Source organism: Oncorhynchus gorbuscha, linkage group LG15 (genome assembly GCF_021184085.1).
Source record: "Oncorhynchus gorbuscha isolate QuinsamMale2020 ecotype Even-year linkage group LG15, OgorEven_v1.0, whole genome shotgun sequence".
NCBI classification, from domain to species: domain Eukaryota; kingdom Metazoa; phylum Chordata; class Actinopteri; order Salmoniformes; family Salmonidae; genus Oncorhynchus; species Oncorhynchus gorbuscha.
The window spans coordinates 27,017,333-27,133,827 of NC_060187.1; the positions used below are offsets into that span (position 1 = coordinate 27,017,333).

At 45.1% G+C, this 116,495-nt stretch overlaps 3 protein-coding genes across 4 annotated transcripts; 1 reads left to right on the plus strand and 2 right to left on the minus strand.

The window, feature by feature from the left end:
* The first annotated feature begins 21,435 nt into the window (after positions 1-21,435).
* fryl (furry homolog, like) lies at positions 21,436-101,480 on the plus strand. Its single transcript, XM_046300592.1, is given in 62 exon segments — positions 21,436-21,987; positions 43,559-43,761; positions 44,688-44,741; positions 45,888-46,027; positions 46,116-46,212; positions 46,811-46,890; positions 47,377-47,457; positions 47,604-47,772; positions 48,411-48,503; positions 48,789-48,887; positions 49,094-49,195; positions 54,306-54,409; positions 54,656-54,764; positions 54,885-54,971; positions 55,108-55,279; positions 55,514-55,646; positions 55,727-55,834; positions 55,994-56,216; positions 56,399-56,578; positions 56,694-56,780; positions 56,968-57,236; positions 57,580-57,781; positions 57,954-58,078; positions 58,259-58,316; positions 58,428-58,519; positions 58,656-58,828; positions 58,929-59,089; positions 59,187-59,297; positions 59,538-59,692; positions 59,801-59,900; positions 60,007-60,175; positions 60,372-60,637; positions 65,913-66,053; positions 66,134-66,305; positions 66,532-66,619; positions 66,691-66,803; positions 66,869-67,019; positions 67,108-67,211; positions 67,372-67,554; positions 67,796-67,997; positions 68,326-68,447; positions 68,654-68,841; positions 69,103-69,197; positions 69,362-69,978; positions 72,343-72,611; positions 72,845-72,985; positions 74,496-74,696; positions 75,093-75,254; positions 75,347-75,421; positions 75,567-75,743; positions 76,446-76,658; positions 78,412-78,582; positions 83,302-83,394; positions 83,397-83,536; positions 83,538-83,654; positions 86,746-86,953; positions 87,499-87,648; positions 93,769-93,867; positions 94,623-94,691; positions 98,322-98,432; positions 99,290-99,483; positions 99,606-101,480. Coding segments are annotated over 62 exon segments (9,285 nt in total). The 5' UTR covers positions 21,436-21,914; the 3' UTR covers positions 99,850-101,480.
* A 587-nt stretch (positions 101,481-102,067) lies between these two features.
* On the minus strand, positions 102,068-104,235 carry zar1 (zygote arrest 1). Of its 2 annotated transcripts, XM_046300594.1 has the most exons (4): positions 103,557-104,234; positions 102,685-102,777; positions 102,530-102,604; positions 102,068-102,425 (listed from the first exon to the last, which is right to left on the minus strand). In XM_046300594.1, exons 1-4 carry the CDS (start codon positions 104,211-104,213, stop codon positions 102,282-102,284), a joined length of 969 nt encoding a protein of 322 aa, XP_046156550.1. In that variant the 5' UTR covers positions 104,214-104,234; the 3' UTR covers positions 102,068-102,281. The 2 variants fall into 2 exon arrangements, with proteins under 2 accessions (XP_046156550.1, XP_046156551.1); XM_046300595.1 differs by lacking the exon at positions 102,685-102,777 and having other exon boundaries at positions 103,557-104,235.
* Positions 104,236-104,412: 177 nt separating this feature from the next.
* On the minus strand, positions 104,413-107,844 carry slc10a4 (solute carrier family 10 member 4). The gene is made up of 3 exons (XM_046300593.1): positions 107,097-107,844; positions 106,349-106,559; positions 104,413-105,603 (listed from the first exon to the last, which is right to left on the minus strand). The coding sequence occupies exons 1-3, from the start codon at positions 107,642-107,644 to the stop codon at positions 105,076-105,078; spliced, it is 1,287 nt and encodes a 428-aa protein (XP_046156549.1). The 5' UTR covers positions 107,645-107,844; the 3' UTR covers positions 104,413-105,075.
* Positions 107,845-116,495: the final 8,651 nt, after the last annotated feature.

Consider the following 116,495-nt stretch of genomic DNA (forward strand, 5'->3'; position numbering starts at 1 on the left):
GTGTACAACTTACTTTTTACCCTGGGGTACATGACACAGGTGGCAACAGTGTGACTACAGAGGCAGCCTATATGAGGTGGGCTGGTGCTTTAATGTGAGCTCACTCACTTCAGCTTTTATGATTGCTGGATGGAAACTGTGTTAGTACTGTGTTGTGATGACTCTGATCACTTTTATGTAACTGCCTCTTGGATGGAGTGGGTAATCTTCAGATTACTGCTCTGCTCAATACTCAGGAGGAGGTTCTATTCCTGGCTCTGCCATTGACTGACCCAGCATAGCACCGCACTGGCTCAACCCGGGCACTGGCAGTATCCTGACCTGTGCAGCTTGACTGTTACTGGGAGACGCTATGCCCTACTGTCCCTGAAAGGTTACCCCACTCCCACTGGGATGGGGACTACGGTAGGGACTAGGCCCTGATAGGAAATGATGGGATGCTTCCTCTAAGTGCACGATTGATTGACTGGTGTGGTAACTAATGGAATGATTTGTGTTTCAGATTCTTGTGCATTGAAGTTGTGGGACCTCTCCTTCTTGACTGCCCGAGTAGAGCCTCTGCTCTATGGCTTTAAGGTACGTAACGTCACACTGGCTTATGAGGAGCTTTTCGCACTGGTTTAGTTAAATAACTCTTACAGGAGCTCTGTGCTAAGCAGTGTGGGAACTAGGAAAGAATATTATAGCTGATTTTTAATCCTCTGGCATCTGTAATACTGTAGCCTGTATTGGGAACTGGCATAGAGGTCTATTTTTAAAAAATAAATCGGGCTCTTTGTTTGGCAGCCATTTTGAGTTCTTCCTGATAGTTCCTTGTCAACCTCACTGGGGTGGTCTAGACTATAGTCTGTGAGCTAGCTAGGTGTTGTCTGTCAGCTGTGTGAAATGAGAACGGTTTCTTCTCAGTCTGACACTGATGCACTTCACCACATTAGATAGACCACACAAAGAAAGGAATTATGTTATTTTCTATCATTTTCCTTTGTTGTGTGTATTATGTTTCTCTGTTTGATAGATCAGTGAAACTTGTTGAAAGGGTCCTTTCAGGCTAAGTGTGCATTGTCTGTCTGATGGCAATGGAAACACACTGCAAGGTATGCAAGGGCATGTTTCTGCAGGACAGAGAGGAACATTGGTTTCTGCAGCATATCAATAAAATAATTTTGACCTAGATTGCACTCTTTCAGTGGTTCTTGAGCAAGCAGAAACATAATGTAGCATAGCTGAAATGGAGTAATTTTGTTCTTTTCACATGGATCTACCAGTTTTAGAGGGCTGTATACTCTGGCCTCTAGCTGGTAATTGAAGCCCTCTTGTCAGTTCTGAGTGGGGATTGGCCAAGACCGAACAGTGTGTGATTGAGACCCGGGGGTTAGTCAGGTCATGTTCTCACATTCCCCAGCCATGACAACAATGTTGCCTGTGGGTGGACCACACAACTGTCAATCAGGGGAGGCAGAGCTCTGTTTATCAGTATGGCGACTGCAAGAGTTCAATGACCCCTTCTGTGTTCAGAGATATGAAAGATCTGGATATTTGGAGGCAATTATGGGTGAAAGGAAGCTCCATAGTCCTTTCAAACCTGTGAAAAACTGAAGGGGGTCTATGCTAGACAGGTGAAGGGGCAAGGCCAAGGGCATTGGTGAAGTTCTGCAGTTGTGGGAGGGGATGCACTGCTGACACAGTCAAATACGATGTGTCCTGTCAGATGTCAATGTTTTCTGACTGCGCAACGCTCTAACATCCTTTCTAAACCCATGTAGTGTTTGTCCAGACCACGGGAGGGCGTACAGCCTCTGTCCTTATCCAGACCTACTCTGTCTGTTTGAGATGAGTTCAGGTGGACTAGCTGGCTGGGTTTCTGTCACGTGGGAGCACAGCTTCACTCACATACAACAGGAGGGTCCCCATCATGACTCCACTCAGTGACTGACCTTGTGTCTGTCTGCAAGTGTAACTGTTTGGTCGCTGTTCAGTCTGAACGTTGCCTCTTTGTCTCAGCTCTGGCAGTTTTCCTTTTTTCTGGGGCGTGAGAACAGAACAGGGCCAGAGCAGCGTCGGGGCGGTACCCAGAGTGCATTGTTCCCTGAGCTTCCTCTTCCACATTCCAGGGCTGATTGGGATCTGGGCCTCCTGCGCTAGGCTGTTGTTCTAACGGGGCGGCACCAGTGACCTGGCCCCTTCCAGACCACAGCCGCCTCCACTGGCCATTGCACTGTCCTGGTCCAGTGATGACCATCTCACGGAGTATGTTTACATGCACACTAATAATTTGATGTTAAACTGATTATGGCGTTAGTCATGTAAACACCTTACTCTGCATATCTTAATCGGTGTAAGGTCATAATCGAAGTGAACCTACGCTGATTGAAATACCTGGTTCTCTAAGTAGTCGTTTAAATGAATAAGACATGTAAAGCGTTTAACCTGTGTTCCAGCGGTGTATTTGATCTTCACATGCGCCAGCACCGGGAGCGCAAGCCTCACTTTCTTATGCGCGAGTGAAGTGAGTTCAGAGAAACTTATTTTTCGCAAACAAACTTTATACAGTATGTCTGAACTCCGAATCAAAAAGTCTTTGCAAAAATAACATGGTCACTGTGGTAGATTTTGATTGCTTATTCTGCATTTATCAAAAGTCCCACCAGTAGCCTGATTTCAGATGTGCCCATGTAAACAGGATTATCATGGAAATCCTTCTTCTTGAAAGCATGTAAATGTTTCAAACAAACTATTTATATTAACCTGATTATCCACAATAATCAAATATTTGTGTTTGTGTAACTGTGCTCACTGTTCACTCTGGTCTCTCTCTCTCTCTCTCTCCATAACATTCTCTCTCTCTCTCTCTCTCTCTCTCTCTCTCTCTCTCTCTCTCTCTCTCTCTCTCTCTCTCTCTCTCTCTCTCTCTCTCTCTCTCTCTCTCTCTCTCTCTCTCTCCCTCCATAACACTCACACACTCACACTCTCACTCACACTCACTCTCTCCTCTCTCCTCTCTCTCCATTCTCACTGGGCCTCTCCTCTGTCTCTCTCTGTCTCTCTCTGTCTCTCTCTGTCTCTCTCTGTCTCTCTCTGTCTCTCTCTGCTGCTCTGTCTCCTCCTTTTTACAAAAGAATAAAAAAATGAAAGCTGAAATGTCTTGAGTCAATTAGTATTCAACCCCTTTTGTTATGGCAAGCCAGGGTTTCCGTTAGGGAAATGTGGCGCCGTACATTTGACAGGCAACATTTTAATTTACCCGACATTTGAGAAATGTACCAGACCCATATGCATTGGCTGCGTAACCTGATTAGGGTGTCTGCCCACAGTGCCCGGAATGACAGAAATCACATTTAGAATATGGGATTTTTTTATCAACAGAACATGTAAGTTGAGGATGCAACAATGTGTGGTCCTTCCTGGATCCTTAAGAATTATGATGTGCACTTTGAGATTGTTAGAATAAGTGTCCACATTTTAAATTTTCCTCAGTCATCAAGATGAGTAACGAACAGGAAACTCACTTGCCTATGTCAATTTACTAGTACAAAAGTTTAGCCTACTTATTCTATTGGTCAGCTTGTCGAGAAATAAATAGCCTATTTCAAACACAATGGGACAGTTTTGGGATGATGGAGCCCGAATTCATACAACCAATAGGCCTAGGCTACATAAATACAAATTGTAAAAAATCAGTGAGTCTTATGCGACACATCAGAACGTTTAGCTTAAAATGTTGAACTATTTCTTAAGAAGAACAGGAAGGTCCACACAGTTTACGCTCCTAATTCACTGCTTCTATTCACAACCTTTAGATAAGTAACGGAGCTTCATCAGGTCACAGACTGAGTTGTCACATATTTCACCTCACATGACGGTTATGTGCATGGTGGGTGTAGAAACGATTTAAATTACATCGGTCCAAGTTAAAACCTAGGCAACAGCAAAAAATTAAGATTACGTTGGAATACCTGTCCATATGACCATTATGTGCAGGATGTGTATTTCTTCACATTTAAGCGCACAAGGCAGTAGGAATCTCGGGCCACTTTCTAGAGCTCCGACTGTCCGAGATGAAGATCACTGATGTCATGATTTGATCTCGTATTTTTCAGAGTTCACAGTTATATTTAAAGCACCACAAGATGCTGCAGCAGAAGCTCATGCACTGTCTTACAGAGCATTTGAGTGGAAAATCTATCTATGCTGTACTCGTGATAAATAAGATGCATACACAGCCACAGGAACTATGGGTACTGCAGCATCCCCGAAAAAATATAAATAAATACATCGCAAATAAATAATTATTAGTCATACTTTAATTGTTCTAGATTTATTTGTGTTCTTCTACATTTTACTAAGGAGCACATCATTTACTCCTTGTAAAAAAAAAAAAAAAAAATCAGCATAGAGTCCTGAACTACAATATCTCACAGCCTTTTGGCAGGGTAGGTACTTTGTTCCACATATAAACATCAAGAATAAACAGTTTCAGTTTTTACTTATTGTACCTAAAGACGCAGGTCACAAATGTAAAATGAAATTTAAGCAATATACCCCATTTACTTACAAGTAATACTTGTTTTGGCTTTAAAAACATTAAAGCATGCTCATTTTTATTTTTGGTTTAATTATGGCAAAAACTGTTTTGTCTGGTTAAACATTCTGAGTGGCTGGTTGTTTAAAAAAAAAAGATCTACTTGCCACAGTGGCTGTTGGATCAAAAAGTGAATTTCCACATGAAGCAGAAATTGATTATCCCTTTGAGCATGGTGAAGCTATTTATTACAATTTGTATGGTGTGTCCCATTCACTACAGATACAGGCAACCTTCCTAGTTGTCGGAGAGGAAGCAAACCGCCCAGGGATTTCACCATGAGGCCAATGTTTACTTTAAAACAGAGTTTAATGGCTGTGATAGAAAACAACTGAGGATGGATCAACATTAGTTATTCCACAATACTAACCTAAATTACAGTGAAAATAAGTAATCCTGTACAGGATAAAAATACTCTAAAACATGAGTCCTGTTTTCAAGAAGGCACTAAAGTAAAACTGCAAAGAATGTGGCAAAGACAACTTTACGTACGCAATACATAATGTTATGTTTTGGGCAAATCCAACACATCACGGAGTACCACTCATCATATTTTTTTTCATATATTTTCATCATATGGCTGTCCCCGACAAAAATGATCTTGGTCGATCCGAGAGTAGACTTCTTTCGACCAATCAATCAAAATGTAACTTATTTTTTTTTACATGTATAGACACACCCTATGTTAAAAAAAATCAACTATATGTAGGCTGAGCTTGTCTGATGCTTTAAGCACTGCGATTAAAAATGAACACACAAATTGCTAAAGAGGGAGCCAGAGATCATTTTTTTAAATTTCACCTTCACTTAACCAGGAAGGCCAGTTGAGAACAAGTTCTCATTTACAACTGCGACCTGGCCAAGATAAAGCAAAGCAGTGCGACAACCGGGTTACACAGCCTAACCAGAAAAAGAAACCCCATTTTAATTGGAGTACCAAGTTATCGTACCATATCTGCTGATCTGCGTGCCAGCTATGATTTTCATGGAACAGTTTTTAATTTAATTTATAATAGTCTTCATATCTCAATGTAGTTGATCAAAATTCTATCTGAATGAAAATGATCTATACAGTGGGGCAAAAAAGTATTTTGTCAGCCACCAATTGTGCAAGTTCTCCCACTTAAAAAGACGAGAGGCCGTAATTTTCACCATAGGTACACTTCAACTATGACAAATGAGAAAAAAATCCAGATAATCACATTGTAGGATTTTTAATGAATGTATTTGCAAATTATGGTGGAAAATAATTATTTGGTCAATAACAAAAGTTTCATCTGACCATATGACATTCTCCCAATATTCTTCTGGATCATCCAAATGCTCTCTAGCAAACTTCAGACGGGCTTGGCTTAAGCAGGGGGACACGTCTGGCACTGCAGGATTTGAGTCACTGGCGGCGTAGTGTGTTACTGATGGTAGGCTTTGTTACTTTGGTCCCAGCTCTCTGCAGGTCATTCACTAGGTCCCCCCGTGTGGTTCTGGGATTTTTGCTCATCGTTCTTGTGATCATTTTGATAGCATTAATAGATAGCATAGCATTAATCCTAGCATTCAGCAGGCAACATTTTCACAAAAACAAGAAAAGCATTCAAATAAAATAATTTACCTCAGTTAGATAGCAAATGTTCAGTTTTTCCAAAAATATTATTTGTGTAGGAGAAATCGCTCCGTTTTGTTCATCGTGTTTGGCTAAAAAAAAAAATAAATTCGGTCATTACAACGTCAAACGTTTTTCCAAATTAACTCCATAATATCGACAGAAACATGGCAAACGTTGTTTAGAATCAATCCACAAGGTGTTTTTCACATATCTATTCGATGATAAATCATTCGTGGCAGTTGGGTTTCTCCTCTGAAGCAAATGGAAAAATACACGCAGCTGAAGATTACGCAATAATTTCGACGGAGGACACCAAGCGGGCACCTGGTAAATGTAGTCTCTTATGGTCAATCTTCCAATGATATGCCTACAAATACGTCACAATGCTGCAGACACCTTGGGGAAATGACAAAGTGTAGGCTCATTCCTGGCGTATTCACAGCCATATAAGGAGACATTGGAACACAGCGCCTTCAAAATCTGGGGCATTTTCTGTTTGAAATTTCATCTTGGTTTCGCCTGTAGCGTCAGTTCTGTGGCACTCACAGATAATATCTTTGCAGTTTTGGAAACGTCAGTGTTTTATTTCCAAAGCTGTCAATTATATGCATAGTCGAGCATCTTTTCGTTACAAAATATCTTGTTTAAAACGGGAACGTTTTTTTATCCAAAAATTAAAAGAGCTCCCCCTATATCGATGAACTTAAAGAAGTTACAAGTCTGTGAGAGCCAGAACTTATTTTCAACCATAATTTGCAAATAAATTCCTTCAAAATCCTACAATGTGATTTTCTGGATTTTTTTCTTCTCATTTTGTCATAGTTGAAGTGTACCTACGATGAAAATTACAGGCCTTGTCTTTTTAAGTGGGAGAACTTGCACAATTGGTGGCTGACTAAATACTTTTTTTGCCACACAAATGAACTTATATTGACAATATGTAAAAATAGGCTACATAAACCAACAATATTTAAAATAAAAAATCCTGTAAATCACATTGGTTATGTATGACCTGTCTGCAAGGAACTTGCATTGTATCAACTATTGACTTGGTCAATTCCGGTCATGCTAGTAAACTTGCAACATTCGTATGAAATATTCTTGGCCCTCAGTTTCCCACGCCAGTGAGCTCCAGACAGACCCACAGCTGTAGACTTTTTTCGCCCCTGGTTATAAAAATATGTTACAAATCTGTTACATTAAGAAGCTATTGTCAATAGCTAAAAATTGGCCTAGTTACAGTTTGGACTTGGCTGTCTAGCAATGATTAACAATCAACTTGACCGAGCTTGAAGAATATTAAAAAGAATGTGCAAATATTGTACAATCCAGGTGTGCAAAGCTCTTAGAGATTTACCCATATTTAACTTGCGGTGCCGACAGAGATGGCTGCCTCCCTTTGCGTTCCTAGGAAACTATGCAGGTATTTTGTTATTTCTTACATTGTTACCCAAGGAAATGTAGGTTTTAATATATAAAGTCGGGAGTAACTATTAGATATAAGAGGAATGTCCAACTCACCAACATTATGACCAGGAATACGACTTTCCCAAAGTGGATCCTGTTTGGCCCACCACCCAGGACAATGGCTCGGATCCCAGCCGGCGACCCAAAACAACCGTGCCGCAGAATGGGCAGACGGAGCGGTCTTCTTGTCAGGCTCCATAGACGGGCGCACCGCTCCCGAGCATACTACTCGCCAATGTCCAGTCTCTTGACAACAAGGTAGACTAAATCTGAGCACGATTTGCCTTCCAGGGAGACATCAGAGACTAATGTTCTTTGTTTCACGGAAACATGGCTCACTCAAGACACTCTATCGGAGTCTGTACAGCCACATGTTTTTTTTCACGCAACGCGCCGACAGAAACAAGCATCTCTGGTAAGAAGAAGGACGGGGGTGTTTGCCTTATGATTAACGAGACGTGGTGTGATCATAGCATACAGGAACTCAAGTTCCTTCTGTTCACCTGACTTAGAATTCCTCACAATCAAATGTTGACCGCATTATCTACCTAGAGTTCTTTTCGATCATAATCATAGTCGTGTATATTTCCCCCCCCCAAGCAGAAACATCGACGTCCCTGAAATAACTTTTAATTTGACTCTGTAAACTGGAAACCACAGGCTGCATTTATTGTAGCTGGGGATTATAATAAGGCTAATCTGAAAACAAGGCTCCCTAAATTCGAGATCATTGATATTCTTATTTCCGCGACGCATATAAGGCCCTCCCCCATCCCTCCTTTCGGAAAAGCTGACCACGACTCCATTTTGTTGCTTCCAGCCTATAGACAGGACCTTAAACAGGAAGCACCCGCACTCAGGTCTGTTCAACGCTGGTTTGACCAATCGGATTCCACGCTTCAAGATTGTTTCGATTACATGGACTGGGATATGTTCCGCATAGCGTCGACCAACAACATTGATGAATACGCTGATTCGCTGAGTGAGTTTATTAGCAAGTGCATCGGTGATGTTGTACCCACAGCGTCTATTAAAACATTCCCCAACCAGAAACCGTAGATTGTCAACATTCAAGCAAAACTGAAAGCGCGAACCACTGCTGTTAACTTTTTATGGCTGCAGGAGCAGTATTGAGTAGCTTGGATGAAAAGGTGCCCATTGTAAACGGCCAGCTCCTCAGTCTCAGTTGCTAATATATGCATATTATTATTAGATAGAAAACTCTAAAGTTTCCAAAACTGTCAAAATATTGTCTGTGAGTATAACAGAACTGATATTGCAGGCGAAACCCTGAGGAAAATCAAAACAGGAAGTGGCTTCTATTTCGAAAACTTCATGTTCCATAGCCTCCCTTTGCTGGATTTAAAGGGATATGAACCAGATTCCTTTTCCTTTCGCTTCCTCAAGGTGTCAGGTCTTCAGACAGGCTTTTATTTTGAAAAATGAGCCAGAACGAAAGCATCGCGTCAAGTGGTCACATGAGTTTTGCTCGCGCAACAGAATTTGGACAGCCATTGTTTTCCCCTCTCCTACTGTGAAAGACATTTGCGGTTGATATATTATCGATCATATATATTTTTTAAACAACCTGAGGATTGATTTAAAAAAATGTTTGACATGTTTCTGTGGACATTATGGAAACTATTTGTAATTTTCGTCTGCGTTGTCGTGACCGCTCTTTCCTGTGGATTTCTGAACATAACGCGAAAAACAGAGGTATTTTGGATATAAAAATTATCTTTATGGAACAAACGAAACATTTTGTTGTGTAACTGGGAGTCTCGTGAGTGAAAACATCCGAAGATCATCAAAGGTAAACGATTCATTTGATTGCTTTTCTGATTTTCGTGACCAAGCTTCCTGATGATATGTGTTCTTAATGTTTTGTAGTGCGATCGATAAACTTACACAAACGCTTGGATTGCTTTCGCTGAAAAGCATAATTTCTAAATCTGACACGACAGGTGGATTAACAAAAGGCTAAACTGTGTTTTCTATATTGCACTTGTGATTTCATGAATATAAATATTTGTAGTAATATTTATTGAATGTAGCGCTATGCTATTCAGTGGTTTTTGATGACACTTATCCCGATATCGGGATTGCAGCCATAACAAGTTAATCAGGGAAAAGCGACCGGAAACATGAACGAATACAAACAGTGTAGCTATTCCCTCCAAGGTAATCAAACAAGCTAAGCATCATATAGAGACAAAGTAGAGTCGCAATTCAACGGCTTAGACATGAGAGGTATGTGGCAGGGTCTACAGGCAATCACGGACTACAAAAGGAAAACCAGACCCGTCGCGGACCACAATGTCTTGCTCCCAGACAGACAAAACAACTTTGCTCGCTTTCAGGACAATACAGTGCCACTGACACGGCCCGCTACGAAAACCTGCGGGCTCTGCTTCACTGCAGCCGACGTGAGTAAAACATTTAAACGTGTTAACCCTCGCAAGGCTGCAGGCCCAGATGGCATCCCCAGCCGCTTCCTAAGAGCATGCGCAGACCAGCTGGCTGGTGTGTTTACAGACATATTCAATCAATCCTTATCCGTCTGCTGTTCCCACCTGCTTCAAGAGGGCCACCATTTTTCCTGTTCCCAAGAAAGCTAAGGTAACTGAGCTAAATGACTACCGCCCTGTAGCACTCACTTCCGTCATCATGAAGTGCTTTGAGAGACTAGTCAAGGACCATGTCACCTCCACCCTACCTGACACCCTAGACCCACTCCAATTTGCTTACCGCCCCAATAGGTCCACAGTTGACGCAATCGCAATCACACTGCACACTGCCCTAGCCCATCTGGACAAGTGGAATACCTATGTAAGAATTCTGGTCATCGACTACAGCTCAGCATTTAACTTCTTGATGCACCCATCCCATTAGCGGGATCATTTTCGTCAACATCCGCTGAATTGTAGAGCGCCAAATTCAAAGTAAATTACTAAAAATATCAAATGTTCATGAAATCACAAGTGCAATATAGCAAAACACAGTTTAGCTTGTTAATCCACCTGGTGTGTCAGATTTCAAAAAAGCTTTTTGTTGAAAGCATACCAACAAGTGTTTATGTAAGGACATCTCTCTCAGCAGACAAAACATTACAAACGGCTAGCAGCCAAGTAGTTTGGTCATGAAAGTCAGAAAAGCAATTAAATGAATCACTTACCTTTTGATGATATTCGGATGTTTGCACTCACGAGACTCACAGTTACACAATAAATGTTCCTTTTGTTCCATAAAGATTATTTTTTTTCAATATCCAAAATACCTCTCATTTGGTTGGCGCGTTATGTTCAGAAATCCACAGGCTTGAGCGGTCACGACCAGGGGGGGACTGAAATCAATAGAACACTATTTTACATAACCCCTAGTCACACCAATGCAACATAGATATTGTGAAGTCCAGGTATTTGTGATTTCAGCATGTTTCTACTCACCATGCAGGGGTTGCTCTTCTTAAAGGTAATAGACAGGGCCTTGAGAGAGATACATTCCACAAAAAGGCTTCTTCATCACCTCTGATCAGTGCTCTTTGTGCTGGCAGTGCAGTCTGCAGGCTGGCCTCTAGAGGGCAGGGCTGCTGCAACAGACTGCAAACAAAGTACAGGCCACACCTGCCCTGTCTGTGTCCATGCCACACTGCTGATTTATGCTTACACGGCCAAATTGGTTATTTAATACTGAATGTAATTGAAAACCAAAATGGAAGAAATATATGCATGGTACAAAGTGTTTTGACTGAGGTTTGTTTAGGTTTTTATAGTCTTTTGCCTCTTTCACCATGTGCTGTACACTGGGGTAGCACTGAAACATTTCATCATCTCACTGACATGTTCACATGCTGCAACAAAGGGTACGAGCACTTTCTCGAAGAGTGAGATTTCTGTTGGACACACACACACACACACACACACACACACACACACACACACACACACACACACACACACACACACACACACACACACACACACACACACACACACACACACACACACACACACACACACACACACACAGTGGCTGAACTGCAGTGTTTTTAAATTGGATATGGTTGGCATATATTTGTTTACGTAATATCAGTCCCTGATCCAGTTCTGCTGTTGAAAGTAAGGGGAGTTGCAGGTCGTCTTTACTTCCTACTGCGCCAGAACTCTAAACCAACGGCTCCTCCCTCCCAGAGCCTACTGTACCCACATACAGCTGTCCTCGGTTAACCTCCACCAGTAGGCTCTGTACCGGTCTACTGCACAGCTCTCAGAACAGAGGAATCCTGATTCTATGATGAAGGTATCTTTGTTGTTCCGTTAAAGTTGTTAGCTGTTCTCATCAGGTTTGTAGAGGGAGTGGTTCCGTCATATCAATTCACACTGTTGGCTAAACTAAAGCACTCACCATATGTATGGTGATGATGAATCAGCAGAACATGGCTTTTCTTTGTAAATGCTCTCTAAATGGACTACATAACTCATGTTAAGGCCATTTTGTATTGAGTGCAAATATAGCTTTGTTTTTATGTTGGATGTAAGTTCACGTGCATATTTAGTAGCCTATACTGCCTACGTTGGTGTGTGTGTTCTCTCAGCTTGAGAGCGGAGGTTCTGTTTTTAGAGGAGTTTGTTCATTCCGGTACGAGCTGAGCAGCCAAGCAAAGCACAGTAATATCACCCTGTCTGGCACATCCCTCATTCACTCTACATCTCAGAGATTTACTACATCATACAAAATAACTCAGTGAAGGCGTTGAGGGAGGGAGGGGGTTTGATGGGTAATTGGTGTATCTGGTACCATATGACACAGTTCCCTGGGCAATAAGGGTTATCTTTATACACAGACGGGCCAGAGGGTAGAGTCACCCCTTAAACTTTCACCTTCGTTCACCTTCTCTCTTCCTTCTCTCTCACTATGCTCATGCTCTTCTAAGAGAGGTAAACCCAGGCAGGGTGGGTCGGTGTCGTCTCGGTTTTAATTGGCTGGGGGTCCAGTCGTGCATTTTCTCCTATGGAACATGTTCTGGTCCCGCCCCTGAAAGTGCCTGGCACCTGACCTGCCTGGCTTCGCCCACTCTGGATTACATCACTGCTGGGGAAGAGTGCGATGTCTTTTATTTCTCCCTCTGTGGGCAGACAGGTACCGCTTCTGACTGAGAAAGAAGATTCTCCCATTCTGAATATTCACTCTAGGTGGATACGACAGACTGATATTACTTCTCTGTACTGAGTTTCAATAGGCCAGACAGTTCGTGTCTCTTCACTCTTCTCATGGGTTGTCTGAGGCCTGATTATTGCAATCAATGATATCACGGACTGTACAGCTCCGCAGCAGACAGAGTGGCTGTGACTGTACCCTGTCTGTCAGTGGAAGACAGCCAGGTAGCTGTTTTGTGTGGGAAAATGGCTCAGGGTGACCGTGACTGACACTGAATTTGGACTGGGGGCTTGACTGAGTTGGCTAGCGTTGATACTGACAGACATGGAGTTTCTGAGGAGTCTGGTCCCGGCTGTCATATCGGGAGATGTATGGGCGTTGGAGTCTGGGGGGGCGTTGCCCCGAGAGACAGGTCCCTGTCTGCTGCGGATGAAGCGCCTGCTGGCCATTGGCCAGATGACCGAGGAGGACCAGCAGGGTCTGGTGAATACCTCCACTACCAGACCCATCTGCTCCAACCACATTAAAGGTACTGACCCGACTGACTGACACTGGGCAGGAGGAGCCCAATCTCTTACAATGACTCACCTATACTTATCTAGGCTACAGAAAGATTTCCATTCATGTTTAACGAGTAGCTCTGTAGTGCAAGTACTTGCGATGGTGTGCTGTTCAGTAGTCAACACTTAACACTCAATCAACTTGCTGAATTAGTTGTTACCGTGTCAAATACTAAAGTGAAACGTTGAGCCCATAAAAGGTATGATGCTCTCCACTGGTAGTAACTAGTATTATCTTGGCCTTGTAGCAGGTAAACCTGAACGTCATCCGTTACAATAACTTTCTAATGTGATACCAATGAGACATGATCACATGAACTAATCCCAGGAATATAGTGTGGGGGGTGTGTTGTACTGTCAGGTGAAGTACGGCTACTTGTCTTGTGTGAGTTAACATTAGTGTGCTTGTAGTTATGCATCAGGGACATTGACACTTATGTCTGGTCATTTCCAAGGACCCCACCATACATTATTGTACCGGCACCGGAGTATCATGATATGTATTGCGTTTCTCACGATTCTATATGTTTTGCGATTTAATAATGTGATTTTTATTTTATTTTTTACTGCGATTTGATGTTCCAAACATTGCTCAGCATATGTCCACTATAGAGGGACAAGAGACAGCCATGAGAAAATGACTTTTGATCAGTCATAGAAATAAAAGTGCTGAAAACCAATTGGCTCCTTGTTTAAAAAATAAGATGGAGAACAAGCTGTGACTTTTGGTGCAGGTTCAGCTAATTGCCGCAAAAAAATAACATTGAGATTTTGTCAATACGATATATTGTCAAATAATATCCTTATATATATATATATATAACGTTAACTGTATAAAAATAAGTCTCCCCCTCTTCACTAGAAACAATCCGCATACGCAGCATGCTCACACATTGCTCACACATGCGCAGCATGCTCACACATGCGCAGCATGCTCACACATGCGCAGCATGCTCACACATGCGCAGCATGCTCACACATGCGCAGCATGCTCACACATGCGCAGCATGCTCACACATGCGCAGCATGCTCACACATGCGCAGCATGCTCACACATGCGCAGCATGCTCACACATGCGCAGCATGCTCACACATGCGCAGCATGCTCACTCGGTATTACAGCCTGACAGCTCTGTTTTCAAAGACACCGTGAAAGTTAACAGGAGGGTTGAATATGCTTTCACAACGTTGCTGAGTGGTGTTGTTCATGCTGAAATGGAACTTGAGTTGCTGGTTGGGAGTGTCTTTGCTTGAAGGTAGTACACGTTAGCAGTGATCTATGGTAGGGGAGTTGATGTTCCACTATGTCTTGGAATAGGCATTTTACTAGGATTTTTTTGTTTCTCAAGGGCCATTAAATAAATGTTCACAAAAATACTTTACTATTGGATTCAAAATGGAGGGCCTGTCTAATCTCAGTTTCTAGTCAAGAGCTCAACAGGCCACTTGGTGTGTGTGTGCCAGCCTGTTTCCATCGTCAGCAGGGTGATGACTCGTCAGTCTATCAGCATGGCTTTGTCCTCGGTCCTGCCTGTCAGAACAGGCTCGCTCTCTGTTTGCTAGTCCCTGAAACATGGCTGAACCAACTAACCAACCAATGGTCCCTCTGATAGAGCGTTACAGCTAGTCCAGACCGACAGCCTGATACACCTTAATACAATCCAACACTGCATTACCTTCAGACACACCACCTGTTTTCACCCACGTGTTTAGAGATTGTTTACATGTCTATGAGACGACACACACATCTAATCACTGTAGCAGCAGTAGCAAGACTGGGTGAATGTCAGAGTGTCTTACTCTGACTGAACTCAACACTGTTAATACTGCCATCCCTAATGTAGTAGAATGAGGTGACTATTCAGGTTAGATTTGACAAAGTCACTGAGTTGCACAAACATGGCCATGCCAAGAGCACGGTGGAACATCATTGGGTAGCACTTTGCCTGAATGAAGGTTACCCACCTTCCCTTCTCTAGGGCTTTCCTGTGTGGGATGTGGGTGGCCCAGATGAACACCCCTCCCAAATTATGGCTCTGAGAAACCCTCTGAATAAAACATCTCATTCTACTCAACCAGGGCACTGCCTTTGGCAGTATTTGAACATAACAGTCCTTTGATGTTGAGGAAGGCGTGAGTGATTTGTGGTGTATCTTAAAGAATGAAAGTGACATTGAAATGTTTTTTAAGCTGCTCTTTCTGCAGTTTGGGACAGGTCCTGCCTCCCACCCTTTCCACATGATTCAGTGCCACGCCCTCAGGCTCTCATCTGGTCTGCCATGGCCTGCTCTGCTTGCGTTGGCTTTTTGATTTGGTGCTCTCTCTCTTTCTCATTTGTAATTCAAGCACACAATGACATCACCCCAGAGGCGGATGTGAGTGCAGCTGATATTTCAGGGCATGATTTGATTGAGACGTATTTGGTTAAAGGGCACTGCAGGTTTTCCTCTGAATTTGGGGTGTGTTTGTGAAACACTGGTGTGTGAGGTGGAGATGTATGTCATGTGAATAGTTACATATTGATATAATTATGTCTTTTTATACACAGTTTGAAGCCTAACTTTGCTATCTGGACATTCCACAGTGACAGAATTATGCTTTGACTGTAATTTCTGTACTTTAATATGTGTGCAGAACAAAAACATTGATTTAGAAGTTTAACAACCATACAACTCTATGCACAATGACGACTTTAAACAATTTACACATGACACAAACACGTTTAGTAATTTGGTAACAGAATTATGGTAAAATCTTAACTGTTAATAAACCTTAATAAATATCTGCTCCAAATGAAGGTTGAGAGAGGTCTGCAGAAAGTATGGGGTGTCAGCTATGACATGACACCTGCAGTTAGAACAGTCTATTTTGTTGACTGAACTACAGCAGGTGAAGTGAATTTACATCTAAAGGAATTAGATCATGGCTCCTTGAGGTGAATTGTACACATGCATAATGATGGATATGAATGTTATTCTCTTAATGATGTGTCCCATGTAGGTACATGAAGGTAGAAGTATGCAATATCCCTCTTTTTGTTGCATATTTGGGTGTAATTCTACACACTGGCGATGTATTGTAATGAGCTTCGCCCCCAAGGAACACATTTGGTTGGTTCGGACTAGATGTATCAGGAGACCTAATGGGTGGTCAACCACCCTAGATGTATCAGGAGACCACCATGTTGAAGGAGACCTAATGGGTGGCCAGGCTTTTATTCCAGTCCCCCTCTAACAAACCACATTTTAGAAATGAGCTGTTCAACCAGTCCTTGATCAACTGTCTCTGTGTTTTGAGCAGGGCTTGATCAACTGGCTCTGTGGTTTGAGCAGGGCTTGATCAACTGGCTCTGTGGTTTGAGCAGGGCTTGATCAACTGGCTCTGTGGTTTGAGCAGGGCTTGATCAACTGGCTCTGTGGTTTGAGCAGGGCTTGATCAACTGGCTCTGTGGTTTGAGCAGGGCTTGATCAACTGGCTCTGTGGTTTGAGCAGGGCTTGATCAACTGGCTCTGTGGTTTGAGCAGGGCTTGATCAACTGGCTCTGTGGTTTGAGCAGGGCTTGATCAACTGGCTCTGTGGTTTGAGCAGGGCTTGATCAACTGGCTCTGTGGTTTGAGCAGGGCTTGATCAACTGGCTCTGTGGTTTGAGCAGGGCTTGATCAACTGGCTCTGTGGTTTGAGCAGGGCGTGATCAACTGGCTCTGTGGTTTGAGCAGGGCGTGATCAACTGGCTCTGTGGTTTGAGCAGGGCTTGATCAACTGGCTCTGTGGTTTGAGCAGGGCTTGATCAACTGGCTCTGTGGTTTGAGCAGGGCTTGATCAACTGGCTCTGTGGTTTGAGCAGGGCTTGATCAACTGGCTCTGTGGTTTGAGCAGGGCTTGATCAACTGGCTCTGTGGTTTGAGCAGGGCTTGATCAAAAGCCTGCACACACAGTTGGCTCTCCAGACCACATGTGTTATATACAGTTACCTAACAGTTATTTTACTTTGGGGGGGTTAAGTGTCTTGCAGAACGACAGCAGAGGGTACATGGGATCAGAGAGCAGCCTCCCAGTTTCAATACCACATTACCATGACTTTTAAATACGTACATGGAGACGCTGCAATTTGTTGGTCATGGAGAAGCAATAGAGGTCATGAAATTCCATCTGTCAAAATGTGTCTGAACCCTGTAGATGGAAATACCCATCTACTATCTGTGACTTCAGCATGACCGTACAGTCAACTAGCATCAGGTTTGTTTTCTGACACGGATTGCTTCAGCCTGCTTGGATAGAGAGCAGTGCTGCAGGCACAAGCAGTGAAAAACAATTACCTGAGCCAGCAGAGCCTGATGCACTGCTCTGATCCAGTTCTCCCATTAGAGGGCACAAATTGTTCTATGAATCACTTGGAACTCTTAGACTCTCAAATAACTCACCCATCAAATGCTTGACAATGGAAAACATCAAGCATATTGAAGCTAGTGCCTGTGAAAATGGGGCTATGATAAATGAAATTGCCTTAGTGAGGGGCTGTGTGTGTGAAGATGAGGTTTCATTCTTAATAGGCTGGCTGGCAGCAAGTCTTTGCTAGTAATTGTAGGGAGGATCTCGCTGTGCTGTGGTGACCTTAGTGTCTCTCCCCGGACTCTGCTCTGTTCATCTGATAGTCAAAGCTGGGTCCAGCCTGGTGGAGGGGAGACAGCATTTGTTGAAGTGGTGTGAAGGAGCTGTCGGTGGTTGAAGTTTGTTCTGAATGGTTATGGATGGGAGCTTCTAGTGAGCATTATTAGACATGTTATTGAAGACACTCCTCACATCAATATTGCATTGCTAGCTGGCTAACTGCTTAGCTAACAGAGTTCAAGCTAAATCAATGAGAACCTTGCCTCTTTTACCATGATGTATTGGGGATGAATGTTGTTCCTGCTGAATGGTGGTATTAATGGCATTGGTAGCCTCTAGGTTCTAGGATGGTAGACCTGGACAGGACCTGGGCCGGGCTGCAGAGAGCTGCCTGATTTTCATCTGATGCATTGTCCTCTGTGGCCCGGGGGGCTCAGGGATTAAATTACAGCTGCTATCGATTTTGTTTTTCCCCCCACTTTGTGCAGAACGCTATGGACAGGAAATGCATTCTTCATCCTCACTGTGGCCTCATTAGAGACAGTCAGGATGGCCAACTGTCAATCAGCTGCTTGCCTGTCAGGGCATCCCTCTGCCTGCTGAACACTGAGCTTGCCTGTCAGGGCATCCCTCTGCCTGCTGAACACTGAGCTTGCCTGTCAGGGCATCCCTCTGCCTGCTGAACACTGAGCCTGCCTGTCAGGGCATCCCTCTGCCTGCTGAACACTGAGCCTGCCTGTCAGGGCATCCCTCTGCCTGCTGAACACTGAGCCTGCCTGTCAGGGCATCCCTCTGCCTGCTGAACACTGAGCCTGCCTGTCAGGGCATCCCTCTGCCTGCTGAACACTGAGCTTGCCTGTCAGGGCATCCCTCTGCCTGCTGAACACTGAGCTTGCCTGTCAGGGCATCCCTCTGCCTGCTGAACACTGAGCCTGCCTGTCAGGGCATCCCTCTGCCTGCTGAACACTGAGCTTGCCTGTCAGGGCATCCCTCTGCCTGCTGAACACTGAGCTTGCCTGTCAGGGCATCCCTCTGCCTGCTGAACACTGAGCCTGCCTGTCAGGGCATCCCTCTGCCTGCTGAACACTGAGCCTGCCTGTCAGGGCATCCCTCTGCCTGCTGAACACTGAGCTTGCCTGTCAGGGCATCCCTCTGCCTGCTGAACACTGAGCCTGCCTCTACCTGGACAAAGTGTTTTTTTTTCAATTGAGCCCTGAGCACTAGTACAGATCGGCCTGTATCAGTCCATTGCTATAATGTGATCATAGCTTAGTTACATTGTTGACATTCTTGCTCGGGGCCCAGTGCTCTTTGGTTATGTCCTGTTCTGCGTTGGACAGTTTGTACTGTTTGATCTAACCTGAGAGAGCTAATCCTGTTGTATGTTGTACTGCATTCCTGAAGGAATGAGCAGTGTTTACTCTAAACAGAGATGGTGTGTGTGAGAGAGTCCACATGATCGGCTGTGTTAGGAGTTTGGTGAAGGAACATTGCTTGTTGTGTTTTGGACCGAGGCCACACTATGGCACAGCCACATGCGGTTAATCATGCTCAGCAATACACTAAAACTATCCTTCACACTGTAGGCCTATTTGTTTAAATGGCGAAGTCATTCAGTGCACTTTACTGCTCCTTCCATCATAAGGCTCACGAAGGCCTGGTAAATGTACTGTAGGGCAGGCAGGGTGTGACAAAGCTGGCCTTCGTTTACGATACCGAGCCCTGGTTTGGTTTAGCAGAACGTGTCTTCTGTTGTGAGAGACAGAGCTTCCACCTGAGATAAACGGATGTTTTGTTAGTGATCATCTTATCTGTTTTTCTGGAATGTTTTGTGGACAAAAAGAATCCTGCCTATGACCACATCAGTTGATGACATGTGGTTTGCTTTCAGTCTACAAGCAGGGTTTAAAAGGAGACACAAACACACACTGTGTGTTTGTCGCCAGTTGTGTGTGTCTCTGATGGCTGTTGCTGGACAAAAACTGATGTAATCCTATGACCTCTATGGGTGTGTCAGTTTGTTGTTGACTCAAACAGATTTAAGTATCCTACTACCCATCATGCAGTGCTCTGTGGATGAGAGCAGCAGCTGCAGTGGGTGGCATGTTCTGTGCCCCAGGCCGGTGAAAGGTGACAGTGTGCCATGTTCTGTGCCCCAGGCCGGTGAAAGGTGGCAGTGTGCCATGTTCTGTGCCCCAGGCCGGTGAAAGGTGACAGTGTGCCATGTTCTGTGCCCCAGGCCGGTGAAAGGTGACAGTGTGCCATGTTCTGTGCCCCAGGCCGGTGAAAGGTGACAGTGTGCCATGTTCTGTGCCCCAGGCCGGTGAAAGGTGACAGTGTGCCATGTTCTGTGCCCCAGGCCGGTGAAAGGTGACTGGGTGACAGTGTGCCATGTTCTGTGCCCCAGGCCGGTGAAAGGTGACTGGGTGACAGTGTGCCATGTTCTGTGCCCCAGGCCGGTGAAAGGTGACTGGGTGGCAGTGTGCCATGTTCTGTGCCCCAGGCCGGTGAAAGGTGACTGGGTGGCAGTGTGCCATGTTCTGTGCCCCAGGCCGGTGAAAGGTGACTGGGTGGCAGTGTGCCATGTTCTGTGTCCCAGGCCGGTGAAAGGTGACTGGGTGACTGGGTGGCAGTGTGCCATGATCTGTGTCCCAGGCCGGTGAAAGGTGACAGTGTGCCATGATCTGTGCCCCAGGCCGGTGAAAGGTGACTGCCCCAGTATTGAAGCCTCATGTCCAGCAGCATAGCTACTAGTGTTATATGGTATACCGGTGCCATGGTAATATCACGGCACCAAAACCTCATACTTAATATACCAACATTTTAGAATACTGTAGTACCTGGGGCTAGGAAGGGCCAGGGACCTCACCATATTATCACCATGCTTAGGTGCCGATATGCTATTGGGATACTACTCGCTGTCTTGACATCTTGCTATCTTATCGTTGGTTAATTAAATAACAACACTAACTACTCTGTGTGTCTTCAAAATGCAGTTTTATAGATGGAACTCTTTCTTTTGTGTGAAAAGTAATTTCCAGTTTTGTTGGAAAGCTGCTGAATGTAGTTTGAAGAGAATTGTTGATTTTTGGTTTTATGATGCTCTGGTGTATCATTCTTCCAGTTCCTCCCTCTCTTCTTCACTCTGGTTCTTCCTCTCCCTCATACTGCAGTCGGGGATGACGCATCAGTATTGCTGTGGAGAGAACAGGAAGTGTAGTTTCGGTAGGCCAGCGGAGAGGGAGCGCGAACGCAGCTCTAATGACATGTTAGCCGCGCTGGACCATATCCAGGGAACACTCGCAGCATTTTGATGACATCACCTCTACCCCAGCCCCCCTCATCCAGCTATTGAAGAGAGGGCGTCAGCAAGCATCGGTCAGCGAACAGGAGCTAGTTACAGAAGGGAGGGGTTGTCCGCGAGCCAATGGGGAGAGGGCGACGGTGGGAGACGAGCCGACAGTGCTAGCAGTAGCAGGCTGGGACACGAGAAGAGAAGAGGGAATATCACTGCTCTGCCGAAGAGAGTCCGCGTGCCGCTCCGCTGCTGTTCCTCACTCACACTGAGAGGAAAGTTTTCCTGTACTGTTCATTCACCTCTATGTTGTCTGCTGGGAGCAGGATGAGGGACTCAGTGGATTGGCTCGCCAGCGGGCGTTTGGATGGAATGCAGCTCTAGAGAGCCGTGAGGCTCCTTATCTGTGTGTCTGGGTGATTTTACTCTGCACTGAAACATCTAACAGCCTGCCACTTTCCCAAGGGCCTCTCTGCACACAGCGGCTGACTGGGGTGTTTTCTATAGTCCACCATGACTCCTATATCCAGCTCCTCTGGAGAGGAGACCTGGGCTTCTGGCTGAGGAGGAGAGGTGTGTGTTTTGGGAAAGAGGTGTGTGTTTTTGGGGTACCCTTTTTATCATCCCACAACCCTCAGTGGCGTCATGCTGAGCCTGCAGGATTCACTGTTCTTTGAGATCAGCATCAAGTCTCTACTCAAGTCGTGGAGCGGCAGCTGTGAGTACCCTTGTGAAAGAGTCCCCACACCAGCACGTGATGTTTACATGCCACACCTGGGCAACAGCACGCTTATCTACCTCACACTCTCCTGGATTTACACACCACAAGCATAAATACGTTAATGATACCCATATAAGATTGCTTGTTCTCTTGGATGGCCACACAATGGTTTAATCAGAGCAGAAAGGGGGACGTGGGGAAGGGTCTAGGTATAGTGGTAGACAGATGGGGGGAGTTAGTCCAGCTGTGCCTATCTGGTCTAGTATGATCTATGTGCAGGTAGGAGTGGAGTGAGCTGTCTTTCTCTCCTCTTTACTGGCTGTCTCTTTCTCTTTACTGGCTGTCTCTTTCTCTTTACTGGCTGTCTCTTTCTCTTTACTGGCTGTCTCGTTCTCGCTTTACTGGCTGTCTCGTTCTCGCTTTACTGGCTGTCTCGTTCTCGCTTTACTGGCTGTCTCGTTCTCGCTTTACTGGCTGTCTCGTTCTCGCTTTACTGGCTGTCTCGTTCTCGCTTTACTGGCTGTCTCGTTCTCGCTTTACTGGCTGTCTCGTTCTCGCTTTACTGGCTGTCTCGTTCTCGCTTTACTGGCTGTCTCGTTCTCGCTTTACTGGCTGTCTCGTTCTCGCTTTACTGGCTGTCTCTTTCTCTCCTCTCTTCTCTCTTTACTGGCTGTCTCTTTCTCGCTTTACCGGCTGTCTCTTTCTCGCTTTACCGGCTGTCTCTTTCTCTCCTCGCCTTACCGGCTGTCTCTCTCTCCTCGCCTTACCGGCTGTCTCTCTCTCTCCTCGCCTTACCGGCTGTCTCTCTCTCTCCTCGCCTTACCGGCTGTCTCTTTCTCTCCTCGCCTTACCGCCTGTCTTTCTCTCCTCGCCTTACCGCCTGTCTCTCTCTCTCCTCGCTTTACCGCCTGTCTCTCTCTCTCCTCGCCTTACCGCCTGTCTCTTTCTCTCCTCGCCTTACCGCCTGTCTCTCTCTCTCCTCGCCTTACCGCCTGTCTCTTTCTCTCTTCTCGCCTTACCGTCTGTCTCTCTCTCTCTCTCGCCTTACCGCCTGTCTCTCTCTCTCTCCTCGCCTTACCGCCTGTCTCTCTCTCTCCTCGCCTTACCGCCTGTCTCTCTCTCTCCTCGCCTTACCGCCTGTCTCTCTCTCTCCTCGCCTTACCGCCTGTCTCTCTCTCTCCTCGCCTTACCGCCTGTCTCTCTCTCTCCTCGCCTTACCGCCTGTCTCTCTCTCTCCTCGCCTTACCGCCTGTCTCTCCTCGCCTTACCGCCTGTCTCTCTCTCTCCTCGCCTTACCGCCTGTCTCTCTCTCTCCTCGCCTTACCGCCTGTCTCTCTCTCTCCTCGCCTTACCGCCTGTCTCTCTCTCTCCTCGCCTTACCGCCTGTCTCTCTCTCTCCTACCGCCTGTCTACCGCCTGTCTCTCTCTCTCCTCGCCTTACCGCCTGTCTCTCTCTCTCCTCGCCTTACCGCCTGTCTCTCTCTCTCCTCGCCTTACCGCCTGTCTCTCTCTCTCCTCGCCTTACCGCCTGTCTCTCTCTCTCCTCGCTTTACTGGCCGCCTCTCCTCTCGCTTTACTGGCCGTCTCTCCTCTCGCTTTACTGGCCGTCTCTTTCTCTCTTTACTGGCCGTCTCTTTCTCTCCTCTCTTTACTGGCCGTCTCTTTCTCTCCTCTCTTTACTGGCCGTCTCTTTCTCTCCTCTCTTTACTGGCCGTCTCTTTCTCTCCTCTCTTTACTGGCCGTCTCTTTCTCTCCTCTCTTTACTGGCCGTCTCTTTCTCTCCTCTCTTTACTGGCCGTCTCTTTCTCTCCTCTCTTTACTGGCCGTCTCTTTCTCTCCTCTCTTTACTGGCCGTCTCTTTCTCTCCTCTCTTTACTGGGCCTGTCTCTTTCTCTCTCTTTTCTCTCCTCTCTTTACTGGGTCTCTTTCGTCTCTTTCTCTCCTCTCTTTACTGGCCGTCTCTTTCTCTCCTCTCTCTACTGGCCGTCTCTTTCTCTCCTCTCTCTACTGGCCGTCTCTTTCTCTCCTCTCTCTACTGGCTGTCTCTTTCTCTCCTCTCTCTACTGGCCGTCTCTTTCTCTCCTCTCTCTACCGGCCGTCTCGTCTCTCCTCTCTTTACCGGGGCCGTCTAGTCTCTCCTCTCTTTACCGGGGCCGTCTCGTCTCTCTTTACCGGGGCCTTCTCTCTCTCAAATTCAATTTGCTTTATTGGCATGTCAATATTGCCAAAGCAACAATGTATAAACAATAACAAATAATCATTTTTAAAAGAATAACAATAAATGGTAACAGTCAATTGTAGAATGTAATAAATATGAAAATATTTAGTTATAACGGTCATCTTCACCATTACATCAGTACTACAACTACTATCATCATTATTACCACCACCACCACCACTAAACTGCTATCATTACCACCCATACCACCACTACTACCACCACCACCACTAAACTGCTATCATTACCATTACCACCCATACCACTACCACCACCATCACTAAACTGCTATCATTACCATTACCAACCATACCACCACTACTACCACCATCACTAAACTGCTACCATTACCAACCATACCACTACTACTACTACCATCACTAAACTGCTATCATTACCATTACCACCCATACCACTACCACCACCATCACTAAACTGCTATCATTACCATTACCACCCATACCACCACTACTACCACCATCACTAAACTGCTACCATTACCAACCATACCACTACTACTACTACCATCACTAAACTGCTATCATTACCATTACCACCCATACCACTACCACCACCATCACTAAACTGCTATCATTACCATTACCACCCATACCACCACTACTACCACCATCACTAAACTGCTACCATTACCAACCATATCACTACTACTACTACCATCACTAAACTGCTATCATTACCATTACCACCCATACCAGTACCACCACCATCACTAAACTGCTATCATTACCATTACCACCCATACCACTACCACCACCATCACTAAACTGCTACCATTACCAACCATACCACTACTACTACTACCATCACTAAACTGCTATCATTACCATTACCACCCATACCACTACTACCACCCATACCACTACCACCACCATCACTAAACTGCTATCATTACCATGACCACCCATACCACTACCACCACCATCTCTAAACTGCTATCATTACCATTACCACCCATACCACTAAACTGCTACCATTACCACCCATACCACTACCACCACCATCACTAAACTGCTATCATTACCACCCATACCACTACTATTTGGAATCATAAACAACAATAATAGTAATAACAAGTAAGTTACTGTTTACTATGCAGATGTTATTATTCAGTGTTCCTCAGGCTATGGCAGACAAATACATATTTGGCTGCAAGAGGAGCCATTGCTCCTTCGCCCATGAGTATTTTTAGTTTTTCCTCTGGGTTTAATACGTTCAAATTTGGAATAAATGTATTTCTGTGAATAATGAATCTCTTGGTGAGGAATATTTCTCACAGTAAAGGAGAGAGTGCATCTGTCTTTCCCTCCCCTGTCGTGCAGTGACCACATACACGCTCCTCTTTTGGTAGCCATGTCTTATGTCTGCCGGTTTCTATTGCCAATCGGTGGTCACTCAGCCTGTACTTGGTAAGGATCGGTCTTTGCTTCGTATCTCTGACAGAGTAGAGATAATCAGCCAATTCATATTCTCTGTTTAGGGTCGGATAGCAATTTAGTAGGCTTTGCTATTTTGTTTCGTTTTTCCAATGTTGTATATATGAGTCCTTTGATTGGTTCATGATTTTGTTTATTTAAATTCTTTCTTTTGAAGCAGTGCTGGTATCGGCTTGGTTGGTTAGATCCAACACAAGCTGACTGGGAAGGCTTGTTTCTGGGCTCAGCTCTTGGGTTTGAAGTGCTTTAAATTCCAGACTTGAATTTGGACTTGAATTTAGATGTAGCCAAAATTAATGCTATTTTTTGTATTTTCATTATTACTGGAAAACGGCCCAATTCTGCCCTACATGCATTAGTTGGTGTATTTCTCTGGACTTGTAGGATTTTCAGACAGAATTCTGCACGTAGGGCTTCAATTGGATGTTTGTCCCACATTTTAAAGTCCAGTTTATTGAGTGGCCCCCAAACCTCACTTCCGTAAGGAGCTATTGGTAGGATTACACTGTCAAATATTTTGGTTCAAATTCTAATTGGGATGTTGATTTTGAATAATTTCATTTTTATTGCATACAATGCTCTGTGGGATTTTTCTTTGAGTGCATTCACTGCCATATTAAAGTTTCCCAATGCAGACCAATGTAGGTGTCCTTTTTAGTGTGTTCAATTATGGTGTTGTTCAGGGTGAATTTATATTTGTGCTTCTGACATCTGTTCTTTTTTTGGACAATCATGATTTTAGTTTTGGAAATGTATTGCCAGGGCCCAATTATAGCAATATTGTTCTAGAACATTAATGTTCTGTTGAAGACCTTTTGGTTGGTGATAGAAGTACCAAGTCATTAGCATATAGCAGGTATTTTACCTCTGTGTCAAATGGTGTGAGTCCTGGCGCTGGAGAATGATCCAACATGTCTGCTAATTCATTGATATAAATGTTGAAAAGATTTGTCTCACACCTCGACATTGTGAAAATAATTGTTCTTTGGTTTTTTATTGCACTTGTTTTTTGTGTACATACATTAAGTCATACACCTTACCACCAAGCCCACTTTGGAGAATTTTGTAGAATAGCCCTTCGTGCCAAATAGAATCAAATGCTTTTTTAAAGTCAATAAAGCAAGCAAAGTTTTTGCCCTCTTTTTTTTGGTGGACGTGTTTATTAATGAGTGTGTGTAAGGTGTATATGGTTAGTAGTACGATGGTTAGGGAGAAAGCCAATTTGACATTTACATATTACATTTGTTTCTTGAAGAAAGGTTTGAATTCTTGAATTCAAAATGCTACAGAAAACCGTTACTATTTATGCAAATCCCCCTGTAATTATTGGGGTCTGATTTGTCTCTACAAATCTCCAGGGGAGATGAGCCCCTGGTTCCAGACATCAGGGAAGCAGCCAGAAGTTAAAACCATGTTGAACAATTTAAGCACAGCATTTTGCAACTCCGGGTGTCCTGTTTTTCAGCATTTTATTTCTGATGTTGTCTAGACTACAAGCCTTCTTTGATTTAATAGATTTGAGCTTTTCACTTGGTTATTGGGTAATCTAATGGATTTAGGTTGGTTTTAATGACTGATTCAAGGATGTTATTTTTCTTTAACCTTTCTAGGGCACACGTTCCACTAGCGGAACCCCCTCCAACATCCCGCTGAAAAGGCATTGCGTGAAATTCAAAAATATTTTTTTAGAAATGTAACTTTCACACATTAACAAGTCCAATACAGCAAATGAAAGAAACATCTTATAAATCTACCCATCGGGTCCGATTTCAAAAATGCTTTACATGAAAGCACATATGGTTATGTTAGATCATAGCCAAGTCAAAAAACACACAGCCTTTTTTCCAGCCAAAGGTAGGAGTCACAAAAAGCAGAAATATAAATAAAATGAATCACTATCCTTTGATCTTCATCAGATGACACTCGTAGGACATCATGTTACACAATACATGTATGTTTTGTTTGATAATGTGCATATTTATATCCAAAAATCTCAGTTTACATTGGTGCGTTACATGCAGTAATGTTTTGATTCCAAAACATCTGGTGATTTTGCAGAAATAATTATAATAAACATTGATAAAAGATACAACTGTTATTCGCAGAATTAAAGAGACTTCTCCTTAATGAAACCGCGGTGTCAGATTTTTTTTTAAAGAAAATGACAGAAAAAGCATCATCTGAGAACTGCGCTCAACCCAAAACAGCCAGAGGAATATCTGCCATTGGAGTCAACAGAAGCTGGAAATAACACCATAAATATTCACTTTGATAATCTTCATCAGGAGGCACTCCCAAGAATTCCAGTTCGACAATAAATGACTGATTTATTCTATAAAGTCCATCATTTATGTCCAAATACATTTAACATTTAAGTCATTTAGCAGACTCTCTTATCCAGAGCGACTTACAAATTGGTGCATTCACCTTATGGCATCCAGTGGAACAGTCACTTTACAATAGTGCATCTAAATCTTAAAGGGGGGGGGGGTGAGAAGGATTACTTATCCTATCCTAGGTATTCCTTAAAGAGGTGGGGTTTCAGGTGTCTCCGGAAGGTGGTGATTGACTCCGCTGTCCTGGCGTCGTGAGGGAGTTTGTTCCACCATTGGGGGGGCCAGAGCAGCGAACAGTTTTGACTGGGCTGAGCGGGAGCTGTACTTACTCAGTGGTAGGGAGGCGAGCAGGCCAGAGGTGGATGAACGCAGTGCCCTTGTTTGGGTGTAGGGCCTGATCAGAGCCTGGAGGTACTGAGGTGCCGTTCCCCTCACAGCTCCGTAGGCAAGCACCATGGTCTTGTAGCGGATGCGAGCTTCAACTGGAAGCCAGTGGAGAGAGCGGAGGAGCGGGGTGACGTGAGAGAACTTGGGAAGGTTGAACACCAGACGGGCTGCGGCGTTCTGGATGAGTTGTAGGGGTTTAATGGCACAGGCAGGGAGCCCAGCCAACAGCGAGTTGCAGTAATCCAGACGGGAGATGACAAGTGCCTGGATTAGGACCTGCGCCGCTTCCTGTGTGAGGCAGGGTCGTACTCTGCGGATGTTGTAGAGCATGAACCTACAGGAACGGGCCACCGCCTTGATGTTAGCCTCTTGTTGTTAGCGTGTTCAGCCCAGTAATCCATCTTCATGAGGCGCAGGCACTTTGTCCAGACAAAAACTCAGTTCCGTTACAGTCCTTTAGAAACATGTCAAACGATGTATGGAATCAATCTTTAGGATGTTAACATAATACATCAATAATGTTCCAACCGGAGAATTCCTTTGTCTGAAGAAATGCACTGGAACGAGAGCTAACTGTCGGGAGCGCGCGTCACGAGACCAAGACACTCTGCCAGACCACTGACTCAGGTCTCATGAGCCCCTCCTTTATAGTAGAATCCTCATTCAAGTTTCTAAAGACGGTTGACATCTAGTGGAAGCCGTAGGAAGTGCAACTTGACTCCATAGACACTATTTGGTAGGCCAAGCTTTGATATTTGGTATGCCAAGCTTTGAAAAACTACAAATCTCAGATGTCCCACTTCCTGGATCCATTTTTCTCAGGTTTTCGCCTGCCATATGAGTTCTGTTATACTCACATACATCATTCAAACAGTTTTAGAAACTTCTGAGTGTTTTCTATCCCACCCTAATAATAATATGCATATTAGCATCTGGGACAGAGTAGGAGGCAGTTCGCTCTGGGCATGCTATTCATCCAAAAGTGAAAATGCTGCCCCCTATCCCAAAAAGTGTTAAAGCTTGGTCGCAAATGAATTTTCAAATGGACAATGACCTCAAGCATACTTCCAAAGTTGTAGCACAATGGTATTGGAGTGGCCGTGATGTTTTAGGCCCAGGTATGTAATAGTTTTCTGTGCTCTAGGGCAACGGAGTCTAGATGGAATTTTTGTATTTGTGGTGGGGCTTAAGCTGCATCCCTGTCTCACCCCACGGCCCTGTGGGAAGAAGTGTGTTTTTGTCCAACTCGAAACCGCGCACTTGTTTGTCTACATGGCAATTTGAGTCTAAATCTTTGTTGAAATCATCAAAGCATGAGAAGACTTTGCCTTAGTTTTTGTTTATTTGTCAATTAATGTGTGCAGGGTGAAATACATGGTCTGTTATACGGTAATTTGGTAACAGGCCAATTTGACATTTGCTCAGTACTTTGTTTTCACTGAGGAAATGTATGAGTTTGCTGTTAATGATAATGCAGAGGATTTTCCCAAGGTTGCTGTTGATGGATGTCTCAAATGTATCTCCCACTTTTGTGGAGTGGGGTGATCATTCCTGGGTTCCAAATATTGGGGGAGATGCCAGAGCTGAGGATTAATTTGAAGTATAGACACACACACAGCAGCTACGTTCGAATCTGTCCAGGCCCTTCAGACAACTCAGTTAAAATTACACATACCCATGACAATCATTTCAGATTAAACCCGTGACATTTAGAATGATGGATCTGGGCACACTCGTTTAACTTGTTGTTGGCCAATAATAAGTGGCAATAGGCTACAGTCAGAGCCTTTGTTTGTGGCTGAAATTAGGACCGATCTAATCAATGGAAGACTGAATTAAAAGTTCAAGGAAAAGGATGGTCATTATAGCCTAACAGCCAACATGTCCTACTTAATATTCTGAATGGAGCTGTTGTTATTTGTAACTGTAGGATGTGAAAGTGTATGCACTACAGCCTCAGTTAGCCTAGCTAACGTTAGCTAGGCTAACTAGCTTCTTCCAGTTTGATGCAGTCAAGACGGGTACTTCATAAACATATTTTATAAATAACCTACTATAGTGAGAGTCGGCTTGGTTGCTGTCTCTCCCTCCCTGCTCCTCATGTCTTGCCTGGTTCACCAATTACTTTGCAGACAGAGTTCAGTGTGTCAAATCGGAGGGCATGTTGTCCGGTCCTCTGGCAGTCTCTATGGGGGTGCCACAGGGTTCAATTCTCGGGCTGACTCTTTTCTCTGTATATCAATCAATGATTGCGATTCCCTGATCCACCTCTACGCAGACGACACCATTCTGTATACTTCCGGCCCGTCCTTGGACACTGTGCTATCTAACCTCCAAACGAGCTTCAATGCCATACAACACTCCTTCCGTGGCCTCCAACTGCTCTTAAACACTAGTAAAACCAAATGCATGCTTTTCAACCATTCGCTGCCTGCACCCGCACGCCCGACTAGCATCACCACCCTGGATGATCCCAACCTAGAATATGTGGACATCTATAAGTACCTAGGTGTCTGGCTAGACTGTAAACTCTCCTTCCATACTCATATCAAACATCTCCAATCTAAAATCAATCCGTTTTGTTACTAAACCACCATATACCACCCACCACTGTGACCTGTATGCTCTAGTCGGCTGGCCCTCGCTACATATTCATCGCCAGACCCACTGGCTCCAGGTCATCTACAAGTCCATGCTAGGTAAAGCTCTGCCTTATCTTAGTTCACTGGTCACGATGGCAACACCCACCCGTAGCACGCGCTCCAGCATGTGTATCTCACTGATCATCCCGAAAGCCAACACCTCATTTGGCCACCTTTCCTTACAGTTCTGCTGCCTGTGACTGGAACGAATTACAAAAAAACCAAAAATAAAATAAATAAAATAAAATAAATCGCTGAAGTTGGAGACTAATCTCCCTCACCAACTTTAAACATCTGCTATCGCTGCAGCTGTACATAGTCCATTGGTAAATAGCCCACCCAATTTTACCTACCTCATGCCCATACTGTTTATATTTACTTTTCTGCTCTTTTGCACACCAGTATCTCTATCTGCACATGACCATCTGATCATTTATCACTCCAGTGTTAATCTGCAAAATTGTAATTATTTGCCTACCTCCCCGCGCCTTTTGCACACAATGTATATAGACTTAATTTTTTTTTTTACTGTTATTGACTTGTTTATTGTTTACTCCATGTGTAACTTTTGTCTGTTCACACTGCTATGCTTTCTTGGCCAGGTCGCAGTTGTAAATGAGAACTTGTTCTCAACTAGCCTACCTGGTTAAATAAAGGTGAAAAAAATATATATGTCACTTGCTCACAGTACGGCCCCTCCCCCGCCTGCTCGAGCAGCACCTCTTTCTCTGCTTTATCAGTTCCTGTTAATAAAGTAGCTCAAATGCCTTTTCTGCTGCTTTCCTCACTCGTATTGGACCGGGTCTGGAGCTGACCAGGTCTATATGGAATGGTGTTGGTTGTTGTTACGAATCCCTTTTGGCCCGACAGTCTAGGGGGGATGGTAAATGAGACCCGTAACATAACTCATGCAATTTATAATAGTGACAAAGTAAAAGTGTTAACGAAATAACCAGGACAACTGAAATCTGTCAAACTCAGGGTTTATTGTAAAACACACGGTATGGGGGGAGCAGGAAAAGGGGCTGAGCTGGACCCAAGGAAAGAAACAATAAGTATTCAAAAACACCGCTAAGCTAGACTAGCCTACTTTAACAACAGCTAACTAACCAAAAATACAGTGGGTGGTCCACCCAGTTCTAACTAGTGTATTTAACAAAGTCTACCTACGGGTATTGTATGCCCATGGGCGACTTGTCTTGGTTTCCCCTTTTCCCACCAGCAAACAAACACCATAACCAAAACAATACTCACAGGTGATGACAAAGTGCTATGGAGCTGCTCAAACAAAAGAGAGGTCAATACACAAAGAGAGAGTGAAACACAGAGACCTACAGACATGGCATTTACAGAGAGATTGAGCTCTAGAGCAAACAACTGATGGGGTTTTTAAACCAAGGGAAAGGAACTGTGATTGGGTAGGAAACAGGAGGAGGTGTGTCTTCTGATTGATGATTGGATTGGTAACTGATTGGGAAGTGATGATTTTCACCTGTGATGGGAGAAGGAGAGAAAAGAAACACACACACACACACACACACACACACACACACACACACACACACACACACACACACACACACACACACACACACACACACACACACACACACACACACACACACACACACACAGGATACTTGTATCCGTAACAGTTGTCATTGGCTCTGTGCAGATGAGTTCTCTATATTTGAATAAATAATTTATGCGTATCGGGTCCGGGTGGGAAAGCCCCAGGTCCACTTTGGGAATGGGTCCAACTTTTTGGATCCGTCAAGACATTTACCCTCTTGTGTGCACTTCCAGTAGTACTGTATACCCCTGTATGGTACAGAGACGGTATGAAAATTTGGATACTGCCAAACCGTACTCTGGCTCTCCCTCTGTCGGTATCTTGGTAGCTCTCTGTCTGTATCTTGTTAGCTCTTTGTATGTATATTGGTAGCTCTCTGTCTGTATCTCTGGTTTCCACTCCGGTTATGGATGTGTCACAGCAACCTAAAAGGTCCTCAATGATATTGCCATTGCCCTTGATTCTAAGCAATATTGTGCTGATATTTTTATTTACTTGGCCAAAGCTTTTGATACGGTAGACCATTCCTTTCTCATGGGATGTACTGGTTTACTAACTACCTCTCTGAGTGCAGTGTATAAAGTCAGAAAATCTGCTGTCTCAGCCACTATCTGTCACCAAGGGAGTACCCCAAGGCTCAATCCTAGGCTCCATGCTTATCTCAATTTTCTTCAACAACATAGCTCAGGCAGTAGGATGCTCTCTCATCCATTTATATGCAGATGATAGTCTTATACTCAGCTGGCCCCTCTCTGGATTTTGTGTTAGATGTGCTACAACAAAGCTTTCTTAGTGTCCAACAAGCTTTCTCTACCCTTAACCTTGTTCTGAACACCTCCAAAACAAATGTCATGTGGTTTGGTAAGAGGAATGCCCCTCTCCCCACCAGTGTGATTACTATTATATTACTAATAAAATATATTGGTCGCTCTCTGTCTCTCGGTTGCTCTCTGTCATCCCATGGGATGGCTAATGTTTCTTCATTGATCGGTCTTCTCATTAACTCCCATGTATTATTGGTATACAGCACCGATCACATCAGTGTGCCTGTACTCCATCCTATTGACCTTACTCATCATCCAGACTACTGGAAGGTTACAGGGCCATTACTGAAGCGGTGTGTTTGCCTCAATACATCTGTTATTTTGATTATCAAGAAATAAACACATTGGAAATAGTCCGTTTTCTGGAACAGAAAATGACTAAACCTATTCTGCCTTAGTCTCATATTTATCCTAATACTTCCTCAGGATCTGTGGCCCAATGAATTTATAATTTTAGTAATATTTTTGTCTGCCACACTGCTACTAGCACCCTAATTGTAAACTAAACAGGGCACCTCTAACGGTCGGTAATTCAGTCTGCCTCAGTAGCTAGCTGCTGACTCCTTGTAAAATGATCAGTAGAAAAGCAAGCTGACCGTTGGGTAAACAGATTTTTCCCCTTTGCCTCTCTTTCTCTAATGAATGCCCCCTCTCCCCTCTGTTCCCCCTCCCTGTGTTGGCTGCCAACTCTTCGTCATTGGACCTCTCAGTAAGAACAATGAGGAGTAAGGCCTAGTTTCAGCAACTGTCACTATGCTACTCTGCCAAACTTTTATCTCCTGTGCTCTTTTCCTTTTTCTTTCATTCTTTTTCCGCTATATTTGATGTTCCAGACTGTTCCAGCCCCCTGTGTACTCTGTCCTGCTCAGCCTGTCCTCAGCTCCTCTGCAGTCACAAGTTTTCAGCCAAAACACTCATTATAAGAAGATGGCTCTGTGATCACCCTGCTAGGCACTGGCCTCAGTACAGATAACCCTGTTATCAGTCTACTTGTTACACCTGCCAGGATTATTCATGTCCCTTTTAAACACTGAATGCTTTTTAGTAATGTTACTTTGCTTGTGTGATAAGAGTGATTTACTGCAGTGTTGTATCTATTTGAACTGAATGAGGGCAGTAGGCACGGATTGGAATCTGCACATGTTCAGACACATTGTTAGAAAAGTACTGTGAGTAAACATTTAGCTCTCATGCAGTCAAACACATTCCATTGTTCCTGGTTGTCCTGAGAGCGGAAGTGAGAGGCCTTAGGGAGCGCTCTATTTTTACTGTGACGAGGTGGAGTCACAGACTAATAGTTGTGTAATCCCACTGGGTGCTCTGTTTTAATTGCAGGCATGAGCTCTTCTCTCTGTCGCAGTGGGAGTTCTGGACCTTTGGCACGCTCGGCATGGAGTACATGTGGTCTGGTTCATCTCCACTCACAGAACCGTAGTTACTAGACTCTCGCTGGAGTGCTTTCAGTAGGTACCTACAGAATCTTTAGCCCATTAATTTATCTGCTATTGAGACAGAAAATATTTTTGTGGCTTGATAATTTGACAAATGAATGAAAGCATAGATTTTGTGTGTTGCTAGAAGGTAGAGAAAGATCTCGGTAATAGGTTAGTGGATGTGCAGGTGCATCACATTTATTAGTCTTGCAGATACATACCACGGTGTCGTTCCTCTTTAGAACGTCCTCCTCTTAGCAAGATAACAAGGCAATCTGGGCAGGGATGTGTTGTTTACTTGCCATCACAAGGTCATGTTTGCATTCAAATTTGAATGGGGTGTTGAGGGATTCAGTACAGTATTAAGTAGGTATAGTGACAGGCCAGGCAGTAAGTGGAAGCAGCTCTGGTGTTTGCAATGGGGTTAGTTGGGGAAATTCCTTAAATCAAATAATATCCTACATTTTGGGGGGATGGTCGGGATTGTTTTTAACTTTGTTTATCCTGTGTGTCTCGGGAGATACAGTGCGCTCTGCAGCAGGGCAAGCGATAGGCAGGGGCTGGTGTGTGTGAAAAGGGAGCGCGAGGAAAAAGTAGGCACTAGGCGCTAGTAAGACAAAGTTGTAAATGCCATAGGTTATCTATCATCCTACCTGGCAGTGCCTGTCTTGACTGCATCAAATCGATGAAATGAAGCTAGCCAGATGTTAGCTTGTCAGCTAGCCAGATGTTAGCTTGTCAGCTAGGCTAGTTGAGGCTATTTTTTTATGCGCTACCCGTCCTTGCCTACAACAACGCCATTCATATTAAACAGCCTACCTGTTGGTTGCTTGTTGTAGCCTACTTCTCATTTAGCTAACTTAATCCCGTCATTTGAATTACATTTTGCTTTGATTAGACATCTCCCACTTCACCTTGCTCCACATGGAGCCTCTGACTGTAGTGTCAACAACAAGCTCCACATGGAGACTCTGACTGTAGTGTCAACAACAAGATTCACATGGAGCCTCTGACTGTAGTGTCAACAACAAGCTCCACATGGAGCCTCTGACTGTAGTGTCAACAACAAGCTCCACATGGAGACTCTGACTGTAGTGTCAACAACAAGCTCCACATGGAGCCTCTGACTGTAGTGTCAACAACAAGCTCCACATGGAGCCTCTGACTGTAGTGTCAACAACAAGCTCCACATGGAGCCTCTGACTGTAGTGTCAACAACAAGCTCCACATGGAGCCTCTGACTGTAGTGTCAACAACAAGCTCCACATGGAGCCTCTGACTGTAGTGTCAACAACAAGCTCCACATGGAGCCTCTGACTGTAGTGTCAACAACAAGCTCCACATGGAGCCTCTGACTGTAGTGTCAACAACAAGCTCCACATGGAGCCTCTGACTGTAGTGTCAACAACAAGCTCCACATGGAGCCTCTGACTGTAGTGTCAACAACAAGATCCACATGGAGACTCTGACTGTAGTGTCAACAACAAGCTCCACATGGAGCCTCTGACTGTAGTGTCAACAACAAGATCCACATGGAGCCTTTGACTGTAGTGTCAACAACAAGCTCCACATGGAGCCTCTGACTGTAGTGTCAACAACAAGCTCCACATGGAGACTCTGACTGTAGTGTCAACAACAAGATCCACATGGAGACTCTGACTGTAGTGTCAACAACAAGATCCACATGGAGCCTCTGACTGTAGTGTCAACAACAAGCTCCACATGGAGACTCTGACTGTAGTGTCAACAACAAGCTCCACATGGAGCCTCTGACTGTAGTGTCAACAACAAGCTCCACATGGAGCCTCTGACTGTAGTGTCAACAACAAGCTCCACATGGAGCCTCTGACTGTAGTGTCAACAACAAGATCCACATGGAGCCTCTGACTGTAGTGTCAACAACAAGATCCACATGGAGCCTGACTGTCAACAACAAGCTCCACATGGAGCCTCTGACTGTAGTGTCAACAACAAGCTCCACATGGAGCCTCTGACTGTAGTGTCAACAACAAGCTCCACATGGAGACTCTGACTGTAGTGTCAACAACAAGCTCCACATGGAGACTCTGACTGTAGTGTCAACAACAAGCTCCACATGGAGACTCTGACTGTAGTGTCAACAACAAGCTCCACATGGAGCCTCTGACTGTAGTGTCAACAACAAGCTCCACATGGAGCCTCTGTAGTGTCAACAACAAGATCCACATGGAGCCTCTGACTGTAGTGTCAACAACAAGATCCACATGGAGCCTCTGACTTTAGTGTCAACAACAAGATCCACATGGAGCCTCTGACTGTAGTGTCAACAACAAGCTCCACATGGAGCCTCTGACTGTAGTGTCAACAACAAGATCCACATGGAGCCTCTGACTGTAGTGTCAACAACAAGATCCACATGGAGCCTCTGACTGTAGTGTCAACAACAAGCTCCACATGGAGCCTCTGACTGTAGTGTCAACAACAAGATCCACATGGAGCCTCTGACTGTAGTGTCAACAACAAGCTCCACATGGAGCCTCTGACTGTAGTGTCAACAACAAGCTCCACATGGAGCCTCTGACTGTAGTGTCAACAACAAGCTCCACATGGAGCCTCTGACTGTAGTGTCAACAACAAGATCCACATGGAGCCTCTGACTGTAGTGTCAACAACAAGATCCACATTGAGCCAAAGACTGTAGTGTCAACAACAAGCTCCACATGGAGCCTCTGACTGTAGTGTCAACAACAAGCTCCACATGGAGCCTCTGACTGTAGTGTCAACAACAAGCTCCACATGGAGACTCTGACTGTAGTGTCAACAACAAGCTCCACATGGAGACTCTGACTGTAGTGTCAACAACAAGCTCCACATGGAGACTCTGACTGTAGTGTCAACAACAAGCTCCACATGGAGCCTCTGACTGTAGTGTCAACAACAAGCTCCACATGGAGCCTCTGTAGTGTCAACAACAAGATCCACATGGAGCCTCTGACTGTAGTGTCAACAACAAGATCCACATGGAGCCTCTGACTTTAGTGTCAACAACAAGATCCACATGGAGCCTCTGACTGTAGTGTCAACAAGCTCCACATGGAAGTCAACAACAAGATCCACATGGAGCCTCTGACTGTAGTGTCAACAACAAGATCCACATGGAGCCTCTGACTGTAGTGTCAACAACAAGCTCCACATGGAGCCTCTGACTGTAGTGTCAACAACAAGATCCACATGGAGCCTCTGACTGTAGTGTCAACAACAAGCTCCACATGGAGCCTCTGACTGTAGTGTCAACAACAAGATCCACATGGAGCCTCTGACTGTAGTGTCAACAACAAGATCCACATGGAGACTCTGACTGTAGTGTCAACAACAAGCTCCACATGGAGCCAAAGACTGTGGTGTCAGGTATTCTAATTACCATGCCCATCCCTAGAAGGTAGAGATGTTGCACGTCACAAATGACTCCCCATTGAGAGAGGGGGAAGATGGGCAGAGACCTGGCCAAGGAAAGGATGCCTTGTATGTTTTTCTTCACCCTGTTGTTGAGTGGAAATGCACAAACAATGTTTCTAATTTCTGTATGCCAGGCAGTCAGCAGCCCAGCTGGCCCAAGGTGAGAGGGAGAGCGAGAAGGGGAGGGAGAGAATTAGAGTGAAGGGGGCAGCGAAGGAGGAAGAGCGAGTGAGGGAGTCTGAGGCCACAGGACAGTCATTGGCTGTAGGGAGTTGGCTATGTGACATCATCAGGGGAGGAAGGGGGTGTTGGTGGAACACGGTAAACAAAGAGGGAATGTTTGAAAGGCTCTCTGTGCTGCAGAACAACATTTTAACTACGCTCAACTAATTCGCCCCAAAATTATACCCCAATTCACCCCAACACTGTGCTGTCCCTGACTCTGAGTCCTTTTACATAAAGCACTGTGTCTGTGTTGGCTGCGGTGCCCCTGCGCTTGCTGAACCATTAGAAATGTCCAATTATGTTTGTTCTGCTAATAAGGGTGCCACCTCTAGTTCTTTGTGGCTGTTACTGTACCAGTGGACTAACTTGTGTGGCTGCTAATTAAAATAGAAAGGGGTGTAATGCTCCCCAACACTACTGTATAGGCAAATACCACCCAACTCTGAAACGCCAACACTTTAGTACGGGCCTATTACGCAACCATCTGAGTTAAGCCTAAGCTGTGTGTGTCTCTGTTTGTTCAGTAGGGTTTAAATGGGTGCGTTGCTGGGTGTTAACTGGGTGTTAACATCTTTCCTCCTCTTCTGACAAAACTCCTACATTTTTACTGTGTGCCATTTTACTCCTTGCTATTGTTTGAAGTTTTGGGAACACATTAGTGTTCCCATGGTAACAGGAAGAAACAGTAATATGTTTCCTGGGAGGAGGAAGGTGGTGGGTAGCTGATGAGTAGCTGTCCGTCCCAGTGTCCCCTCTTTCCTGACCGAGCAGACTGTGTCCTAGTCGAGCAGCAAACAGGCCGTTGGTCTGTTTATAAACTTCAGAATGGGAAGCTTTCTTTCCCACCATCCTGTGTGTATTCTACCAGTTTGTGTGTTGTGGTATGTCCTGGTATGTCAGTGAATGTTCAGTGTAGCTCCATGTTTTATTGATGGACATAGGAGAGGATTCTGTTTTGAATTATGTGGTTGTTTGTTTACACCTGTTTCTAGGGAAACCAACAACACAGATCAAATGAATGCTTAACGAATGGACACCATGGCTTTATTCACTATTTAAACATGCGTGTACCAACCATCCCACAAGCTCCCACATACACACACTCCTCTCTCTTGAGGTGAGTTCCTATGCTGACCCTTTTAGGTATGTGTTACAGGAAGCTTGTGTAAATATTGAGAGCTCCTGTGCACAGATTCACTTTTCTGCATCCAGCCGAGTGCGTTTTAACTAGAGGTCGACCGATTTTGATATTTCAACGCCGATACCGATTAAAAAGCTGATACCGATTTAATCGGACGATATAAATGAAATAAAAAATGTATTTGTAATAATGACAATTACAACAATACTGAATGAACACTTATTTTAACTTAATATAATACATCAATAAAAATCCATTTAGCCTCAAATAAATAATAAAACATGTTCAATTTGGAAATAAATAATAAAGCATGTTCAATTTTGTTTAAATAATACAAAAACAAAGTGTTGCAGAAGAAACTAAAAGTGCAATATGTGCCATGTAAGAAGGGGAACGTTTAAGTTCCTTGACCTTAATATTCATCTTTACATAACTGTGTGAGTCTGAGATGATATTATTGCTCTTAGTCTGTTCAGTGGGTTTTAGGGGTGTAGTCCAGTGAGGCCTATGCTACATCACTTTTATCCAATTTTCAAGATGCCCTCATGGCTTGCAGTTAGTTTTGCGATTGCTAATGAAATCAAGCTACGACGAGGCTAAAGGCTAGGCATGTGTTAATTAGCATACTAGCATAGCTCCTCTCTGAGATTGATTTTCTATCTGCTTGAATTATAGCTGACCCCTGACCTCGTGTCATGTGAGGGTTGGTCTCTGACTAGGGCTGTGACAGTCTCCGTTATAACTGTTCAAATAGCCAAAGTGTATCTGATCTAGGGCTGACCACATTTAGTTGACAGGTCGGTTGTTCGGTCGATAGGTTCTTGGTCGGCCAAGATTATTTTTTTTGCCGAGCAGTGGCAAATATATGTAAAAAGAAATGATGGCACACAAGACACATGTCTGATTCACATCTGTCTAATTGGACTAGTCCATTGCTGAGGCTGCGTGGATCGCACACCAGTAGTACATTTACCATGTATTCCCATCATTATAATCTAAAAGGCTTGTTTGGTTATGGTCATTTCTGTTAATGCATTCAATATCTTATTATTATTACCCTCTTACTGTTGTCATTGTTGAAGTGGACATGTTGTTTGCAGAGAGCACAACCTAGGCTACACTTGTGAGGAAAACATTGTTTCATTTCATTCCATTTAGGAGATTGAAGTTTGTTTGGAGCGCTCCTGTCAATCTTGATTACGCATATACAGTGGGGAGAACAAGTATTTGATACACTGCCGATTTTGCAGATTTTCCTACTTACAAAGCATGTAGAGGTCTGTCATTTTTATCATAGGTACACTTCAACTGTGAGAGACGGAATCTAAAACAAAAATCCAGAAAATCACATTGTATGATTTTTAAGTAATTAATTAGCATTTTATTGCATGACAAGTTTTTGATACATCAGAAAAGCAGAACTTAATATTTGGTACAGAAACTTTTGTTTGCAATTACAGAGATCATAAGTGTCCTGTAGTTCTTGACCAGGTTTGCACACACTGCAGCAGGGATTTTGGCCCACTCCTCCATACAGACCTTCTCCAGATCCTTCAGGTTTCGGGGCTGTCGCTGGGCAACACTAACTTTCAGCTCCCTCCAAAGATTTTCTATTGTGTTTAGGTCTGGAGACTGGCTAGGCCTGATTGTCTTAACTCACCATCACTGTAGAGCTTCTCAATTGTTTTCTTCTCCTCAAACTTGAAGTAAACAAAGTCTGTTTTCACATCCACTGAGATGCTACATTGAGAAACTATTGTCAATTTGAAAAACCTTTCCAGTTCTCTCCCTTTCAATTTTCCACTCAGCATGAAAGGGGGAGAAATGTCATGCTCTGATCTGGTGGAAACGTCATAAAATAGGCCTGATTACTTCTTATCCCTTGTGCAAAACAGCATACAGCTGTCTGTCTGTCGCTCAATGGTGAGGGGAAACTCTTGAGTACCCAGAATATGTTATTCAATGTTGCAAGTTTGCTCAGAGGAGCTTCAGGCTGGACCAAGTTAATACAATAGTTGATACAATCTTTCAAGTTCCATGCAGACAGGCCATGCATAGCCAATGTGATTGACAGGATATTTATTTTCATCAGGATATTTCCTACTTGCAGGCTGCAATGTTTTTAATTGTTGGCTTTATGTAGGATATTTTTACATATTGGCAATTGCAATAAAAGTTGCTTTTAAATTTCATTTAGACATTGATTTATAGTTTTTTTTTAACTAGGTAGACTAGTAAATGAGAACTTGTTCTCAACAACTGCGACCTGGCCAAGATAAAGCAAAGCAGTGCGACACAAACACATGGAGTTACACATGTAATAAACAAGCGTACAGTCAATAACACAATAGAAAAAAAAATAGGCCATAGTAGTGAAGTAATTACAATTTAGCAGATTAACACTGGAGTGATAGATGAGCATATGATGATGTTCAAGTAGATATACTGGTGTGCAAAAGAGCCGAAAAGTACATAAAAACAATATGGGGATGAGGAAAGTAGATTGGGTGGGCTAATTATAGATGGGCTATTTACAGCTGCAGCGATCGGTTAGCTGCTCAGATAGCTGATGTTTAAAGTTAGTGAGGGAAATATAAATCTCCAGCTTCAGTGATTTCTGCAACTCGCTCCAGCCATTGGCAGCAGAGAACTGGAAGGAAAGGTGACTCAAGGAGGTGTTGGCTTTGGGGATGACCAGTGATATATACCTGCTGGAACTTGTGCTACCGATCAATGTTGTTATCGTGACCAGTGATGTGAGTTAAGGCGGAGCTTTCCATAGCATAGACTTTTAGATGACCTGGAGCCATTGGGTCTGGCAAGGATTATGTAGCGAGGTCCAGCCTACAAGAGCATACAGGTTGCATTCGTGGGTGGTGTAAGGTGCTTTGGTGACAAAACGGATGGCACTGATAGGCTGCATCCAGTTTGCTGGGTAGAGTATTGGAAGCCATTTTGTAAATGACATCATCGAGGATCGGTAGGATAGTCAGTTTTACGAGAGTAAAATAATAATATGTTTGGCGGCGTTAATGAAGGAGGCTTTGTTGTGAAATAGGAAGCCGATTCTAGATTTTATTTTGTATTGGCAATGTTTATTATGAGTCTAGCCAGACACCTAGGTATTTGTAGTTGTCCACGTATTCTAAGCCAGAACCATCCAGATTAGTGATGCTAGTCGGGCGGGCAGGTGTGGGCAGCGAACGGTTGAAAAGCATGCATTTGGTTTTTACTAGTGTTTAAGAGCAGTTGGAGGCCACGGAAGGTGTGTTGTATGGGTTTGAAGCTCGTTTGGAGGTTGGCTAACACGGTGTTCAAGGAATGGCCAGATGTATACAGAATGGTGTCGTCTGCGTAGAGGTGGATCAGAGAATCACCCTGATCATATCAATCATATGAAGACTTTATTATAAATTAAATGAAACTATTCCAGAAAAATGTGCATCTGAAAATCATAATTGACACTCAGATCAGTAGAAATGGTTGAATAACTTGGCACTCCAAATGGAAATGGTTGTCGACCACTGGTGTAACTGATTACCGGTTAACATCAGGAGCATAACAGCAGAAAATGTGAAGGCCAGCAGCAGCAGGAAGGTCGGGAACAGGTTTGTTTCTTCCGGTTAGGCTATATTGATCTCTGGCTCCCTCTTTAGTAATTTGTGTGTTCATTTTTAATCGCAGTGCTTAAAGCATCAGACAAGCTCAGCCTACATATTGTTGATTTTATTTTGAAACATAGGGTGTGTCTATATATGGAAAAAAAAAAAAGTAAAACAAATTGAGCAGTCGATTGGTCGAAAGACCAGACTACTTTCTGGTCGACCAAGATAAATAAAACATTGTTGGGGACAGCCCTAATCTGACCTCTGTCTTCTCCTTCTCTCTCCCTCCCTGCAGCCTCAGCCCCTGTCAACAGCCTGAGTAGACGTCGCGCCCCCTCCGTGGCTCCCCTGACGTGGGAGAAGCGCAACGCCGCCGCCATGTCGAGCATCATCATCGACCCCGAGCTCAAGCCCGGGGAGTTTGTCATCAAGAGCCTGTTTGCTGAGTTTGCTGTGCTGGCTGAGAAGAAGATTGAGGTGGTGATGGCTGAACCGCTGGTGAGTTGCTGTGATCAAGCATTTCGCTACACTACAAGCGTTTCGCTACACTCGCATTAACATCTGCTAACCATGTGTATGTGACAAATACAATTTGATTTGATCCGAGAGGCAGGGGGGACGCAAGTAAGACCAAATCAACCCCGATCTCTGAATTGACTGAAATAATTGATTAGGTGTAAGCAATATTCTGACTAATATTACCATGTGCTATTACCTTTCATATCTACATGAAGTGCCTAGTTGTAGGGGCTAGCCTAGCGGTTGATTTGGAATGAAACACTATTAGCTCATTAGCCCTGTCCTGAGTTCCTGGGTCCTGGTTGCAACATAGCATTACTTGGCTTGAAGGCCAAAGAGGTTACAGGTCAAATCTTTCCAGTGACTGCCTGTGTTAAGTCTGTAAACAGACTTCTCCTTAAACTTAGAGGTGTGTGTGGGCGCACAGGCCTGTGGGTGTGATAAATGAAACGCATGCATTCCAGTGTGATTTCCCAGAATGGGGAGGATGTTATTTTCTTGGAATACTGAGTTTTTTAAAAATTACTCATATCAAGACTCTGTGGGAGGTACAATCCCTTGCCCTAGCTCGAGGCTGCTGGGAGGGTATGTGTTTGGAAGGGGGAGTAAACATGTCATTAAACGCCACCCCTTCCCTCTGGACCATTCTCTCCTTCCATTCAGCTCTCCATTCATCTCTATTCATCTCCCTGAGTGCTCCCCTCTTCTGCTGCCACCTCCTCTGCCTCTCTCACCCCTTCGTTTCCTCTCCCTGGTTGGTGTTTGTCCAGTGGTCAGCTATCTCCTGTTTCACCTGGCCCTATATCCACTGGTCTGCTGATATGAATGATCTAGGGGTCCTATTATATTTTTCTATTGAGTTCTTACTTGACCGACAGCCCTGTTTCTGTCTTTCTTTCCCTCAGGAGAAACTCTTGTCCCGATCCCTCCAGAGAGGGGAAGACGCACAATTTGATCAGGTGAGTTCGAGTGTGTGTGTGCATGCATTGTTATTATGGACTCTCTCCCTCACCTCCAGCCATAATTGTACCCCCCCACCTCCCATTCATACAATAGTTGAACTCCCTAGCTTCACCCAATCAATCCCCACTCAATGACCCATCCATCCATCCCTCATCTCTGACTGATGCCTGTGGAACTCTGAACAATGGAGCTGCTGCAGAGTGCTTTGTTCAGCACAGCACAACGCCAATGAGGATATGGTGCACTATAGATCCAGCTGCCTCCATTGTGACTGAGTGCGGTAGAACGAGCATACAGGGAGAGGGAGCAGAATCGCTGTGTCATCCTTAGCAGTGAATCAGTGTTGGGTGCTGGAGTCTGTCCGCCTAGTGCCGGGAGGGCACAGAGAGCAGTTGCATAACTCTCCCTCCCAGCATCCATCATCCAGCACCCTCAGCACACCGCACTGTCCTTCAACACACACACACACACACCATTCATTGTGTAGAAGACTACTTACTTTACCCCACTGCAGATTGACTGACAGTAAAAACTATATACTTGACATGCATAGATTGACTTTTTGTTTGCTCTGGTGCATATAGTTGAAGTAGAAACATATTTATTGCTAGCATTATGGCAATATACCCCTACCATTTTTAGTCTGCAAAGGGGATGTTAATAGATAATACATTCACACTATGAGGTTGCAATTCTGATGATCAAAGTGCTGATGAGGTGTTTCTAACAGAGCCTGTTTGTTGGTCGGCCCACGTTCTGACTGTATAGCACTGCAGAGCCCTTAGCTTTAGCGCTAGCCGCTCAATAGGATAGGGCCTCACTGTGCTCGACATGTCATCAAACACTGCACTTACAATTCCAATCTATACATCCTGTTCTGTATTGTATGTCACCCAGTGATTCGGTCCCCGTCTTTCTCGATGTCCTTCCCTGCATCCTCTTCTCCTCATCTCCTTACAGTGGAGCCTTTTACGTCAAATATAGAACCTCAGAGTCTGTGTCATATTGGTGATTAAGATTGTTCTGGTGAGGATTTCTTTGTGTTCATGTTTTTGACCTTTATGTACATATTCTCATGATGTTTTACCTGTAAGCTGTAATAACTAGCTATTGTAATGTGTGTGTGTGTGTTCTTCTCACAGTTAATAAGCTCTATGAGCTCCGTAGCGGAACACTGTTTGCCCTCCCTGCTGCGCACACTGTTTGCCTGGTACCGGCGGCAGAGTGGCACTGAGGATGAGTCCTATGAGTACAGACCTCGCTCCAGCACCAAGTCCAAAGGGTACGATACTCCTCCTAATCTGCTCATCCCTCTCGCCTGTCCTCCCCTCACTTCCCACAATCTGTCATAACGCTCTCTCTCTCTCTAGGGATGAACAGCATCGGGATAAAGACTACCTATTGGAGCGGAGGGACTTAGCCATAGATTTCATATTCTGTTTAGTTTCAGTTGAAGTTTTAAAACAGGTGAGTCCTGTTTAACGTTACTTCTGCCTGTTTGTCTGTCTGTACCTGTGTCTGGTCTGGTCTGTGCCTGGTCTGGTCTGTGCCTGGTCTGGTCTGTGCCTGTGTCTGGTCTGGTCTGTGCCTGGTCTGGTCTGTGTCTGGTCTGGTCTGTGCCTGGTCTGGCCTGGTCTGGTCTGTGCCTGGTCTGGTCTGTGCCTGGTCTGGTCTCTGTGCCTGGTCTGGTCTGTGTCTGGTCTGTGCCTGGTCTGGTCTGTGCCTGTGTCTGGTCTGGTCTGGTCTGTGCCTGGTCTGGTCTGTGTCTGGTCTGGTCTGTCTGTTGGATGAGTCCCCTTCCTCAGTGTGGTAGACAGCATGCACTGTCACTGCAATGCCAGCATACCAAGGCATAGCGAGCTGTCATCCTGAACCTACAGTATCTAGACCGACCCCAGACTATCCAGATCCAAACCACTCTCTCTTAGAACAAACCTTCACAGATCTCAGGGCTTGGTTGTCCTTGGCTCCAACAGGGAGGATAATGAATGTTAGTAAAGGGAGAGAGACCTCATGAAGGAAGTATTGATGTACCTAATATGATGTTTTCATGTTCACGTCACAGATTCCTCTTCACCCCGTGCCAGATACTTTAGTACATGAAGTTCTGAACCTGGCATTCAAGCACTTTAAACACAAAGAGGGGTGAGTGTAAACAAACACAACACACACACACACACAACATTAATACACATACTATACTTTAGTCTAGCACACAATATTCCAGAGGGCTTTTGGCTCTGCAGTTGATTCACTCATTCCTTTATGGGTGTTTGAATTGACTGTTTTTTATGACCAATGTGTGACTTTATGGTCTGTCCACATATTAATGTCACTTAAAGGAAACCCAATCACCACTTGTCAGACAACTTGAGTAAACCTTCACTCGACTGCTTCAACCCTACAGTATGCAGCTTACATGCTTGTGGTTTTAGAGAGATGGATGTTTGATCGGCCATAACTTTTATCACACTGTTTGGGATGCTATTTCCTTTAATGGGTTTGTTTGTTCAGCTGCTCCTCAGCAGGTCTGATGTGTCATGGTCAGTGTCTTCATGCCCCCTGTGTTAACAAATCATGAGAGCTGTTTCTCTGAGTGTGAGTGGACCATGGATGTGTTCTGATTGGCAGGTGCTCTGGCCCTAACACTGTCAATGTGCACATCATCGCAGACCTGTATGCTGAGGTCATCGGAGTGCTCACACAGTCAAAGTAAGCGTTTTCTCACATTGTTCCAAGTTCAAGTCATTTTAACACAGGCCAAATAACTCAACATGACACTCCTTTTTACTCCTAAACTATATATTAAGAAGGAGCCCGCGCCTTATGGAAGACTTAGTCAAAATGTGTGTCTCCAGGTTCCAGGCGGTGCGTAAGAAGTTCATCACGGAGCTGAAGGAGCTGAGGCAGAAGGAGCAGAGCCCCTACGTGGTCCAGAGCATCATCAGCCTCATCATGGGCATGAAGTTCTTCAGGGTCAAGATGTACCCCGTGGAGGACTTTGAGGCCTCCTTCCAGTTCATGCAGGTCAGTTATCCTGGGTGGAGCACACCTTGGCAAACTGTACCAAAACAATAAGCATTTCTTATTGGACAATTTCAGGTAGTCCCTCCCTGTTTCAAAACTTCATTTTTAGTGAATTTAACCCTGATGTGTCCATGAACAGGCGTGTATCTAGTCTATTTGATGCCCAGACTGTACAGGACTGTATATCTGATTGTCTGAGTGGCTGCGTATAGGGATTTAATGGCTCTCTGCTGAACTACACCCAGGATGGATGTTTTACTGCAGCCGTTTTGTTTGAGCTCAGCAGCTCTCTGTTGCAGAGCCTCATAAAGCCAGATGAGTAACGATCAGATAGCAGATCACGGTGCCAAGAGCACTGAACGGAGCAAGGCCTTTTCGTTAAGCTCAATACGGCAGTAAAAAGCTCACTCAATATGCTCCCCTCTTAACAAGCCCTGATTTCCCAGCATGCTGATGGAACATGTTGGGTAATCTGCCGTAGTTTATTTGTGCCACCACATTCCCTTTACGTCTGTTGGTTTCTGCCCATATGTGACAATCTGTTGCACGGTCTATTGTTTTTCCATTTGTGCATTTGGTTTCTTTATGTATGTGTCACTGTTGTCATCCATGTTGGTATGTGTCTGTGTGTTCCTCAGGAGTGTGCCCAGTATTTCCTGGAGGTGAAGGATAAGGACATAAAGCATGCATTGGCTGGCCTGTTTGTTGAGATCCTCATCCCTGTTGCTGCTGTGAGTACCACCCAGACGACAACACAACATGGGAAAACCCCACATTGGTTATGGCTAGACAAGTTAATAGTAGGATAGAGCCTTTCTGTATCAGAGATTCCTCTGTGTTAGCTACCATAAAAAGCACCTTCGATTGGCTAATGTCATTGGATGTGTATGAAATGGCACCTAATTCCCTATATATGGGCCCTGGTGAAAAGTAGTGCACTATTTAGGGAATAGGGTACCATTTCAGTCGCACATATTGAATGTGCTCAGTGGTGACAGCTTCCTTCCTCCCTGCAGGCGGTGAAGAATGAAGTCAATGTGCCGTGCCTGAAGAACTTTGTGGAGATGCTCTACCAGACAACCTTTGACCTTAGCTCCAGAAAGAAGCACTCTTTGGTAACGTCTCTTTTCTCACACTATTATCTGGACCTTCCCTCCACTTCTCTCTGCTGTGTCTCGTTTCCCTCTTTTTATGACATCAACTTGTTAACTCTTAATCTCCTCACACCATCTCCCTCTTTCCCACTTCTCTCTCTTTCTCGTTTCCTTCCCCTCTCTTCTGTGGTTGACATGTGTGTTCTCTCTTGTGTTCTCTCTTTCAGGCTCTGTATCCTCTGGTGACGTGCCTGCTGTGTGTCAGTCAGAAGCTGTTCTTCCTCAATAACTGGCACATCTTCCTCACAAACTGCCTCTCTCACCTGAAGGTACACAGCACAATCACCTAAACCAGTTACCTAGTATACTGGCCTATGAAGGAAAATGCAGACTTCCATGCCAATTTCACATTTAATAGGACACTTAGTTTTACATTTTAAAGACAGTGGATTCCCTAATGTTTAAAAGTGGGCCATGTAATTGAGTATAATTTTCTAAAGACTATTATGAAAATAGATGATCCACTAGATGATCTTAGGCAGTAGTAAGTGCTATGAGCCTCCTTTAAAAAAAATACTCATGTTTGATGTTTATTGCATACCAAGTTCTATCATTTATCACTGTTACTATGACTGAAACCTTACTGCTCTAGAATAATGTTCTTTACCAGGTATGTTGTTAATTGTCATAGTGTGATGTTAGATATCCCCTGCACACCACAACTCCATGAGGTGTTCTTGGTTTAAAGGGTGTGCCTTAACGATCATATCTTCCTCCTCCCCTGTCCGACAACCCCCTGCAAACCAATCACAAACCGATCAATCGTGCTCCTCTCCTGTACCATCCTCAAGCTAGTTCTGCCGAGATGCTCTGTGTTGTGTGACTGTCTCCTCGCTCCTCAACTCTGAATTGATTCCATGGTGGACGTGCTATAATTCCCTTTGCTCTGTGGTGGTGATTCTATGGTGACTCTTTTGTTGAACTGACTCTATAATCACAGTCCTGTGGTGATCGATTTGCTTTTTGATTCCCTGTGAGAGATTAGATTCCCTTTGATTCTATAGTTTTTAATTAACCCCCTAAGCCTATTTGGTGCTAATGTAAGCTCCCTTGTTTGTGTGGTGGAACCATGATTCTGGTGGAGATTTGTTTGAGTGTGTGATTTAGCTCTTATTGTCCACTGGGCCATTTTAACCTGTCCTTGTTTTGATGATCAGTTCAAATGCTAATTCAAATCCATTCAGTTGTGTGCCTTAAGGAGATGAAAACTCAATGGGTTAAAGTGATACCTTTGGTACAGTGTATCAGACTAGTGATGGGATGGGTGGACCTGCTCAGATTTCTGAGCCTAGTACATTGTGTGTGTTATAGTCGTAACATACATATTTTTTCCAAGCTGGTCTCCTTTCACTGTCCCTGTCCTCGCACGATCTACTTACTTTTTACTCACTTCACCTTGGCCTGCTTTGTGTGTTTTCTCCCTTCCCTGTCAATTTCACATCTTTCATTTCATCACTTTCAGGAAGTATGAAATATTAGAAAATAAAGGTACATGTTGAAATGTAAACTATCTCATTTGGGCTACATTAGTCTTTATAGAACATAGATGCATTTTTTTATGTGTCAATGTTACTTTTGCATTTCATACTTTGCATCTTGCTTCTGTGTCTAATATGAGACTGATTCAAGTGGATCGAAGTGAGTTAGTTTTTTTTTGTCGCTCTGTTCTCTTTTTAACCTGCATGTCTACCTCCCCACATCCTCACACTCAGTGTCTCCTGTCGTTTTCTCACGTTTTCACTCGCTCCAGATGCCGTCTAACAACAGCATCCGAAAGCAGATTGAGACACTGCAGGTGAGTTTGTCTGGTGTCTGTATGGTGGCATGACACCATCCAAGAGGTCATCTGACCTCGTCCTGGAGCACAGAGGGGATGCAGCTACTAAACCAGGGGCAACGAGGCTCTGGAATCTGATAGTCCTCTTAAAGTGGAGCTCATTGAGTGAAGATTACAGAGAAAGTAGTGGTTGGACACTTTGCTATTAGACACACAATTCTTTGAGATGCAATGTTGGCTTGTGCTTTGCTGCCTTGTCTTTTACTAGTGGTTTATGGCTTTGCTGTTTTGTGTGTGTTGTAGTAGTGGTTAGCGCATCGAGCTGGTGCATCAAGCGCACACATTCTCAGATACCTACCTTACTCCTTGAGGGGTTTGAAGCCAGTTACCTGGAAAGGGTTGTTGGTAGATCTGAGGACTCGCTCCAAATGGATTTTGTAGTTTATTTTTGGAGACCCATAGAGTACTGCAGCATTTTGTGTGCTCTCATAGTCCTGAGTTACACCCAATTCTCTTATCATTGGTGTTGACATGCTCCTGTGTGTGGCACCCTCGCAGCTCCATGGACCACTGATGGGTGGAAAGGTTATTGCAGTACCCTTGAAAGAATCCTTTGTATGGCTGTCAGCTGTGTTGATATTGGAGAGAATGTTGTGTGCATGGATTTGAATGGCAGCACTGTGTAATGGCACCTTTAGTCACAGATTTTTGGGAATGCTCAGCTGTACAAACATTCCCCGGAGGTTGGAACATCCCGAACTACAGCTAGCGTAACTTACATCACAAACTAAAGCTCGCGTAAAATGATTCACTAACTACAGCTCGCGTAACATACATCACAAACTACACCTTCAGTTGAAGTGGAAGTTTACATACACCTTAACCAAATACATTTAAACTCAGTTTTTCACAAATCCTGACATTTAATCTTAGTAAAAATTCCATGTTTTATGTCAGTTCGGATCACCATTTTGATAGTGACTAATATCAGATTTTATTTATTTCATCACATTCCCAGTGGGTCAGATGTCTACATACACTCAATCAGTATTTGGTAGCATTGCCTTTACATTTTTTAACTTGGGTCAAACACTAAGTTGGGTGAATTTTGGCCCATTCCTCCTTTCAGAGCTGGTGTAACAGGTTTGTAGGCCTCCTTGCTCTCATATGCTTTTTCAGTTCTGCCAACACATTTTCTATAGGATTGAGGTCAGAGCTTTGTGATGGCCACTCCAATACCTTGACTTTGTTGTCCTAAAGCCATTTTGCCACAACTTTGGAAGTATGCTTGGGGTCAGTGTCCATTTGGAAGACCCATTTGTGACCAAGCTTTACTTTCCTGACTGATGTCTTGTGATGTTGTTTCAATATATCCACATAATTTTCCTACCTCATGGTGCCATCTATTTTGTGAAGTGCACCAGTCCCTTCTGCAGCAAAGCACCCCCACAAAATGATGCTGCCACCCCTGTGCTTCACGGTTGGGATGGTGTTCTTTGGCTTGCAAGCATCCCCCTTTTTCCTCCAAACATAACGATGCTCATTATGGCAAAACAGTTCTATTTTTGTTTCATCAGACCAGAGGACATGTCTCCAAAAAGTACGATCTTTGTCCCCATGTGCAGTTGCAAACCGTAGTCTGGCTTTTTTATGGCGGTTTTGGAGCAGTGGCTTCTTCCTCGATATAGGACTCATTTTACTGTGGATATAGATACTTTTGTACCTGTTTCCTCCAGCATATTCACAAGGTCATTTGCTGCTGTTCTGGGATTGATGTGCACTTTTCGCACCAAAGTAGGTTCATCTCTCTGAGACCGAATGCATCTCCTTCCTGAGCGGTATGATGGCTGTGTAGTCCCATGGTATTTATACTTGCGTAATATTGTTTGCACAGATGAACGTGGTACCTTCAGGCGGTTGGAAATGACTCCCAAGGATGAACCAGACTTGTGGAGTTCTACAAATTTTTTCTGAGGTCTTGGCTGATTCTTTAGATTTTTCCATGATGTCAAGCAAAGAGGCACTGAGTTTGAAGGTAGGCCTTGAAATACATCCACAGGTACACCTCCAATTGACTCAGGCTAATTGACATCATTTATCTGAAGCCATTGCATCATTTTCTGGAATTTTACAAGCTGTTAAAAGGTAGTCAACTTAGTATATGTAAACTTCTGGAATGAAACCCACTGGAATTGTGATACAGTGAAAGATAAGTGAAATAATCTGTCTAAACAATTGTTAGAAAAATGACTTGTGTCATGCACAATGTAGATGTCCTAACCGACTTGCCAAAACTATAGTTTGTTAACAAGAAATGTGTGGAGTAGTTTGAAAAACTAGTTTTAATGACTCCAACGTAAGTGTATGTAAACTTCCGACTTCAACTGTAGCATGACATGCGTCAAACTACAGCTAGCACAACATGCGTCACGAACTACAGCCAGCACAACATGCGTCATGAACTACAGCCAGCACAACATGCGTCACAAACTACAGCCAGCACAACATGCGTCATGAACTACAGCCAGCACAACATGCGTCATGAACTACAGCCAGCACAACATGCGTCACGAACTACAGCCAGCACAACATGCGTCACGAACTACAGCCAGCACAACATGCGTCACGAACTACAGCCAGCACAACATGCGTCACGAACTACAGCCAGCACAACATGCGTCACGAACTACAGCCAGCACAACATGCGTCACGAACTACAGCCAGCACAACATGCGTCACGAACTACAGCCAGCACAAAATGCGTCACGAACTACAGCCAGCACAAAATGCGTCACGAACTACAGCCAGCACAACATGCGTCACGAACTACAGCCAGCACAACATGCGTCACGAACTACAGCCAGCACAACATGCGTCACGAACTACAGCCAGCACAACATGCGTCACGAACTACAGCCAGCACAACATGCGTCACGAACTACAGCCAGCACAACATGCGTCACGAACTACAGCCAGCACAACATGCGTCACGAACTACAGCCAGCACAACATGCGTCACGAACTACAGCCAGCACATTTACATTTAAGTCATTTAGCAGACGCTCTTATCCAGAGCGACTTACAAATTGGCACAACATGCGTCACAAACTACAGCCAGCACAACATGCGTCACGAACTACAGCCAGCACATTTACATTTAAGTCATTTAGCAGACGCTCTTATCCAGAGCGACTTACAAATTGGCACAACATGCGTCACAAACTACAGCCAGCACAACATGCGTCATAAACTACAGCCAGCACAACATGCTGTACATTTATACATAGGCAGAGTCACTCTGGAACAAATGTATTTTTTGACAAGCTTAAGATATTTCAACAGTCTCATACATCAGTAGTTTAGTTTCGATCTGAAGCAGACTCATCAAATCACAGCTGTGAGTCATTTATCATCACTGGGGCATCTCAAACATCTCTATAAATGAAACGGGCCATATAAATTACTTAATTCCGTACAGTAGGTCTAAGTGAATGGTTTGTGTGTCAGATCCCTGCTTATGTGGCATGCCCCACACCAGACTTGAATCTGTCACAGTGAGAAGACATGTGGGTGAAGAAAGTGTTCTGTCTCTGGCCCTTTAGAACAAAGATCCCAAAATGTCCCGTGTGGCACTGGAGTCACTCTACAGACTGCTGTGGGTCTACATCATCAGGATCAAGTGTGAGAGCAACACCGTCACCCAGAGGTCAGTACCAGCCCGGACAGAACCGGCTGTGGGCCCACTCCACACCTTCTCTGCATGAACTGACACTGTGAAATGAACATCATCCAGACAGCACCTAAATCACCATATAGAACAAAGCAAGTGCCCACATCACTCCTTTAGTAGAACCAGAACTAGAATCGCATCTACACTCAGAACTGGTCTAGTCTATAGTCTCCTTGGTGAACATCCCAGTTTAAACCTTGAATCTTCTCCTGTTTCCTGCAGCCGGCTGCTTAGCATCGTTTCAGCGCTTTTCCCCAAAGGCTCCCGTAGCGTGGTGCCCCGCGACACGCCCCTCAATATCTTCGTCAAGATCATCCAGTTTATAGCTCAGGTATGTCTAATGAGGCCATGCTGGAGTAGTGATTCCCGTATAATTACTCTAAACAGCAGGTTGTGGCTTGTGTCTTATCTATGATTAGTGATTATTGGTTTGTTGTGGCTGATTTCACAGGAAAGGCTGGATTTTGCTATGAAGGAGATCATTTATGACCTCCTGTGTGTGGGCAAGTCTCACAAGACATTCACCATCAATCCAGAAGTAAGAGATAGCCGAGAGACATTAATGATCAAATCATACTCTCACTGTGATCGCACTCTTCATTCTCTGACCGTCCCTTCCTGCCTCTCACTCTCCTCTCTCCCTCTGTCACATGTTCTCTTGCTGTCTCTCTTAGAGGATGAATATTGGCCTGAGGGCCTTCCTGGTGATAGCTGACAGTCTGCAGCAGAAGGACGGGGAGCCGCCCATGCCCACCACAGGGGCCATCATGCCCTCAGGAAACACCCTGCGGATCAAGAAGATCTTCCTCGCCACCACCCTCACTGACGAGGAGGCCAAGGTCATCGGTAGGTCACCACCTCTGAGCTCCTTTCCCGTCACAACGGGCCATATCACTCCGATATGACTAGCTTTGTTGCTAACTCCGGCAATTTTACATTGATGTTGAAACTGAAATGTCGATTATGCGCTCTCCCTGTCAAATTCATTTCTCAAATAAATAAATAAGCTTATGGCAGTGGGTCATTTTAGGGTCAAATGTGTAGTGTGAGAGTAATATATATATATGGGTGTGTGTGTAGGCATGTCACTGTACTACCCAGCAGTGAGGAAGGCCCTGGACAACATGCTGCGTCACCTGGACAAGGAGGTGGGGCGCTCCATGAGCATGACCAACGTCCAGATGTCCAATAAGGAGCCTGAGGATATGATCACGCAAGTGCCTCTCTGACTTAACATATGTGACCCGTAACATGAGTGTCCTTTACACATTTGTTAACTGTGTTGTGTTGCAGGGGGGAAAGGAAGCCGAAGATTGATCTGTTCCGTACGTGTGTGGCGGCCATCCCCAGGCTGATCCCAGATGGCATGAGCAGACAGGACCTGATCGAGCTGCTGGCCAAGTAAGGACCCCACTCCTTCACATGCACCACCTCTGTCTGGGACTAATTGATGAACAAAGCAATGGGGCTTATATTTTCAGCATCACGAGGAAGGACTTCAAAAGCTGTGTCTTTAAAAAGCTCTGTGATTGTTTGAACACAGTGTCCTGTCCTCCTCAGGCTGACCATCCACATGGATGAGGAGCTGCGTGGCCTGGCTTTCACCACCCTGCAGGCCCTGATGCTGGACTTCCCAGAGTGGAGGGAGGACGTGCTCTCTGGCTTTGTCTACTTCATTGTGCGTGAGGTCACTGACATTCACCCCACGCTGCTGGACAACGCCATCAAGATGCTGCTGCAGCTCATCAGCCAGTGGAGGCAGGCAGTCCAGACCAGCAACAAGGTGGGTGGAGAGTGGATAGCTATGGCATCGCTTTTTGTCCTGCTATATTTTGGTCTGCTCTGTGTGTTTTTAACTCTGTACAAGGAAAGGGTCTGGAACTCCTTGCTCTGTACTGTAGTAGTAGGGTTATTGTGTATTTTGAGTTGGGTTTGTGTAAGAAAGTAACTCTGTGTGTGCTCCAGCAGGGCCCTGGCAGCGGGCCATCTCTGCCCTTGGAACGCTCTCCTCTGTGGGGGGTTCTGCATGTGGTGGAGGGCCTGGCACTGGTGGTGCTGTGCAGTTGTCGCCCTGCCACCCGGAGGCTGGCTGTTAACGTCCTCAAAGAGGTCCGAGCCCTGCACACCGCTCTGGGCATCGCCAAGGTAACTACCAACTCGCTGATAGACGGAGGTCTAAAAGTGACAAAAATAATGAGATGCAGTGTTTCTCAGGTAAGGTGCAAGAGACACATTGATGGTTACTGTCTGTTGTTCTCAGGGAGATGAGGAGTTGGTCATAGATGTGATGGACAGACAAAGTGCCTCTGTGCTGGAGAGCTTCATCCATCTCACAGGAGCTGACCAGGTACGAATGGCAAAGCTGTTGTTTAATACAACACACACACACACACACACACACACACACACACACACACACACACACACACACACACACACACACACACACACACACACACACACACACACACACACACACACACACACACACACACACACACACACACATCCTGACCCTCCCCTCTCCCCTGCAGACCAACCTGCTATACTGCCCCAGTGGTATCGACCTGCAGACGCTGGCAGAATGGAGCTCGTCTCCCATCAGCCACCAATTTGACGTGGTCAGCCCGTCGCACATCTGGGTGTTTGCCCACGTTACACAGGGCCAGGACCCCTGGGTCATCAGCTTGTCCAGCTACCTGCGCCAGGAGCACCTGCCCAAGCACTGCCCTACCGCACTCAACTACGCCTGGATGTTCGCCTACACTCGCCTGCAGCTGCTCTCTCCACAAGTGGATATCAAGTATGTCTCTAGGCCTTTCTGTGTGTGTGTGTGTGTTACATTTGAGGTTGTTAAAAGGCACTTAGAATGGATGTGGTTGCAGTCTGCTCATTAGAGTGCTGGATGATGTCACCAATTGGTCTATGGTGATGGTACAGTGAACATCATCACTGGAGACTCGGCGTGTGATTGTGGGTAACATCATCCTAATAGATCTAGCTCTCAGCTGTTTATGGATATGAGCCCCGTGAAGACGACAGTTGCTGCCGGCCTTTTATAATGTGTGTATGTGGCACACATGGATATTATTTCAGTAACTTTCTAATACCACCTGCCTGTTATTGTTTGACCTGTGCCCCCGCAGCAGCCCTATAAATGCTAAGAAGCTGAACAGCCTGAGCAGCAGTGGTGACTCGTACGTGGGGCTGTGGAGGAACTACCTGATCCTCTGTTGTAGCTCCGCCACTTCCTCCCCCAACTCTTCCTCAACCTCTGGCTCCATCCGCTGCTCCCCGCCTGAGACGCTGGCGTCCACGCCAGACAGCGGCTACAGCTACGACTCAAAGGTCAGAGGGCATGACCCCGCAGTGATCAACAATCCCCCCCAAAATGTATACGTTTTGCAAGGTTTTACCTGGGTGCTGTCAATGATAATCCTATGCCATGTTTAGTTCCTTTCGTTCTAGATTTTAAAATGATTTGAGTTGTCATATCGATTTGTGGCCTTTGTGTATCCAGATTATTGGCACTCCGTCCCCCTCGTCCCTGTTCAAACACGTTGTCCCGATGATGCGCTCTGAGAGCATGGACATCACAGAGTCTCTTGTCCTGGGGCTTGGCAGGACCAACCCCTTGGCCTTCAGGTGAGAGAGCCGCCCTGTGTGTATGTGGCTGGTAGTCATGTTTTTTGTTGTTTTGAGTTGCCTGGTTGAATTTGCTAATTTTTATATTGCCTAGTTTGGGGTTATTTGGTTAGTAGGTACAGTATGTAATGGGTAAGTAAGTGTGTGTGGGCATGTAGTTTACCTTCTATTGTCTTTCAGAGAGTTGATAGAGGAACTGAACCCCATCATTAAGGAGGCTCTGGAGAGGAGACCTGAGGTGGGTGCAGCTCACTTACCCCTCGCATCTCAGTCATGTATCTAACATCAAAACACTGTACCTCCTACAACACTCGCCCTGCTCAGTAGTAACTCTTCTCCTCTGTTGCAGAACATGAAGCGACGCAGGCGTCGTGACATCTTGAGGGTCCAGCTGGTCCGGATCTTTGAGCTGCTGGCTGATGCTGGTGTCATCAGTCAGACGTCAGTGGAAACCAGGCCAGATGTCCTAATAGCGATAGAACTACATATGGTTATAGAGTATAGTATCCTAGTAAAGAATCATGGACCTTCCATCTTTGAATTTACCGACCCCATCGTGTACCCCCTGTGTGTGCAGGGCGAGTGGAGGTCTGGACGGGGAGAGTCACTCTCTGAACTCAGTGCTGTTGGAGTATGTGGATTTGACGAGACAGCTGCTGGAGGCTGAGAATGACAAAGACTCAGACACACTGAAGGACATCCGCTGCCACTTTAGTGCTCTGGTTGCCAACATCATTCAGAACGTCCCAGGTACTACACACACACACCTACTACAAATTGTAAAATTCTGTATATGTGTGTGTTGTCAGTATTTGTTAGACATCTCTGTGTGTGTGTGTATTCTCACCAGTGCACCAGAGGAGGACCATCTTCCCTCAGCAGTCTCTAAGACACAGTCTGTTCATGTTGTTCAGCCACTGGGCCGGGCCCTTCAGCATCATGTTCACCCCACTGGACCGGTACAGCGACCGCAACATGCAGATCAACCGACACCAGTACTGTGCTCTCAAGGTACAACCAGCTGTTCACACACACTCTAAACACTATACACACTTCTGAGTCCGAACGTGGTAAATGTTTGTCTACTGTGGGTGTGTTTACTTTGTAGGCCATGTCTGCAGTGTTGTGCTGTGGTCCAGTGGCTGATAACGTTGGCCTCTCCTCTGATGGTTATCTCTACAAGTGGCTGGACAACATCCTGGACTCTCAGGACAGGAAGGTAAGAGCCCTTCTACACTGCAGCCTCACTGCTGCGCTTAAACTATCCCTTTATTACCAGCTGCTGTCTTTCATCTGATTTGATCGTAAAACAGTAAGACTAAACATTCACGGTTGAATTATTTAGTGGTGCCGATGAAAGAAAGGAAATGGCTCGACTCTTGAGGTGCCTCACTGAGTGCAGTGCATATTGAGGGCTTGTGCTGATGGTCCCTGATGGTGTCTTGGGCTCCCCCTGCAGGTGCACCAGTTGGGCTGTGAGGCGGTGATGCTGCTGTTGGAGCTGAACCCAGACCAGAGTAACTTGATGTTCTGGGCTGTGGACCGCTGCTACACTGGCTCACGGCGCGTGGCTGCCGGTTGCTTCAGGGCCATCGCCAACGTCTTTCACAACAGGCACGTCCAGATTAATTTCTCTGATTTTATAGGGCGTGTTTGTTTTTCTGTGTATTAACTGAAATGCTGTAATCCATAATGTGTTAATGTGATTGATATGGTCTACAGGGATTACCAGTTTGACACCGTGGTGCTGCTGAATCTCATCCTGTTTAAGGCAGCCGATTCATCCAGAGATATCTATGAGGTGGCCATGCAGCTGCTGCAGGTTGGTGTGACACATTCCTGGACACCATGTTTATTTACTGCTCTGTGTCAGCTGGTTTTAGTCCAGTATGTACTTAATGTGATTATTCTCTGTGGTTATTCCCCAGATCTTGGAGCCCAAGCTCTTCCGTTACGCTCATAAACTGGAGATCCAGAGAACAGATGGGATCCTGAGCCCTCCCTCCCCGCTGCCACACCTCTACTCTGTCTCCTACTACCAGCTGTCTGAGGAGCTGGCCAGGACATACCCAGAGCTCACCCTGCCCATCTTCTCAGGTCTGCACCGTTACACATCACACACTGCCACATAGTCATCTGTCTCATTAGGCTCATCTTAAATGCCTTCCTGGTTCAGGTAGTCCTTTATAAGGGGAATGGTCTGTCATTTGAGATTCTGGTCCGTAGCCATATCTTTGGCATTTGGTACAAATGTGACTGTTATTGATGTGGTGACTGCTGTTTTCTACCCCAGAGGTGAGCCAGCGTATCCAGACAGCACACCCTGGTGGTCGCCAGGTGATGCTGCACTACCTCCTGCCCTGGATGAACAATGTGGAGCTGGTGGACTTCAAGCCGTCGCCACGGCGACATGAGGAGACCCCTATTTGTGAGGATGAGGAGGACGGCCACGAGCGTGATATGATGGTCAACAGCCGCCGTTGGCTCCGTGGGGAGGGCTGGGGCTCCCCGCACGCCACCACCATGGTGCTCAACAACCTCATGTTCATGACTGCCAAGGTACGACCGCAACCTACCACACACACGAAATGTACTCTGCTGCTGATAAATGGTCGAGTTTGAACTGTATTGATCTTGTATATGCAGTACGGGGATGAGTTTGAACTGGATTGCTCTTGTGCATGCGGTACGGGGATGAGTTTGAATTGTATTGCTCTTGTGTATGCAGTACGGGGATGAGTTTGAACTGTATTGCTCTTGTGTATGCAGTAGGAGGATGAGTTTGAACTGTATTGCTCTTGTGTATGCAGTACGGGGATGAGTTTGAACTGTATTGCTCTTGTGTATGCAGTACGGGGATGAGTTTGAACTGTATTGCTCTTGTGTATGCAGTACCGGGGATGAGTTTGAACTGTATTGCTCTTGAGTATGCAGTACGGGGATGAGTTTGAACTGTATTGATCTTGTGTATGCAGTACGGGGATGAGTTTGAACTGTATTGATCTTGTGTATGCAGTACGGGGATGAGTTTGAACTGTATTGCTCTTGTGTATGCAGTACGGGGATGAGTTTGAACTGTATTGCTCTTGTGCATGCAGTACGGGGATGAGTTTGAATTGTATTGCTCTTGTGTATGCAGTACGGGGATGAGTTTGAACTGTATTGCTCTTGTGTATGCAGTAGGAGGATGAGTTTGAACTGTATTGCTCTTGTGTATGCAGTACGGGGATGAGTTTGAACTGTATTGCTCTTGAGTATGCAGTACGGGGATGAGTTTGAACTGTATTGATCTTGTGTATGCAGTACGGGGATGAGTTTGAACTGGATTGCTCTTGTGTATGCAGTACGGGGATGAGTTTGAATTGTATTACATTTACATTTAAGTCATTTAGCAGACGCTCTTATCCAGAGCGACTTACAAATTGGTGCATTCACCTTATGACATCCAGTGGAACAACCACTTTACAATAGTGCATCTAAATATTTTAAGGGGGGGAAGGGGGTGAGAAGGATTACTTTATCCTATCCTAGGTATTCCTTAAAGAGGTGGGGTTTCAGGTGTCTCCGGAAGGTGGTGATTGACTCCGCTGTCCTGGCGTCGTGAGGGAGTTTGTTCCACCATTGGGGAGCCAGAGGAGCAGCGAACAGTTTTGACTGAGCTGAGCGGGAACTGTACTTCCTCAGTGGTAGGGAGGCGAGCAGGCCAGAGGTGGATGAACGCAGTGCCCTTATTTGGGTGTAGGGCCTGATCAGAGCCTGGAGGTACTGAGGTGCCATTCCCCTCACAGCTCCGTAGGCAAGCACCATGGTCTTGTAGCGGATGCGAGCTTCAACTGGAAGCCAGTGGAGAGAGCGGAGGAGCGGGGTGACGTGAGAGAACTTGGGAAGGTTGAACACTAGACGGGCTGCGGCGTTCTGGATGAGTTGTAGGGTTTAATGGCACAGGCAGGGAGCCCAGCCAACAGCGAGTTGCAGTAATCCAGACGGGAGATGACAAGTGCCTGGATTAGGACCTGCGCCGCTTCCTGTGTGAGGCAGGGTCGTACTCTGCGGATGTTGTAGAGCATGAACCTACAGGAACGGGCCACCGCCTTGATGTTAGTTGAGAACGACAGTTTGTTGTCCAGGATCACGCCAAGGTTCTTAGCGCTCTGGGAGGAGGACACAATGGAGTTGTCAACCGTGATGGCGAGATCATGGAACAGGCAGTCCTTCCCCGGGAGGAAGAGCAGCTCCGTCTTGCCGAAGTTCAGCTTGAGGTAGTGATCCGTCATCCACACTGATATGTCTGCCAGACATGCAGAGATGCGATTCGCCACCTGGTCATCAGAAGGGGGAAAGGAGAAGATTAATTGTGTGTCGTCTGCATAGCAATGATAGGAGAGACCATGTGAGGTTATGACAGAGCCAAGTGACTTGGTGTATAGCGAGAATAGGAGAGGGCCTAGAACAGAGCCCTGGGGGACACCAGTGGTGAGAGTGCGTGGTGAGGAGACAGATTCTCGCCACGCCACCTGGTAGGAGCGACCTGTCAGGTAGGACGCAATCCAAGCGTGGGCCGCGCCGGAGATGCCCAACTCGGAGAGGGTGGAGAGGAGGATCTGATGGTTCACTGTATCGAAGGCAGCCGATAGGTCTAGAAGGATGAGAGCAGAGGAGAGAGAGTTAGCTTTAGCGGTGCGGAGCGCCTCCGTGATACAGAGAAGAGCAGTCTCAGTTGAATGACTAGTCTTGAAACCTGACTGATTTGGATCAAGAAGGTCATTCTGAGAGAGATAGCGGGAGAGCTGACCAAGGACGGCACGTTCAAGAGTTTTGGAGAGAAAAGAAAGAAGGGATACTGGTCTGTAGTTGTTGACATCGGAGGGATCGAGTGTAGGTTTTTTCAGAAGGGGGTGCAACTCTCGCTCTCTTGAAGACGGAAGGGACGTAGCCAGCGGTCAGGGATAAGTTGATGAGCGAGGTGAGGTAAGGGAGAAGGTCTCCGGAAATGGTCTGGAGAAGAGAGGAGGGGATAGGGTCGAGCGGGCAGGTTGTTGGGCGGCCGGCCGTCACAAGACGCGAGATTTCATCTGGAGAGAGAGGGGAGAAAGAGGTCAGAGCACAGGGTAGGGCAGTGTGAGCAGAACCAGCGGTGTTGTTTGACTTAGCAAACGAGGATCGGATGTCGTCGATCTTCTTTTCAAAATGGTTGACGAAGTCATCTGCAGAGAGGGAGGAGGGGGGAGGGGGAGGAGGATTCAGGAGGGAGGAGAATGTGGCAAAGAGCTTCCTAGGGTTAGAGGCAGATGCTTGGAATTTAGAGTGGTAGAAAGTGGCTTTAGCAGCAGAGACAGAGGAGGAAAATGTAGAGAGGAGGGAGTGAAAGGATGCCAGGTCCGCAGGGAGGCGAGTTTTCCTCCATTTCCGCTCGGCCTTCCGGAGCCCTGTTCTGTGAGCTCGCATTGAGTCGTCAAGCCACGGAGCGGGAGGGGAGGACCGAGCCGGCCTGGAAGATAGGGGACATAGAGAGTCAAAGGATGCAGAAAGGGAGGAGAGGAGGGTTGAGGAGGCAGAATCAGGAGATAGGTTGGAGAAGGTTTGAGCAGAGGGAAGAGATGATAGGATGGAAGAGGAGAGAGTAGCGGGGGAGAGAGAGCGAAGGTTGGGACGGCGCGATACCATCCGAGTAGGGGCAGTGTGGGAAGTGTTGGATGAGAGCGAGAGGGAAAAGGATACAAGGTAGTGGTCGGAGACTTGGAGGGGAGTTGCAATGAGGTTAGTGGAAGAACAGCATCTAGTAAAGATGAGGTCGAGCGTATTGCCTGCCTTGTGAGTAGGGGGAAGGTGAGAGGGTGAGGTCAAAAGAGGAGAGGAGTGGAAAGAAGGAGGCAGAGAGGAATGAGTCAAAGGTAGACGTGGGGAGGTTAAAGTCGCCCAGAACTGTGAGAGGTGAGCCGTCCTCAGGAAAGGAGCTTATCAAGGCATCAAGCTCATTGATGAACTCTCCGAGGGGACCTGGAGGGCGATAAATGATAAGGATGTTAAGCTTGAAAGGGCTGGTAACTGTGACAGCATGAAATTCAAAGGAGGCGATAGACAGATGGGTAAGGGGAGAAAGAGAGAATGACCACATGGGAGAGATAAGGATCCCTATGCCACCACCCCGCTGACCAGAAGCTCTCGGGGTGTGCGAGAACACGTGGGCGGACGAAGAGAGAGCAGTAGGAGTAGCAGTGTTATCTGTGGTGATCCATGTTTCTGTCAGTGCCAAGAAGTCGAGGGACTGGAGGGAGGCATAGGCTGAGATGAACTCTGCCTTGTTGGCTGCAGATCGGCAGTTCCAGAGGCTACCGGAGACCTGGAACTCCACGTGGGTCGTGCGCGCTGGGACCACCAGATTAGGGTGGCAGCGGCCACGCGGTGTGGAGCGTTTGTATGGTCTGTGCAGAGAGGAGAGAACAGGGATAGACAGACACATAGTTGACAGGCTACAGAAGAGGCTACGCTAATGCAAAGGAGATTGGAATGACAAGTGGACTACACGTCTCGAATGTTCAGAAAGTTAAGCTTACGTAGCAAGAATCTTATTGACTAAAATTATTAAAAATGATACAGTACTGCTGAAGTAGGCTAGCTGCCAGTGGCTGCGTTGTTGACTTTGTAGGCTAGCTGACAGTGGCTGCGTTGTTGACACTACACTAATCAAGTCGTTCCGTTGAGTGTAGTAGTTTCTACAGTGCTGCTATTCGGGGCTAGCTGGCTAGCTAGCAGTGTTGATTACGTTACGTTGCGTTAAAAGAACGACAATAGCTGGCTAGCTAACCTAGAAAATCGCTCTAGACTACACAATTATCTTTGATACACAGACGGCTATGTAGCTAGCTATGTAGCTAGCTACGATCAAACAAATCAAACCGTTGTGCTGTAATGAAATGAAATGAAAAATGTGATACTACCTGTGGAGCGAAGCGGAATGCGACCGGGTTGTTGAGTGCGGAAGTTCTATTCAGTAGACGTTGGCTAGCTGTTGGCTAGCTAGCAGTGTCTCCTACGTTAAGGAAGACAAATAGCTGGCTAGCTAACCTCGGTAAATTAAGATAATCACTCTAAGACTACACGCTCTAAACTACACAATTATCTTGGATACGAAGACAGCAAAGACAACTATGTAGCTAGCTAACACTACACTAATCAAGTCGTTCAGTTGAGTGTAATAGTTTCTACAGTGCTGCTATTCGGTAGACGGTGGACGTTTGCTAGCTGGCTAGCTGCTGGGCAGATAGCAGTGTAGACTACGTTAGGACGACGAAATACGAAGTTGCAATAGAAGTGCTATAGTATTGCTCTTGTGTATGCAGTACGGGGATGAGTTTGAACTGTATTGCTCTTGTGTATGCAGTACGGGGATGAGTTTGAACTGTATTGCTCTTGTGTATGCAGTACGGGGATGAGTTTGAACTGTATTGCTCTTGTGTATGCAGTACGGGGATGAGTTTGAACTGTATTGCTCTTGTGTATGCAGTACGGGGATGAGTTTGAACTGTATTGCTCTTATGTATGCAGTACCGGGGATGAGTTTGAACTGTATTGCTCTTGTGTATGCAGTACCGGGGATGAGTTTGAACTGTATTGCTCTTGTGTATGCAGTATGGGGATGAGTTTGAACTGTATTGCCCTTGTGTATGCAGTATGGGGATGAGTTTGAACTATATTGCTCTTGTGTATGCAGTACGGGGATGAGTTTGAACTATATTGCTCTTGTGTATGCAGTACGGGGATGAGTTTGAACTGTATTGCTCTTGTGTATGCAGTACAGGGATGAGTTTGAACTGTATTGCTCTTGTGTATGCAGTACGGGGATGAGTTTGCGTGGTCAGAGATAGAGAACGTGTGGACCACCCTGGCAGACAGCTGGCCAAAGAACCTGAAGATCATCCTGCACTTCCTCATCAGCATGTCAGGGGTCAACAGTGAACCCAGCTTCCTGCCCTATGTAAGTCCAGTTTACACACACTATCCAATAATTATTCGGTCATCTGAAATGTTTGTTAAAATGTGTGTGCGTCCCCTCAGGTGAAGCGGGTGGTGGTGTACCTGGGCAGGGATAAGACTATGCAGCTGCTGGAGGAGCTGATGTGTGAGCTGGACCTGACAGACCCAGTGAGCTCTGCTGTCACTCACATGGACAACCCTCCCTACTACCGCATTACCTCCAGCTACAAGATCCCCTCCGTCACCTCAGCAGGTATATATCACACTGTCCACTGTCTTCTGTACATGTACCTCCTCTATTTTATAGCCTACTGTCCTGTGATACAAAACACAGATGCTTGATGTTTCTAGGGTACTTATTCCCCCATCTACTTCCTCGTGGACTTGTGGATTGTATGTATGATGTCGTAACATTGTCATGTTCCTCCTAAACCTTGTTGCCATAGTTCCTAGATGCCTTTCCCCATCTCTGTCCACAGGAACCACCTCCAGCAGTAACACAATGGTGCCAGGACCTGACGCTCACCATGATAGCAGCAAGAACAAAGACCCCAACATGGACGACAGGTATGAGATCACACACAGATACAGACCGACCCACCTGTGAGACTACAGCTGTCTCTCTCTGTTGTCTGCAGTTCCACCCATCTGGACATCTACAGTGGTCTGAACAGCAACCTGAACCGTCAGCACCACCGCCTGGAGTCTCGCTACAGCAGCAGCTCTGGAGGATCCTATGAGGAGGAGAAGGGTAAGAGACCCTCCACCCAGCCATACTACTCTACTTTCTGTGTGATAATCCCCTGTCTTCTCCAGGTGACTCCATGCCGCTGTATGCTAACTGGCGTCTGAAGGTGATGGACCACAACCGTCCCGAGCCCCTCCCCTTTCCTCCGACAGGGGGATGCTGGTCCCCTCTGGTGGACTACCTGCCAGAGACCAACACCCCTGGTGTACCCATTCACAGGTAACTCTTACCCCCTCCACTTGACCTCTGACCTGTCTGTATGACCTCTTCCCTGACCCAGCTGACTCTCTGGTGTGGTGTATCTCAGGTGTAACATAGCTGTTATCCTACTGACTGACCTCATAGTAGACCATGGGGTCAAAGTGGAGTGGAGCGCCTACCTTCACCTCCTGCTGCACTCCATTTTCATAGGTAACTAACCTCTCACCTCTGTACAGCTGGCCGATTACAACTTGAGTGATGTATACTTGTCTTTAGACACTTCATTTGCAGGCAAAACAGACTCTTAATTTGCCAGTGTTAATGTTTATGAAATAGATTTTTCACATCAGTCCTTTGTTTTTCCTACCAGGGTTTGACCACCAGCACCCTGAGGTCTACGAGCACTGCAAACGCCTCCTGCTTCACCTGCTGGTCGTCCAGGGAAATAACGGCAGCGTTCAATCCTTGGCCTCTGTGCTGCTGCGCAACCGAGAGTTCAACGACCCCAAGGTGCTGACGGTGAAGCCACCGCCCCATGACTTCAACCTCACAGGTCAGTAGCGCTCTGCAACGATCTGTGTAGCTTCACTAAAGAACAGAAATCCCTTTGACTTTATTCTGTATTGCCCAATAAGATCAGGAGGGGGCAGCAAAGATCCATGTCCTCATTTCCTCTCCTACCTTTACAGATCACTATGTGAAATCTCAGACTTGTCTTTATTTCAAGTTTATAGCGATTCCTCAGCCATGAATCGCTGTTCTCATGTGCTTGTGTGTGTGTGTTACTCATGCAGGAATGTGTGACGTTGTGCCAGACTATCAGCCGTCTCCTATGACCGACTCAGGCCTGAGCTCCAGCTCCACTTCGTCCAGCATCAGCTTGGGTACAGGAGGAACCCCCCTGCCTCACCTCACCCCCACCCTAATTAACGAGGTGGACATCATCGCCGAGCAGGATGAGAAGGTCAAGGCCCTCATCGAGTTTGTCACCTCCAGGTGAGTATCTGAGACTGCATGTATTTGGAAATTGATGTATTCTGTTTATAATGTATGTGGAAGTGTGTGTCTGTGTCATAGCTGTATATATCAGTTATTTGTCTCATGTGATGTACCCTCATGACTAACTTCATCTAATCCATGTATCTGGTCTCACGCTTGCAGCCATGTCTGAAAGGATGGGGGTATTTCTCAATTGCATGTGTTTGCGTGTGCCAATACAATTTATTTTTTACATTTTGGGATCAGAATATCAGGGTTGGATGTGTTGTATGATGATAGGCCTGACTTCCCTAGTTTCCTGTCCTGATTCTGTCTTGTCCTGCAGGAAGCGGGGGCCCCTGTGGAACCATGAGGACGTGTCGCCCAAGAACCCCAACATAAAGAGTGCTGACCAGCTGTGTGTGTTCCTCAGACACGTAGTGACAGTCTTCAAACAGTCCCAGTCAGGTCAGTGTGTTTTTAATGCTGTTCCTTATCTCCTTCTACTGTACGGTCTTTCAACAACTGACTGTCCTGTCCACATTTGTTAGCACTCCACAAAAATATATTTCTATTCACCGTTGTTGATTAGCATGAAATATCTCTATTCTTATGTGTCTGTAACACCTCTGCATTTTGATATTAAAATATATATGTGTGTGTTTGTTAATCAGGTTTCCAGCTGGAGCAGTTGCTGAGTGAGGTAGCGCTGCAGACTGCTCTGTCGTGCTCGTCTCGTCACTATGCAGGGCGCTCCTTCCAGATCTTCAGGGCTCTCAAACAACCCCTCACAGCCGCCACGCTCTCTGATGTCCTCTCACGTCTTGTAGAGACGGTGGGCGACCCTGGAGAGGAGGCGCAGGTGAGCTACACCCCCACCTGTATCAAGACAAACACCTTTAAATATGTCCTTTGGGCTATCTGCTCTATCACTGTTATCAATTACTTATGATCTCAGATCAGAGTGTCGCAGTTTGAACAGGCACTATGCTCCAGAGGGATCAGCCACTCTGACCTGGGATCAGTGTGGATCAGCAGCTATGTTACCAAGCAGCAGCCACTGGGTACTGCAGTATCAGGGGTCCATCTGTCTGGGTGGTTGACCTCTGCTCCTCTGTCTCAGGGCTTTGTTATCGAGCTGTTGCTGACTCTGGAGTCAGGGATTGACACTCTCGCTGACACAGTAAAGAATTATGACCTCCTCACTGCCTTGGCAAAGTAAGCACTGACCAATTCAATATCTGATATATCCATGCCTGTCTTTGACGCTTTCTCTCAGTAAACACAATCGTGCATTCACACTTTCTCAACACACACATCTTTGAGACTGTCTAAAACCCAGTACTAGTGAAATACTCAGATTGTAATTTCTTATCCTGCAGGGCTTCTGCCCACGAGCACCTGCTGGGGGCTAAGTTTGCAGCCAATAGGAAGAGCACGGGCCAGCTGAACCTGAGTAGTGGGGGTCTGTTCCACCACGGTCACTACCCCCACGGCCACGCCCGCAGCAACTCCCTCCGCGCTAGCCTCATGGGCGAACGCAAGGGCGACCGTCGCCGCAGCAACACCCTAGATATCGCTGATCGGCTGGGTGGCAGCCATGGCAACCTAGCCCGAACGCAGAGCTTGTCGTCATTGCGGGAGGGTGGAGGAGGGGGTCCTGGGGGGGAGGCCATCCCTCCTGTGGACCCCACCAACCTGATGGCCACGGTGTTCTGGATTGCAGCCTCCCTCCTGGAGTCGGACTATGAGTTTGAGTACCTGCTGGCCCTGCGGCTGCTCAACAAGCTACTGGGTCAGCTGCCCCTGGAGAACGCAGACAGCAGGGAGAGGCTGGAAACAGTACAGGCCAAGCTGAAATGGTACAGCTTCCCTGGTCTACTGCAGCTCTTCCTCAAGGGCTTCACCTCAGCCTCCACTCAGGAGCTCACCATCCACCTGCTCAACAAGCTCATCAGCGTCTCCCGCCACACACTGGTCGACCCCTCCCAGGTGGCAGGTAAGAGAGCAGGTATTGACCTTATTGCTTTTTATCTTAATTCCCAAGATGGCATAGCAGTCAGACATCCTTTGTCCTCGTGTGTGTGTGTGTGTGTGTGTGTGTGTGTGTGTGTGTGTGTGTGTGTGTGTGTGTGTGTGTGTGTGTGTGTGTGTGTGTGTGTGTGTGTGTGTGTGTGTGTGTGTGTGTGTGTGTGTGTGTGTGTGTGGAAAGCATCTTTCTATGGCTGGCCATGCTTTCCACCTGGCTACCCCTACCCCGGTCAACAGCACTGCACCCCCAACAGGAACTCGCCCAAGCCTTCCCCATTTCTCCTTCTCCCAAATCCAGTGAGCTGCAAAATCTGGACCCCGACAAATCAGCCGGGGCTAGACAATCTGGACACTTTCTAAAATGATCTGCCAAAATTGTTGCCACCCCTATTACTAGCCTGTTCAACCTCTCTTTTGTGTCTTCTGAGATTCCCAAAGATTGGAAAGCAGCTGCGGTCATCCTCCTCTTCAAAGGGGGGAGGACAATCTTGACCCAAACTGCTACAGACCTATATCTATCCTACCCTGCCTTTCTAAGGTCTTCGAAAGCCAAGTCAACAAACAGATTACCGACCATTTCGAATCCCACCTTACCTTCTCCTCTATGCAATCTGGTTTCAGAGCTGGTCATGGGTGCACCTCAGCCACGCTCAAGGTCCTAAATGATATCTTAACCGCCATCGATAAGAAGCAATACTGTGCAGCCGTATGCATTGACCTAGCCAAGGCTTTCGACTTTGTCAATCACCACATCCTCATCTGCAGACTCGACAGCCTTGGTTTCTCAAATGATTGCCTCGCCTGGTTCACCAACTACTTCTCTGATAGAGTTCAGTGTATCAGATTGGAGGGTCTGTTGTCCGGTCCTCTGGCAGTCTCTATGGGGGTGCCACAGGGTTCAATTCTTGGGCCGACTCTCTTCTCTGTATACATCAATGATGTCGCTGCTGGTGAGTCTCTGATCCACCTCTACGCAGACAACACCATTCTGTATACTTCTGGCACTTCTTTGGACACTGTGTTATCAACCCTCCAGGCGAGCTTCAATGCTACAACTCTCCTTCCGTGGCCTCCAATTGCTCTTGAATACAAGTAAAACTAAACGCATGCTCTTCAACTGATCGCTGCCTGCACCTGCCCGCCTGTCCAACATCACTACTCTGGACGGCTCTGATTTAGAATATGTGGACAACTACAAATACCTAGGTGTCTGGTTAGACTGTAAACTCTCCTTCCAGACTCACATCAAACATCTCCAATCCAAAGTTAAATCTATAATTGGCTTCCTATTTCACAACAAAGCATCCTTGACTCATGCTGCCAAACATACCCTTGTAAAACTGACCCTCCTACCAATCCGCGACTTCGGCAATGTTATTTACAAAATAGCCTCCAATACCTTACTCAATAAATTAGATGCAGTCTATCACAGAGCCATCGGTTTTGTCACCAAAGCCCCATATACTACACACCACTGCGACCTGTATGCTCTCGTTGGCTGGCCCTCGCTTCCTACTCGACGCCAAACCCACTGGCTCCAGGTCATCTACAAGACCCTGCTAGGTAAAGTCCCCCCTTATCTCAGCTCGCTGGTCACCATAGCAGCACCCACCTGTGGCACGCGCCCCAGCAGGTATATCTCTCTGGTCACTCCCAAAACCAATTCTTCCTTTGGTAGTCTTTCCTTCCAGTTCTCTGCTGCCAATGACTGGAACGAACTACAAAAATCTCTTCTCCCTCACTAGCTTTAGGCACCAGCTGTCAGAGCAGCTCACAGATTACTGCACCTGTACATAGCCCATCTATAATTTAGCCCAAACAACTACCTCTTTCCCTACTGTATTTATTTATTTTGCTCCTTTGCACCCCATTATTTGTATTTCTACTTTGAACATTCTTCCACTGCAAATCAACCATTTCAGTGTTTTACTTGCTATATTGTATTTACTTCGCCACCATGGCCTTTTTTTGCCTTTACCTCTCTTATCTCACCTCACTTGCTCACATTGTATATAGACTTATTCTTCTACTGTATTATTGACTGTATGTTTGTTTTACTCCATGTGTAACTCTGTTGTTGTATGTGTTGAACTGCTTTGCTTTATCTTGGCCAGGTCGCAATTGTAAATGAGAACTTGTTCTCAACTTGCCTACCTGGTGAAATAAATAAATCTAGCACAAGTTCCTGGCTTCATGCTTGGTAAATGCCGCTAATCCCCCCTAGGACTCGCTGGGGCTTGCTTATGGGTCTAGACCTGTTTCTCTACCTGTGTTAGCTCAGGAGATCGAGATTCACTTGATCCTGATGTCGTCTGTTTCCGTCTCCTTGTAGGTTTTCCTCTAAACATCCTGTGCCTGCTGCCTCACCTCATCCAGCACTTTGACAGCCCCACTCCGTTCTGCAAGGAGACGGCGGATAAGATAGCCAAGGTGTGTGCCGAGGAGAAGTCAGCCACCCTGTCTAACCTGGCCCACATGATGAGCCTGTACAGCACACACAGCTACTCCAGAGACTGCACCAACTGGATCAACGTGGTGTGTCGTTACCTACACGACGCCTTTGCTGAGATCACCTTCAATCTGGTCACATACCTGGCTGAGGTAAGCACTCGCAACATCAGCCTTCATAGAAGTAATGAGGAGAATCAAAGCTGCCAACTTATTTGCATAGTCAGTCCACGGCCTCTGGTTAATTTACATTTACAGTAGCTTGTTTTTGTTATTATGACAGGTCAGCAGTGTTAATTACTGATCAGCTGATAAGCAGATGTCCAACATCCAACCCATGATGGCAGTTGAGAGCCTATTCCTAAACATTCCCCTCTCATCCTCAGTTGCTGGAGAAGGGCCTACCCAGCATGCAGCAGTCCCTGCTACAGATCATCTACAGCCTGCTGAGTCACATTGACCTGTCTGCTGCGCCCGTTAAACAGTTCAACCTGGAGATCATGAAGATCATCAGCAAATATGTCCAGGTGAGACCTGGTTTCTCTTTTTACAATTCAGCTCAGCACTCTGACGCTCTTAAGGCCTCTCATCGCGAAGAGGATTGAGAGAGAAAATAATACATGGGAATTGGCCGTTACAGAAATAAAGCTGTCTGACACAGTATGGGTGTCACGTGGCTCATTCATTTCAGCAGATGGAGCCTTTGGTGTGAATGTGTGAGGGAGAAACTCAAAATGACAGCATCAGATAGTTTAAGGTGAAAGACCATACATTTCTTAAGGTAGGAAACAACACCTCCACTTTGCTGATCCTCAACATAGAGCCTCCACAAGGGTGCATGCTCAGCCCCCTCCTGCATGCCCTGTTCACCCATGACTTCGTGGCCACGCATGCCTCCAACTCAATCATCAAGTATGCAAACAACACAACAGTCGTAGGCCAGATCACTAACAACAACAAGACAGCCTGCAGGGAGGTGGTGAGGGCCCTGGGAGAGTGGTGCCAGGGAATAACCTCTCACTCAACATCAACAAAGGAGTTGATCGTGGACTTCAGGAAACAGCAGATGGAGCACGCCCCTATTCACATCGACGGGACCGCAGTGGAGAAGGTGGAAAGCTTCAAGTTCCTCGGCATACACATCACTGATTATCTGAAATGGTCCACCCACACTGACAGTGTGGTGAAGAAGGCGCAACAGCGTGAAATTTGGCTGGTCACCTAAAACCCTCAAACTTTTACAGATGCACAATTGAGAGCATCCTGTTGGGCTGTATCACCGCCTGGTGCGGCAACTGCACTGCCCAAAACCGCAGGGCTCTCCAGAGGGTGGTGCGTTCTGCCCGGGGGCAAACTACCTGCCCTCCAGGACACCTACAGCACCTGATGTCACTTGAAGGCCAAAAATATCATCAAGGACATCAACCACCCGAGCCACTACCTGTTCACCCCGCTATCATCCAGAAGGCGAGATCAGTACAGGTGCATCAAAGCTGGGACCGAGAAACAGCTTCCAACTCAAGGCCATCAGACTGTTAAACAGCCATCACTAGCCGGCTTCCACCCGGTTACGTAACCCTGCACCTTAGAGGCTGCTGCCCTAAATACTTAGACTTTGAATCACTGACCACTTTCATAATGGAACACTAGTCACTTTAATGTTTTAAATAATGTTTACATACTGCTTTACTCATCTCATATGTATATGCTGTATTCTCTTCTGTATTTTAGTCAATGCCACTCCGACATTGCTCGTCCTAATATTTATATATATATATATTCTTAATTTCATTATTTTACTTTTAGATGTGTATTGTTATGAATTTTTAGATATTACTGCACTGTTAGAGCTAGAAACACAAGCATTTCACTACACCTGCAATAACATCTGCTGAATATGTATGTGACCAATAAAATTAGATTTAACCTTCCCTAGAACGGAGGTGTGCTTTTACCCCTTTCTAAAAACATGAAATCCTGTCTTATTGACAATTTAACCAACGTCACCTCGGTGTTTGGATCCTGTGTGTTCCCCAGAGCCCGTACTGGAAGGAGGCCCAGAACATCCTGAAGCTGGTGGTGTCTCGGTCGGCCAGCCTGGTGGTGCCAGACGAGGTGCAACGCTCCTACAGCACCGAGTCCTCTGGATCCCCAGAGATCGCCTTCACTCGCATCTTCAACAACTCCTCTAAGGAGCTGCCCGGCAAGACGCTGGACTTCCACTTTGACATCTCAGAGGTGAAGTCTTGCCTGCTCAATGTGTATAAACTGTAGTGCTTTGTTTTATGTTGTATGAAACTGTATGTGCTGCTAGTTTGGCCAGGTCTCCCTTGTAAAATGTTTTTATTTCAACTAAACCTACATGGTAAAATACATGTTATATACCATTTTTAAAAGCTCTGTCCCGACCTCTGTCCCAACCTCTGTCCCGACCTCTGTCCCGACCTCTGTCCCGACCTCTGTCCCGACCTCTGTCCTCTTGTCAGCTTTTCGTCCTTCTCCGATTCTTTCTTCCTGTATATTTCACTCTTTCCATTTTTCTTTCAGTCACCTTTTACCTTTAGCCCTACTTTTTAAAACAAAATGATCACATCTGTACAATCTAGATGAACTGGTGTAACCTTTAACCACCAGACGCCCATCATAGGGCATAAGTACGGGGACCAGCACACAGCTGCAGGGCGGAATGGGAAGCCGCAGGTCATTGCTGTGACTCGGAGCACGTCCTCCACCTCGTCTGGATCCAACTCCAACGGCCTGGTGCCTGTCAGCTGGAAGAGGCCCCAACTCTCTCAGGTACTTACAGCCAATGGATATGTCACAGTGAGGTTTGATATGTTTACATGGCTTTTTGTTTGTTCATATGTAATTGTGTTGTCTTATTTCAGAGGAGAACCAGAGAGAAGCTCATGAACGTTCTTTCTCTGTGTGGTCCCGAGTCTGGTATTCCCAAGAATCCTTCTGTAAGACACCTGGCATGTCAAACTGTGAGCGAGCATGAGTAGTGATTAGTGATCTACTTCAACAGAATATATCCCAGCCATCCCTCCATGTGTTTATTGAACCTATTTATCATAACTGTTATATCTTTCTCTGTGTGTGTTTTAGGTGGTGTTCTCGTCCAACGAGGACCTGGACTCAGGTGACCAGCAGACCAGTCTGATCCCCACGGTGGAGGAGGTGGTGAGGGAGGAGGACCTGCAGGGAGAAGATGCAGGAAGTGAGCAGCAGTTTGGAGTCTTCAAGGACTTTGATTTCCTGGACGTGGAGCTGGAGGATGCTGAGGTGAGGGGTGATTCACTGTACAGTAGGAGCAGCCATCTGTATACACACACACTTTTTAATGTCTTGTAGAGGATCATTTACAATAGTCTGCTATTACACCTTTTCATATCATGTTGTTGATTGGTGACAATAAATGGTGTGTGTGAGTGTGTGCTGAAGTACTTCTGAGCTTGTGTCTTAACATCTGTGTGTTTGTACTGGTCTTGGTATGACTTTTCTTCCATGTTGTCCTGTAACTGTCCCTACTAGTCTTTCTAACCTATTTGTTACCTTTCCTCTTTTCCCGCCACAAGGAGTTCCAGGTACGTTTGGGCCAGAAAGAGCTTTTTAAAGCTGCCATCCTAAGTGCCCTGGTGTCCCTCTGTCAGTCATGTGATTGTTGTCACCCTGTAGAAGCGCCTGTTTTGTCAGTCTAGAAACGGACAGCCAATGAAGCATGCCACAAATACTTTTTTGGGTTCATGATCAATATAGTTTGTACATGAAGTGATTAGGTCAAACAGCCTGAAAGAATAGGTGTCATCTCCTCCACTTCCCATTACTGCAGACACAGCTCTTTAGATGTCATGTGTTAGTGGCATACATTGTTGTTTTCTTGTGTTTGGTCTTGTGCTGTTGTGATTCATCCACATTTTCTCAGCTATCTCAAACTTCAGTTAGTTCTACTGGTATCTGACTGCTGTTTCTTTGGGTGTCCTACAGGGGGAGAGCATGGACAACTTCAACTGGGGTGTGCGTCGGCGCTCCCTGGACAGCATGGACAAGGGGGAGGGAGATGGGGACACGCCGTCCCTGCAGGAGTGCCAGTACACCGGGAGCACGCCCAGCCTCAACCTCACCAACCAGGAGGACACGGACGAGTCGTCTGAGGAGGAGGTACTGAGCGCTAGCCAGATTCTCACCCGCTCTGGCCTAGTAAGTTTCACCCAACACAAGGGTGGCCCTGTCCCCCGCCCGCCCGCCCCATGCTCCTCACACAGCCCGCTGGCATGTGTGTGTGTGTGTGTGTGTGCGTGTGTGTCTGTCCGCCCGCTCACTGAGCAGCGCTACTGCAGATCTACTGTGCCTGGTATGGGCAGGGGCTAGACACTTGCTTCCGCTGTTACTGGTCACTATTTCATTCCCTGCCCCCCTTCACCCCCAATCCTAGACCTGCTACCCTCATTTGATTCCTTACCCACATACCCCTTCCCCCATAAGTTTTTTTTTTAGGTAAGTAAAGTACAGACCCAAACTATACTACTGAAAATCAGTCCAGTTCAGGTTTCTGATATGTTTAGGTCAGACAACTCATTCACATACACTGTAACTGATATGTTTAGGTCAGACAACTCATTCACATACACTGTAACTGATATGTTTAGGTCAGACAACTCATTCACATACACTGTAACTGATATGTTTAGGTCAGACAACTCATTCACATACACTATAACTGATATGTTTAGGTCAGACAACTCATTCACATACACTGTAACTGATATGTTTAGGTCAGACAACTCATTCACATACACTATAACTGATATGTTTAGGTCAGACAACTCATTCACATACACTATAACTGATATGTTTAGGTCAGACAACTCATTCACATACACTATAACTGATATGTTTAGGTCAGACAACTCATTCACATACACTATAACTGATATGTTTAGGTCAGACAACTCATTCACATACACTATAACTGATATGTTTAGGTCAGACAACTCATTCACATACACTATAACTGATATGTTTAGGTCAGACAACTCATTCACATACACTATAACTGATATGTTTAGGTCAGACAACTCATTCACATACACTATAACTGATGTGTTTAGGTCAGACAACTCATTCACATACACTATAACTGGGAGATTAGCTACATAAAGATGAAACTGAAAGGAGTCCATAGCGTGACCATGTCAGTGAAACGGATTTAGTCAACTTCCAACTGGCATCAAATGAACAGCATGTTCCTTTGTGATCCCAATAACCCAAACCTCTGGCTGCCTTTCTCAAACTCCTCTGCTCTAAATGGCTAGTCAGCCAGTCTTCCCAAGCTGTTATTCTAGAGCTGCCGATGCGCTCTGCTCTCCTCTGATCTCGATTGTGCTCTGTGCGAGTGAGAATGCCTCTCGTGACCCAAAGACTTGAACATGTTTAACTTCAGAGACATATCTGTATTAACTGTTAAACAATGCTACTATGAGCATGCAGCATATCATTTGCAGACAGAATGATCAAATAACAGAGATATTGTAATAATGTCTGGAATATAGCATGTTTTAAGAATGTCTTATTCTAAACAAAACTAAACAGCAGATGTCCTGGAGATGCAGAGGACCAGATAACATGGAGATATTTAATTAGGGGGTTTCATTTTGTACTCACTATCTACGGTATCAGTCAAAGGTTTAGACACACCTACTCATTCCAGGGTTTTTCTTTATTTGTACTATTTTCTACATTGTAGAATAATAGTGAAGACATCAAAACGATGAAATAACACATATGGAATCATGTAACCAAAAAAGTGCTAAACAAATCCAAATATATTTGAGGTTCTTCAAAGTAGCCAGCCTTTGCCTTGATGACAGCTTGGTCCAGTCCTGACTGATACTGTAGTTCTAAATGGAGAATTTGAACCATATGTTTTATTCTCTCCCTCCCCTCACTCCAGATCAACTGTGACTCTGCTATGGATGATGCCACGTCCAATCATGTGGACTCTCTGCAGCAGTCCCAGGAGTCATCCAGCAGTGCCCTGTCAGAGGAGACCACGGCCCTGCTGCCCCACCTGAACAGCCCTGCACTGGAGATGGCCTGCTCTGACTCCATCCAGCTGCCTGAGGTGTGACCAATCGGGACAACAGAATTGTGGTGCTCCGGCTCTTTCTAGCTCCTTATTCTCCTCTTTATACCTCTTTTTACCTCTGCTGCGCTCTGTCTCGCACATGTTTCACACAGAGTTGGCGGTGGCCTCCTCTCTCTGTCTGCCTGTAGGGAGTGAGCTGTAGCTGGTGTGCAGTAGGGGGCACTCTCTCTGTCTGCCTGTAGGGAGTGAGCTGTAACTGGTGTGCAGTAGGGGGCACTCTCTCTGTCTGCCTGTAGGGAGTGAGCTGTAGCTGGTGTGCAGTAGGGGCACTCTCTCTGTCTGCCTGTAGGGAGTGAGCTGTAACTGGTGTGCAGTACCAATTTGTAAGTCGCTCTGGATAAGAGCGTCTGCTAAATGACTTAAATGTAAATGTAAATGCAGTAGGGGGCACTCTCTCTGTCTGCCTGTAGGGAGTGAGCTGTAGCTGGTGTGTAGTATGGGGCACTCTCTCTGTCTGCCTGTAGGGAGTGAGCTGTAGCTGGTGTGCAGTAGGGGGCACTCTCTCTGTCTGCCTGTAGGGAGTGAGCTGTAGCTGGTGTGCAGTAGGGGGCACTCTCTCTGTCTGCCTGTAGGGAGTGAGCTGTAGCTGGTGTGTAGTATGGGGCACTCTCTCTGTCTGCCTGTAGGGAGTGAGCTGTAGCTGGTGTGCAGTAGGGGGCATTCTCTCTGTCTGCCTGTAGGGAGTGAGCTGTAGCTGGTGTGCAGTAGGGGGCACTCTCTCTGTCTGCCTGTAGGGAGTGAGCTGTAGCTGGTGTGCAGTAGGGGGCACTCTCTCTGTCTGCCTGTAGGGAGTGAGCTGTAGCTGGTGTGCAGTAGGGGGCACTCTCTCTGTCTGCCTGTAGGGAGTGAGCTGTAGCTGGTGTGTAGTAGGGGGCACTCTCTCTGTCTGCCTGTAGGGAGTGAGCTGTAGCTGGTGTGCAGTAGGGGGCACTCTCTCTGTCTGCCTGTAGGGAGTGAGCTGTAGCTGGTGTGCAGTAGGGGGCACTCTCTCTGTCTGCCTGTAGGGAGTGAGCTGTAGCTGGTGTGTGAGCTGTAGCTGGTGTAGGGGGCACTCTCTCTGTCTGCCTGTAGGGAGTGAGCTGTAGCTGGTGTGCAGTAGGGGCACTCTCTCTGTCTGCCTGTAGGGAGTGAGCTGTAGCTGGTGTGCAGTAGGGGGCACTCTCTCTGTCTGCCTGTAGGGAGTGAGCTGTAGCTGGTGTGTAGTAGGGGGCACTCTCTCTGTCTGCCTGTAGGGAGTGAGCTGTAGCTGGTGTGTAGTAGGGGGCACTCTCTCTGTCTGCCTGTAGGGAGTGAGCTGTAGCTGGTGTGCAGTAGGGGGCATTCTCTCTGTCTGCCTGTAGGGAGTGAGCTGTAGCTGGTGTGTAGTATGGGGCACTCTCTCTGTCTGCCTGTAGGGAGTGAGCTGTAGCTGGTGTGCAGTAGGGGGCATTCTCTCTGTCTGCCTGTAGGGGGAGTGAGCTGTAGCTGGTGTGCAGTGGGGGCATTCTCTCTGTCTGCCTGTAGGGAGTGAGCTGTAGCTGGTGTGTAGTAGGGGGCATTCTCTCTGTCTGCCTGTAGGGAGTGAGCTGTAGCTGGTGTGCAGTAGGGGGGCACTCTCTCTGTCTGCCTGTAGGGAGTGAGCTGTAGCTGGTGTGTAGTAGGGGCACTCTCTCTCTGTCTGCCTGTAGGGAGTGAGCTGTAGCTGGTGTGCAGTAGGGGGCACTCTCTCTGTCTGCCTGTAGGGAGTGAGCTGTAGCTGGTGTGCAGTAGGGGGCACTCTCTCTGTCTGCCTGTAGGGAGTGAGCTGTAGCTGGTGTGCAGTAGGGGGCACTCTCTCTGTCTGCCTGTAGGGAGTGAGCTGTAGCTGGTGTGCAGTAGGGGGCACTCTCTCTGTCTGCCTGTAGGGAGTGAGCTGTAGCTGGTGTGCAGTAGGGGGCACTCTCTCTGTCTGCCTGTAGGGAGTGAGCTGTAGCTGGTGTGCAGTAGGGGCACTCTCTCTGTCTGCCTGTAGGGAGTGAGCTGTAGCTGGTGTGCAGTAGGGGGCATTCTCTCTGTCTGCCTGTAGGGAGTGAGCTGTAGCTGGTGTGCAGTAGGGGGCACTCTCTCTGTTCACATCTCCCTCCGTCTCCATCTCTTTCTCTCCACTTGTTGTGCTGCTCTGGGTGTGTGGGTGCTGTGGTGGGCTAGCTTTTGCTCCTCTGATTGGCTGGTTTGTGGTGCTTAAATGTGTGATTGGGGGAGAGATTTGTCAATGTTCACCTCAGGCCAGGTGAAACGTCACCTCTCAATTTGGAACCTGAACATTCAACTGAACTCACTGTTAAATTACTGAGCACTGGACACCAGCCTCCTACTCTGCATGGCAGACCCATGTGTGAGTATGAGCTAGTTAAGTCCTCTTCATTAGAGAGCATTGTGACGCAACACAGAGACATGCATTAGATTGAAACCAGTGAGCACAGTTAACCAGGTAAACCATACTAACATGCAGTCACTAACGGCTTCAATTATTATCCATTATCTACCACTACTAACCTGTATAACCATGGTGAGGATGCACTCTTGCTCAACAAGTCTTCCACACAATGTATAGTTCTGTCTAGGTTTTGTATTGATAGTTTATGCTGCTCATGTTTGTCCCCGGAGACCCCATTTTGAATTGATTGTCTCATACACAGTGACACAGGACCTACTCCTGGTGATTGTGTGAAGGAAACTGAGATGGGGAATGTTCAATGGGGGCTGCTCTGTGAGAAATAACACCCCATCTTTTCCCCAGTAATGTGAATGGAGCTTCCGTATGAGCTCATTCCTGTCCCTCCTTACACCTATCATCTCAATATCAGCCCAAGGACATCTCCCCATCACAGGCCCAGGTCTTAGTGTAATGAGCCCCGGATAAAACCATTAATACTATTACTCATCCCTCCACGACGGCCCAGACGTCCACCCACTCCTAAAAGTGTTCTGTAATATAGCCACCGAGACGTACTGGCAGCCTGCCACACTCTCCTTAATGCATGAGACTCTTAAATAGAGGAAAGACAAGTCCTTTCAATTAGATGTTCTAGATCCCCCTGTATCCCCACTCCTCCCTCTGCACTCCCCACTCCTCCCTCTGCACTCCCCACTCCCCCCCTGTATCCCCACTCCTCCCTCTGCACTCCCCACTCCTCCCTCTGCACTCCCCACTCCTCCCTCTGCACTCCCCACTCCTCCCCCTGTCCTCCCCCTCCTCCCCCACTCCCCACTCCTCCCTCTGTCCTCCCCACTCCTCCCCTGCCTCCCCACTCCTCCCCTGTCCTCCCCACTCCTCCCTCTGCACTCCCCCCCTCCTCCCTCTGCACTCCTCCCCCTGTCCTCCCTCTGCCTCCCCACTCCTCCCCTGTCCTCCCCACTCCTCCCCCTCCTCCCCACTCCCCCACTCCTCCCCCTGTCCTCCCCACTCCTCCCCTGTCCTCCCCACTCCTCCCCTGTCCTCCCCACTCCTCCCCCTGTCCTCCCCACTCCTCCCCCTGTCCTCCCCACTCCTCCCCCTGTCCTCCCCACTCCTCCCCCCTGTCCTCCCCACTCCTCCCCCTGTCCTCCCCACTCCTCCCCCTGTCCTCCCCACTCCTCCCCCTGTCCTGCACTCCTCCCCCTGTCCTCCCCCTCCCCACCCTCCTCCCTCTGCACTCCCCACTCCTCCTCCCCTGTATCCCCACTCCTCCCCACTCCTCCCCCTGTGGACGTGTCTTGCATGAACATTGTTGACTCGTTTCCTGTAATATGACTCACACTGTGGGCTAATGCAGATAACTGCCCTGCCACACAGCACAGCAGTCACTGATGTGGATTTATGTTCCACTGTTACATTTGACAGTGTTCAGTACTACTGTGCTTAGCAGCTGGCTGCTACGTTTCTTACAACTGTAATTTACAATTAAACAAAACCTAGTCAAAACCTTTATATTGACCATAATGATGATTTTTCTTTTCACAAACTTAACCTTCTCTTTTAGTCTTTTTCTTAACTACTCTAGTCATTCATCGTGATCCATAATTCAGTTGCTTGATCCATCCAAATGGCTTGGACTGCGTCAGAGTGCAACACATGTCATCTATCTTGAAGGCCTTTTAGCGCTCAGCCTGTCGTCTGGTCACGTCAGTGTGTTAATACCCTGAGGGTCTCTCTTAATGGCAGGCCAGCTCCAGATTGATATTGGCCCTTCTGTTTATTGATTTGCCTTTCTCTAGAGACACACAAACTTAGAGTATGAACTGTGAGGTGAATATCCATCTTTTGAATTATGCTGACCAAGTCTCCCTTTTCTATAGTTAAGAATAGTGTATTCTTTAATGTTATATATTGTGGAAGCCAGTAATGTTTCTACTTCAGGCATAGATAAAGGTTAAGTAGTTATTCCCATAAGGGCTGTTGCTGTGGCAACCGTAAGGTCTCAAGAGATGGAGTGATTTTGTGTGATTAGTGTTATAGTACAGTGGTTCTCGAACCTCTCCTCAGGGAGGAATACATTCATGTATTTCATCTATTCCCGTGCTAGCACACCTGATGTCAACTATATAGCGAGGCCTTGAATAGGTGAATCGGGTGAACTAATTCATGGCTACAACAAAATTGTGAAACACCTGGGTGTCCATGAGGAGAGGTTTGAGAACCACTATACTCTATGTTGAATCTGCTCCTGAACAACTCCTGCTGGCTGTGTTGAGCAGGATGTGGTCAGCATGACGGCGGCAGACGAGCTGAGCAGCAGTGTGAGCACAGACACAGGGTTTGGCAGCAGTGCCCCCGCACTGCCCCCGGACCCCCCCCTGAGCTGTTTGACCTCACAGACTCTCAGGACCCTCATGACAACCTGGACCCGGCCCCCCCTCGTCTGCCGGCCATAGACACCCCGCCGGGGTCCCTCTGTGAGGAGGGGGACTCCCCTACGACCCTGCCCCTGCTGCCCCCCCATCCCAGACAGCCCCTGTGGCTCTGTGTGTGAGGAGGACGTGACGCTGGCGCTGAAGGAGCTGGATGAACGCTGTGAGGAGGAGGAGGCTGACTTCTCTGATATGTCCAGGTAAGACTGCTTTACTCTGCTAACTTTACTCTCCAATATCATAGGACCTGTACCAGTGGCCAAATGTGCAGTGGTTGTGGCCTCTAGTCAGATATCAGTTTGTATGTCTTCAGGTGTATAAATTAGCCATTACATATTGGCAGGTATAAATTGATCCTATCTCTAGATTGAAATTCTGGTAACATTTGCATACCTGTTTTCAGTTCATACTTGCATGTGGACAACCATATTGACAAACGGAATCTGTGGGGAGTGAGCCAGCAACTGGAGTAAATATCTCAGGTGCCACCTACTGCCGATGTGCCCTTAAGCAAGGCACTACCCCCTAACCTGCTCTGGGGAATTGCTCTGCGGCTGACCTTGTGGTGCTCCCAAACTGTGTGTGTTGTGGATCTGGGTACTGTGACAGCAAATATTGTATGTACAGTGGGACAAAAAAGTATTTAGTCAGCCACCAATTTTGCAAGTTCTCCCACTTAAAAAGATGAGCGAGGCCTGTCATTTTCATCATAGGTACACTTCAACTATGACAGACAAAATGAGAAGAGAAAAAAAACAGAAAATCACATTGTAGGATTTTTAAGGAATTGATTTGCAAATTATGGTGGAAAATAAGTATTTGGTCAATAACAAAAGTGTATCTCAATACTTTGTTATATACCCTTTGTTGGCAATGACAGAGGTCAAACATTTTCTGTAAGTCTTCACAAGGTTTTCACACACTGTTGCTGGTATTTTGGCCCATTCCTCCATGCAGATCTCCTCTAGAGCAGTGATGTTTTGGGGCTGTTGCTGGGCAACACAGACTTTCAACTCCCTCCAAAGACTTTCTATGGGGTTGAGATCTGGAGACTGGCTAGGCCACTCCAGGACCTTGAAATGCTTCTTACGAAGCCACTCCTTCGTTGCCTGGGCGGTGTGTTTGGGATCATTGTCATGCTGAAAGACCCAGCCATGTTTCATCTTCAATGCCCTTGCTGATGGAAAGAGGTTTTCACTCAAAATCTCACGATACATGGCCCCATTCATTCTTTCCTTTACACGGATCAGTCGTCCTGGTCCCTTTGCAGAAAAACAGCCCCAAAGCATGATGTTTCTACCCCCATGCTTCACAGTAGGTATGGTGTTCTTTGGATGCAACTCAGCATTCTTTGTCCTCCAAACACAATGAGTTGAGTTTTTACCAAAAAGTTATATTTTGGTTTCATCTGACCATATGACATTCTTCCAATCTTCTTCTGGATCATCCAAATGCTCTCTAGCAAACTTCAGACGGGTCTGGACATGTACTGGCTTAAGCAGGGGGACACATAGTCCCTGGCGGCGTAGTGTGTTACTGATGGTAGGCTTTGTTACTTTGGTCCCAGCTCTCTGCAGGTCATTCACTTGGTCCCCCCGTGTGGTTCTGGGAGTTTTGCTCACCGTTCTTGTGATCATTTTGACCCCACGGGGTGAGATCTTGCGTGGAGCCCCAGATCTAGTGAGATTATCAGTGGTCTTGTATGTCTTCCATTTCCTAATAATTGCTCCCACAGTTGATTTCTTCAAACCAAGCTGCTTACCTATTGCAGATCCAGTCTTCCCAGCCTGGTGCAGGTCTACAGTTTTGTTTCTGGTGTCCTTTGACAGCTCTTTGGTCTTGGCCATAGTGGAGTTTGGAGTGTGACTGTTTGAGGTTGTGGACAGGTGTCTTTTATACTGATAACAAGTTAATTTTGTCTGTCATAGTTGAAGTGTACCTATGATGAAAATTACAGGCCTCTCTCATATTTTTAAGTGGGAGAACTTGCACAATTGGTGGCTGACTAAATACTTTTTTGCCCCACTGTATGTGCTAAAGACGCTATGTTGGAGTCCCTGTGTGTCGGTCGGTGTTGGAGTCTGTGTGTCGGTCGGTCGGTGTTGGAGTCCCTGTGTGTGTCGGTCGGTGTTGGAGTCTGTGTGTCGGTCGGTCGGTCGGTGTTGGAGTCCCTGTGTGTGTCGGTCGGTGTTGGAGCTGCTGTAATGTGTGACCTCATCACTGGCTCGACTCCCATTTGGGCTGGGTGGGAGCTGAGGGCATCTCTCTGAAGGTGGGCCAGCTCAGGCTTCTCTTTGCCTTTTTATATACACACTCATCAAGGTGGACAAACTGGTTAGAGGACACTGGTCCTCAGTGTCAGCTACAAATCAACTCTATTCAACGAGAGATTTAGAAACCTTGCACACACTTCTTGCTTGTTCATTCAGTACACACACGTGCTTAAGTGAATGTTCCCTCTCTCTAAAACCCAGGCAGTATGATAGATCGCTAGAGGGAATGGCAGTGCTCCAAATGATCCTCCCCCGGAAAACAAAAGGGCTCTGCGCGTGCATGATGTGCGTGCTAGGCAGAAAGCTTAAATCAGTAGAAGGCTGTACTTGGAGCTTCCTTCGGTGAGGTTGGGGCCTTGCTCTGTGTTGCTGCGTATGTGTGTGTCAGATTCTGGGCTCAGAGCTCTGCTCTGTAGTCATGTTTGGGATGGTACGGTAGGTAGTGCAGTGTTCTAGGCAGGCTGGCAGTGAGATGCAGTGTTACCGTGCTGCAGAGAGAGGGAGGGAGAGAGAAGCGCTAGTTAAGGTGAGGATGAGGACGAAGACTGTATCCTCCACAGCGCTCGGCAGCGCAGGTATCAGATACTTCTACTCTGTCTGCTTCATCAGGCTGTTTGGTCCCACAGGCCTGTGAGTATCTGTGTGTGTGTGTGTGTGTGTGTGTGTGTGTGTGTGTGTGTGTGTGTGTGTGTGTGTGTGTGTGTGTGTGTGTGTGTGTGTGTGTGTGTGTGTGTGTGTGTGTGTGTGTGTGTGTGTGTGTGTGTGTGTGTGTGTTAAGATGGTAAAGTGCCATGTGTCTGTGATCTGGCTCTGCAGTAGATCTCTGCTGAAACAACACTGCAGCAAAAACATCTGCAGTGAGAGGATGAGAGCAATGTATAGAGAGAGTGATGTTGTTTTGGTTGTAGTCAGAGCTAGGGTGTGTGTGTGTGTGTGTGTGCGCTTGTGCATTCAGAATGAGGTGAATCCTGTGTGTGTTTGTGTCAGTAGTACTGAAACTGACCCTGTGTGTTTTCAGTCAAGATGAGGGTGATCAGGATGGTTTCCCAGAGGTCCAGGCCTCTCCTCCCCCCTCGCCCTTCCTCTCTGCCATCCTGGCAGCTTTCCAGCCTGTTGCCTATGACGACGAGGAGGATGCCTGGCGTGTCCATGTCAACCAGATGTTGTCGGACACGGATGGGTCCTCTGCTGTGTACACCTTCCATGTGTTCTCCCGACTATTTAAGGTGAGAGAGGAGGAGTGGGATATATTTAGTGTATGTTTTGTGTGTTTATTTATGTTTTGTTTGTTTTGTACTGTATATACACTGAGTGTACAAAACGTGTAGACCATCTTTCTATGACGGTCTTACCAGGTGAAAGCTATGATCATTTATTGATTTCACTTGTTAAATCCACTTCAATCAGTGTATATGAAGGGGAGGAGAAATGTTAAAGATTTTTAAGCCTTGAGACAATTGTCGACATGGATTGTGTGTGTGTGCCATTCAGAAGGTCAATGGGCAAGACAAAAGATTGAAGTGCCTTTGAACAGGGTTTCAGGCTCAACAGTTTCCTGTGTGTATCAACAATGGTCCACCCAATGCATTGGAGTCAAGATGGGCCAGCATCCCCGTGGAACGCTTTCAACACCTTTTAGAGTCCATGCCCTGACAAATTGAGAGCAAATGGGGTGCAAGTCAATATTAGGAAAATGTTCTTAATGTTTTGTACACTCAGTGTATTTGCCATGTGTGTGTGTTTGCTCTGTTGATTGTGTTATTGTCTATAGAGCATGCAGAGGAAGTTTGGCGCCATCACCCACTCGTCAGTGCGTTTTCTGGGAGAGAGGCTGCAGCGAATGGGGAACCAGTTCCTTAGCTCCCTAGAGGTCATGACCTCACGCTCCCAGTGCCCCACGGTGCTGCTGGACGCTGAGACGGTGAGTCTTCCCTGCCAACCCAAAGATTACAACTTCCTTAATAAGCTAAAGATTATATTGCATCATCTCTCTGGTTTCAAAAGGGAAGGATGACAAAGCTAATTGTAGCATGCTTTTTAGCGATAGCAGTAGTTATATAGTTAGTCGTACTTGTTACACATGCAGTGTTGCATATTGCATGATGGACAGTATAAGGGTCTTTCTATAAACTAGGGTAGCAGTGAGGATTTCCTGCGGTGGACAACCTATTAATAACAGCTGTTGAAATGGCATTGATAATAATCTGCCAGTTCTTCTGCCGTTTATCTACGTGTACAGTATACGTTTAACCCCTTCTCATGGTTCGTGTCTTGACTACTGTATAAAATAAATAATTTGACTACTGAGTTATATTGTATGCTCAACATTTTTTTTTAAATATTATTTATACTTATACAATTTCTTAGCGAAAGATTTTGTTTAACAAGTAATAAATAAAAACATCTCAAAGTTGGCAGTAAATATTATTGGATCCCCTGTTTTCAGCACCTTCCCCTTGCGAGGAGAACGGCACTAACCATGTTTCCATCCACAGTTAAGTAATACCGTTAAAAACAAATTATAATCACAACTAGGGTTGCACATTTTGGGGAATATTCAGAGGGAGAAACATTGTGGGAATTAACAGAAATATATGCTAATTAAATGAATACCATTTAAATGTAGATGTTTTATGCATTGAATATATTTGCCATATATGGAGACAGAAGAATACCTTACCTTATCATAAGTAGACATAATTACAAATGATTAAATCCTTCCAATAGAAATGTTTAACTATTTAGTTATGAATTGAACTTTAATTAAATGAGTTGACTCTTCACTTGGGATGATTTCACTGAACAACAAAAGAAAAGGAATATTGGATGATCCCCAATGATCCATCGCATCTCCCAAAACCATTTTCAACATACATCTAGAAATGAAAGCTTTGGTTGTCTTCCTCTCAGGCTTCCATGTCTTCTCCCTGGACCTTCTCAATGTCCACCTCTTGATCATCAGACTCTGAGGCCTCATCTTCAATGTCACTTTCCAACCTTGTTGAGGATGGCTCGTTGTCAGGTTCAAAAAGCCCAAACTTTGCCTGGATGGCCACCAATTTTTCTACCCTTGTATTGATCAGCCTGTTGCATGCTTTGGTGTGTGTGTTCCCAAAAAGGGACTAGTTACGCTCTGAGGCGGCTGATGTTGGTGTGATTTGGAGGCTGACGGAGGCAACAGGGGAAAGAGCCTCAGATCCACAAAGTCCCTTCCACCAGGTGGCTGATGAGATATGTTGGCACAACTGCCATATTGCATCTCCATCCCAAAGCCCTTGCATGGAAGTGTACTTCGCCAAACTGCCAAAAATCTTGCCCTCTTCCAGGCCAAGGTGGCGAGACACAGTGGTGATGACACCATAGGCCTTGTTGATCTCTGTGGGCAAGGCAGTACGGATTTCTTCTCTTACATCTGCAAGCAGATTCTGAATATCACAGACAGGATGGCATTGTCTCCCTCAATCCGTGCAATGGCTAATGCTAAAGATTTCAGACTGCTTACCACTCTCTCCCAAAATACATCATCCAGGAAGATCCTCTTGATGGGGCTGTCTATATCGGCAGACTGTGATATGGCCATTTCTTCCCACTCCTTCCCCTCCAGGAGACTGTCAAACATGATGGCAACATTGCCCCAACGGGTGTTGCTGGGCAGCTTCAATGTGGTGCTCTTATTCTTCTCACTTTGCTTGGGGAGGTAGATTGCTGCTATAACTTCATGACCCTTCACATACCTAACCATTTCCTTGGCTCTCTTGTAGAGTATATCCATTGTTTTCAGTGCCATGATGTCCTTGAGGAGCAGATTCAATGCATGAGCAGCACAGCCAATGGGTGTGATGTGAGGGTAGGACTCCTCCTCTTTAGACCAAGCAGCCTTCATGTTCACAGCATTGTCTGTCACCAGTGCAAATACCTTCTGTTCAGCTCATCTGCAATGTGGAGACCGGTGTGTCTGTTGTGGAGATGTAGTTAATTATTCCTTGCCTACGAGCATTCGACCATCCATCAGAGATGATTGCAATACAGTCTGCCTTCTCTATGATTTGCTTGACCTTCATTTGCACTCTGCATCCAGTAAATTAGTTGATAAAGTCTGGTTGGATGGGTGTATGCTGGGTGAAGAACATTCTGAAATCTCTTCCAATACACATTGCCTGTGAGCATCAGAGGTGAACCAGTTGCATACACAGCTTGAGCAAGACATTTATCAGCATTTCTCTGACTACATTCCTCTTGAGTCAAAAAATGTCTGATTCCAGGACCATGAGCTGTTGCCATCGATAAGGTGTCTGATTCATCATTTTCACCTCGACTAGAAGTAGAGGGACTTTAGTCAGAGGTTGCTTGTTGTGAGCGCTGAGGGAACTTTATGCACTTGGCGAGATGATTCTGCGTCTTTGTTGCATTCTTCACATATGATTTGGCACAGTATTTGCAAATGTACACAGTTTTTCCTTCTACATTAACTACAGTGAAATGTCTCTACACATCAAATAGTGCCTGTGGCATTTTACTGTACAGGTTAGGAAATAAATGTGTAAAAAATATATATATTAAATTGAATGTACAAATAAATAGTTCATCAGTTAAACAGCTCCTTTGCAAGATAAATGTTTGAAAATGAAACAGTTGAAGTTGGAAGTTCCTGACATTTAATCCTAGTAGAAATTCCCTGTCTTAGGTCAGTTAGGATCACCACTTTATTTTAAGAATGTGAAATGTCAGAATAATAGTAGAGAATGATTTATTTCAGCTTTTATTTCGTCACATTCCCAGTGGGTCAGAAGTTTACATACTCAATTACATTGTTTAACATGGGTCAAATGTTTCGGGTAGCCTTCCACAAGCTTCCCACAATACGTTGGGTGAATTTTGGCCCATTCCTCTTGACAGAGCTGGTGTAACTGAGTCAGGTTTGTAGGCCTCCTTGCTCTCACATGCTTTTTCAGTTCTGCCCACACGTTTTCTATGGGATTGAGGTCAGGGCTTTGTGATGGCCACTCCAATACCTTGACTTTGTTGTCCTTAAGCCATTTTGACACAACTTTGGAAGTATGCTTGGGGTTATTGTCCATTTGGAAGACCCATTTGTGACCAAGCTTTAACTTCCTGACTGATGTCTTGAGATGTTGCTTCAATATATCCACATAATTGTCCTACCTCATGATGCCTACTTTACCTCATCTACTTTGTGAAGTTCACAAGTCCCTCCTGTAGCAAAGCACCCCCACAACATGAGGCTGCCACACCTGTGCTTCACAGTTAGGATGGTGTTCTTCGGCTTGCAAGCCTCCCCCTTTTTCCTCCAAACATAACGATGGTCATTATGGCCAAGCAGTTGTTATATTTTTGTTTCATCAAACCAGAGGACATTTCTCCAAAAAATACGATCTTTGTCCCCGTTTGCAGTTGCAAACCGTAGTCTGGCTTTTTTATGGTGGTTTTGGAGCAGTGGCTTCTTCCTTGCTGAGCTGCCTTTCAGGTCATGTTGATATAGGACTCATTTTACTGTGGATATAGATACTTTTTTACCTGTTTCCTCCAGCATATTCACAAGGTCCTTTGCTGTTGTTCTGGGATTGATTTGCACTTTTTGCCCCCAAGTACATTCATCTCTAGGAGACGGAACTCGTCTCCTTCCTGAGCGGTATGACAGCTGCGTGGTCTCATGGTGTTTATACTTGCGAACTGTAGTTTGTACAGATGAACGTGGTACCTTCAGGCGTTTCAGAAATTGCTGCCAAGGATGAACCAGACTTGTGGAGGTCTACAATTCTTTTTCTGAAGTCTTGGCTGATTTCTTTTGATTTTCCCATGATGTCAAGCAAAGAGGCACTGAGTTTGAAGGTAGGCCTTGAAATACATCAACAGGTACACCTCCAATTGACTCAGGCTAATTGACATCATTTATCAGAGCTTCTAAAGCCATGACAATTTTCTGGAATTTTCCAAGCTGTTTAAAGACAGTCAACTTAGTGTATGTAAACTTCTGACCCAGTGGAATTGTGATACAGTGAATTATAATTATAACAATTTTTGGAACAATTAATAATACAGTGAGTTATAAGTGAAATAATCGGTCTGTAAACAATTGTTGGAAAAATTACTTGCGTCATGCACAAAGTAGATGTCCTAATCAATTTGCCAAAACTATAGTTTGTTAAAAATAAATTTGTGGAGTGGTTGAAAAAGCATTTTTAATGACTCCAACCTAAGTGTATGTAAACTTCTGACTTCAACTGTATGGAAACAGGTTAATTAACACTCCTCAGTTAGCAGGCTCAAGCAAGCTAAACCCCACATGTTAGCAAAAACTAACTAGCAGAAATTGTTAACAAGTTAGGAATGATTTAAACACACTTTGCTGTAGGCTACTATTCACTAGTTAACAAAAAATCATGTATATCGTATAAAATATATTCACCCCACCCAGTATTATAATCAAAACTTACCAGAAAGCATGTAGTCCTTGGCTCAGACAGTATAATAGTGTTGGCTCAATAACATCTCATTAGTGTGCAAGATCTTGAGAATCAGCTGTACATGTGATGGAAGAGTGCACTGTGCATGCAGAGGGTTGTAATTCCATTGAATTGGGGATAGTTTAACCAAAATATGCCACAAGACCTAGAATTGCGTATCCCACAAAAAAGATTCAAGCAAACTTTTTCTAATAAATTTAAGCAAAATTCCCCAAATTCCAGGGCTCAACTTCCCATGGAAAAGTTCTGGGGAAATTTACCTGAAAGTTTCCGATTCTTTGCAACCCTAATCACAACATGATTGAAACATTAAGTTTCTGTAACATTTTATAAATGCTGACAGAATTTGTTCTTTTGACATTGTGATATTTCTTTGGGTCAAATTAATCATGTGAGAAATGGTGATGGAACCCCATTATGCGCAAATATTGATATAATAACCATCATATGGAAGTAAATTTATTACGCAATGATATGCTGTGTGGTCCACCCACTACGACTCTGGAAACCATGTAGTTTATCAGGCTATAGTTATAGTTATAAGTTATAATGAACTTCACAGGGTGGTGAAAGTGCACAGTGATGAGCTTGATGCTCCTTGCCAATAAATATTAAGGGTCTTATTCTGATGACTTTATCAATGCTTGACTGCTGTTTGACAAAAATAATTGTGACAAAACTGTCGGTAGAGTTGAAAATGGATGGAAACTCATTAAACTTGAGACTTTTATTCGGTACATCAAAACTTAAGCGAGTTTGGTGGAAACAACACTGGTGGGTAAATGTGCAATTGGGTGGAAACCTAGCTATTGAACCATTTTCTTAAATGCTTTAAAAGATTGGAGAACACATTGGAAGGGATCTTGGACCATTCTTTCATGTAGAATCTTTCCAGATCCTTAAGATCCTTCTGTGCTTATGGACTGTATTTTTCCATTTAACCAGAGATTGAGAAGACCATTGCTAAAAGTTGGTTTTGTGGTCAATTAAAGGTGCAAATGCAGAAATCGCTCCATTTCCTGGTTACTAAAATGTTAATAGTTAATTTCAGTTTGTGACAAAACAAGCAAGTATAGTATAGAGAATCATTGTACTACTGTGAAATATATTTTCAATAACCAAAAATATTGTATTTTCAGCTGATGTACAAAACCGAAAATAAAAGACACAAACGCATAGAATTAACACACACAGAACAGATCTACCGCTTCTTCTTACACTTGCTTTTAATGAGAATGACAGATCTTTATCTCACAATTCTATGTTTAAAATGGATGGAAACACATTGAACTTTCAATTTTATACAATACACTTGTGAAAAATGACATTGTGTGCGCTACATCAGACTGATTTTTCTACGCAACAGATCAGTTTGGTGGAAGCACCACTGGAGTGAAAATGTACATTTTCTTTATACAGAATTTAGAATATTTGCATGAAAATCTGACACCAATTGGATAGAAACCTAGCTACTGTTATAAAAAAAGTTTGATCCAACTTGGAAGTTAGGTACTATATTTATTGAATGTGTGTTGTCGGGTCTGTTTGTGTCATAGTTGGTCTCATGTGGACTGCTGGAGACTCTGAAGTTTAGTGTGCTGGAGTTGCAGGAACACCTGGACACCTACAACGGCAAGAGGGAGGCGGCCGAGGAGGTGAGCTCTCCATCTCATCCTCATTTACAGCTACACAGTACATACTCTCATCCCTAGCTACAGTACACTCTTACCAACTGTTTCCTGAATCCCTAGATCACACAATTCCACATCCTTATTCCATCCAATTATGGCTAATGATCTTACCACATATCTGTACTCAGACCATCCCTGCACCAGACCACTGGTTGTACTTCAATAGCCTCTCACTCCTAGCGAGGAAGGCTCAATGAGGCTCTAGATTACACATCATTTCCCCTCCAGATCAGGGAGGAAGAGGCTGAGAGAACACAACCGTGACAATGAACTGAGTCATAAGGAGGTAAATAATGGCTTGTGTGTTTCATTGTCGGGTCAGCCATTGTATCACAGGGAGGAGTGGATTTAGCGTCCACATTGCTAGCGACATCCCCTGCTGACAGGCTAAAAATATTCCCTGGCGCTCCTAAATCAGTTAGAGGGATGGCGGTAAAGAGGACAGATGTGATTGTGAGAGAGAGAGGGATGCAGAGAGGGCTTGGGGATGCTGGGGTGCTAATTGAATGAGACGGGTGCGGTCCCTTGAGGATTGATCGCCGCCCCACTGCACTAGAACAGACCCTCTTTAATTCGCCAAGTACAGCGCTCTTATTAAATCTACACCCCCAACCCCTACACACACACACACAGTTAAAAGAAAAGTAGACTGGCATAGGCTGGTATAAATCTCATGACGTATTCACACACTCCCTTCCTCCCTTATCTGATGCCCACAGTGGCTGGAAAACTGCAGGAAGACGTTTGGCGACAAAGATGGCAACCAACGACCCAACACTCAGGCACAGGTATGACTAACCCACACACATCTGAACACAGCATTGAAAAATTGGTAGAAAAATGTGACTACAAAGTATTTTTTTTTCATGTGTGCCTTTTCTAATGCAATCAAACACTTGATAAGCATGGGAATGTGCCTATTGAAACATTTTATTTGAGAAAATAGATTTATATCCCCTCATCAAAATGTTTTAATTTTCTACAAGCTCATTGACATAATTAGAGCCTCAAAGGAGACAGTCTCTTACACATCCTTTGGTGACTGAACCCTGGTCTGTCCACTGGTCCTAAAGCCAATATTACTTCAGCTCATCATAGTAGATGTACATTTTGTTACGTTACAGCCTTATTCTAAAATCTATTTAAACAATGTTCCCTCATCAATCTACACACAATACCCCAAAGTGATGAAGCTAAAACAGGTTTTTAGAAATGTTTGTACTTTTTTTTTAATCAAACAGATATACATTATTTACATAAGTAATTCAGACTCTTTGCTATGAGACATGAAATTTAGCTCCGGTGCATCCATTGATCATCCTTGAGCTGATTCTACAACTTGATGGGAGTCCACCTGTGTTAAATTCAATTGATTAGACATGATTTGGAAAGGCACACACTTGTCAATATAAGGTCCCACAGTTGACAGTGCAAGTCAGGCGGTTGAAGGAATTGTCCATAGAGCTCTGAGACAGGATTGTGTTGAGGTACAGATCTGGGGAAGGGTACCAAAACATTTCTACAGCATTGAAGGTCCCCAAGAACACAGTGGCCTCCATCATTCTTAAATGGAAGTAGTTTAGAACCACCAAGACTCTTCATAGAGCTGGTAGCCCAGCCAAACTGAGCGATCGGGGGAGAAGGGCCTTGGTCAGGGAGGTGACCAAGAACGTGATGGTCACTCTGACAGAACTCCAGAGTTTCTCTGTGGAGATGGGAGAACCTTCCAGAAGGATAACCATCTCTGCAGCACTCCACCAATCAGGCCTTTATGGTAGAGTGGCCAGACAGAAGCCACTCCTCGGTAAAAGGCACATGACAGCTCGCTTGGAGTTTGCCAAATGGCACCTAAAGGACTCAAGATTCTCTGGCCTGATTAAACCAAGATTGAAATCTTTGGCCTGAATGCCAAGCGTCACGTCTGGAGGAAATCTAGCACCATACCTATGGTGAAGCATGGTGGTGGCAGCATCATGCTGTGGGGAGGTTTTTCAGGGACTGGGAGACTAGTCAGGATTGAGGGAAAGATGAATGGAGCAAAGTACAGAGATCCTTGAAGAAAACCTGCTCCAGAGCACTCAGGACCTCAGACTGGGGCAAAGGTTCACCTTCGAACAGGACAACGACCCGAATCACACAGCGAAGATGACACAGGAGTGGCTTCAGGACAAGTCTTTGAATGTCCTTGAGTGGCCCAGCCAGAGCCCGAACTTGAACCCGATCAAACATCTCCGAAGAGACCTGAAAATAGCTGTGCAGCAACGCTCCCCATCCAACCTGACAGAGCTTGAGAGGATCTGCAGAGAAGAATGGGAGAAAATCCCCAAATACAGGTGTTCCAAGCTTGTAGCGTCATACCCAAGAAGACTCTAGGTTATAATTGCTGCAACAAAGTACTGCGTAAAGGGTCTGAATACTTATGGAAATGTCATATTTATTATTTATTATATTTATTATTTATTTATATTTATTTATTTTTACTTTGTCATTATGGGTTATTTTTTTTAAATTGAGGGGGGGTAAAAAAAAAATAATCAATTTTAGAATAAGGCTGTAACGTAACAAATTTTGAAAAAGTCAAGCGGTCTGAATACTTTCCGAATGCACTGTAGCTGATCTGAGGTCAGCCGGGTGCCTCAACTGCGTGGTCTCCCCCTGTCCCCTGATATTGTTTAGTATTCTGACCACACTGCTGGAGGTTATAGATTTCTGCTTGCTCCCCTCCCTCTCCCCCTTTCTTTCAGGTCAGAGGACATACTTGGCTGTGAAAGAGGAGCTATTCCAGACTAAAGCTCTGTTGTACTGTGACAAGCAGAGGAGCACATTCTCATTCACCGTTCTCTTCTACATCACCCCCTCCCACTTCTTCCCCTTCTCTTCAGATTCTCTGTCCCCCTTCTCTCGCTCTGTCTACATCCTTTGTTTTCTGTCTCTGTATTTCTACACTGCTTTGAAAACACTGACCAGCTGATGTGAGCTGTTTTCTCTAAGAACCATTGTTGGGACTGAGCCCCCCTGCCCTGAGAACAGGTGTTAGGATTGTTAGAGTTGTGATGTGAAAGCTCACTAATTCTTGGTCTTTCTCTCTTCCTGTTTTTTTTGTTTTTTGTGACCTGCTCACCCTCTTGCTTAGCAAATGGAAAAACTAGCAGTAAGTGGTTCTCTAAGTATTCTAGACTCTAATATAATCATGATGTCCGGACAACACGCTTATCATCTCATCCCTCTCCATATGTACCTGCTGCCGTCGTCAACCAACAACGGCCTGGGCCCTCCCACTCTGACTCCACCCCTCTCACATATAACTCTGCTACAGTCCCCATCTACCCAAATCATACTGTTTATCATCGTTATTTATGCATTACTTTTGGCTTCGCCTTTGACTGAATCATCTTATCAACTTCTTAACCACTCCCTCTTCACTTCTGATTTGACAGCAGATGTAAAATCTCTCAAAATCATTGTAGTAGTTGTGTCCAATTTGTAAGTCGCTCTGGATAAGAGCGTCTGCTAAATGACTTAAATGTAAATGTGTACCTGATTTGAGAGGGGGATGAGAGAGAGAGAGAGAGAGAGAGAGAGAGAGAGAGAGAGAGAGAGAGAGAGAGAGAGAGAGAGAGAGAGAGAGAGAGAGAGAGAGAGAGAGAGAGAGAGAGAGAGAGAGAGAGAGAGAGAGAGAGAGAGAGAGAGAGAGAGAGAGAGAGAGAGAGAGAGAGAGAGAGAGAGAGAGAGAGAGAGAGAGAGAGAGAGAGAGAGAGAGAGAGAGAGAGAGAGAGAGAGAGAGAGAGAGAGAGAGAGAGAGAGAGAGAGGAGAGAGAGAGAGAGAGAGAGAGAGAGAGAGAGAGAGAGAGAGAGAGAGAGAGAGAGAGAGAGAGAGAGAGAGAGAGAGAGAGAGAGAGAGAGAGAGAGAGAGAGAGAGAGAGAGAGAGAGAGAGAGAGAGAGAGAGAGAGAGAGAGAGAGAGAGGTGAAGCCATGTTTAGTCTACCTTCATTTTGCATGCTTATTGCTCCATTCCCATATCTGTTCAAATTCCCATTTGTCCATCATATTTTCCTGGATTAGGAACAATGTTTGATAATTCCACATATTTGGTCAGTATATCTCTGTGCTTGGACATACTATACCTTAACCATAGGGGGCCAGACAGACAGGTGGTGATGGTCGGTATATAACCCAGTCCTCCATGGCTAATGATGACAGCCTGTGGTTGGTTAATAGTGCTAGCTAGACCCTCACCTATGGCTCCGGGCCTCGTCAGGTCGTCCGGTCTCTGTAGGGACCATCGCTCCACTCCACACTGGGCCTCTTTAACCCTTTCATCTCCTCCCACTCTTGATAACCCAGGATATCCATCCGTCTGATCATTATGCCTGTGTGGGTGTGTGAGGTGTGTTGACCGTCTCTGGTCTCTCTGTAGGAGCTGGAGCTGTGTCGCAGGCTCTATAAGCTGCACTTCCAGCTGCTGCTGCTCTTCCAGGCTTACTGTAAGCTCATCAGTCGTGTGGACACCATTAAGAGAGAAGCAGAGGTGAGGCTGGGGGGGGGGGGGGGGGGTTACACCCAAACACTTTACTCGACAGGGTATGGGTAGTGGAACATTAAAGGTGGTTGGTTTTAGATGAAGCTCTGGTAATAGGAATCAGTTTAGGTCATTTATTTAGATGACGAGCCTAAAAGAAACATTGTTAAGTCACCCACTCAAGCATGCTTGGAGCCTTTCAGGTCATACCCATCATGCCGTGTGTGTGAGGTCAACACAGGGATGGAGATGGGGGGTTGTTATTTTACTTTCCCTTCCCCGAAGAGCTCTTTAATTGGGCTTCAGGTTGGTTCAGGAAAGCATGAGAGACACGGAGGCCGCCTGCATTTCTCCCATCTTCCCTGACAGGGAAACCAGCAGTGACAATGCACACGCTAAATTAAACAAATTTATTGTACCTATCACACACATGCGTTTTGGAATTTAAGATATTGTAACGGCAATAGTTGTTCTGTAATGTTGTGAGCTGTTATTGGAAATGATTATTTACAAATGTGCCCTTAAGATTGAATGTTAACATTCTTAAAGATGCCTCTGTATATGCTCTTTTTCTATCTCTCTCACACACAATTTTGCAGACCAGACAGACAAGCACTGACAACAGTGCCTGGATGTTCTGCTGAGGGGTAGCCTTGCTGTCTAGCCCTGCTGTCTTATGGCTTTAATCTCATTAAATCCCTGAATGAGATTTGACTCTTTTCTCACATGCAGAGAGAGGGTCAGCTATTCCAGTTAATCACACGTCAATACTAACTGCATTGCTGCATAGACTTTGACGTACACAAACACACGTGAGATTATCTCTGTGGTTATCTGAACTTTGGGTGTGTGTGTGTGTCTCCAAGGTGACCAACATGTCAGAGGAGCTGGCCATCCTGGAGAGCTGTTTGAAGCAGGCGGAGTCTGGGGTTGATGGACAGGAGGATGTGGGTGTGTCTGATGCCTCCCAGACCAGCACTGAGACGGCCATCCAATCACTGATCGAGACCCTGAGGGCCAGAGACTTCAGCTCCGCCCTCACACAGGTCAAAACCTTCAGGTAAAGAAACAACGTACCCCACAGCTATTCCTCAATGTATAGATTACACAGGCTTGTCATGTGTCTAGTCCACAGTCCTGCATCTACTCTTAAACGTCAGTGCTGATGCCCCTCTCCACTAGGTCTCTGTGGCCTAACGACATCTTTGGGAACGAGTCAGACGACGCAGTCCAGACTCTACTGCACATCTACTTCCGTCAGCAGACGCTGGGCCAGACGGGCTGCCTGGCCGTGGTGGGACCCAGCAGGGACCTGTCCCAGGCCAACGGGCGCCTCATGGAGCTCAACCTGCAGATCAGAGAGGCTCTGAGCCAGGCCCAGGCCTGCCAGGCCCCCCAGACCACTGTGGTCAGCACTGGACTGTAAGGCTTCAGGCACAAAGCCTGGACTTGACTGGACTAGAGCAACCCCTACCCGTACCACTCACAGTTCCCATCTGCTCTGGAGGCTGGGAAGGTGTGTCGGGAGGACAGAACAGACTCCACCTATAAGGGCTAAAGGATGTGTGGGAATAACTGACTCATATTAATATATATTACATATATCAAATACTTAAAGCTAATATCTGTTTTCCCAGAATAAGCCAACTTGCAAAATTCAGCTGCAATAAGTCGTGGTATGATGTGACTGGTGACGACTGGCCCGGGAGTGAGAAGGAGGGGTTTTGGCAGAAATTACCTGATGGGCCTCCCATATTGGCCGGTGGCTGCCTCAGGCCCTTTCAGGAGACTGGATGGGACCTGGGGTTCGGTCAGGGAGACGATGTGGTGTTATGTTCTCATAGCAGTAGAGTTGGGGCATGAGAGACTAAATCAGTCCGGAAGGATGTGTGTGGACAGGCTGTTCCTGTCAGGATTCAGAAACAAACACACAAAAAGTGTTCAAAAGCATGCTTGAAACAGAAAAGCACTGCAAGAATATTTTTTTGACAAATGTACTATTTTTTATTAGAGCTAACATCCTAGGTTGTAAATGTAAGGATATTTAACATGTAATTGTAACCCTAGGGGAGCTGTTCCCCACAGGGACTGTAAAAAGATACATGTATCTGTTTATTGGCTTGCATTGGAGATGAGCATCAGCTTCAACAGGTCTTCTAATGAAACTCACTCTGTAACCAAATAAGTAGCTACCTGTAGAGACTTTAGGCTGTGTGGTGTGTATATATTGGATACACTTGCGCACACACATGCATATAATTGCACAGAAGTGGAGACTGGCTACAACTCATTATGGAAACATTAACTTATTTTACTCTGTATATATTTTAGAAAATGTATAGTGTAAAACCAGTATTATTATTTTTTCTTGTACTTTTGTGAAATGCACTGTTAATCTGAATTAGATGTATGAAGCTAACGCGAGAAGAGAACCCAGAGCAGATATTGAGAAACGAATGATCCGTGCCGCTATAATAATCCTGTCACACAAACTTTAAACATTTCCCAGACTGGCCTGCCTGGTGGGAGTCACTGTTCATGTGCTTAGGGGTCAGAGGAACTGGTTGAAGGCACGAGCTCGTGTAGATTCTGCTTCCTGTTGGACCAGCCTAGCCCATATGCATTCCTTATCTCCACTGTGATCTCCATGTTGGCCCTGTACACCAGCACAGGTCACGCTAAAAAGCCTTATGAGGGGAAATTGAGGCCCGTGTTCATCCATATTAGCGGAGCCCAGCGGTGCACTGGTGATGTGCCATGGCCCTGTGCTCTGAGGGGAAACTGCTGCCATTAAAGCCGTGCTTTTGCTTCTGAAAAGGCACTGCTTGCTGCCTGCCGAATTGCAGGACATGAACTAGATGTCAAAGCGTTGCAGGAAACTTGTCATGGCACATTGTAAACAATCACTGTACTCATTCCTCCTTGAGAACTTGTCTATTGCATTTGAATGGATATTATTTACCTGGAAAATAGTTGAGGTGCATTACTGGATAAGTTTTTCCTTTCATCTCACATACCAGCCTTCTCTCTGGATAAATAAAAACCTGATCATATGAATGTTGTTTTCAGACTAGTTGAGGGCTACACTACCGTAAAAGGCTACATTCAGTACATTGGCAGCAGAGTTAAGATTGAACCATGCTTCTGAGCTCCAGTAACCTCCCACTCCTTGGCAATGGGTTTGTAATGGCTGGTAAGTCAGGCAAAAAGAGCCTATACGCCTCTGATGTCACTAGTCACTTCTCTACAACAGACCATTGCTTGAATTTACAATGTCAGATGTTCTACAAGTGTGTACCACTGACAGTCACATACATAGTGATTAGCCATGAAATGCTGATCATGGCACAGACACCCTGGACAAGAGGAACACTTATGCTGTTACCATGGTGGTAGGTGCCAGGACCAACTCCCTCAACATCGAAGGAGCTGATCGTGGACTATAGGAAAGTGTCAAGTTCACGAGGCTAAAAAGTTTGGTATGGCAATTGACTGCAAGGTGCACAGTACATCGCCACCCATGATTTTAAAATGAGCAGGTGTCCACATTCATGTAGTGCTTCTTACTCAATTACCTTGGACGTCAATATTTCAAATCAGTTATCCTAGACACTGGTTGAGGAAGAAGGACAGAGAAAGTAGACTGCTGGGTATTGCCATTTTATTTAACATCAAGTAATGTTTTCCTGCAATCTCATTCATAACGCAAATAAAGGCAACAAAATAAAAATCTGAAAAGTATTAGTCCACATCCCAGAGCCTCATTACATGTGCATGAGAGCTTTTCTGCGCCAAAGGACTTCCTGCAGGACCTGTGATGTGGGTGGGGGAGGGTGAAGGTTAATGTGCAGGTTCCTGCTAGATGATGTATTTGAAACTGAAGGTGAGGTCACAGGAGAGTCTCTTGCCCTTGCACCTGCCACACAGATCCTGTCTGTGAGGGCGTTTGGGGTCAACGTGGCACGGGGTCACTTGGCACATGCAGCGTGCCTTGTTGCAAGTCTGTGGACACAGAGTGGACATAGATAAGTGGAGGACCCAAGTCTTTAGTGTCATGGTTTGTATGTCAGTTTAACAATGTATAGTACAGAAGCCTAGATTCTTACCTGCCAGGTTATGTCCTCAACACGGTAGGGGTTGAAGGACTTTTGGCATGTTCTACAGAACTGCTTGAAGTAGACCTGAAAAAGACCAGACTTGATTAGAGGCACTACCAGATTAATAACATAGTACAGGGAGTGAATAGACCAGCGTAGTATACCTTGCTCGTTCCATGGACGCACCAAACATATGCACTCTCCCAACGCAGGTTACAGTCTCTGCAGTGATAGTACCCATACTTCTGCTCCAAAAACTGGGAATGGCATAGAGTACCACAGTAGGTGTCATAATACCCATAAAACCTAGCGGTCAAACAGGGAAATGGTTCCAATCGTTTTTCCCATAGGGGGTTTTGGAAACACTTAAAGGGCCGTGTAGACTTATCCTGGCATGACGTTTTGATAGGTGTAAATCTCTCTAGGACAATGTGACTTAATATATTCACCCCCAAAATGAAACGCTAGTTAGCTGCTAATGTGGCTAGCAAAGAATGACAAATGCCATGATCTGGACAAGACCGCTGAATTGAAAGGTAAGAATCTCTGGCTTAACTATCTAATGGTTGCTAAATGTAGTAATTAATGAATTGGCTAAACTGCTTTAGAAATGTACAATTCTGAACTTTCTTGTGCAAGTTTTAAATTGAGACTATACTTGTTAGCAAAGGTGTCAACTATAAATGACATGCAGGAGCTTGCAGAGATTTGTAGTTTTGCATGACGCAAACTTTTACGTAATTAGCATTTTCGAATTAGAAAAGAGCGACTTGATAAATCACCTTGCCAATATAGATTTACATGGTTATCTAAACGTTACGCCATGGTATGCTTACTTGAAACAGCATATATCTAAAAATCCCCTATGGGAAAGATGTATGGTGGAAAAGGTCCAGTTTCCATATTGTTCCATCTAAACGTTGACAACGACGTTCTACACAGCTTCCATCTTTAAAATTAGTCATGTCAATCTAAAAAGTGGGTGGGTCTGTTACAGCCAGGTTGACTATTCTAAATGAGTGAGTATGGAGCTAACCTGAAACCTCACGCCGGCCTTGAATTTCGAACAATCCTGATTGGCTTTGACGCCCTCGGTCATAACTGATTGGTCAGTATTACTAGGTTTTGTATGTGGCCAAGTATTTTCGTCTTTTGCCTTTTCTGTTTTGTCCTCAGACTTCTCACCTTCATCATTTTTCCTAATCTTAACGGTTTCAGGTGGGTCACCGGTCTGTGCTTGTCTCGACTCAATTTTGGCATATTCTAGAAAGGACGAAAGTCTCCTAGACGCGATAGGGGAGTAGACTGCCAGAGTGCGAGGGTAACGCACCCCTCCAACAGAACTCCCTGGACTACCCGGTGTCTGGGTCTCTTGTCTTCTCTTGCGCAAAGTGTCTCGCTTTCTGGCTATGAGGGTCCGTGGGCGGAGGGAACACTGCACAGAAACATCCTTCTTCAGATTGACCTGCACCGCGACGTCTTTGGTGTTTGCTTTCCGTAGCCTTGGATTAAGATTGGGGTTTATTTGGGATAAAAGGAATTTAAATTGCGCGCGATGGTGGTTATCAATGTACGCCTCTGTGTCTGCAAAGTTGGCAAAATTATTTTTGTTTCTCCAGCCCGCACATTTTGTTTTTTGATACCTGCCAGAGTATAAATAGTTATCGATTGACTCATCTAAATATGTAGCCATTTTTGCTAAGCCAACTCCGGTTGTTTGGTTGACAAATTTAAATAGATTGACGACACAAGATTTGATTAATTGTAATCAGGTGTGGCAGTCCTCCTAATTGGCCTCAAAAACCAATCACTGAAGCCGCAAATAACATGAAACGTCACCAGATGACAGAATGCAGAAGTGTCAGTTGATTTTTTTGTTCCTATCTATTTTAATATACATTGCTAAACATATACACAGTGGTACATTTTACAGACAGTTTGTCATCGTACATATGGTGATATGGAGTAGTTATATTAGGCTCTGTTGAAGGATTGTACTGCATGATTTGTCTCTTCTTGAACTGAAACCATAGGCACCAAAAGAACCAAAAACAAGTGGATTTGAACACTTGCTTTGAATGCAAAATAATAATTGACAATGTTTGGTCATGTAGATCAGATGATCATGTTAGACTTTACAAGCAAGTGAGATGATGACACCTTTGTGAAACAATGTTGTACTGCATCTGTGATGTGAGAGGGGATGAATATAGAGATTATTTTTGATGATTTCCATTTTCACAGCCATTTTCTTTCATAAACAATATGTTGAAGTAAGCTCAGATATACTAGCATTTTTTACTTCAATTAACCTTTTCATATTTTTTCATGGTCATATGGCTTATGCTTGCTTCAATTATATTTTGTAACTTTCACTCCCTCCATAATCTTGAGTGTTCTTTTCTGAGACGTACACACACACACAGGGTAGCTTCCCTGCAGTCAAAGATTGCTGAAATGACAAGGATTTTTTTGTAGAGATGCCATAAGCAGACCTGAATGTCATTATGTATGCACGACATCACCTACGGTGGGCCATCATTGTATCATGCACACTAAACAGGAGTAGCATCCGGACAAAGCTCTAACATGATGAGATTTGGGTCACTTGTGGTCACCGCCCCGTAAGAAGTGTCAAAGCCCATATCTTCATCTTCAAACCTATTATATCCAATATCCCCATTGTCCCCCAGTGGGTTTGTGTCTGGTTTGTGTAAAACCTCTTTCCTGTACATCCGGTAGGCCAGGATGAAGATGCCAGCCTCGGCTGCCTGGAAGAGGGCGTAGAGCAGAGGGAACATATACATGCCCCCCATCAGCTGTGGTGGGAAGGCCATCTTCAGGATGGCTGTACAGAGCTGCACGTTCTGGCACCCGGTCTCTAGTGACACGGTTCTGCGGATGTTGGGCGGGAGATCGAAGAGGGTGGCCAGGCCGTAGCCTGCAGCGTAGCCACAGGCAGGCATCAGGACAGCTACCACGTAGACAGATGGAGGGATGGTAGCCAGCAGCTCTGGCCCCAACATGACCCCCGTCATGATGAACAGCATCACCAGGGTCACCAGCAGAGACCACAGGGACACCTGGGGAAACATACCCCACGGGGTCAACACAAGTTTTATGACAGGCCTTCTCTATATCCAGATTGTTTTAGGAAGGTGGAAAGGGAAGGAACAATGGACTAATTTTCAGGATATTCAAACAGAACCAATATTATAAAGGACCACGGGAATGCCACAAGTAAGCATGGTCCACTTAAATCTATCTGATTTCATGTATCCCTTCCCCTCTGTGGATTTCTCATCCAGTTCTATGATTCTGTCACACATCTCATGCCTCTCCCTCTCCTGGTTGAGCTGCCTTTAGATGAGTTCATCTGAAGTGGAAGGGCTCTCCCTGACCATACAGTGCATAAGCTAGACATAAAAAAAACACAATATGCACAATGTCACACTCGTGATGACACACAGTCAAAAGGTACACAACTGACTATTATAAAAAAATTAATTTATTTACTAGCCAAACTACCCCGTTTTAATAAATAAAAATATATACTATTTTTATCTTGTATTTTATTCATAAATTCTTACCGTGAGAATTAGAATCAGTTATGTAATTCTAAATTGCCCTTTCCCTTTTTAGAGTTTAGTATTGAAATATGAAGTAACACTAAGTTCATCAATAATGTATATTAGGCAGGCCCTGCTATATAAAAAAGTACTAAAGTAAATGTTTTTTTAAAAACTTTAAATACCACTTTGACCCAGTCTTCCTGTATCCAAAACTTCTTCTATACCCCACCATTATTTGAGACGGCCCCATAGTAACCTTTAAAACGATGTCGGCCGCCCGGTTGTAGCGGTAGCGTAGCACGACCCCCAGGCCGATGGGTATGAGGGTGCTACAGAGGGTGAGGATGATCGCGCCGAACGGCATCAGGTTGACCACGGGGGTGTTGATCCAGGCGCGGCTGTATATCCACAGACACAGCGGCATCAGCACCAGTGCAAGGACCGTGGAGGAGATGGTCATGATAATGCTGGAGAGAGGAAGGTGAAAGACAACATCACATTAACTTCATTTGAGTCCCCAAACGTAAAAGCAGAGTAACCAATAGCATACACGAATAGTATTTTAGAATGGTTGACGTTTAACGAATAGGCCTAAGTGGTGGATCCTTATTTCCCCAAGCAATGGCACCATGTTCTGTATAATAAATAGCGATGAGTTCATCTGAAGTGGAAGGGCTCTCCCTGAATTGATATTCAAGATGTGCTGCTAAAACAATTTGGACCATAAGTCCCAACAGTATGCTGGAGATATGACCGTGCGTAAAATTCCATTCTAATTCTCTTGCGTAAAATTCAACCAAAAGGCCTATGCAGAAGATCCAAGTAATAGCGTACTTATTGTGCCTAAACTTCGAGTTATAGGTATCTTGAATAAATCATTATATATATTGTTTTCCATCTAAAAGTAGGCTATACATTGTGATCGTTTTAGTTGAAGTGCATTTTATAGTCTACGTCAAAGGTGTGATAAATTCGTTTTGTTAGGTTGTGATTTCTTGAGTAACCTCAGATTCATCTCCCCGTTCACTAATAAGGACATGATGTTGGATAGGTTTCCTCCTGGACAGCAGCCACACAGTAGCACGGCCATAGCCGCCACGTCGTCGAGCGAGAATGCCAAAGCAAGCAGGAAGGCGACCAGGGGCATGATGACGAACTGACACACCAGCGCCAGCAGCACCCCGATGGGTCTGCGGATATGCTCCCCAAGCTGGCTAACGTCTACCGTACACCCTAGCCCCAGCATGGTGAAGCACAGGACAATCCCCACAAACACATTGATTCCGTGACTTAGCGGGGAATCCCAAAAGGCAACCACCAGGTGAGTGGGTTCCGTCGGCGGCAGTTTAGCCCGAAGCCCAGCAGCAAAGGAAGTACTGAGAGTGCTGGCTTTCAGAGATACCGGGTTGTTCGTTACGCGTAATCCTGCCATGGCGAGTTCCTCCGAGAAGCTTTCTGAGAGTCGGGAGAGGGTGTCATTTATGGTGAAGTTGAGGAATTCTGTTTGGCCAGCAGTTGGAACAACCGTGACCACCACGCTTGAGTTCTCCATCGCGTTACCAGTGGACAGAAGCTCTTCACAGTCGGTGTCCCACTGAAGGTGCCAGTGCGTAAACTGTGGTCCCCTAGCGGTGCATTGTCATCGCGCGCTGTCACCAATGACAGAGCCTGGAACTCGAGGCTCAATGGTTAGAGAATGCGTTGGCATCAGGGCATTGCGTTGTGTTTTAAACACAGACCCACCTAGTGACGGTCAGGGGCCACGGATTGGCTTCCATCAGCTGACAGATGGGAGTCTGCTCATCGTCTGTGGGGAATTGATATCAGGGTTGATGGACTCGTGCAGGCTTTTATCATGAGCTCGTGCAACGGAGGAACCACATCTATTTATATTATAGGCAACTGTAGCCTGCACATGCTAATCATATTACAAAATATTGTATTTAAAATATTTTAATTAACATTTATTTTATCGGGTTGAAAGTCCTCATTTATCGGGTTGAAAGTCCTCATAATTTTACTTTCAACAATAAATTCATAATTTGAATAAGTGTGATCTGTAGTTTGCTGTGACAAGCGCATAGCAGAGTAGCTGCTAAAATGTTGAGGTTGAGTAGGACAACATAAAGGGAAACTGTGACGCTCTTTATATTTGTTTGTTGACTGTGAGAATGCGCGGGCACTTTTCTGTTCTTCTCTGTGTGTGTTAGTTCCAGTGGCGACCCGTCATTAATTTTAGGGAAAAAATAAAATAATAATATTCTTTTTTGGGGGGGGTTGCCTGTTTTTCTTGTTATTTTGGAATTAATAGTGTCACATATCAATGTGCAAACAATGTAAAAAATAAAATAAAAACAATATGTAATGTAATTGAGTTAATACAGCCGAGGTGTTTCAGCCTAGCTCAGTGCTTTCTGTGGTGGTGGGGCTGGCCAGCAGAAAATACAGAGTGTTGCACCTGATTGGCTCAGTTTTCTGTCATGATTGGCTCAGGTTTCTGTCACACATGGGGCAGTATGTCACCCCATTGTCTAAGGTTAGACCTCGAAAATGGGTTCTGCCATAGAGTTATATTAGAAGTGCCCATCCAAGAAGGCTCAAGGTCATTGGCCACAGATGACATCAAATCATGTTATATCTACTGTAGCTTTGATTGGACTGATCATGTCAACATCATCCTTTCAAAATCTTAGCTAGCAAGCTAGCAGTAATCACCATGAATCAAGTTTACAATCTACTGGCAAATCATTTTCCATCTTTGTCATATGAAGAGAAATTAGAGATAACACGTCTTGGTGCTCATCAGCCATTAGACAGAAACATTACACAACAAGTTCAAATCGCAAATTCAACAATGAGTGGTTTGGAATTCATCAGTGGCTAACTGTGAGATCAAGACAACTGGGAACTTGGGGAAAATGAGCTACGACTGGGAAAATAAGCTTTGAACTGTCATTCAGCTTGTCATTGGAAGTCCAGCATCCAGCTTTCTCTTTGATGACAAAATTTTCCCACGAAGGACGTCCTGTCCAAGCACATTACAACAATGTGAGTCCAAAAATGTCTAATGCTGCTTCATAAATGATGTAGGATGCCAGAGAGTTGTTATTGTCCGCCGTTATGCGGAACATATCCCAGTCAACGTGATCGAAGCAATCTTGACGCGTGGAATCTGATTGGTCGGACCAGCGTTGAACAGACCTGAGCACTGGCGTTTCCTGTTTTAGTTTCTGTCTATAGGCTGGGAGCAACTAAATGGAGTCGTGGTATGGCTTTCAGTCGAATAGAGGAGTTCATAGGCTTTCCCAGAGGGTCCGTGCTATTTCAGGATCTTTGGGATGTCCGTTCCTCAATCAAGTATAAATGTAAAATGGTTAGGTTTAGTGTTAGTTAAGGTTCAGGGTTCAGGGTAGGGACGTCGCACGGAATCCAGATAGCAATGACCGTTCATAGAGTGAGAGATGGGCACAGTATTTGAGAGCTCGGCGGTGACACAGATGTTATTATTATTTATTTTTTTACAAGCAGCAGACGCGATTTTCAAGTCTGCCTCAGATGGTCTCTAAGGAAACTATGAAAATAATTACCAAGATGTCCTTGATCCAATTGAGTAGAAAGTAGGCTATATTTAAGTTGTGATATCGTTAGGAAATATTTAGGTCTACTGTGTTAAGGCAAATTTGTTTTTTAAAACTTTTTCTTGATTACGAGTTGATAACGTATTGTCAAAAGCACATAGGCAATACTATTTACTGTGTCGATAGGGGAGTAGGCTAGTGTACAATAATAACGTAATTGTCACTAGGCCTACACACATTCACTCTCAAACTGAATTGAATGGGGGATGTATAACTACTTTTCACTGAAGAAGGAATGAGGTATGACAACTTCGATCGAAGACCTTAAAATCATACCTGACAAGACCAATGAAATCATAATGCTATCCTAATATAGTGTGGATACAGGAGTAGCCTATTCTACAATAAATGTGCTTGTATTATTTATCTAATCGATAAATTAAATTGGAAATGTGTCTGGGTTGGCTACTTCATTCAGTGAATACTGAATGTTTTGCTACTTCATTCAATGATTACGGTATTGTACAAGGTAGATACCGGAGTAGCCTATAGTCTACAATAATAATCTAATTGAATGTGCTATAGTATACTTTATTTCATTGATGAATTAAATTGTAAATGGGGATGGGTAGGCTACTTTATTCAATGAATACTGAATGTGTTGCTATATCTGGGAGTATGTTAATAAAGGCTTTTCAGTTGTTGAACTATGGCAAGGTCGAACACATTTTTAAAATCTATCTTTCTTTTAGTCAAGAAGTGATGAGCCAGAGCAACCAATCAGTGTCACTGTAGCTGTTCTACCCACTACCCACATTGCTCTCCTTCCACAAGCAGCCACATCCTCTTCTCCTATTCAATGAATTTGCCGCCACACTGAAAAGGACTGTACATACATACCTCTGTGCCCATCCCATTGCAACATTATCCATACAATGCCTAAAATGTGAGAAATTATGCTACAGTCGTGTGTGTGTGTGGAGATGGAGTTCCATGAAAAGACATGAGAAGATGGCAAAGGAGATGTTTGAGAACATAATTAAATGGTGTAAACTTAACAGGCTAAACTTGTTGAGTACACTCTTTGAGAAAGGGGTTCCAACAGGGTTCTTTGGCTGTCACCAAAGGAGAACACTTTTTAATTCCAGGTAGAAGTATTTTTGGATCCATGTAGAACCCTCTGTGGAATGGAGCTGTCTTGTCTTTACTTTCATTAGTCTGATGACTAACGGGGCGGCAGGGTAGCCTAGTGGTTAGAGCGTTGGACTAGTAACCGAAAGGTTTATTTTTTTTTTTTTTTTTACAGGGACAGTGCACATTATTCAACGTTTCAGTAAAAGTGCCGGTTTTAGCCAGCCGGTTAATTTTCAACCGCAGTCCCTGGGCAGGTTATTAAAAACAATTACAATATAGACAATAGCACCATAGAACAAGCAAGACATAGCAACATAGGACAAGCAAGACATAGCATACAGACAGAGCAACATAGGACAAGCAAGACGTAGCATACAGACAGAGCAACATAGAACAAAAAGCAGCAAGACAAAATTCATAAAAGCAACAAAGTGTTTCCACACCTCACAAGCTACAGACAACATGGAAAGCGGCAACACACAGCTAGGGACCATGTTCACAAATCTGATTGACCTTTAGCCATGTCTTCAAGCATTCTGTGAAAGTGTGATATGTGGTGCAGTTATGTGTGTCTGATGGCAGTGTATTCCAGACATGGGAAGCTCTCACAGAGAGTGCAGATTTACTAAAGGTGCTTTTCCTTAGGGGAACTATACAGTCACCTCTCATGGCAGACCTTGTGGATCTGCTGCCATATGTCTGGGTTTTCTGTTTAACAAAAATATTGAGTGGAGGGGGAGCCAGGCCATTAAGGATCTTGAATACAAGACATGCGTCGGTGTATTGCACAAGATTTTCCCAACTCAAGAGCTCATGTTTTCTAAGGATGTGACAATGATGATGGCTATTGGGCTTCCTATCAAGCACTTTGAGAGCCTGTTTGTAGACACTGAATAGGTTTTAATGTTGGACAGCAAGCTTTGGCCCAACTAATCAAGCAGTATGTTAAGTGGGGGAGTATCATAGATTTGAAGTACAGTTTTGCTACCTCTGTAGTCAAACAATTTCGTATAAATCGGAAATTAGCTAGATTGAATTTAGTTATTTGAATTACCTTTTTTCACATGCTTTTTAAAAGAGAGGTTGGAATCAAGTATGATGCCAAGGTACTTAAAATCGGATACCACCTGGAGCTTCTCCTCTGACACATAGACATCTGGCTCAGTAGCATCTGTTGCCCTCTTTGTGAAGAACATGCAAACAGTTTTTTTCACATTGAGATGCAAACACGAGTCACTGAGCCACTTTGTAACCTGGACCATTACAGTAGTGAGTTCTGAGTAGTGAGTTGCAAGTTCATATCCCGAGCTGACAAGGTACAAATCTGTCGTTCTGCCCCTGAACAGGCAGTTAACCCACTGTTCCTAGGCCGTCATTGAAAATAAGAATTTGTTCTTAACTGACTTGCCTAATTAAATAAAGGTAAAAATTTAATAAAAACTGTCTAATTGTTACCCGATTTAATGCGGCACCACGAGAGTGGTTGTTTAAAGAGTTACCCAAATTAAACTCTAAAGGTCTTTAACTATCACATCTATAAAACAGTATTAATCATAACCTCATATCATCATTCTGAACAGTCATATCATCCTGCATCTGCAAAAACCTCAGCCTTACTTATGAGTCAGTACTACAAATTGGTTTAATTATTTATTTACTCGCTAACTAAATAATAATAATAATAATAATAAATTTGGCTTTTAATTACTTAGTTGTGTGCATACATTCTACGTATGGGTGGTCCCGGGATAACCCTGGCGTTACAAGCGCCATGCTCTACCAACTGAGCTTGATAACACAGGATAAACATATACACTTAATACATTAGAAAAGGCAGTGGCGTAAAGTACTTGAGTAAAAATACTTTAAAGTACTACGTAACCCTTTCATGCGTGAGTTCCAAATATCTCCAATGGTCGCCCCCAGCGTGTGTTTTTTATGCATGTGATGTTACAATGTTCTCTCCATTCCAGAATGTGATTGTTACGCAACAGTACATTTAATCCTCGCTGCCCTCAAACCAAGGCAAGCAGCCTGTTTTTATTTATAGGCTGATTTCAATTAGTCAATTTCAAATTATTTTCTAACAAGTTTTTTATTTTCTAAGAACAGTTTGAATTGAGGTGTGTTCCGCCTAATTCATTCACATAAAAGTAGTCATTTTTACTTTTGCGGACCAATTCATTTTTTTGACATTACTGACCCGGACAAAATTACCCAAAATCTTCCCAATTGTTAGTGCAGTTCAAGTCTGCCGACGTTTGCTCATCTCCCGTCCTGCACACACATGTTCACATTTCCCGTCTGTTGCCTGCAGTCATAGTTGTTTTCATTACCAATAATAGCTTTGGAGATGTAATATAATAATAATAATAATATGTTTGTTTCTATCAAAGTAAGTGCCTTATTACGTTAGTTTCTGCTTGTCAGTTATGTCGTTTATCTCCTGTAGCATAATATTTGTGTATATTCATTATAACCGCAGACAAGCAAGGTAACGTTACTCATTTCATAACCTTTATGGTGTTATACTCAATGCTTAGGTAGCTAGCTACATTCTTCTAATAGCTCTGGAAAACAATGCTAAATGCTTCAAAGAAGTATTAGCATGTGTTGTATTTGGAAGCTACCCTGGAACAGCGTCTCAGTGCTAGAGGCGTCACTACAGACACCCATCTTCAAATCCAGACTGCGTTTCTATCCAGGTAAGCCTTATTACGTTATAATAGTTTCTGTATGTCGTGTTATACCATTTCTACTGTAGCTCACTGTGTATGGAGCATAATATATTTGTATATATTCCTCATAACCACGGAGACGCGAGGTAACGTTACCAATTTAATAACTTGTATTGTGTTATAGTCAATCGTGCTTATGTAGCTAGCTACATTCTTCTATTAGCTCTGTAAAACAATGTTAAATGCTAATCAGATAAGTATTGGCTTGTTGTATTTTGAAACTACCCTGATTTAAAATATATATATATCTTCTTATACCACTTGCTCATTTTCTGAGTGCATTCCACAAATCTGTTTATCCTGTCTGCCTTATCCACTGCGCCAATTTTGAGATTATAGTCAAGCACGCAGTCTGGTTTGATTTTTCTCTCTCCTGTTAGGTGGTCCACCTTCCCTTTGGCCGACATGGTTGCTGTATGGACAGTGGAAAGGACATGGATGTCTCGTTTGTCATGCCACTTCACTGCCAGCTGTTGACATTTCTTATTTTGTATAACGGGTCATTTAGGATGGCAGTAGCATTGTTGATGAAATGCTGTCTTGGGAAAATAGGGTGGCAAAGAAGGGAGTTGCAAACATAGGATCTGTGCTCCAGTATTCTCTTAGGGAGTTCTTCTTTACTATCCCTGTGAGAAAGACTGTCACCAGGAAGGTATACATTTGACTAATTGTGGTTGTCCGCCCCACTCCTGACTCTCTCTTCTTGTCGCTCCAAGGCATAGCGATTGGTCTCTGCAATGTCTCCCACCAGCTCCTCTGTCAGAAAGAACTTGAAGCACTCTTCCTCAGATGGAAATGGCAAGGGGCGTTGCACTCCAAACTGGAACTCATTAAAGCAAACAGCAGGGCCAGGAGGGGTGAAATGGCTGGCGGCCTTCCAGCTACCACAGAACTCCTGTACTTCATCCATTGTCGGTCTGCCTCCATCACCACCAGCATCTTCAAAGGGAACTGGGACTTTGTCAGTGGTCAAGGGGTCCTCAGATTCAGGGTTCTCAATGGCTGGGGGGCAGCTTTTCACTGTCAGAATCTGATTCCAGATTTTCAGACTCATTGTCAGAATTTTTTTTAATCTCCAGAATTTCCGCATTTGAAAGACATTGCTAATGCTACAGTTTAGCTCACTAGCTATATACATAAACAACAACACTGAATGGCTCAGAGTGAGAGGTTACGTGATTGACTGCCTGCACTCGCCATTTGTATCAAATCATTATCAGAAAATGTTTTGTGTGGTAATTATTTATATATTTACTGTATTATCTCATGTTTTTCAATTACCTGTGGTAAATCATGCATTCCGATTCTTGCATAGATTGTAATGGGCACATAGTGTGTGTGTGTAAAATACTTTTTTGAAGATTGTACTGATTATGATGAGCTAAGCTAATTCCAGCTATGTGTGTGGAGCCATGTTTGTTGACATGCATTCACCTGTGAACTCACCTGTGATGTGATTAATTATACATAGTAATTGCTATTAGCTAATTCATATTGTAGTTTATGTCAGCCGAGAGTTAGAAAATATGACCAGTTAGCGCTAGGACAAATGTAGCCTACATTTTTCCGGTTATGATGATTGTGTTATGCTATAGTTACTTCTGTGAATATCTGAACATTGCATCCAAAAATAAACTGCTTACATTCTGGACATAACCTTGTAAGGACTGTGTTTGTGTAAATAGTTTCTGAAAAACGTGTGGCCAGCTCAAATGCTGATTGTTGCATCATTCGAAACTGGCCGTTCTAAATAAGAGTTCCGGGACCAATGTAGAACGACGTGTGAAAGGGTTAAGTCGTTTTTTGGGGTACCTGTACTTTACTTTACTATTTATATTTTTGACACCTTTTACTTCGCTACATTTCTAAAGAAAACATTGTACTTTTTACTCCATAGATTTTCCCTGACAACCCAAAGTACTGGTTACATTTTGAATGCTTAGCAGGACAGGACCATTGTGAAATTCACTTAATTATTAAGAGAACACGTGGTTATCTCTACTGCCTATGGTCTGGCGGACTCATTAAACACAAATGCATCTTTTGTAAATAATGTCTGAGTGTTGGAGTGTGCCCCTGGCTAGCCGTAAAAATATTTAACAAGAAAATGGTGCAGTCTGCTTTGCTTAATATAAGGAATTTGAAATGATTTATACTCTTATTTTCGTTACTTAAGTATATTTTAGCGATTACATTTACTTTCGAAACTCAAGTATATTTCAAACCAAATACTTTTAGTCTTTTACTCAAGTAGTATTTTACTGGGTGACTTTTACTTGAGTTACCTTAATAGAACGTATCTATACTTTTACTCAAATTTGACTTTTTCCACCACCGGAAATAGGTCCCTAGTGGACTGACACAATATGGCGGCTTTTTACCAAAAGAAAAAGAGAGAGGGACAGAGACATAATACCTTGGTACATTTAGAAACTACTCTCACAGTAATCATATACTTTGCACACAAACCAGGGGTCCCCACCTGTCTCTTCTACTGTTGCTCTCCTCTGCCGTCACCCGGCATCCGACGACCCGTCGTGTAGTCCTGGACAGAACTACAGAGCTCACTCTGCTTCCACTCGCTCTGGAAGTTTGATTCTTTGAAGATAGGCTAGCCAGCTGTGTTGGTGGTTCCCATTGTATTCCAGGTGACTACCTCACAAAGCTAGTTGAGAGAATGCCAAGAGTGTGCAAAGTTGTCATCAAGGGAAAGGGTGGCTACTTTGAAGAATCTCAAATATAAAATATGTTTTGATTTGTTTAACACTTTTTTGGTTACTACATGATTCCATATGTGTTATTTCATAGTTTTGTCTTCACTATTCTACAATGTAGAAAATAGTACAAATAAAGAAAAACCCTTGAATGAGTAGGTGTTCTCAATCTTTTGACTGGTATTGTAGATACTTTACATTGGACAGCTAATCAGCCGTTCCAGTGGTTTTCTAGGAGG

Excerpts from the sequence above, each read along its gene's own strand:
- zar1 (XM_046300594.1), bottom strand. The coding sequence starts at position 104,213 with ATGGCTACATATTTAGATGAGTCAATCGATAACTATTTATACTCTGGC. Across the intron at positions 102,778-103,556 it reads AGGCCGGCGTGAGGTTTCAG|TTTTTGGAGCAGAAGTATGG; the intron begins GTTAGCTCCATA and ends TGCCATTCCCAG. Across the intron at positions 102,426-102,529 it reads TTGAGGACATAACCTGGCAG|ACTTGCAACAAGGCACGCTG; the intron begins GTAAGAATCTAG and ends CTGTGTCCACAG.
- slc10a4 (XM_046300593.1), bottom strand. The coding sequence starts at position 107,644 with ATGGAGAACTCAAGCGTGGTGGTCACGGTTGTTCCAACTGCTGGCCAA. Across the intron at positions 106,560-107,096 it reads AACGGGGAGATGAATCTGAG|CATTATCATGACCATCTCCT; the intron begins GTTACTCAAGAA and ends TCCTCTCTCCAG. Across the intron at positions 105,604-106,348 it reads CGGCCGACATCGTTTTAAAG|GTGTCCCTGTGGTCTCTGCT; the intron begins GTTACTATGGGG and ends ATGTTTCCCCAG.